Source organism: Cryptomeria japonica, chromosome 1, assembly GCF_030272615.1.
Source record: "Cryptomeria japonica chromosome 1, Sugi_1.0, whole genome shotgun sequence".
Classification (NCBI taxonomy): Eukaryota; Viridiplantae; Streptophyta; class Pinopsida; order Cupressales; family Cupressaceae; genus Cryptomeria; species Cryptomeria japonica.
The window spans coordinates 484817862-484962040 of NC_081405.1; the positions used below are offsets into that span (position 1 = coordinate 484817862).

The 144179-nt window shown below is 36.9% G+C and overlaps 1 protein-coding gene across 2 annotated transcripts; it reads right to left on the reverse strand.

The window, feature by feature from the left end:
• Positions 1-39028: 39028 nt before the first annotated feature.
• LOC131031850 (F-box/FBD/LRR-repeat protein At1g13570) lies at positions 39029-98774 on the reverse strand. 2 transcript variants are annotated; one of them, XM_057962811.2, is made up of 5 exons: positions 97504-98771; positions 97088-97344; positions 96851-96981; positions 39914-39996; positions 39031-39599 (listed from the first exon to the last, which is right to left on the reverse strand). In XM_057962811.2, the coding sequence occupies exons 1-3, from the start codon at positions 98533-98535 to the stop codon at positions 96939-96941; spliced, it is 1332 nt and encodes a 443-aa protein (XP_057818794.2). In that variant the 5' UTR covers positions 98536-98771; the 3' UTR covers positions 39031-39599; positions 39914-39996; positions 96851-96938. The 2 variants fall into 2 exon arrangements, with proteins under 2 accessions (XP_057818831.2, XP_057818794.2); XM_057962848.2 differs by lacking the exon at positions 96851-96981 and having other exon boundaries at positions 39029-39599; positions 97504-98774.
• Positions 98775-144179: the final 45405 nt, after the last annotated feature.

Sequence of the window (144179 nt, forward strand, 5' to 3'; positions counted from 1 at the left end):
GGGAGGAATGTTGTTCAACATTCATGGAGCAGTTTCTTCATACATCATCAAGCTTCTATCATTGGTGCAGATTCCACATTGAGGGGGGGCTACTTAGCTTCTCTTCTTCTCTCATATGGGGGGGAATTTTTCCTCACATGGGGTTTTGTCCTTCACATACTTCTATGAGAGTTCTTTGTATCTACTTTTTATCTCTCTTTTGGGGGAGGTTTTTTTCCCATTGGTATTTTCTCTCTTTCCCCGCTTTATGATAGATTTCATTTCATTGGTTTACATGCATTTACATTTGTAAATGGGTACCCAACATGGCCTAGTAGCCTATACCCATCTTAAATTGCTTAGTTGCATTGTAGACTTAAGTGCATTCCCCTAAGTTGCACTTAAGCGGGGGTGTTGGTGTAAATAATTATTCATGTTGGATATTATTACACCTTACTTAAATTTACTTAGGAAATGCATTTCATATTAGTTTGGGTATGAGACACTTGGGTATTTGTGCCACATTGGGAAAGTGTGTGTAGGATAATTTCCACCTTTTGTGGACTTATTTTGTTGTTACATTCCACATTCAGTGGGTGATCCACCTCATGTGGAATATTATATTGTTTCTCCTACCTACCCACACCTATTTCCTACCTACCCTTGTTTCTTATTGAGTCACATGTCATGTTTGTGTGCTTACATATCCATATAGCCTTACCTATATAAGCAGACTCATATTCATTGTATGTAACACTTGATGATCCAATTGATCAGTATTTTCATCTTGATAGAATACATTTTATTCCTATCATCTATTTTGTTCTCTCTTATTTGTGTTTTCCATTGCCTCTAGATCTTGGCAAAATCTCACAAGGATTTACAAAATGCCTTGATGGAAAGAAAAATACCTTGTTAAGGGTAACCTCGGTAGAGGGTTTGAGAATCCAAGCTAATGGACCACCTTGTTAGAGGATTTAAGAAGTAACCAAGCTTTTTATAGCTTACCCGATTAGGGGATTTCAATTTTGTTGTGATTGTTAGAAAACAATAGGTTTTTCTTGATTTGTCTGAATAGCACTACATTTGCTTGATTAGATCCTTTCTAAGCTTCAATCTACCTTTACTCAAACTATAGATTTATTCTTCGATTAGGCAACCACACACTCAACTGATTTTTGCCAACTTTGCCAACACCAAAATAAAACAGCTTCATCGACATTAAATACAAATCAATTAGGTCAGTAACACAACAAAAATCTAATTCTCTCATCATTGAGATTACAAACAAGTTGGTACAAGCATGATCATTAGATTTCATAACAATCTCTTCACATTAATCAAGAAAACCTCAACCGCTCCTTGATCACCACTTCATCAAACTTGTAACACATCACATGATATGCATTAGATGTAATCCATTTTGCTCCTTCCCTAGACAATCAAACATGCCAAAATAGCTTGAACTTATCTTCATACATTTACCACGCGTGCCACCATCATATCTTAAACCAACAAATCTTGATCAGTTAGGGTTTAATAAAAACAATTGGTAGGGTTTATCGGTTTCATAACATAGAAAGGGTTTAACCTTATACACTGGTTTATCAGTTCAACTTACAAACTTACATATTGGTTTACAACATCTTCCACAAAGTTCATCCTACCGGTTACAAGACAATAGCAATAATAGCAACAATATCATAAATATAATTTACTAGTTCAATTGACATCAATGACAACATATCATTAATGCAATATTTTTTCAAAATGCCAACAATATCCCCTTTTGGCATTAATGGCAATACAAATATCAACGCTTCTAATTGCTACTATGATTAGTGAATATAAATCCTGGTTTACATACCAGGTATTCACCATACTCTCTCTGTCATCATCTTGTCGCTAGATTCTTCTCCTAATCACATAATTCTTTCCCCCCTTTGACAACAATGCCAAATTGAAAGTAAAACATGTAATTGTAAATTCTCACTGTGCATCAACATACTGCAACTTGATGCTCCCCCTGTGGAATACATCCACTTCAACATCAATCCATGTAAAATTCTACAAGTGATTCAAGGACTGATGCAATCAACATCATGCTCAACTGACCTCATGAAGGGGTACAACCCCTAGTTGTCTTCTAAGACACTCAAATGTAGTCTTAGGTAGAGGTTTGGTAAAAATTTCTGCAAGTTGCTCCTTGGTAGAAACATGCTCTAAGATAAAATCTTTTTTTGAAATTTTTCCCTTAAGAAATGATACTTCAATTCAATGTGTTAGGTTCTTGCATGCAAAACGGGATTCTTAGAAATATTTATGGCACTTGTATTATCACATTCAATATTTATAGGTTTTGAGATCTTCATCTTAGAACCTTCCAAAATGTGCCTCATCCAAATATCTTGTGTGCAATTCATGTATGTTGCAACATGCTCAGCTTCAGCAGTAGATTGTGAAGAACAACTCTGTTTCTTACTACTCCATGAAACAACCCTTCCTCTGAGAAAGAATGCTCCACCGGTAGTACTTTTCTGGTCATCAACATTTCCTTCCCAATCAGCATCTATGTACACCTTCAAATCAAAATTTCCTCCATATGGATACCATAACCCATAGTCAACTGTACCTTTCAGATATCTAAAAATTCTCTTGGTTGCTATCAGATGTGGTTCCTTTGGATTCTTCTAGAATCTAGCAACTATACCAGCTGCATGGGCAATATTTGGTCTGCTATGAACAACATAGTGGAATTTGTCAATCATTGAGCTATATTCTTTTTCATCAACAGACTTATATTCATCTTCCTTGGACAATTTACAACTTGTAACCATTGGTGTTCCAACTGGTTTACAGTCACTCATGCCAAAATTCTTCAAAATCTCTTTCACATACTTAGATTGAGTAATGAAAATACCATTCTTCATTTGTTGTATCTACAAGCCTATGAAAAAATTTATTTCCCCTACTAAAGACATTTCAAACTCATTATACATTTCATTTGCAAAATTGTGACTCATTACATAATTACCACCAAATATAATGTCATCAACAAATACTTCACTAACTAGTATTTCAACTCCTTCAGACTTGAGATAAATGTTGCTATCATCATTGGTTCTTACAAAGCCTATCTCCATCAAATTTCAATGAAGCTTTTCATACCATGTTCTGGATGCATGCTTTAATCCATATAAAGCTTTATGCAATCTGCATACCATGTCTTTCTCATCTATCAAAGCATAACCATCTAGTTGCTCTATGTATACTTCTTCTTCCAATATCCCATTCAAAAATGCAGACTTAACATCCATCTGGTATACCTTAAACTTCTCATGGGCTGCAAATGCAAGTAAAGTTCTGATACCATCCAGTCCTACTACTGGTGCAAAAGTTTTGCCATAATCTTCTCCTTCTTCTTGTGCATGACCCTTGCAAACTAATCTAGCCTTATTGCGAATTACAACACCATCCTCATTCAACTTGTTTCTGAAAACCCATTTAGTACCTATGGCATTCTTGTTTACTGGTTGGGGTACTAAGGTCCAAGTGTTATTCTTCTCAATTTGATCCAATTCCTCCACCATTGCTTTAAACCAATTATCATCACAAAAGGCCTCCTTAGCGCTTCTTGGCTCAATGGTGGATATCATGCAAGAGTTCTTTCTTCTTCTCCTTCTAGGTAGTACTCCAACATCCTTATCCCCAATAATCTATTCAAGATTTTGATTTAGTCTCACATATCTAGGAATAACATGATCATTCTCTTCAGGTTCAGCTTCTTCATCATCTTCTTTATCTAAATTTATCTGTTTCAGTTGAATAGGTGCATCAGAATTTTCTTTGCCAATTTCTAATTTAGCATTTTCAGGTTCCAAAAGAAAAATGCAAGGATCTTCATCCTTTTTCTTTGAATTGGTTCCTTTTGAAACTTTGGGACATTCATCTACTCGAACATCAACACTCTCAACAATTCTCTGTGTCCGGTTGTTGAAACATTTGTAGGCCTTACTCTTGGTAGAATAACCAAGAAATATGCCTTCATCACTCTTAGCTTCAAACTTGCTAATGTAATCATCTCTTTTAATAAAACATTTGCTACCAAAAATCTTGAAATAGCTAACATTGGGTGATCTTCCATACCAATATTCATAAGGAGTCTTATCCTTACCTCTCTTCACCAGAACCCGGTTCATTGTGTAGACAGTTGTACTGACAACTTCTCTCCAAAATGTTTTTGTTACACCTCCTTGTATCAAAATTGTCCTAGCAACGTCAACCACTAACTGGTTGTTCCTCTCTGCTATACCATTCTGCTATGGTGTCCTTGGTGCAGAAAGTTGTCACTTGATACCATTCTCATCATAGTACTTAGTGAACTCCTCAGAAGTAAATTCACTGCCTTGATATGTTCTTAGACATTTTATCTTTTGCCACTCTCTTTCTCAGCTAAGGCCCCGAATACTATGAATTTACCAAAAGCTTCATTCTTATTCTTCAAGAATGTGACCCACATCATCCTTGAACAATCATCAATGAAGATCATGAAATATCTATCACCTTCAATGCTTCTTGTTCTTATTGGTCCACATAGATCTATATGAACCAAATCTAACAAGTGCTCTGCTGAGAAGGACTTTCTCTTGAAAGTTGAAAAAGTCATCTTTCCTAATTGACATTCTTTGCAAAGAGCATTAACCGATTTGTATAGCTATGGCAGACCTCTTACTGTCTTGGACTTACTCTCTTTAACAATGTTGTCAAAGTTTATATGACAAAATCTTGTATACCAAAGCTAGCTATCATCTATCTTTGCAATCAAATAGTTGCTAACTTTAGGATTAAGATGAAATAGATTACCTCTAGTTTTTTTCTCGGTTGCAATCAATTCACCTTTGTTGTCAAAGATTATGCACATACCATTTCTAAACTCTAGTGGGTATCCTTTATCATTAAGTTGTGCCACACTCAGAAGATTGTGCCTTAGACCTTCAACCCAATAGACATCGTTAGCACTACTCTTCCCATTAAGAGAAATGACTCCCTTACCTTTAACCATACAGGGTGAGTCAATCCCAAATCTGATAACACCACCATCAAATTCCTTCAAGGAAAGAAATTTTCTCCGATCACTGGTCATGTGATGTGAACAACTATTATCAATGATCCAATCGTCAAATTTATCCATCCTAGACACTAATGCCTTCTCGTCTGATATTTTTTCCTTAATAGCCACAAACACAATGTCTTCACTAGCATCATCATCAGATTCTTCATCTGTGATACCACTGTCAACTACTATAAGACAATCTCTCTTGCCTTTACCCTTATACTTCTTGAATTTATCTCTCTTGTGTTCATTTTCACTATTAGGACAATTTTCTGCTATATGACCAATCTTGTTGCATGCAAAACACTTTAAAGGTAGCTTACCTCTGTATTTGCTAGTGCCTCTAGGCAATCATTTTACCAACAATGCTTCAAGCTCCACTAAACTATCTTCATCATCAACATCTCTATTGGATCTAGATTCATAGCTATGGTCGATATCTCTACTTCTTCTCACATATGGGTTAGAGATAGGAGCTTTGAATGCATATTCTAATTTATATACACTACCATCATAGCCATTTAATTCAAAAGCAGTAAGTTTTCCAATGATAGAGTCAAGAGTTACCTTTATTTTGTCAATGGATTTCAGCTCCTGAATAGCTGCAACTCGAATAGCATAGACTAGTAGCAGGGTTCTCAGTACTTTACTGATCATTGTGGCATCTTCCACTTTCCCTCCTACACTCTTTATTTCACCGACTATCTCTTTTATCCTTTGAACATACTGTTGGATATTCTCACCTTCAGACATTCTCATGTCATCAAACTTTCCTCTTAAACTCTCCTCTTTATCAATCTTAGCATGTTCATCACCGCTATAAATCTCTTCAAGTTTTTTCCAGACTTCATATACAGTTTCAAGACTATAAACATCTACATATTTAGCATCAGACAGGGAACTTATAATAGCCTCCAATACTTGATGACTTTCTTTTTGTTCTTTCTTCTGATCTTCAGTCAGAGTTCTAGTAGGTACAATATATTTAGTTTCTACATGATCCCAATACTGACTACCAAGACTCTTGATGTAAATCTTCATTCTACCGCTCCAAATTCTATAGTTCTCTCTGTTGAACTTAAAACCTTCCTTCTTCATCATGATCTATAGGATCTTTTCCTCAAGTTGTTAGGCTTTTAGATTTAAGAGGACCTAAGATGCTCTGATACCAATTGATGGTATGATGAAATAATAAGTATCCAATAGATTACTGAGAGGGGGGGTGAATCAATAAACTGAAAAACTGATACAAACTCCCAAACTCAAACTCAAAGTAAACTTATTAATAAAACAACTCTATCAAGATCAATACTCATAAGATTACTGGTTGTCTGTTATAGCAACTTAACAGTAAACAACTTCAATCTTGTAAATGTAAAAATACTTAATCATATGTCAACATATTCAACCTCTCAATGCTTCTAGTTATCATGCCTTATCATAATAGTCAAGTAGTTAATCAAATCAGCAAATAAGATCATAACCACAAAAGCAGTCACCATATGACACAAACATTTATACGTGGAAAACCCAAATAGGTAAAAACCACGATGAGATGAGACTCACAAGATAGCTATCTGAACTCTTCTTAAGTTCGCCCTATTAGGAGCCAGGCTTGTTAAAGCTTCTACAATAAATCTTGTTAAGAACTGATTCTATTAGGAATCACCCGGTTAAAGGATTTACAAAATGCCTTGATAAAAAGAAAAATACCCTGTTAAGAGTAACCTCGGTAGAGGGTTTGGGAATCCAAGCTAATGGACCACCTTGTTAGAGGATTTAAGAAGTAACCAAGCTTGTTAGATCTTACCCGGTCAGGGGATTTCAATTTTGCTGTGATTATTAGAAAATAACAGGTTTTTCTTGATCTGTCTAAATAGTACTACATTTGTTTGATTAGATCCCTTCTAAGCTTCAATCTACCTTTACTCAAACTACAGATTCATTCTCTGGTTAGGCAACCACACACTCAACTAATTTCTGCCAACTTTGCCAACACCAAAATAAAACATCTTCATCAACCTTAAATACAAATCAATTAGGTCAGTAACACAACAAAAACCTAATTCTCTCATCATCGAGATTACAAACAAGTCGATACAAGCATGACCATTACATTTCATAGCAATCTCTTCACATTAATCAAGAAAATCTCAACCACTCCTTGATCACCACTTCATTGGACTTGTAACTCATGAAACGCTATGCATTAGATGCAATCCACTTTGCTCCTTCCCTAGACAATCAAATGTGCCAAAATAAATTAAACTTGTCTTCATACATTGACCACATGTGTCACCATCATTACCGCTGAACATCAGATCTTAAACCAACAAATCTTGATCGATTAGGGTTTAATAAAAACAACTAGTAGGATTTACCAATTTCATAACATAGAAAGGGTTTAACCTTATACATCGGTTTACAGGTTCAACTTACAAACTTACATACCAGTTTACAACATCTTCCACAAAGTTCATCCTACTGGTTACAAGACAATAGCAATAATAACAACAATATCAGCAATATCATAAATATCATTTACTAGTTCAATTGACATCAATGACAACATATCATTAATGCAATCTTTTTGCACAATGCCACCAGAAACTCTCTCTAGTAAAACTTTATATTATTGAGTTATAAAACCTCTCTCAAATTTATAGCCAGATCCAACAGTTAAATCAAAGATTATGAGGATTTTTCCAAAAATGGGCAACCCTTGGCAGGGTTTTGACAATTTTTGTAAGAACAAACATATCTTGTCAAATACTCCACAAAAATTCATAAGAAAGGATTCATCTAAAATCTATTTCATTAATCTATCATTCAAAAATATCTACATATAAAAATTACACCAAATGTGATCCTCCATGGATCTATGATAGCCACATATTCCTTAAAACTGTTGGTATTTTGCTATGGTTTTGTCGTTGATGTTCACTGGCAAGCAAATGACTTATGCACAGTCACCGGTATCTAGTACACTGGCAAAATATAATGTTCACCGGCACTTGGAATGGCATGGAAAACACTTGGTTATGTCGAAGACATCTTTTGGACACTTTGTCTTGGATATTTGTTCATATACATATTCGTATTTGCATATTTGTTGTTATCGACAAATACGTCCAGATCATTCACCAGCAGGCTTATCTATTCCAGATCAGCATGGCACACCATTGAGAGGATTTATTAATGTTATAATTGCATTGAGCTGACATGTTGAATCGATTATTGCATCAAATATTGTTTTATTTGTAAATTTATTTTATTGTAATATCCTTTAGAGCCATCCTACTAAAATTGGTCTTAGGTTATGGTATAAATGTAAGATCTTATTTGTAAGGTCGAATGTGGAATGTGAAGGAAGAAATAATTCGATATATGCGAGAATAAGTAGAGCTTTACATGCAAACATCATTTGAAGGTTGAAGCAAGGTTTTTATAAAGGCAATCAGAACTACACTGGTACTGAATCCAGCTTAGTAAGATGCTATTTTGAGCATTACATCCTTATTGGATTTAAGCATCCAATTGCAGTCAATGTGACTCCTATTTGTGTTTGAGCAGTGAGCTCTAGGCGCTTGGCCTTTCTTCATGTGCAGACCCCATTTGTATACACATACTATCTATAGTAGTATCATCTGATTGTGGGTAAGGTTTCCCACCGTGGTTTTTCCCCTTACAAGGTTTCCACATACAAATATTGGTGTTATGTGTTGTGGATGTTATTGTGTTTCTATTTCATGCATTAATCTTTACCGATATTGTAATTAACTGATAAAACTATCTACCGGCATACAAGTTTGGTTTACCGGTATTAAGCATTTAAGTTGGTTAAGTTGTTTTGGTTTGAATTTATTTGACAATTGATTCACCCCCCCCCTCTCAGTTGTCCTCGGGACCTAACAATTGGTATCAGAGCCTAGTCCTCTTTTGCAAAAGTTTAACAACTTGAGGAGATCCAATGTCTACTAACTATTTCAGGAAGGATAGTCCTAAACTTGATGGAACCAACTATGGCATATGGAAGATCGGAATGGAGACACATTTAAATTGCATTGGAAAGGACATCTGGGAAGTTAAAAAGAATGGCTATACTGCTCCTACTCCCGATCAGCCTAATCCACCTACCTTAGGAAAAGATGAGGAAAATGATTGCAAAGCTAGAGAAGCACTTTTGAACGCATTATCAAATCAGCAAATCATGGGATTATTAGATAGATCAACTGCTAAAGCTATTTGGGATCACTTGGAAACATTGAATGAAGGAGATTCCACAGTCAAAATTGCAAAACTTGAAAGCTTCTAGGTCAGGTATGAAAATCTGAGAATGGAAGAAGATGAAAGGATTTTTGCTTTTATGGAAAGAGTAAATGAAATTGTTTTGGGTATTAAATGTTGTGGAGGAACCTTAAGTGAAGATGAAATTGTTTCAAAATTTTTAAGAGGATTGCCACCAGCATATAAAATGAAGGTTACCACTATAAATTAGTTAAGAAGAATGCCTAATACATCAGTAACTAGGGATACATTGATTGGAAAGTTTTCAGCTTTTGAAATTGAGGAATTTGGTCCTGTTGCTACTATAAAGACAAATTTAGCTTTTAAGGCATCAACATCATCTACACCATCATTTGACAAGTCTGATTGGAAAGCCTTTTATGCAAGAGAACTTTAGGAAAGCAAGAGAGAAAATGAAGAACTTGAAGAACTTAAAGCACTATTTGCAAGGAAAATGCCTAAAGGTCCAGTTGGAAGTAAGTATGAAAGTAAAGCACCCTTTAAATGCTTTAACTATAATAAGATTGGCATATGGCTTCTAGATGCCCTGATAGACATGCTATATTAAGAGAAGAAGCTAGGAGAACATACAAGCCTAACCCTGAATATTAGAGATACAGATTTAAGAAGAATAAAGATAAATCTTGTTATCTTGTCAATGAAGGAGTCACTGATGATTCTGATGAAGATCTGGTAGACAATGGATGGGTTTTTGTTGCTATAATAGAAGATCAACCGACACCTACTATTTAATCGGTAGAACAGGCCTTGACAGCTAAAATTGAAGTTAAGGTTGAATGGATCATTGATTCAGGATGGTCACATCATATGACTGGTGATAAAGGTAAATTCTTGAACTTATAATGGAGGTCTTGTAAGATTTGGAGATGACAAAGCTTGCTTGATCAAAGGTAAAGGTATAATATCTCTTGATGGTAAGCATAATACAGACAATTTTTACTATGTGGAAGGTTTAAAGCATAATCTTTTAAGTGTTGGTCAATTAGTTGAGAAAGGATTTCAGTTACAATTCAAGAATGCAAAATACAAAATTATGAACAGAACTAGTTTGGAAATAGCAACTGGTAATCAAACTAGAGGTAACATATTTCATTGGAATAAGATTGAAAAGACATGCATGATTGCACATATTGATGAAAGTTGGCTATGGCATAAGAGACTCTGTCATGTAAATGTTGATTGCATGGTAAAAATCAGTACTACTAAAGCAGCTAGAGATTTACCTAAGATTGTCAAACCTCACAATCCGGTATGTAAGGAATGTCAATTTAGAAAATAAGTTAGAGCAACTTTTAAAAGTATTCCAGAAAAATCCAATAATGCTCTTGACTTAATTCATACTGATTTATGTGGTCCAGCTAGAACTAAAAGTTTACAAGGTGATAGATATTTCATGCTAATCATTGATGACTATTCTAGAATGTGTTGGGTTGGTTTTCTCAAAGAAAAATCAGAAGCACGTGGGAAGTTCAAACTATTCAAAGCAATGGTAGAGAATGAAACCGGTAAGAAAATCAAATGTCTGAGATTAGATCAAGGAGGAGAATTTACATCTAAGAAATTTAATGCATTTTGTGAATGGAATCAGAAGACAGTTATTAGCACCCCGGACACCACAGCAGAATGGAGTTGTTGAAAGGAAAATAGAACTATCTTGGATGCAGCTAGAAGTATGTTATCTGAAGCAAATCTACCACATGTATATTGGAGAGAGGAAGTAAACATAGCGGTCTACACATTCAACAAAGTTCACATAAAAGGAGAAACTAGAGGACCCCTCATGAACTATGGTTTGGTATTACTCCTACTCTTAAATATTTCAGAATATTTGGAAGTAAAAGCTATATTAGAAGAGATGAGTATATTGGAAAATTTGATCCTAGAAGTGAAGAAGGAATATTTCTTGTTTATTCATCTAAGAGAAAGGCATATAGATGTTGCAACAAAAGATTACAGAAAATTGTTGAGAGTACAAATGTAAAGATTGATGAACAATTCAGAAGAACTTCAAGGTATATAGACTCTGAACTGGCAACACAGATTCTAACAAATGAACCTACATTGAACCCACCAATATAGAATGAAGATCCAGTTACATTGGTATCATCTAAAAATTCCACAGTAACTGAGGAACAACAACAAACGAAGACACCCCGGTATGTAAGAGTGAATCACTCTAAAGATCAGATAATTGGGAACAAGTATAAAGGAGTTATGACAAGAGGAAGACTACCAAATGAAGAGGTATGTCTTATTTCTCAAATTGAACCATCATCAATTAATGAGGCATGTGAAGATAAACACTAGATTAAAGCTATGGAAGAGGAACTAGAACAAATTGAGAAAAATAACACATGGACATTAGTTCCTTGGCCTAAAGACAAAAATGTGATTGGATCAAAATGGGTATTCAGAAACAAACTTAATGAAGATGGCAAGGTAATCAGAAATAAAGAAAGACTAGTGTGTAAGGGATATTCTCAAAAAGAAGGAATTGATTATAATGAAACCTTTGCACCGGTAGCTAGAATTGAGGCAGTCAGATTATTCTTGGCTTTTGCAGCACACAAGAACTGCAAAGTATATCAAATGGATATTAAATGTGCATTTGTGAATGGAGATCTTGAAGAAGAAGTTTACATTGAACAACCTGATGGATTTTCTTTGATAGATAACAAAGATATGGTTTGCAGGTTAAGGAAAGCTTTGTATGGGTTGAAACAAGCTCCAAGAGCTTGCTATGCAAGATTGGATAAGTATCTTTTGAAGATTGGTTTTTCTAAAGGTAATGTTGACAACAACTTATACTACAAAGTGACTAATGATGAAATCTTGGTTATAGAAGTTTTTGTTGATGATATAATCTTTGGAGGAGAAGATGGATTATGTAAAGACTTTTCTATTGAAATGCAACAAGAATTTGAAATGTCTATGATTTGAGAGAAAAAATTCTTTTTAGGTTTGTAGATTTCACGGACTGATAAAGGTATATTCTTGAGTCAATCCAAGTACCTAAAGGAGTTACTAAAGAAATTTGGGATGGGAAACTCTAAACTGGTAAGCACACCTATGACTACAAATGACAAATTATCACTAAAGGATGAATCTACACCTGCTAATCTGACTAGGTACAAATCTATGATAGGAGGCCTACTGTATTTAACACAAACAAGACCTGATATTATGAATGCAGTATGTATTGTTTCAAGATTTCAGAGATCCTAGAGAAAATCATGAATCAGTAGTAAAAAATATTTTCCGGTACTTACAAGGCACTACAAATCTTGGCTTATGGTATCTTAGAGATGAAAACTTTGAATTATGTGCATACACAGATGCAAATTGGGCAGGAGATGTGGATGATAGAAAAAGCACCACCAGAGGAGTATTTTTCCTTGGTAGCAGATTAATTTCTTGGTTGAGTAAGAAACAAAGTTGTACATCTTTATCAATAGCTGAATCAGAATATGTTGCAACAGCAACTAACTATACACAGGTATTATGGCTTAAGCAAATGTTGAAGGACATAAAGGTGAAATGCAAGGAACCCATAACTATCTATTGTGACAACACTGCAGCAATTGATATATCTAAGAATTCGGTATTACATTCTAAAACTAAACATGTTTCTATCAAACTGAATTTTCTGAAAGAGAATGTTGAAGCAAAAGAAGTAAAATAGATTTATGTGAATACTAAAGAGAAGATTGCAGATATTTTCACTAAACCTCTACCTAAGGAGACCTTTGAATATCTTAGAGATCAACTTGGGGTCATACCCCCACCAGTAGAGACTTAGACAGTTGATGTTTGTCATCAACCGCCAGAATTAATAAAGAAATCTTTTACTCCAGCTTTGATGAGGAAGCTACTTCTCAGCGGGAGTAGTTGGTATACTGAATTGGTTGGTATTTTGTATTTACATCTGGTTTTGTATTGACTTTGGCATTTGATGTCAAAGGGGGAGAGATATCTATGGAAAAACACTTTATCTTTTGGGGAGAGACTATTCACTTGGGGAGAGATTGTTATTTTGAGAGAAATTGATTACTCTTTGTATCTGTATTTTGATTTCTGGTTATGATCTCTTTTTGGGAGATTGTTGGTTTTTGGTATTTAGCATTTCTGTTTTGGCACTTTGATGGTTTTTCCATCTTGTGTTGCCATCAATGCCAAAGGGGGAGATTGTTGGTATTTTGGTATGGTTTTGTCATTGATGTCAACACCTACTATCACTTATCAACTCTGGCACTTTGAATAATTGGTAATGTTCACCGACAAGCAAATGACTTATGCACAGTCACTGGTATCTGGTACACCGGCAAAATATAATATTCACCGGCACTTGGAATAGCATGGAAAACACCTGGTTATGTCGAAGACATCATTTGGACACTTTGTCTTGGATACTTGTTCATTGGCATATTCATATTTGCATATTTGTTGTTACCGGCAAATAGGTCCAGATCATTCACTGACAAGCTTATCTATTCCAGATCAGCGCGGCACACTATGGAGAGGATTTATTAATGTTATAATTGCATTGAGCCGACATGTTGAATCGGTTATTGCATCAGATATTGTTTTATTTGTAAATTAATTTTATTGTAATATCCTTTAGAGCCGACCTACTAAAATTGGTCTTAGGTTATGGTATAAATGTAAGATCTTATTTGTAAGGTTGAATGTGGAATGTGAAGGAAGAAATAATTCAGTATATGCGAGAATAAGCAGAGCTTTACATGCAGACGTCATTTGAAGGTTGAAGCAAGGTTTTTGTAAAGGCAATCAGAACTACACCGGTACTGAATCCAACATAGTAAGATGCAATTTTGAGCAGTACATCCTTATTGGATTTAACCATTCAATTGTAGTCAGTGTGACTCCTATTTGTGTTTGAGCAGTGAGCTCTAGGAGCTTGGCCTTTTTGCATGTGCAGACCCCATTTGTATACCACATACTATCTGCAGTAGTATCATCTAATTGTGGGTAAGGTTTCCTACCGTGGTTTTTCCCCTTACAAGGTTTCCACATACAAATATTGGTGTTATGTGTTGTGGATGTTATTGTGTTTCTATTTCATGCATTAATCTTTACCGCTATTGTAATTAACTGATAAAACTGTCTACCGGCATGCAAGTTTGGTTTACCGATATTAAGCATTTAATTTGGTTAAGTTGTTTTGGTTTGAATTTATTTGATAACTGATTCACCCCCCCCCCCCTCCCCCCCTCTCAGTTGTCCCCGGGACCTAACAAAAACCTTATGACAGTTTGAGGGTTTGATGGATAATCTTTGTCAAATCCCCTCCAAACTCCTCTACCCCCATGATTTTGACCAAACATGGTTTTATAAACTATTTCCAACTCCTTCCTAACTACTCTAACCACCTCATGACCAATGGATTTCATTCTTACACTTTTGTTGCACTTTTTGGCAATGTTGCAACTTTGCAATTTTTACATTTTTTGACAAATTACCACTACACTTCACCCTAGCCTTCATGGACACCCCTAACATGCTATAATGGATTAAATTTTACCATTTACAACATTTAAAACTTTTTTTGATTTTCTTCACCCTTTGACCACAATTGACCCTATCAAGACCTATTATACTTTTGATACAAAATGGCTCATCAAGCCTTGCAACATGAATTGTTTTGATACAAATGGTCTTTTGTAACCTTACAATAATTAATGAAACATTAAAAACAAAGAAAATTGCGGTTTTTATTCATGATACATCTTCATGGCTAGGTGCCCCTGCACCATTCAACTGGCCTAGAACATTTTCCAAGTCCCTTGGAAACATAGATCAACAACTTGCAATAATTTTTTTTTTGCCTTGGAGTGATCCTCTCTCTGAAACTTTCCTTATCCTTGCCTTGGTTTCATTCTCTTCCTTGCAACTTTGCCTCTTACCATTCCTCTTTCTCTTGTCATCAGGTTCACATTCAAAAGTATATAGGAATGTCCTTACATCTACCTTCTCCAGTACTCCCATCAATGGAGTACTTTAATGGCTGCAAATTCAAGTGCTTTACTAGTTAGATGTTCATCTTTCTCACTGCTTCACCACACCAACTCTCCAAACCATCCATCTTACCCAACAGTAGATCTTAGAAGATGCCTCTCTCTCTCTCTTTGCGTTGCACCTTCTACCTAGCTTAATCTCTTTTGGAGGATGGTAATGATAGACCTCCTCTTGTCCACCCACACACACTTCTCGGAAACCTTCTTCCTACAGCTTAGATGGAACAAGCACCTGCAACCAAATCAACAACTAACAACACAAAATTTCAAATCTTCTTGGGCTAGGTCCTGGTGTGGATTGCCTCATTCGACACTCTACCCACACACTCAGGCTCTTCTATCTCTCATACCAATTTGATGCAGAGCATCTATCACAAACGATAAAACCTTCATTCAAGGGTATTACTGACCCAAAACTAATACAAGACCTTAAACTTGAATCAAGAGGCATATAAAAAGATCAAAGATCAACCACTCTTCTCAACTCCAAACCAATTTCAAATTTTATATTCCATCCCTACAGACCTTCATTAAAGATTTCAAATCATAACATTCACCATAACATGAAAGAACAAATTCTTTATTGCCATGGAATACCCTAGTTTAGGCTTTCATCGTTTAAAAACTGTTTTCACCAAAATAATCACAAATTATTCAATTCTTAACCAAATTAAGTCTAAAAAAAAAAGTATTGGAAAGAGGATATATAGACCTTTCCAACACATATATCCTTTCTTCATTATGATTCCTCATGTGACCATACCAAATGCTGCAATCGGACTATTGTTGCCTTCACCAATTTGCTTTTCACCATGAATTGTAACAAACAATCATCAATAAATTTTTAAATATTGATCATAAAGAAAATCCCTCCAGTCAGAATTTCTATTACTAAGTTACACAACTTCTCTCAAATTTATAGCTAGATAAAATTGTCAAATCAAAAGTTATGAGGATTTTTCCAAAAACGGGTAACCCTTGGCAGGGTTTTGACAAATTTTGTAAGAACAAACATATCTTGCCAAATACTCCACAAAAATGCATAAGAAAGGATTCATCTGAAATATATTTAATTAATCTATCATTAAAAAATATCTACATATAGAAATTATACCAAATTTGATCCTCCATGGATCTATGACAGCCACAGATTCCTTAAAACCTTATGACAATTTCAAGGTTTGATGGATAATCTTTGTCAAATCCCCTCTAAACTTCTCTACCCCCTTCATTTATACCAAACATGGTTTTATAAACCATTTCCAACTCCTTCCTAACTACTCTAACCACTTCATGACCAATAGATTTCATTCTTACACTTTTGTTGCACTTTTTGGCAATGTTGCAATTTTGCAATTTTTACAATTTTTTGACAAATTACCACTACACTTCACCCTAGCCTTCATGGACACCCCTAACATGTTATAATAGATTAAATTTTACAAATTATAAAATTTTAAACTTTTTTTGGATGTTCTTCACCCTTTGACCACAATTGACCCTATCAAGACCTATTAGGTATCTTGATACAGAATGTCTCATCAAGCCTTACAACATGAATTGTTTTGATACAAATGGTATTTTGTGACCTTACAATAATTAATGCAATATTAAAAAAAAATAAAAATTTGGTTTTTCTTCATGATACATCTCCATGGCTAGGTGCCCCTGCACCATACATTCGATGCAGAGCATCTATCACAAACCATAAAACCTTCATCCAAGGGTATTACTGACCCAAAACTAATACAAGACCTTAAACTTCAATCAAGAGGCATATAAAAAGATAAACCACTCTTATCAACTCCAAACCAATTTCAAAGGTTATATTCCATCCCTACATACCTTCATTCAATATTTCATATCATAAAATTCACCATAACATGCGAGAACAAATTCTTTATTGCCATGCAATACCCTAGTTCAGGGTTTCATCCTTTAAAAACTTTTTTCACCAACATAATCACAAATTATTCAATTCTTAACCATATTAAGTCAGACAAAAAGCACTGGAAAGAGGATTTAGAGATATTTCCAACACATATATCCTTTTTTCATTATGATTCCTCATGTGACCATACCAAATGTTTCAATTGGATTGTTGTTGCCTTCACTAGTCTGCTTTTCACCATGAACTGTAACAAACAGTCATCAATAACTTTTTAAATACTCATCATAAAGAAAATATCTCTATTCAAACTTTATATTTCTGATTTATAAAACCTCTCTCAAATTTATAGCCAGATCCAATGGTTAAATAAAAGGTTATGAGGATTTTTCCAAAAACGGGTAACCCTTGGTAGGTGACAATTTGGTAAGAAGAAACATATCTTGCCAAATACTCCACAAAAATGCATAAGAAAGGATTCATCTGAAATATATTTCATTAATATATCATTCAAAAACATCTACATATAAAAATTACACCAAATGTGATCCTCCATGGATCTATGACAGTCACAGATTCTTTAAAACCTTATGACAGTTTGAGGGTTTGATGGATAATCTTTGTCAAATCCCCTCCAAACTGTTCTACCCCTTTCATTTCTACCAAATGTGGTTTTATAAACCATTTCCAACTCCTTAATAACTACTTTAACCACCTCATGACCAATGGATTTCATTCTTACACTTTTTTTGCACTTTTTGGCAATGTTGCAACTTTGCAATTTTTATACTTTTTGACAAATTACCACTACACTTCACCCTAGCCTTCATGGACACCCCTAACATGTTATAATAGATTAAATTTGACCAAATACAACATTTTAAACTTTTTTGGATGTTCTTCACCCTTTGACCACAATTGACCCTATCGGGACCTATTAGGTCTCTTGATACAAAATGTCTCATCAAGCCTTACAACATGAATTGTTTTGATACAAATGGTGTTTTGTGACCTTGCAATAATTAATGCAACATTATAAATAAATAAAAATGTCATTTTTCTTCATGATACATCCCCATGGCTAGGTGCCCCTACACCATACATTTGATGCAGAGCATCTATCACACACCATAAAACCTTCATTCAAGGGTATTACTAACCCAAAACTAATACAAGACCTTAAACTTCAATCAAGAGGCATATAAAAAGATAAACCACTCTTATCAACTCCAAACCAATTTCAAAGGTTATATTCCATCTCTACAAACCTTCATTCAAGATTTCATATCATAACATTCACCATAACATGAGAGAACAAATTCTTTATTGCCATGGAATACCCTAGTTCAGGGTTTCATCCTTTGAAAACTATTTTCACCAAAATAATCACAAATTATTCAATTCTTAACCAAATTAAGTCAAAAAAAAGCACTGGAAAGAGGATTCAAAGGCCTTTTCAAAACATATATCCTTTCTTCATTATGATTCCTCATGTGACCATACCAAATGTTGTAACCAGACTGTTGTTGCCTTCACCAATCTACTTTTCACCATGAACTGTAACAAATAGTCATCAATAACTTTTAAAATATTGATCATAAAGAAAATATCTCCAATCAGACTTTATATTACTGAGTTGCAAACTTTCTCTCAAATTTATAGCCAGATCCAATGGTTAAATCGAAAAGTTATGATGATTTTTCCAAAAGAGGGTAACCCTTGGCATGGTTTTGACAATTTTTTTAAGAACAAACATATCTTGCCAAATACTCCACAAAAATGCATAAGAAAGGATTTATCTGAAAGATATTTCATTAATATATCATTCAAAAATATCTACATATAAAAATTACACTAAATGTGATCCTCAATGGATCTTTCACAACCACAGATTCCTTAAAACCTTATGATAGTTTCAAGGTTTGATGGAAAATCTTTGTCAAATCCCCTCCAAACTGCTCTACCCCCTTGATTTTGACCAAAAATGGTTTTATAAACAATTTCCAACTCCTTACTAACTACTCTAACCACCTCATGACCAATGGATTTCATTCTTACACTTTTGTTGAACTTTTTGGCAATGTTGTAACTTTGCAATTTTTACAATTTTTGACAAATTACCACTACACTTTACCCTAGCCTTCATGGACACCATGTTATAATGGATTAAATTTGACCAATTACAACATTTTAAACTTTTTTGGATGTTCTTCACCCTTTGACCACAATTGACCCTATCATGACCTATTAGGTCTCTTGATACAAAATGGCTCATCAAGCCTTACAACATGAATTATTTTGATACAAATGGTCTTTTGTGACCTTATAATAATTAATGCAACATTAAAAAAAAAGAAAAATGTGGTTTGTCTTCATGATACATCTCCATGGCTAGGTGCCCATGCACCAGTGGCATCTCTGAAACCCAGTCAGATGTGGAAATCAAGGAGGTTAGAAGAAGTGGAAGGAACAAAGCCCCAACAGTCGATGAGTTGGTCCATGGGATCAAATAATTTGGAGGTTTGTCTGGTGTTGGGAGAACATATTCTCTCAGTAATGAAGAAGACAAAAGGAAAATTGAAGAAGCTCGGATCTAGAACTTGCACAAGTTTTGTAGTACTCCTAGTGAATTATATGGCATAATCCCATCAGATTTGCAAGATCAAATTGAAGGGAGATGGAAAACATCTCTAGCTCCTGAAAAGGAACTCAAAATAAAAGCACTCATGGAAGTGCAACATGAATTAGACCTCGATCAAGCTTCACTAGTGGCTGAAGCATGCATTCAACATTTCAAAATAAGAAATAGAACTGGGAGAGTGGCAATAGGTGAAGTTGGACCAGTGCACACTAAAGGTGTTGCCTTGTGGAAGAAAATTATGGATCAGAAAAAGGAAGCTGAAGAAGAAATAGAAAAGGAAACAAAACAGGACCAAGTTGCAGCTGTCCTTGAAAAAGATAAAGGTAAAGAAAAAGACTCTTTTGAAGGTTTTGATGTCTTCACGGTTAATGAGATTATAGGAAATGTTGTGTCAGACATTCCCAATTTGACAAAGGATGTCAAACAACCGATGAAGGAAGTTGATCAAACTAAGCTTCCCAGTCAAGATGAAGTGGTAGTTGAAGACATTCCTTATGAGGATACACCTCACAGGACTTCATTGGCACAAAATCCTATTGTGTTTGATGAAGAAAAAGAGGAAGAGAATAAAATAGAGGAAGGAAAAGAGGAAGAGAAGAAAACAATGATGGATACTCCTCCGACAAAGAGGAAGTTAGATTTAAAAAATGAAAGTGAGAAGAAGGTAAGAATCATCATGGCAACTAGTTCATAAGTTGAGACTGTAGAAAAGGAAGATGAAACAAAAGAGGAACAAGAGGGAGAATCGGTCATTGATATAAAGAAAATGACTCCCAAGCAACTAATGAAGGTTTCAGAAAAACTGAAAAAATGCAAGCTGAAAAGGCTAAGTTAAGAGCAAGGAAAAAGAAGGCAGGAATTCTCAATTCTGCCAAAACAATTCTTTATGACCTAATTCCTGACATTGTTGTTGACAATATTGCCCCCATCATTGATCAGTTAAATACTCTTATTATAGAAATCGATTCAGAGGCAACCGATCTAGAGAAGGTTGTGGTAAGGCAATATGAATCAAAGAGAGGAGATAATTTAATGGAACAAATATCAGTTGGAAAGGTTGCCCTCTCTACCCTAATAGAAGAAGTCAAAAATATACTTCACGAAGTTGGTCAATTACTGGTCATATCTTCAAGTTTTACTGATTTTATTAGAGATCTAGAAGAAAAAAGAAATCAGACTCAAAAAGAAATTCAAGATCTGATAAGTTCTTTTCATCCTCTCACCGGTTCAGCATCAACTTTCACTGGCAAGGTCAAACAACTCAATCAGGAAATCAAAAGGTTGAAAGAAGAAGAGGACAAACGAGGTCTTAGTTTGTTAGAGCTACAGTGTTACCTAGCACCAATTATTGACTTCATGCAAATGAAAATTAAATAAGAAGACTGCCTCATAAGTGAACGTGACTGTAAAACAATTGATGATATGGAGGTTTTATTGCAATTATGCATGGACATTTCACCATCATGAAACAGGCATTTTCCTTGCAAACAATGCCTCAAGTTCTTCAAGTTCTTCATTTTCTTCCCTACTTTCTTCAAGTTCTCTTGCATAAAAGGCTTTCCAATCAGATTTGTCAAATGATGGAGTAGATGATGTTGATGCTTTAAAGGCTAAATCTGTCTTAATAGTAGCAACAGGACCAAATTCCTCAATTTCAAAAGTTGAAAGTTTTCCAATCAATGTATCCCTAGTTACTGATAGATTAGGCATTGTTCTCAACTCATTTATAGCAGTAACCTTCATTTTGTATGTCGGTGGCAATCCTCTTAAAACTTTTGAAACAATTTCATCCTCACTTAAGGTTCCTCCACAACATTTAATACCCAAAACAATTTCATTTACTCTTTCCATAAAAGCATAAATCCTTTCATCTTCTTCCATTTTCAGATGTTCATACCTGACCCAGAAGCTTTCAAGTTTTGCAATTTTGACTATGGAATCTCCTTTATTCAGTGTTTCCAAATGATCCCAAATAGCTTTAGCAGTAGACCTATCTGATAGTCCCATGATTTGTTGATCTGATAATGCGCTCAAAAGTGCTTCTCTTGCTTTGCAATTATTTTCTTCATCTTTAGTCAAGTTAGCTGGACTAGGCTGACCTAGTACAGCAGCAATATAACCATTCTTTATAACATCCTAGATGTCCTTTCCAATGAAATTCAGATGAGTCTCCATTCTGATCTTCCATATGCCATAGTTGGTTCCATCAAGTTTAGGACTGTCCTTCCTAAAATAGTTAGTAGACATTGGATCTCCTCAAGTTGTTAAACTTCTGCAAAAGAGGACTAAGCTCTAATACCAATTGTTAGGTTCTGGAGACAACTGAGAGGGTGGGGGGGGGGGGGGTGGGGTGAATCAGTTGTCAACTAAATTCAAACTAAAAACAACTTAACCAACTTAATGCTTAATACCGATAAACCAGTTAAGTATGTCTGTAGACAGTTTTAATAGTTAATTGCTATACCGGTAAAGATTAGTACATGAAACATAAACACAAAGTCATCCACAACACATAACACCAATATTTGTACGTGGAAACCCTATAAGGGGAAAAACCATGGTGGGAAACCTTACCCACAATCAGATGATACTACTGCAAATAGTAAGTGTACATAAATGGGGTTTGCACATGCAGAAAGGCCAAGCGCCTAGAACTCACTGCTCAATCACAAAATGGGAGTCACACTGACTACAGTTGGATGGTTAAATCCAATAAGAATGTACTACTCAAAATAGCATCTTCATATGTTGGATTCAGTATCGGTGTAATGTTGATATGCTTCCACAAAAACCTAGCTTCACCTTCAAATGATGTCTGCGTGTATTGCTCTGCTTAATCTCACATATACCTTCACACAATTCTTTTTCGCATTCCACACTTGATCTTACAAATAAGATCTTACATTTATACCATAACCTAAGACCAATTTTAGTAGGTCGGCTCTACAAGATATTACAATAAAAATATTTTACAAACAATATAATATCCGATGCAATAACCAATTGAACATGTCGGCTTAATGCATTTACAACAATAATTAATCATCTCTATAGTGTGCCATGCTGATCTGAAAAAGATAAACATGTCAGTGTAACCCTAGATAACCCTGGACCTATTTGTTGGTAACAGCAAATATGCAACTATGAATATACCAATGATTAATTCATTAATATAGGATGTCCACACGATGTATTCGATATTACCAAGTGTCTTCCATATCATTCCAAGTGTTGGTGATCATTATATCCTATCGGTGAACCATATACCAGTAACTGTGCAATAGTTACTTGCTTGTCGGTGAATGTTGTTGGATCTCCAAAGTGCTAGTGTTTTAGTAGGTGTTGACATCAATGACAAAACCATACCAAAATACCAACAATCTCCCCCTTTAGAATTGATGGCAACACAAGATGGAAAAACCATCAAAGTGCCAAAACAGAAATGCCAAATACCAAAAACCAACAATCTCCAAAAAGATCATAACCAGAAATCAAAATACATACAGAGAGTAATAGTCTCTCCAAACAACAATTTCTCCCCCTCGGAGCAACATGTGTTATCCAAAGTTTTTCAATACAAATCTCTCCTCAAAAGATAATGTGTTTTTCCATAGATATCTCTCCCCCTTTGACATCAAATGCCAAAGTTATAATAAAACCAAGTTCATATACAAAATACCAATCAATTCAATATACCAACTACCCCCCCTGAGAAGTAGCTTACTCATCAAAGACTGGAGTAAAAGATTTCTATGTTAATTCTGTCAATTGATGACAATCATCAACTGTCTAAGTCTTTACCGATGGTGGTATGACTCCAAGCTGATCTCTGAGATATTCAAAAGTCTCCTTAGGCAAAGGTTAAGTGAAAATATCTGCAAGTTGTTCTTTAGTATTCACATAAACTAGTTTTATCTCCTTTTCTTCAACTTTTTCGCTTACAAAATTCAGTTTGATAGAAACATGTTTTGTTTTAGAATGTAGTACTAGATTCTTAGATATATCAATTGTTGCAGTGTTATCACAATATATAGTAATAGGTTCCTTGCATTTTACCTTTATGTCTTTCAATATTTGCTTAAGCCCTAGTGCCTATGTATAGTTAGTTGTTGCTGCAACATATTCTGATTCTGTTGTTGATAAAGATGTACAACTTGTTACTACTTATTAGATTGCCATTAGTTTTATGTCGAAGTTATACTATATACTCTAGTCGGTTATCTATTACCGAAATATTCAGTTGGTATGTACAGTCTAGTCGGTTACAGAAGAAAGCCATCACAGAACGCAGTATACACCGAGTTGTCTACCGAGTATCATTTCATGTCTACTGAGCAGCAAAGATGACACACCGACTTGATTTACACCGAGTGAAACATGTTACCAGATTCATTGAACCTGGACATGCATATGAAAACATGTTACAAGATCGAGGCACATCTAATCGTTATCACATTGGAAATTGCACTTAAAGATTGTGTATGATTTTGAGGTTATCTAACCAATGAAATATTTTACATGATTAGTCATTCAATAAATCATGTTTGTGAGATCGAAGCAATGAATTGGATCACCGTCATAAAAGATCTATTTATATAGCATGAGTTAAGAGTTAAAGGTGTGTGCATGAGTGTAAGAAGATTGTTACAGAGACACAGAGGTCATCGAAAAGGTTTTTAGAGAACAATTAAAAAATAGAGTAAACAGAAGGGTTTACCAAGTTACTATATGGGTTACCGAGGTATGCTATAAGCAAGGTAATCTATTCTGAGCACATAGAATCTGCTATAACACTTCAGATGTAAAGTTGCAGGTATTTGTAATGATTTTATTGTAATATTGTGAAATTGAAAGAGAAACCTTTAACAGGGTAAAAGACTCTAATCAAGTCTCTAAATTGTAAAGCCTCTAACCAGGTGCAGCATTTAGATGAAGTGTTGTAAAATCCTTTAGCAAGGAAGATCTAATAGATCTTGTTACTCCTAATAGGGTAAGCTATCAGAAATAGCTAAACATGTAGCTCTAATCGAGCACCCTTTATTATTGCAGTAGTGAAGTTGTGGGTGCCATCCCCACCACAGTTTTTCTCTCTAACCAAGAGTTTCTGCATAACCAAAATATATGTGTTATGGAGTGAATCATGTATGATTGTTATCTATTTGTTTTAATTTTATATTATGTTACTGCAGTATTTGGTTTATGTATAACAGTAAAGATATTGTTGAAGAAATGTTTTGAAGTACTGATTCACCCCTCCCCTCTCAGTACATTAGCTTTCCATATTGGACCTAACAAATGGTATCAGAGCTCATATCTTGGAAAAGGGTTTAACTGCGTAAAGAGAAAGATCTTATCAATGGAAGGCTATAAACAATCTCAGAGGATTGTGTATCTGCAAGAAGAGTTGGATCATGCTAATCAAGTGATTGCAGACATGTAAAAGCAAATGCAAAAATCTCTGAAAGTGGGAAGAAGATTATTTGATGATTTGCAAGACTCTCAAGAGTTAGTGGAAAAAATTGAGACATCATCTGAAAATAGTATATTTAAAGAAACTGAAGAAATGATTGGAGTATTGAAAGAAAAGAAAAAAGCACTGGTTGATCAACTAAAAGCAATGAAAAGAGAACATGAACATTTTAGCACACAGATGACTGAAAATCTAGATGCATTGAGAACAGTTGAGGATAAAGTAAGAGATCTAGAAAGAGAGAAACAACAACTTGAAGTCTTAGTATCTGATAAGAATGATGAAATCACAAGGTTGACTGGAATTCAACAAAACCTATCATATCAACTAGGTTATGCACATCATGAAGCAATTCTGAAGAATGATGACAATCAAGCATTGAAACTTGAAGTATCAAAGTTAACCAATGAACTTGAAACAGAGAAGAAATCCAAAGAAACACTGAAGAAGAGTTATGAAGCACCAAAGATGTTGGATGAGCAACTGAACACAAGATGACCCAACAAAGATGCAGGACTCGGTTACAAAGGAAAAGACTCTACCGAGAAGGGAATTCATACTACCGAGATAGGAGAATCATCAAAGCAAGCTGGAAACAGGATTAACATCAAAAGAAAGAAGCCTATTTGCAACTACTGTGGAAATCAAGGTCACACTGCCAACATATGTCAAATCAAAAAAGGTAAGCAACCGAATGTCACTAGTTCCAATGGTTATTGTTACAATTGCAATAAATATGGTCACACATCTAATCAATGTAGGTCAAAGTCTGTTAACAATTATCAGAAGGCAAAATTCAAAGGGTTTTGTAAAAACTGCAATAGATATGGACATAGTACCGAGGAGTGTTGTTTTAAGCAAAAGAACTTTATGTGGTATGCACACCGAGCAAATGCTAGAGGTTACCAAACTCACACAGATCCTTACCGACAGTATTCTGTAGTACCATGGGATTACAATACAAGGATATGGTGTGAATATTGTGAAAGATATGGACATATTAGTGCTAACTGCTTTATAAGGTTTGGAATGAACAACCGAAGATCATGGAGAAATCCTGGTATGGCATGTTTTCATTGTCACAAAGTGGGACACTTAGCTGGAGATTGCAGAGATCAACCTAAAAAGGACACTGAGGAAATAAAAGAAAAATTAAAGATGATTTGGAAAAAGAAGGAAATTGTGTCAAATGAAGAAAGCACCTTACCTACCGAGTTAGGTGCTCCTATTCCAAATTAATCGCTAAAGGTATGAAGGGACTGCATTCTCTAAAGGTTAAAATCTTAACAGTTCCTATTCTATTATGTACTAAATTCAAAATCTGCATAGTTAAGATGTAATAGTAAGTTTGAAATTTTATCAAGGTCTTTGAAGCACTTTATAGGAAACCTGTCAAGTCGGTGAATACAGGAAGTCTGTCAAGTCAGTAAATGAAGGAAGTTTGGTTACTCAGTTAAAATGGAAAAAGGAGAGTAAATTGGTTAAAGGTGAACCGAGTGCATTTAATTTTTTTGACCTAACCTGCATGGAGCCCGATAAGGTATTTTGTGTACTTAAAAGCATTTTCGTGGTCATTTACACTTACCAAGTTTTCAAGAAAGTAGAGCAAGCGATTCAAAGGCGATCAAGCCTCCTACAAAGCAAATTCAAGGTATTTACATCAAATCTCAACACATTGTTAAGCTGATTTACTGAGCGAATCTAGTTGCCATTATCTGCAAAGTATAAAGCATCTATCGTTTGAAATCCTGAAACCCTAAGGACTCTTTGTTAGTTTTTTTAATCTGAAATCTTCAAATGGCGCCCAAGATCCAAGATCCCATAGTTGTCAAGAATGTAGAGAAGCCCTCACTGAAATACTCTTTGACTCCCAAAGTTGCTTCTAAACCGGATGACAAAATCGCCTTTTCACTCATCCTGGACAAAGTGTTGTTAGTCGAAGATGTGAGATTCTTCACCAAATGTCGTGTTGAAGAACTTAGTCAAGTTGAAATCAGAGACACCTATGAGGAGCTATGTACTTATGGTATATTGAACAGCAAGTATGAGCACATCAAAGTCAAGGGATTAATTGAAGCCCTAACCTATCCTCGTGTGTTCAAGCCCCAGTGGGTCAAGTTTGTTCTAAGCAGAGTTCACGATGATTTCATGTGGATAGAAGAGCAACCATTCAAGATTACCAAGGAAATCATTTATCTGATTACCGGTTACCCTATCTATGATCATGCACGAGCCCAAAAGATGATATCACAGAAGGAATTGATCAATTTAACCGGAGTGGAATCTGATTGCAAAGGATTGAAACTGAATAATATCATTGATGAAGAATTAAAATTTGCCATTAGAGTAATGGGCTACTGTTTCTTCCAATCGGTAAGGGAAAACAGTGTTCCCTATGCAACAGTAGACTTGGCATACAAAATTGTGAAAAAGGGAATGAAAATTGACCTATGCGAGGTATTGCTGAAGAACCTATCAGAAAGCCGAAGAAGAATAACTCGGCTAATACTCTAAAGTTTGGATCACTACTGGTATGCATGTTTTTCTACTTTGAAAAATTCTTTCCATCAGTCAGTAAAGTTGTTTGGGAGCTACACCGACCAATCACCCATCAGATTAATGACTTCATTAAGCAGTTAGGAGTTAATTTCAATGATATCATGGATGATTACTTCAGTAAATTTCAAGAGAAAATGCATAACAGATATAGGATACCACCCCAGCTAGTAGAGAAATACAAAAATGATATATGTTTTGAAGTTGACACCGATTACTGTTATGTGAATGTTGTGGAACCGAGGACTCAATCTTTGTCACCAATGGGTTACGAGATTGATTATGACATCACAAAATAGCAAATTGATGCATTTCTTACATTGCCCAGACATGCTACCGAGCTAAGGTATGGTACCTATGAGGAAGTAAAGGAAAAGGTAAAGATGAATATTGTAGTACCCAAAGCTACAAGAAAGGCAACAAAGATGATTAAGGCATTGTCTGAGAAATTTGGAGAAGATTCTTCCTCTACACCTGTCAAAGGCACCATTGACATTACCGAAGAGGAATCTAAAGCCCAAGAGGCAGCTATAACACTGAGCACTGAATTTCCTAAGGGTAAAGTGTTAAAGAGAAAGAAACAGGACACATCAAAAGTCTCACCGACTCCACCTCCAGTAAAGCGACCTAACACTAGAGCATCTGCAGCCTCACCGAGTAAGAAGACAAAGAGTGTTACTGTTCCCAAGGTAACAAAGACATACAAGAAATCTACTCAGAGACTCATTTTGGCAAAAGAGTCTAGTGATACTAAATCAGAGGATGCAAGTAAATTCCAGATTGTCAAGAGCAAGAAGGTAAATGTACATAGTGTTGAAAACTTCTCTGCTAATCTGAAAGAATATGGTCGATTTGGAGGATTTAGATATGTTAAGTATGAAACCAGGAACAATGATGAAAAGAGACAAATTGAAGAAGATATCATATGCACACTTCTAAAGTTTCGATTAGCTCCATTGGAACTAGCTAAGTCACTTCCAAATGAACTATATCTGCATATTGATAATAGGTGGAAGTATGCAATGGACTCAAAGAAATAAATCAGAGAAAGAAGTCTAGTCCATCTCTTTCCTGATATGTTAGTAGCTGAAATAAAGGAACATCTGACAACCTACAATTCAAAGTTTCTTATCAAACCGAGAGCCTTAAAACTGATGAATGGGCTATATATTGACGTAGAAAATGAGACAAAAGCAAAGTGGCAAGAAATCTTCAAAATCAAGGATGTCGATGAGCAAGCTACAGTTGAAATTGTTGATGTCACCGAGCACGATCCTGATGTCACCGAGCAAAGTCCTGATGCTACCGAACAAGACCTTGCTGACACTATTCAAATAGATGAAGATGTCATGGATACAGAGGCCCCGGAATAGGAAATGATAGAAGGCACTACATATGCAAAACTTGTATCTAGTGAATCCATCTTGGAACAAGTTCAGCCTTATCCACTGGTCAAGCAACCTGTCTCAACCGAAACTCCTCAGGATACAGATCAAGGCACTGAAGGTCACAAATCTGCAACAGGAGAAGGTACTACTCAAGAGCAGACATCTCAAGCACCTTCTGGCACTAAGAATGTTGCAACTGAGACACCAAGTACCGAGACACGGAAGGATTATACAAAGACTAAAAGAACCGATCAAAGTGTTGCCTCTACCGAGCAACCTACCGAGGGTAATCAAGCCTCACAAGTAATTGTCTTTATTCCATCAATGAAAGGTAAAGAAAAGAAAGTGAAGAAGCATAGTTTTAAACTTGATTATTCAAAACCAATTGTGTTGCCCAATGTTGATATATCAAAATTGAAAGGGCAAGCACTCATTGATTTTGGTGAACTGTGCAAAGCAAAGGCCGAACAAGAGAAGCAAATGGTCATTCAAAAGAAAAATAAAGTACTTTAGAAGGTAAAAGCACTCCTAATAGATATGCTACCTGAAGCTACAGTATCAACAGATGCAGCCATCCACATTCAACTGGATGAACTCCTAACAAAGATAGAAACATCTGGAGTAGATGCATCAGAGTATTTGAGCAAGCTAAAAGACAAAGAGCTCACTGCCAAAATGGTAGAAGAGGTACAAAAAGCTATCGCTATTGGCAAAGTTAAACTTGTCAAATTTATTGCTGAGTTGACTCCTCAACTCAAGCACATTCATTATTTATTTCAGAAACTCTGCACATTTTCTTTATTCATTAAAGACATTAAGAATAAAATAGAGGCAATTGAGAAAGAGATCACCAATCAAGCAAGTTGACCACAGAGCCAAATTCAATTCAGAATTTTTATACAAAGCTTCAACAGCTCATGGCTCAACAATTGGACTTAAGAAATGAAGAACATAAGATCGGGATGGACATAATGACACTTCAGACATTATTCCTTCCACATATTTCATCAGTCCAAGAATAGATCAACTGAGCCACATACCTATCTACTACTCAAGAGGGAAGCACTCTAGATGGCTTAATATCGCTATTGGCTGATATTCAAGCATGGAATTCTTTAATGGACAGTGTAAAGGATGCACTCTCTGTCGCTCTCACCAATGCCCGGACCAAGTACAAATCTATTTTTGACCAATTACCGCCCCTGGATGGAAATTAAGTTTTGATGTTTGTCAAAAAGGGGGAGTAATATGATAGTCTTGGGGGAGCAATACAATATATTTGGGGAGTGATACAGTTTTGATACAGTATTGAGAGAATGATATAGTATTCAAGTATAGTATACAGGGGGAGTATACTGAGCAGAGTAAGTAGAGTATCCAAAGAGCAGTATACAGAACAGTAAGCAAAGCACAAGAACTGATCACCAAGCATGCAAAATCAGAGTTATGTATAGTATATCGACAAGGGGAATATATCTGATATATTATTTTATTGACTATTGTATATACTGTCAGTACAGTCGTTTTGCAAAGTATATAGATTTTTGAGTTATAACTTTGAAAGTAGTTTTTGTCAAACATCTCAACTAATGTCAAAAGGGGAGATTGTTACTACTTATTAGATTGCCATTAGTTTTATGTCAAAGTTATACTATATACTCTAGTCGGTAATCTATTACCGAAATATTCAGTCGGTATGTACAGTCTAGTCGGTTACAGAAGAAAGCAGTCACAGAATGCAATATACATCGAGCTGTCTATCGAGTATCATTTCATGTCTACCAAGCAGCAAAGATGACACACCGACTTGATTTACACCGAGTGAAATGTGTTACCAGATTCATTGAACCTGGACATGCATATGAAAACATGTTACAAGATCGAGACACATCTAACCATTATCACATTGGAAATTGCACTTAAAGATTGTGTATGATTTTGAGGTTATCTAACCAATGAAATATTTTACATGATTATTCATTCAATAAATCGTGTTTGTGAGATCGAAGCAATGAATTGGATCACCGTCATAAGAGATCTATTTATACAGCATGAGTTAAGAGTTAAAGGTGTGTGCACAAGTGTAAGAAGACTATTACAGAGACATAGAGGTCACCGAGAAGGTTTTTAGAGAACAGTCGAAGAACAAGGTAAACAGAAGGGTTTACCAAGTTACTATATGGGTTACTGAGGTATGCGATAAGCAAGGTAATCTATTCTGAGCACATAGAATCTGCTATAACATTTCAGATGTAAATTTGCAGATATTTGTAATGATTTTATTGTAATATTATGAAATTGAAAGAGAAACCTTTAACAGGGTAAAAGACTCTAATCAAGTCTATAAATTGTAAAGCCTCTAACCAGGTGCAACATTTAGATGAAGTGTTGTAAAATCCTTTAGCGAGGTAGATCTAATAGATCTTGTTACTCCTAACAAGGTAAGCTATCAGAAATAGCTAAACATGTAGCTCTAATCGAGCACCCTTTATTATTGCAATAGTGAAGTTGTGGGTGCCATCCCCACCGCAGTTTTTCTCTCTAACCAAGAGTTTCTGCGTAACCAAAATATATGTGTTATGTAGTGAATCATGTATGATTGTTATCTATTTGTTTTAGTTTTATATTATGTTACTACACTATTCGGTTTATGCATAACAGTAAAGATATTGTTGAAGAAATGTTTTGAAGTACTGATTCACCCCTCCCCTCTCAGTACATTAGCTTTCCATATTGGACCTAACACAACTTTGTTTCTTACTCAACCAAGAAACTAATTTGTTTCCAAGAAAGAATGCTCCGTCGGTGGTGCTTTTTCTATCATCCACATCTCCTGCCCAATTTACATCTGTGTATGCACATAATTCAAAGTTTTCATCTCTAGGATACCATAATCCAAGATTTATAGTGCCTTGTAAGTACCAGAAAATCCTTTTCACTGCTGATTCATGATTTTCTCTAGGATTATTTTGAAATCTTGAAACAATACATACTGCATTCATAATATCAGGTCTGGTTTGTGTCAAGTACAATAAACCTCCTATCATAGATTTGTATCTAGTTGGATTAACAGGTGTAGATTCATCTGTTTGAGATAATTTGTCATTTGTAGTCATAGGTGTGCTTACCGGTTTAGAGTTCTCCATCCCAAATTTCTTTAGTAACTCTTTTAAGTATTTGGATTGACTCAAGAATATACCTTTATTAGTCTATGAAATCTGCAATCCTAAAAAGAATTTTATTTCTCCAATCGTAGATATTTCAAATTCTTGCTGCATTTTAATAGAAAATTCTTTACATAATCCATCTTCTCCTCTAAAGATTATATCATCAACGAATACTTCTATAATCAAGATGTCATCATTAGTTATTTTGTAATATAAATTGATGTCTGCATTTCCTTTAGTAAAACCAATCTTTAAAAGATACTTATCCAATCTTGCATACTAAGCTCTTGGAGCCTGTTTTAATCCATACAGAGCTTTTCTTAACTTGCAAACCATATCATTGTCATCTGTCAAAGAAAATCCATCAGGTTGTTCAATATAGACTTCCTCTTCAAGATCTCCATTCAAAAATGCACATTTAATATCCATTTGATAAACTTTGTAGTTCTTGTGTGCTGCAAAAGCCAAGAACAATCTGACTGCCTCAACTCTAGCTACCGGTGCAAAGGTTTCATTATAATCAACTCCTTCTTTTTGAGAATAACCCTTACACACTAGTCTTGCTTTATTTCTGACAACCTTACCATCTTCATTAAGTTTGTTTCTGAATACCCATTTAGTTCCAAATATATTTTTATCTTTAGGCCGGGGAACTAATGTCCAAGTGTTTTTTTTCTCAATTTGTTCTAATTCTTCTTCCATAGCTTTAATCCAAAATTTATCTTCACATGCCTCATTAACATATGATGGTTCAATTTGAGAAATAAGACATACCTCTTCATTTGCCAATCTTCCTCTTGTCATAACTCCTTTAAATTTGTTTCCAATTATCTGATCTTCAGAATGATTCAATCTTACATATCGGGGTGTCTTAGTTTGTTGTTGTTCTTCAATTACTGTGGAATCCTCAGATGGTATCGAGGTAGTTGGATCTTCATTCTGTACTGGTGGATTTAGTGTAGGTTCATTTGTCAAAATTTCTGTTGCCGGTTCAGAGTCTATATACCTTGAAGTTCCTCTGAATTGTTCATCAATCTTTACATTTGTACTCTCAACAATTTTCTGCAATCTTTTGTTAAAACATCTATATGCTTTGATCTTAGATGAATAACCAAGAAATATTCCTTCATCACTTCTAGGATCAAATTTTCCAATATACTCATCTCTTCTGATATAACATTTACTTCCAAAAATTTTGAAATACTTAAGAGTAGGAGTATTACCAAACCATAGTTCATGAGGGGTCTTATTGGTTTCACCTTTGATGTGAACTTTCTTAAATGTATAGACCGATGTGCTGACTGCTTCTCTCCAATATACATGTGGTAGGTTTGCTTCTGATAACATACTTCTTGTTGCATCCAAGATAGTTTTTTTTTCCTTTCAACAACTCCATTCTGTTGTGGTGTCTAAGGTGTTGATAGTTGTCTTCTGATTCCATTCACTTCACAGAATGTATTAAAATCCTTAGATGTGAATTCTCCTCATTGATCTGATCTTAAACATTTGATTTTCTTACCGGTTTCTTTTTGAACCATTGCTTTGAACAGTTTGAACTTTCCAAGTGCTTTTGATTTTTCTCTAAGAAAAGTAACCCAACACATTCTAGAATAGTCATCAATAATTATCATGAAATATCTATCACCTTGTAAGCTTTTAGTTCTAGCTGGACCACATAAATCAGTGTGAATCAAATCAAGAGCATTATTGGATTTTTCTGGAATACTTTTGAAACTAGCTCTAACTTGTTTTCCAAATTGACATTCCTTACATATTGTATTCTGAGGTTTAACAATTTTAGGTAAATCTCTAACTGCCTTAGTAGACTGATCTTTACCATGCAATCAAAGTTTACATGACAGAGTCTCATATGCCATAACCAACTTTCATCTATATGTGCAATTAAGCATGTCTTTTCACTGTTGTTCAAATGAAAGATATTACCTCTAGTCTAATTACCGGTTGCAATTTCTAAACCAGTTCTATTCATGTTTTTGCATTTTCCATTTTTAAATTGTAACTGAAATCCTTTCTCAACTAATTGACCAACACTCAAAATATTATGCTTTAATCCTTCAACATAGTAGACATTGTCAGTGTTATGCTTACCGTCAAGAGATATTGTACCCTCACCTTTGATTGAACAAGCTTTGTCATCTCCAAATCTTACTAAACCGCCATTGTATTCTTGAAAGTTCAAGAATTTACCTTTGTCTCCTGTCATATGATGTGAGCATCCTGAGTCAATGATCCGTTCATCCTTTACTTCAACTTTAGCTGCTAGGGCTTGTTCTATCGATTGAGCAGTAGGTGTCGGTTGATCTTCTGTTATAGCAACAAAAACCCATCCATTGTCTATTGGATCCTCATCAGAATCGTCAGTCACACCTTCATCGGCAATGTAACAAGATTTGTCTTTGTTCTTCTTAAATCTGTATCTCTGATATTCAGGTTTAGGCTTGTATGTTCTTCTAGCTTCTTCTCTTAGTCTAGCATGTCTATCAAGGCATCTCAAAGCCATATGACCAATCTTATTGTAGTTAAAACATTTAAAGGGTGCTTTACCTTCATACTTACTTCCAACTGGACCTTTAGGCATTTTCCTTGCAAACAGTGCTTCAAGTTCTTCAAGTTCTTAATTTTCTTTCCTACTTTCTTCAAGTTCTCTTGCATAAAAGGCTTTCCAATCAGATTTGTCAAATGATGGAGCAGATGATGTTGATGCTTTAAAGGCTAAATCTATCTTAATAGTAGCAACAGGACCAAATTCCTCAATTTCAAAAGTTGAAAGTTTTCCAATCAATGTGTCCCTAGTTACTGATGTATTAAGCATTGTTCTCAACTCATTTATAGCAGTAACCTTCATTTTGTATGTCGGTGGCAATCCTCTTAAAACTTTTGAAACAATTTCATCCTCACTTAAGGTTCTTCCACAACATTTAATACCCAAAACAATTTCATTTACTCTTTCCATAAAAGCAGAAATCCTTTCATCTTCTTCCATTTTCAGATGTTCATACCTGACCCGGAAGCTTTCAAGTTTTGCAATTTTGAGTGTGGAATCTCCTTCATTCAGTGTTTCCAAATGATCCCAAATAGCTTTAGCAGTAGACTTATTTGATAGTCCCATGATTTGTTGATATGATAATGCGCTCAAAAGTGTTTCTCTTGATTTGCAATCATTTTCTTCATCTTTAGTCAAGTTAGCTGGACTAGGCTGACCTGGTACAGCAGCAGTATAACCATTCTTTGTAACATCCCAGATGTCCTTTCCAATGCAATTCAAATGTGTCTCCATTCTGATCTTCCATATGCCATAGTTGGTTCCATCAAGTTTAGGACTGTCCTTCTTGAAATAGTTAGTAGACATTGGATCTCCTCAATCTGTTAAACTTCTGCAAAACAGGACTAAGCTCTAATACCAATTGTTAGGTTCCGGAGACAACTGAGAGGGGGGGGGGGGGGTGGGGGGTGTATCAGTTGTCAACTAAATTCAAACCAAAAACAACTTAACCAACTTAATGCTTAATACTGATAAACCAGTTAAGTATGTCGGTAGATAGTTTTAATAGTTAATTGCTATACCGGTAAAGATTAGTACATGAAACATAAACACAAAGTCATCCACAACACATAACACCAATATTTGTACGTGGAAACCCTATAAGGGGAAAAACCATGGTGGGAAACCTTACCCACAATCAGATGATACTACTGCAAATAGTAAGTGTACATAAATGGGGTCTGCACATGCAGAAAGGCCAAGCGCCTAGAGCTCACTGCTCAATCACAAAATGGGAGTCACACTGACTACAGTTGGATGGTTAAATCCAATAAGAATGTACTGCTCAAAATGGCATCTTCATATGCTGGATTCAGTACAGGTGTAATGTTGATATGCTTCCACAAAAACCTAGCTTCACCTTCAAATGATGTCTGTGTGTATTGCTCTGCTTAATCTCGCATATACCTTCACACAATTCTTTTTCGCATTCCACACTTGATCTTACAAATAAGATTTTACATTTATACCATAACCTAAGACCAATTTTAGTAGGTCGGCTCTACAAGATATTACAATAAAAACATTTTACAAGCAATATAATATCCGATGCAATAACCGATTGAACATGTTGGCTTAATGCATTTACAACCATAATTAATCATCTCCATAGCATGCCATGCTGATCTAGAAAAGATAAACCTGTCGACGTAACCCTAGATAACCCTGGACCTATTTGCCAGTAATAGCAAATATGCAACTGTGAATATACCAATGATTAATTCATTAATACAATATGTCCACACGATGTCTTCGATATTACCAAGTGTCGGTGATCATTATATCCTGCGGGTGAACCATATACCAATAATTGTGCAATAGTTACTTGCTTACCAGTGAATGTTGTTGGATCTCCAAAGTGCTAGTGTTTTAGTAGGTGTTGACATCAATGACAAAACCATACCAAAATACCAACATGTAGATCATTTGGTTATGTCGAAGACATGGATTGGATGTTTGGATTTGGTGTTTTGCTTATTGGTCTAATCAGGTTGACATATTTTCTTTTACCGATAGATAGGTCTAGGTTATAGATCGGTACAAGATATCATGCTCCAGATCAACATGACACATTTTGGAAATGGTTTATTGATTGGATATTGCGTAAATGTATTGAGGCCGACATATTGTATCGCATCAAGACTTGTTTTGTAATTGATTTAAATGTAATATCTTTAGTGAAATGACCTTAATATTTGGTCTTAGGTTTTGTATAAATGTAAGATCTCATTCGAGAGATGTAATCATATATATGTAACACGGTAATGGTATGAGTGTATATGCGAAAATTGAAGATCATATGAGCAGATCATAGTGTGAATCACGCAGACATTGTCTAGAGGTTGAAGGAAGGTTATAAAGGTGTTTGTCAGAGCTTAAACCAAAACTGAATCCAGCATTGCAGATGCTACTTTGAAGCAGTACATTGTTATAGGATTTAAACATCCTATTGTAGTCAGTGTGACTCCTATTTTGTGTTTGAGCAGTGAACTCTAAGCGGTTGGCCTTTCTGCATGTGAAGACCCCATTTGTATACACTTACTATCTGCAATAGTATCATCTGATTGTGGGTAAGGTTTCCCACCATGGTTTTTCCCCTTATAGGGTTTCCACATCAAAATCTTTGTGTCATGTGTTGTGGATGTTGTTTTCCTTTTTGTTTCATGCATTAAGTTACACCGGTACTGCTAATCTGTTTCACTGACATTAAGTTTGGTTTATCGACACTAAGTTTGAGTTGGAATAATTTATTTTTGGGTAATAATTTATTGACAACCGATTCACCACCCCCCCCCCCTCTCAATTGTCCTTTCGGTTCCTAACAATACATGCATGATTGCTATATTTTTGTTTTTTGTTTTTTGTTTTGGACTTACTACATATGTTAAAGAGAAGATGATATTTGCTTTGACACATTGGCATAGTCCAAAATTTTTATGCATATCTCCCTACAAGGTTGAGCATTACATCATTTTGAAGGGGAATGCTAAGTTGTAGGTTTACTATGAGTTTGACATTGATTGACTTTGAATTAAATTAAGCACTATATAAATGCAATTTATTGTTATTTATGGTTTATTGTTTGTTAATTACTTAGACGGTGAAACAATGCATTCATATGTGTTAACTAGGAACACTTAACTCTCATTATTTCACAAATAATATTAATAAGATGATCGTTGTGTTTGATGCCTAGGCTTAGAAGGCAACCTTAGATCATTATCAATGTCTATTTATGTTTAATAGATTTCATGTTGTCCAAAGGTACGAAAGTTACAAAGGTTTTATATGAATTGAATAAGTATGCACTCACAAGTGCATTTGGTTGAATGATATGTTGGAATGTTGTTACTTGACATTATTATATTTTAAAAATATATTAATGAATGTTTTTGGTAGAAAAAAATTTATTGTTTGTGATGTTTTATGTTTTTTTGGTTTTTCAGATAACTTTGTTTAAAATAAATTAGTTAATATAAACAATGTTTTCCATTATTGAAAATATATACTATATGCTATTTAACTACAGATAAATAAATAACAAAACAAATTTATTTTAGTTTATTAATAATAAATTGTATTTTTTTTTTAAAAGCAACTAAATACAATTAATACTAACCTTAAATAAACACTTTAATTTTCTCTTTTAGAAAATGTTTGAAATTAAATATACTAAACTTGCATAGATTTTAATTTGTAATAGATAATTGAACCATGTGTCTTAGAAATATATTTTATTTTTTTTTTTTAAATGGAATGCGGTATAAAAAAATTCTAAAATTAAATTTAATCAATGTCAAACTTCTAAAATCGGTTTTAATAATCATTTCATTCTGTCTCTATAAATAAGGGGTGTAACCACCCAACAACTTTAAAATGAATATACATCACAGTCGACATGGAATTATTAAAAAAAAATCGCAATTTGTTAGGACAGATTTATTAGCGATGGAATTGTCTTTGCGAGTTGTGAAACAGAAATTGATTGTTCTTGCAGCTACGTGGAGTTTGTTATACTAAACAAATTGACAACAGAGATATAAATTTTTGTGACAGCAACTGGCAGCTAAGCTCTCCATAATCCTTGGTGGATTTATATAAAAAATATCATTAAATGCTGAATGACTGGCTTATTGTACTATCATCATCATTTAGCTGCATAAATTTTGGTATACGAGACAAAATGATGAGCTTCTATAATATTTAACAGATTGATCTTCCAAATTTGGTTAACTACTATACTGCCATGCTGATTCACAAACAAATATATACTGTTATAGAGATAAAACATCAATGCCAAGTTCAGGCTATGTTACACTTGATTAATGGAAGGATGGCCTCAAAAGTATGGCTGAATTGAAAGACCATGCATTCAGACTAAAACTTCAAAGGGCATTAATTCAATTTATTTCATTTCTTCCCCTTGTGCTCTCTTTCTGCTGAACAATAATCTACTTCTGGTTGGACACACATGGCTACAATTTCTGCAACCTGCATTAATGTGAAATAAAGTGATATCATTCGGAAAAAGGAATAAATTAAAAAAGAAAAAATCTTCCTCGCATATAAAACTAGTTAATTACATGTACTAGTTCCTTGGTAGAAACTGTCCTTGAAATCAATTAAAAAGGAGTCAGAATATATCACTTTCCTAGGAAAAAAATCCAATAGAACTTAATTCAAACAACCCAAAGGATGTCATAGACATAGCATGCTCTGCATCTCCGAAGCCAAAAGCCTGATATTGAGACAACACAGAGATCTGAAGCAACAAATATACCCAGAATTCAATTGCAAAACTTTACCTCTAAATTTGCCTTTGCTGATGCACTTCAGATGTGAATGAACAGCCATACATGGGGAATGTCAATAGCGCTGATTCCCTCTTCTACAGATCAAAACTTAATTAGGTGAATGAGGCAGCATTTTAGGAAAAAATCAAAATCCATCGAATCCTATATGTAAACTTGCCTATTCTTGAAAGGATATGTTTATCAAATGCAATTCATTCTAATTTTTGTGTCTATCAAAAATACATTCCTAAACACAGATTGCAGGGATAATTATTCTTATCTGATGTTCATGTTTTTCTTTCACTGATGTTTTATGCGAGCTGCCATTGTAATATTACTGTATAATAAGTGAGAGAAAAAAAACTGGTTCATAAAAATTTGCAACAAAAATATAGTATATGTGAACAACATTCTAATAAATCCACCCTTATAACTTCAACTTTTAGGCCAATGATATCGCTGATAAATAATTTTGAACGTTGTTTTAGTTAAAAATCATTTAATTTATTTTATAAAAAGATAAATATGAAAAGAAAATGATTTGTAAAATATATTTATAATTTTATTTATAGATTTGATTGCTACAAAACAGATCTAATAATCACTATTTAAGTACATTGCCTCCTCTATAGTTCCATGCTGTGACAGGAACTAAAATAAGAAGGATATTCATTATGTTTTCTGTTTGGTGTTAAAAGATAAGTATTTACTGCATGATTTGTTGTGTGTTGCTATTCGTTTCTCGTCTTATTAGATGGATTCTTATCAAGAGTGAGTTAATGACTTGCAAATTTGAAAATAGAGATTAATCTGCATTAGGAGTGCTGCTCTTTTAAGCTGATCTTTGTTTGGTAATGCATATCTCAACCATATTTCCCTATTATTCTGCTGTGTTCGTTGCTGTACCTACAACAGGATTATTTAACTGGCAGCAGCAGAGGTTGTCTGCATCACTATACCTTCCAAACACAAAGTGGGAGAAGGAAGGAATTGCATGTGATATACTTGGAAAAGAAGCTTTATGAGCTTCTTGTTCTTAACTACAATTTTGCATATTTCATGCAACAGGAAATTCTCAAAGGAGAGGAAAGATAAAGGAAAACATAAGGGAAATCTCAGGTCATCAACATGAAAATAAGAAGAAAAGAGTAAGAAAATGGCATGTGCAAGGAACCAAAATGTAGACTTGTGTGGAGCTGCTTTCAAGGATATAAAAGGGGCTCTTTATGAAACATTTTTTTTAAAGAATGTCTTAGGTGCTTAAATTTATTGACTCACATTTTATAAAGAATAAAAAACCAGCTCTACCATCCAATTGGGTGAACAAAACTAGGTGAAGACTAATTTCAAAACTGACCAAATAATTGCTGCTGCTACCACAGCCCCAAAACTTCTCCCTGTTGATGTGTTTTTTATGCACATGCAAACATAGAATAAAATACCCAAAAGTATCTTATCCTCTCTTGAACAAAGTTACTCAAATGCTGAAGATTGGTTTAAGGATCACTTGAGATAACTCCAAGGTTCTGGTATGTCGGGTCATGACATGTGGATAAGTTCAATGGTTTGATGTGATTATGCTGGAATCATGAGGGGACTTACGTTAAATTGTTGAATGCTTGAATCGTTGGAACTTGATCATCTGATGTTGCAATCTTGTGATGCTTTTTTATCCTAAACTAGCTTGAATTGAAAAAAGGGCAAAAGGAAAGGGTTAAGGAAGCCTATTCTAATCCTAACAACGCAAGAAAATGGGTGAATGATTCAATGGAATCTTACTGAGCGGGGTCTCATCATCAAACTAAACAATTTGACACAAGCTCAGTGCAATCTTCTAAGGACATTTCAAAGATGTTCAAATCATTACCATCAAACATTGATCACCATTCAAGTTAATGCATAAACAATGGATGCATAACAATTTGAAGTTAAGCTTGTATCATTCCAGTTGATCATGCAAGGCACACTTACAATCAACAAGAGGCTAGTGGTATGGACTAAACGGATTCCACATAAATGCATTCAACAATTTCATCCATCCAATCTAATCAACATGAAAATAAATTGAGAAGTAAAGACCATGCAAGTTGTTGAAGCAACAAATCAAATTCACCAAAACTTCAATGAAATCAATTGTTCTTTACAACAAAGTTTGGCAACAGTCTTTGCCTTCTCCTAATCTAACTTCTACTCTAATTGCTATTCACTATTCTATTCTTCTAAAACTATCTATTAACCTTTACAAATGAAGAGCTTGAGCCTTTTATAATGCTCTCAATACAATTTAATGGCTTAGATCAATTTGAGATCAATGGCCGAGATTTTACAATGAAAACCCTAATTAGGGTTTGTTACAACAAACTCAATTTTGGCCAATGAAATAATTACAACACTTTGGCATGATCAATAGATAATAAGGGTAGGTGCCTCAAAGTTTGTGCCTTCATATATGAGTCAAGTTCATTGCATCTAGACGTGCTGATGTGGAACTTCTCTGATTGGTGGAGTAGTGACTGGGATGACACCTCGACTTTGCACATGTACTTGGTAGATTTGATACTCAACATTATAAGCTTTCTCGATGTTTGGTGTGATGATGGGAAGCATCATTCATCGATCCTTGCTTGCTTATCCTACCTTAAAATAGTTGTGTGATATCTCTTTATACTTCAAGGTCTTGACCTTTTCATGTCATCTTGATACCCTTCCTTCCTTCCTTCCTTCCTTCCTTGATACCCTTGTGCTTGGTGTAGATCTTGCAATCTCCTTTCTCCTATTCCTTCAAGGTGCTGCTTCGCAATTTGCATCATCCTCCTTTCATATCTGCAAAACAAAACAAGTATGGTATCAAATAATCATGACATATAGCTTTTACACACCTTAATGTAATTTCTGATTTTTCTTGTGTTGCACGTCTGATAAGAGGATTTAGAGAAACTCCGCTCTCGTGAAGTTACCCTTAAACTTGTCTTCGAACTCGCTTTCATTCATTTACCTTCATTCTATGGGTTCTAACATTGAGTCTTTCCACCATTTATTGATGCAAACATGATAAACTGTCCTTAGGAAAGGGCTCTCGAGGAAATTCACTCTAAATGGTGTGCACATGAAGTTCGCCCCACAAGGTGAGCACATGAAGTTCGCCCCACAAGGTGAGCACATGAAGTAACCCTCTAACTTACCCTTCATCATCTCAAATTCAAAATTGTTCTCTCCTACGCATGTTAAGACATCAAATTCGCTCAAGGAAATGATCTATTAGTAGTTTTGCATCTTATTTTGGGCAAATGAGACAAATTCGCTCCAAGGCTTATGCACATGAAGTTCGCTCCAATCACCTTGCTCATGAAGTTCGCTCCAAGATGGGAGCACATGAAGTAACCTTCTATCTTGCCTATTCATCTTCTTAACTCAAAATCACTCCTTCCAAGCATTAAATCAGTTCAAAGCAATGTTCTCATAAACAATCTTGCAAATTCGCTCTTGATCACATGCACATGAAGTTCACTCTACTTAGCTTCCACATGAAGTTTGCTCCCCTTGGCTAGCACATGAAGTTTGCTCCCCTTGCCTAGCATACGAAGTTCGCTCTCAAACTCATTTTCATGAAGGTTTTCATGAAGTTCGCTCTCCTAAAGGTTTTCATGAAGTTCGCTCCCCTTGGCTTGCACATGAAGTTCGCTCCCCTTGGCTTGTATATAAAGTTCGCTCTCAACTCAAAATCACTCTTTCTAAAGATAAAATCGGCTCAATGTAAATACTCTCACATCATCTCTCGGGCAAATGAAGGAAATTTGCTCTCATTTAGGAGTACATGAAGTAAAATTTGCTCCATTACCTTTGCATATGAAGTTCGCTCTCCTTCCTCGGCACATGAAGTTCGCTCTCCTTGATTTGGACATGAAATTCGCTCTCCATCAAGGCACATGAAGTTCTCTCTTCTTCCTCAACACATGAAGTTCGCTCTTCAAGGCAAGCACACGAAGTAAATTTTCAAACTAAAACAAACTTTTCTTCAATCACTTCATTGTTTCATCAACTCAATCCTTAGGTTTTTTAAACCTCCGTTCACAAAAACATGTCACACTTTCCTCATGAAAGCCTAAAATGAAAATTCGCTCCTATTAAAGAGCACATGAAGCAAAATTTGCTCCAAAGGAGAAGCACTTGAGGTAATCTCAAATCAAAATCATGCTCACTATCTTCACTCAAATGCTCTGACTCGCACTCAAATGAGGCTTCTAAGACAAATTCGCTCCATGATGCTCCTGAAGTTCGCTCCTAAGGCTAACACATGAAGTGAATTTCAAATCAAGACTCTAACTCTCCTTTGGTCACTTTCACTCACTCTCTCAACTTTTAATACGTCATTCCATGCTCAACATGAGGTCTTAGGAAGGATTTCTCTTTGAGGGAGAGGCACATGAAGTTCACTCCACAAGGGGTGCACATGAAGTGAAGTCCACTCCAAGGTGGATACACATGAAGTGAAGTCCAAATCAATGTGGATGCACATGAAGTTCTCTCGAAAACTCATGCACCCGAAGTGGATTGAAACTTGACACTTAGTGTTTTATTTCTCATTCTCCTTCATTCCATTCATTCAAGCTTGTCGAAACTAGGATCATGGTGCGTTTTACGAACAATTTTTCTCTCAACTAAGGGCATTAGACATGAATTTCGCTCCTCAATAGGGGCAATTGAAGTTTTTCAAATCAAAACTCTCATTCATTCTTCGGTTGAACTCATGATAGGCTTTACTTCTCATGTGATCTAGATGTTACTAAAGGCTAACAAACTCACTCATTTCACACCTCACACAAGGCTATACACCTCACACAAGGCTATCCACCTGACTCTTGGCCTCTTAACCAACTATACCCCTCTAATGTAAAGGTTAATAGCTAAGGACTACAACACTATCCTAGAAAGCAAAAAAAAGTCGGGTTCCCCATTTGCGATGGGGTGATGTGTGAATACCTCACAACACTTCCCTTGTCCCAATTATGCTTCACATTGCTGCTCTCAGACTAAGTTAGGCTATCACCTTTGACCAAACTCTCAATAAAATTCTTGGAGTATTGTTGTGATCTTTCTTATTCTCCCATAATTCTACCATCCTCCTCCATCCAACGAAAACTACTTGTAGGATCTTGCAATGTTTCCTTCAAAAGAAGATCACCTATCTCATAGAATGTGCCTATAACTTTCTAGTTAAGTCTTTTGAAACACCACTTCATTTTCATCGATTCTCTATTGTACTAAATGTTATGTTGCAAACAGGCACGCCCCATTACAAATGGGGATGCCCACTTTTTGTTTTCTAGCTTAGGTGTTTTTGATTGGTCATCTTAGCTTGGTGATGGTCGTAGTCTTTGGCCTTTTCTCGTGAGAAGGGGGTATGTTTTATCAATCTAGGAATGGGAGTGAAAGTGATGTTTCTAAATCTTGTCAAAAGTGTGATTGAAGGTTGTCAATATGGTGGGAGATTGTCAAATGTTGTAAAACTTGTTGATATCGTCAAAATTTCAAAGTTGCAAAAAAATGTCATCGAGGCAAAATTGTCAGCAGTGTGAAAAGTGCATAGGATAAGGTAAAGTTCAAATTTGGAGTGGAAAATCTACTTGCGATTAGGTTTTGCATAAAAGTCTTGCTCTGTAATGTTGAAAAACGAACAGTGCAAAGTGAGAAAGTGTAAAAAATTGTCAAGTACAACAATGAAATTGTCGAAATGCAAAATGTTGTCAAAGTAACACAAAATTGAGAAAAGTGTCAAGATCAACAAAATGTTGAACAAGGTTGAATCTCCACTCAAAAATAATGTTCACAACCTCAAACCCGCCAATGGTGCAACACACTGAAATTTGTGAATAAAAGGGATGTTTGATGGAAATGTTTTAAAATTTGTTGCAAAGAGTTGCAAAATTGCAAATTGGTGAAAACATTGTTGACCCCTCCATTTCTGCCAACATTTGATGGATTTCAAAATCAAAAGTGAAAATGCAACAAACCCTCCTAATTCCGCCAAAAAACTTTGCTTCAAAAATTGGTTTCAAATGTTGCAATTTCGCACTCAGCAATGAAAATTGTAAGACAATCCCTCAAACCTGCCAAACATTTCCCTTTAAATTTTGCACGAAGTCAAAAAAATTGTAGGACTTGCTTCCAAGTCCGCCATTCAGGTTTGAAAAATGCCAGACATGCCTCTAACTCTGCCAATCATTGAAGCTTTCGAGAGCAAAAATTGCAAAAATGACATCAAAATCTGCCATCGAGGAGGAAAAATTGTTGCTGAAGAGACTAAGTCTGCCATGGCTGGTAGTGAAAAATTGTTGTTCACCCTTCAAAGTCCGCCAATATTCTTGGTGAGATTTCACATGTGCATTAAAATTGTAGTTTACCCTATCAAACTTGTCAATAATTGCAAAATGTTTGAAGTTTGTGAAAAAATTGCAAATGTTAAGGGAAAAGTGAAAAATTGCAAAATATTGAAAATTACAAAGTGCGAGTAAAATTGTCGAACATGCCCCTAAGTCCGCCATTCAGGTTTCGAAAATGCAGGACTTCAAAGTCCGCCATTGATAATTGTTGTTAAAAAATTTGCATTGTCAGACTACCCCTAAAGTCTTCCATTCATTGACAAAAAGGATTTCAAATTGCAAGAAATTGTTGTTGGGGGTCTGATCTCCACCAATGAGATCAACAATATTATTGATGAGACATCTAAGTCCGCCAAACAAATTGTAGCACAAGCCTTGAGGTCCACCATTTCAACTTTTAAAATTGTCAATTAGGCCTCAAAGTCCCCCTTTAAAGTTGTCAAAAATGCACGACTTGTCTCAAACTCTGCCATTCAGATCTACAAAATGTTGAACCATGTCTCAAGTCCGCCAATGTTGAGTGCAGAGCAGATTAATGTTTGAATTGGAGTTGCCTTAAAGTCCGCCAATGTTTGCTCTTTTATATCAAAACCCTGCTCAACAAGCAATAAGGCCAACCTAAATTGGGGAAACAAGAAATGAAACGTGTGGGGAGCAAGGGTAAATATAGAGGAGGTCGACTTAGATCTGTTTAAGGTGCAATTTAGAAACAATTAAATCGAGTTAACCTGGCCAACCACTTGTCAAGTGTGAGGTGTTTCATGAGAGATGTATAGAAGGAAATCATACAACTCATTTCACATTGAAATTCACACACATTCAAAGTAAATTTTAAGAGCAGATCAAGTGCAAGTTTTCCTACAGGCCTAAGGTACGAGAGGCAGATCTACATCAGATTTGAGGAGAGTTTCATCAAACTAACTCAAATTGCAAGGCGAATCAAACTAGAGTGGTGAATTTGTGAAGAAGAAAGGTGTGGACCACAGCAGATTGGAAAGTAAAATTTTTATCAGGTTCCAAATGGACAGTCCAGCAGACCTGATGTGATCAGTATCAAAATAACTCGTGTTTTAAGGTGAACCGGACATAAAGAAGACAAATTTCTAAATTCACACTCTGATCTGGGCGAATTTCACCAGCAGATTGATCAATTTTCAGATTTGCATCATAATTTGCAAGTGCAATTTCCAGAATTCTCAAGCCATTTCCAGATCATCGGGAATGAAAATCAGACTGTGTTAAGGTTTGGTTTATTGGAAAGGTGAATGAAAGTGGTTTGAAGGGTTTTGTGAAGATAAATTTGTGAATTATTAATGTTATTTTAGGCTATAATTCATTTCAAAGTATTGTCTTTCACATCTCTTAGGTTCTTCAATATAAGTTAATGACGCAAGGTCTTGCACTCGCATTCTAGCATGGATTTTAGGGTTTCATTTATAATCTTAATTCAAATGTTTTTATTGTCTTTTCAGGATTGCTGCAAGGAATGATTGCACAGCATGATGAGGAGAAGGCTTTCACAACTTCAGCGTTGCAACTACAACATGAAGGACTCAACAACACATGAGGCAAGAGATAGGCAAGTGGAAAAGAAAGTCATCTAAACAATGCAAGAGGTGGAGATGATAGCGCAAAAGAACATGAGAGAGGACAAAGTCAAGACACTGCAGAGGAAGAGATTTTACAACAATCTTGAATTTCCTCCGGAAATCCAAGAATAAGGGTTGGTAGAAGGAGGTAATCCCAGCTGAGAAATGTTGCAATGTAGAGATACCCCTATATCAAGGACATTATGAGCAAGGGAAGTAATTTCAAGATCAAAGAGCTTCAAGGAAGGAAGTAATGAAGGATTCCAAGGTTGAGAGTGGAAATGCATCACAAGAAGGAGAATTTTCAAACATGAAGATGAAGTGCAAAGAAGAACGAAAATTCCCAAATATGAAAGTAAAATTGTGCAAGTGTGATCAAGGAAGATAGTTTCAGAAGAGTTAATCAAAGTTAGAAACTTGATCATTAAGATGATACAATTTGGGAATACGATTATCATCACATCAGTCAGGCAGTTAAAAAAGTTGAGTATCAAGAGATATTGCCCAAGGCACAAACCCTTCATTGTGATGATCTACAAGGAGTAGGCTGAGTTGGTGTCTAGTCATCATCAAACCAATTAGGAGATGCCACATTAGCTTGTTCAAGTACATCAATTACTATTCAACATACCTAACCTATTTTCTGATTGGTTCAAATTCAAAGAAAGAAGTGTCCATCAAAATGTAATATTCTCATTGGTCAAAGGGAAGTTAGTTGTAACTAACCCTAATTAAAGTTTTATCTGGTAATCTCAGCCATTGATCTTGAATTGATTTAAGCCATTAAATTGTATTGCGACCTCTATATAAGGCTCAAACCTCTCATTTGTAAAGGTTAATAGTTGGTGAATAGTTGGTAGTTGATCAACGGAGAATAGAAAATTAGAGTTAGAAGTAGAGCAGGAGGAGGCTAGATATTGTTGCCAAGACTTGTTGAAGTTAATACATGATTTTAATTGAAGTATGGTGGATCTCTTTGTGTTGTTTCTACATTTTGCATGGTTTCTTGTTCTCAAAATTTAGATAAAGTTCATTGATTATAATGGAGAAATGTGATGATACTTAATGGAATTCCCGTTCATACCATTTGTATTTGCTGATTGTAAGTTGCAGTGCGTGATTAGTTTGAACCTCATTAAGCACAAGTTCGATTATGGATATTCACTTGAAGTGTGTCAATCTTGGGTATTTGAATAAATATTTGCAATATGAAAATCCTTTGTTATCCTTTGGAGATTGCATCAGTTTTGTGTAGTTGTTTCCTCATGGCAAAACAAAGCTTGATTATGGAGTCCATCTATCAAAGCATCATCCTTTATCAACATTGTTCTTAGGATTAGATTAGGCTTTCTAAATCCTTTTCCTTTTGTCTTTTATTTTTCCAAGTCAGTATAGATTCCACATTCCAACTATGTTCATAAACATGAGTCCCCTTGTGATTACTAGCAAAATCACATCAAACACATTGAGTTATCCAACACTTAAAGTCAATTGTTCACATTGTAAACCTTAGAGTTGTCTCATTTGATCATATGGTTTAGCCTATGAGATTTCTTTGTTCAAGAGAGGATAGAATACTTGGTATTTTATTTTGTGTTCGAGGTGGCCTAAAAAAACACATCAACTCTACACTCTTCAATTCATTTGTATTTTTGGTGCCCAAACATACTTCTAGCTTGCTTATTGGCTTATCTAGAACTTTGTGTCTCTTTAGGCTCAAGTTTAGCTTTTGCTAGAAGAGACAAAGCTAACATTTCATATTCTCCTTCCTCTTTCCACAGTTTCAGATGTCTCCTTCCTTCATGTTGTATCTCACGAGTATAATTTCAACCATGATGGATTACTTCTCGTTTATGTTGTCAAGGCCTTCCTGCTAACAAATGACAAGCACCCATCAACACAACATCATATAGCATTTCATCCACTCAAGGACCTATGTTGAAAGCAACGGGACAAGATTGATCCACAAGTACATTGCAATTTTTCTTCAACCAAGAAATATTTTAAGGGTTAAATTTAGGAATGCAAGCAAGATGTAATTACTTATGTTAGCTAGATTATAAATAGATCCACTAGCTTGCACAGTTTGTCTTTATGCTTGCATTTTGTTCAAAAGATGCTCTTCTTCAAATCAGCTTCTAGGGGTTCTTCATTCCCAAATATCAAGGTTCTTGTAATAACCCTATCGCTCAACAAAGAAGCTTAAAAGCCCAAGGCCACTAATCGCTACAAAGTGTTGGCATTATGGATGAATTGATTATGTGTTGCATTAATGTTTTGTCATTAATGTCAACACTAGCGGTTATGGTTGGTTACCGAAACTAGCTGTTATGGATGGTTACCGGCAGACAAGTTTCTGGTTACCGGTAGAAGATCTAGCGTTACCGACATAAGAGATTATCTGTTGACACTTCCGGCATGTTTGGATCAATGAATTATATTTGATTTCATGTGTTATATGCTCCATGAGCATGTTTTGGTCAGTTGGTATTGGCTTGGTAATCGGATACTATCATACACTCTGGTAAACCCTTACCGGCACTGGTTTAAGGCTTTACCGGCAGAGCTTTCATTGAGGAATCGTGACAGGATGCATAATTGGTGTTGGTGCAGCTTCTTCATAGATTTCAGGATGCTGAAAATGTTCTTTGATCGTACTTCAACTTCTTGAAGACGTTACTTTGGCGTGGTGGACCCAGAATAGGTCCGGTACCTATCTAGGTTATGGACCGGTATCATGCTAACGTGTACTCTACACGTTACCTGGATATTTCAAGATGTTTTATGGATTTGTTATTTTGGTCTTAAGCCGACATGGCATATCATTGTAATTATGTAATAATCTTATTGCAATAACTTTAGGTGGCCGACCTAATTGGTTTAGGCCTTAGGGTTTGTATAAATAAGAGGTAGAAACTCTTTGTTATGTATCATGGTTATTGGGAAGGTCATGGTCAAGGAGAGTAATATTGTAATATCATTCAGGCAGAGGAGTTAGTCGATCATTGGTGATCAAATCGAATTCAGAAGAGGATTTAGTCCTTTGGCATTGAGCTTAACTGGGACTGTAATCAGGCATGGTAGATGCTATTTCTGGCAGTTCATTGTATTGGATTGTTGTCCATTTATCTTGAGAGGGTTGTAGCCTCTCTGTAGTCAGCGAGACTCTTTTGTAATGAGCAGTACGCTTTAGGCAATGTGCCTTCCTGCAAGTGCAGGCCCCTCATTGTAACACATACTTTCTGCAGAAGTATCATCTAATTGTGGGTAGGCTTCCCACCGTGGTTTTTCCCTTTCCGGGTTTTCCACATACGAATCATGGTGTTATGTGGTAGGGTTGCTTTACATTGATTATCTGGTTAATTGTTAAGTTGTATTGTTTACCGGTATCTATATATGCTTTACCGGTACTTGATTTGTTTAAGGTTATATTGTGGATTAAAGTTATAATTTGTTAACAACTGATTAACCCCCCCCTCTCAGTTGTTCACCGGTTATCCCAACAATTGGTATCAAAGCTTTGGTCCTCTTTTGCAGAAGCTTAACAGCTTGAGGTAGATCCTATGGGAACTAACACTACTAATCTACTAGCAGCCATTTTCAGAAAAGAAATCCCGAAGCTTGATGGAACAAACTATGGGATATGGAAAATTCGAATGGAGACTCATCTTAGATGTTTTGGCAAGGACATTTGGGAGATCATTGAGAAAGGATACACACATTATGATCCGGCATCTGGCAATCCTACTCCTACAGACTTGGATAAGAATATTGAAAATGATTGCAGAGCTAGAGAAGCCCTCTTGTGTGCACTTACTGATCAACAGATCATGGGAATGACTGACAAATCATCGGCTAAGGTTATGTGGGACAAATTGCAAACTCTAAATGAAAGTGACCCTAATGTCAAAATTGCTAAACTTGATGGTGTAATGTCCCCTTTTCTAGGTGACATGAGATGAGCAGGGGTTGACCTACCATTCGAGTTTCCGTAGGTCAAGGACATGGTTAGGGGACTCAATCTGAGGGTCATGGAGCTTTGCAGGGGCTTTGTGAGCCGTTTTGGACTTTCAAACGACAGTTCCTACATTTTAGGGAGGTCTCCTATTTTTAGGGAGAACTGGTAGTTGACTGAATGACCACCTGGGGGACCAAGGAGTAGAGCAGGATCCTTTTGAGCAGTTACAAGTGTTTGGAGAGAGGTTCCTACTTTTTAAGGCGATTCCCTACTTTTTAGGAGGTTGTTGCAGTTTCCATATTTGAGGTTCCACGAAACCATACCATGGTTTCAGTTTTAGGAAGATTGGGTGTGTTTCCTAGTTTCTAGGAGCATCCCTAGATTTTAGGGATGGGACTGCCAGTTGGCCCATCTTGTCCGGCATCAGTCACAGACAGGTGACAAAGTCAGATTCATGTTTGGTTGGTTATTTTGGGCTATTATTGGATCTATGGAAATATTTTAATATATTTAAATATTTCCTAAGTTAGCGATTAAATAAATTAAAATAAGGCTATGTATATAGCCATTTCGGAGTAATAAAGGGTTTTTGGCTTCATCTGGTTTGATATGCCTATGTGTTATAGCTCGTTGGAAAGGTCTTGAACTTTGCTACATGATTCTCACCTCCCGGAGTCTTTTTGGATGCTTGAAGCTATTTATTCGCCATAAAGTGATATTTTTCTATAGTTTGACGCCATAATTGGGAAAGTGCCACTTTAATTATAAAGCGCAAGCTTTATTATTCTTTAGGGTTCGACTTGCAAAGGGAAAGGAGTTATAAGGAGATGAAAACCTAATTGATAGTATCTTTGATCATTTGAAACTTGCGAATTTGGGAATTGCTCTGGAAGAGTGATTTTGGTCTGGGACGCAAACCCCAGGTCTAAGCTTGCTGGGACGTAGCCCTCAGCAGGAGTTGACAGTGGATTTATCCAGGATTGCACAGAGATTGTCAGAGGTAGAAGACACATCTTCTTGTCCTGAAGATTCAGCGTGCATATTGGGGGTTTCAACAGGGCGGATGGTCTATTTCAGCTGGCACGTGATTTGCAGCAGCTTCCACGCCTCCTTTGCAACCACGCCTTGTTTGTATGTTGGCTTGAAGGGTTGTATTCAGCGTATTTGGTCTTCCTTGTTCGTTGCCAGTAATATTCCTCCATCTAGCTTCAATCCAGATTGAGAACAGCTCCAAATAAATGTATGGATTCTTGCTGAATACAAAACTAGGTTATTTGTCTGGTATGATTTGCAGTATTTTCAGATTGATTAAGTGTTCTTACATATGAACATTGTTTACTGTTTTATTTCACAGTTGTTGCTATTTATCAATTACTTTACTTATAACATCAAAACCCAGAAAGAAACAATCCCTTTCTGCAACTTCTGTCTATTCTATAAGATCACCGGAAAATTACAAAAATTTAGTATGTTTAATTAAGAATTTACAGCAGCAATAGCAAAAGGATCCATTTGGGATCTTTCAGATGGTTTCTGGGTAAGATATGAAAACTTAAAAATGGAAGATAATGAGAGAATTGTTGTGTTTATGGAAAGAGTAAATGAGATTGTTATGGGAATTCAATTTTGTGGAGGATTTCTAAGTGAAGATGAAATAGTTTCCAAAGTCTTGAGAGCCCTTCCACCGGCTTACAAGATGAAGGCAACTGCAATTAATGAGTTAAGAACAATGGCAAACATTTCAGTTAACAGAGACATTCTGATTGGAAAATTATCTGCTTTTGAGCTTGAAGAATTTGGATCTTCTAGAGTTGTAAAGTCTCAACCTGCTTTTCATGCATCATCATCAACATCTACTGGCAAGAGTGATTGGAGAGACCTATATGCAAAAGAATTGGAAGACATGAGGAAAGAAGATGAAGAGCTTGAGCAAATTAAAGCCTTATTTGCTAGAAGAGTACCTAAAGGACCAACTAGAAGTAAGTATGAAGGAAAAACACCTTTTAAATGTTTTGCATGTAGTAAGATTGGTCATTTTCCATCTAGATGTTCTGAAAGGAATGCAAGGTTTGAGGAAAGAGTTAAGAAAACTTTTAAGCCTAACCAGAACAGATATAGATTCAAGAAAAGCAAACATTGCTACATAGCAGATGAGGAAGGAGTAACTGATGACTCTGGAGATGAACCGGCAGAAGACTCTGCTAATGGATCTGGCAATGGAAAGGAATGGGTGTTCTATGCTTCAAAGGAAGATGAACCCGAACCGGCTATCAAGAATGAAGAGAAGGCCCTAGCAGCAAAAGTTGAAGATAAAGATGAATGGGTAATTGATAGTGGATGCTCACACCATATGACTGGAGATAAAGAGAAATTTCTGTCACTGCAAGAATACAATGGCGGTCAAGTCAGATTTGGAGATGACAAAGCATGTATGATCAAAGGTAGAGGTATTATTTCTTTGGATGGCAAGCATAATACTGATAATGTCTATCATGTAGAAGGTTTGATGCACAATCTTTTGAGTGTTGGCCAACTGGTTGATAAGGGTTTTCAACTTCAGTTTAAGGATAGAAAATGCAAAATCATTAACAGGACTGGTTTGGAGATTGCAACCGGTATTCAGACAGGAAATAATATCTTTCACTTGAACACTGGTAATAAGACATGTTTGATTGCTCATATTGATGAGAGTTGGCTATGGCATAAGAGGTTGTGTCATGTTAATTTTGATTGCATTGTTAAGATCGGTTCAACTAAGGCGGTTAGAGACATACCTAAGATTATGAAGCCTCATAATCCGGTATGTAAGGAATGTCAATTGGGTAAGTGTTGTGACCTTTTCACACATCGCTTTTAAATGATGATTAACGATTATTTAAAATTTTAAAAGCAAAATTAAATAACTAGCAATAAACATTTAATATTTTGAACCTTCTAGAAGCAAGTTAGTTTTGCCAAGAAAGTATATAAGCAAGTGTTTTATCCCACATTGCTTGTGTGGTGAAAGTAAAAGGCAAAAGCAAGTATAAGAGAGGAGTCAATAGCATTATTTTATTATTAAATCTGCCAGGTGTCTCCATGAAAGGCGATTTTTCTCCCTTATTGGCGAATTTTGGCAAAGTGCTAAAGTGAAGTGTTGGGTTGAGGATTCTTTCCTCCATTTTTTCTAGCTTGGCTATCCATTCCCTTGCTGCCATTGAAAACCATTTTCAGATTTAGCGATTTTTTCAAGTTTGACATTTTTTCAAATTTGGCAATTTTTGGTGAAAGGTGGCAATTTTTGGTGTTGGAAAGTTTGGCGATATTTTTCCTCCATTGTTGCTTGTTGTTCCAACCTCCATTGTTGCAGATCCGAGCTGCATTGATGACATTTTCAGAATTTTGGAAATAGCGCCATAGCTGGGAAATTTCGATTTGCATTTGGAGGTGTTTTGAGCCATTGTTTGGGGTGATTTCCATGCATACTTTGGTGGCTGCCTTCATTCCCAACTTCCTGATTTGCTTCAGATCTGAGGTTTGCTTCAGATTTAGACCTCCATTGTTGGCTGCACGCTTAATTTTCAAACTTTAATTTTCATTGCCCAGCCAATTCCAACTTAGGCGATTTGCATTTGGAGGTGTTTTGTGGAGTTTTAGTGCATTTTTCAGACCATTTCATCATTGTTGCAGGTGTGAAAACTCCATTGTAGGTAGTTGTTTTCAGAAATTTTCATTTAGAACCACCTAACCACTTTTGCGATTTTGTTTGGAGCTGGTTCCTTAGTTATTTTCTATCATTTACAGGGATTTTTTACTACTTTGCAAAGTGATGGTAAGTCTGAAGTAATTAATTTTCAGACTTGTCCTCAAAAAAAAAAATTTTACCAGCCACACTTACATTCCTGGATATGACTGTTTTTATCATTAAAATTGATTTTTATCAAGTTTGTGCATATTTTGAAGGATTGCAGCATGTTTTTTGAAGTTAATTTATTATATGCAGGTTGTCTTCAGATTTGTGACCTCCATTTTTTACTGCGGAAGGTGTCCTCAGACATACCTTTGTGTGAAAACACAACCTTTCACACCTTTCTTTAGTCATTGTTAATCCGGTATACTCCTTTGCACTTTAGTTTGCATAATTTCCAAGTATAAGGAGGTATTAATGAATTTCATAGAAGGTTTCCATGCCTTAACGTTGTCACATTTTGAACCTAATTGTTAAAATTTACAGAGTGTGGATTATTCTCCTGACTTTATGCTCTAAATTAGCTAAAATCTCTAGAAAGTCAGGAATTTTATCAAAAATATTATTTATTTTCCTAAGTCTAACTTCAAGCTTCGTATAGGTGCGATGTCAAAGTCCAGATTTAAGGAAAGGAAAGAACTACAGAAGATGTTGGAGACTAGATTTTATCTAGAGCCCAAGATTTCTTCTAGATGGAAGGAGATCACAGATAGAAACATGCATTTCCTAGACTTCGACCAGATGCATCAGCAGATGTTCGGAGTTGGAAATCAAGTTCCTTCCCCATCCTATGCGAACATTGTGAAGAGTGGTATTTTCCATGCCGTTGGATTTCCACAGCCCATACGGTGCAGTGAGTTTATCCTAGAGTGTGCACGATGTTATGATCCTCTCACGCGAATGATCAAAACTCCTAAGGGCGTTGTTATTGCCTACCTTGTTGAGGATGCTATTGCTGAGGTGTTCGAAATTCCATGCGGAGCAAACATGGAGGACGTGACCAAGGATGGATATACAGATAGATTCACAAAGAAGATGGGTGCATGCAAGAATATGATAAACAAAGATTGGATGATTGAGCCTAGGTCTCATCATTCCAAGGCTCCCAAGACACTCATGTGCGTGGACTTCAAAGAGGAGTATAGTGATTTGATATTCCTACTCAACAGAGTGATGGGAATGCCGCAGGGAGCAATATTTGATGGATGGATGTTCTATTTCATCCAGGATTGTCTTAGAGGGACATTGGTAAATTGGTCCAAGATTATAAGTGACAATCTGGATTTTCAGTTGAGGAATGTAGACTGGTCCAAGTCATTCGCCATGACTTCCTACCTGGTATACCTGCTTGCAAGGTTCGTTTCATACAGAGGATTGATATGCAAAGGTGAGGTCGGGAATGGGCAAGGACAATTCCAGAGTCATGAGTGCTACCCCCAACTGAGTATGTATAGAATTGAAGACTATAAGAGAGTGAATGATGCATTCACTATGTACATCACGCGGATGCTACAAGGCGGAATCCACAAAAGATTGTCCAAGGAGACAATAGAGTTAATAGAGAAATATGGATCATGCTATATTCAGTTTCCCACTTTCACATACCTTAGGATTCACGGGTTTCAATCCGAACCCTACAGACTTCCTAGGTATCCGACCGACAGAATGATATTGTTGGAAGTGGTGAGGCAACTTCTAGAGTTCAATGTCATTCAGAGAGAGAAGCACAAGACAGGCATGACATTCCTCATTTCAGTTGGGAAAGCGTCAGAGGTTTGTCAATTTGCCTTAGCCCCCAACACTGCGAGTGAAGAGCTTGCATTCTATCGATTTGCAACATACAAGAAAAGAGAAAGATTTGATCCAGACAAGAAAGTAGGAAGGATCAGGGGAGAGAACTTCATTCACAAAGTTGACATAGAAGATTATTGGGCCAACCTGATGGACGAGCAAGCAATGAATAGAAGAATGTAGTCCAGAATGTCAGTGGATTTCATGAGGAAGTGTGGACTTTTCCTCATTCCTAATCAAGTGTTACATGATAGAGATCATACGCATCCACAGCATGAGAGTGAAATGAAGAAGGCAATCCTATTGCCTAATTCGTCAGAGTCAAAAGAGATTGACCTGAATGTATTGATGAGAGAGGTCTTGGGTTTCTCCCATGCATGGGTAGATGTACAGATGAATAAGTTAGTTGATATGGGTGTTCCCTTCACTTATGAAAGGACGAAGCCGGAAGAGTCTACTTCCAAGGATGATCAGAGGACTATCAGTGATGTCAAGATTCAGGTAGATGAAGAAAGTCAAGCTCACAAGAGAAGGAAGAACGTGCCAGGAGAAGTCAAAGCCAGAGGGAAGAAGATTGAGGAGGTGAAGAAGAAACAAAAGACTATCATTCCTCCACCTATCACTCCTTCACCACCTCTTAGTGTCTCATCAATTAAAGTGATTGAAGTAACAGAGAAGAACAAGGAAACCCAACAGTGTTCCAACACAGTGATACTACCAGGGAATACTTAGGAGTTAGATGCCACAGTGACATCTGCACCTCCAAATGAGAATGATGATCAGTCGGGATCCCCTACTGTCCTTTTGGAAGTTAGTTTGGGAAATGAGATATACGATTTGACCAGGAATAATCCTAACGATGATGATGATGTTATCTCGGCATTGAGAGGACTTGATCGAGAAATGTGTCTTGATGATGGTATGTGTTGATGTGTCTTTTGTACACGACCAAACACAGAATAAAATACCTAAAAGTACATTATCCTCTCTTGAACAAAGTTTCCCGACTGCTGAAGATCTCACCAAAGGATCAGTCGGAGTAACTCCAAGGTTCTGATATGTAGGTTCTCTACATGTGGATAAGCTCTTTGCGGTACGATGTGATTTTGCTGGAATCACAAGGGGACTTACATTCGATGACCTGAGCATCTGATTTGCTTTGGATATCACTGGAACATGGGTCTTTACTGATCCTTGATTTTTTTTATAGGGAAAAGGATAAAGGTTGGAGAAGGATCTTATTCTAACACTAAGAATGTAGGAGCAATGGATGACCTTTGATGAAACTTTAACTAAGTCTTGCTTTGACATCCTAGGATCATCTTCACAAGATTAGTGCAATCTTCTGAGGAAAGCTTTATGATGTTTAGATCACCGCTACAAGCATGGACACCGTCAAGTTGATGCATATCAATGAAGAAGCGATAATTGAAGTTAAGCTTAAGCTGAATGATTCCAATTGACTACGCAAGGCAAGTCTGCAATCAACAAACCGCTAGTAGTATGGATATACGAATTTCACCGTTGGTCATACAAATTTCTTCCATTCACCTAATAACATGAAATCAAATTTGAGAAGTATAGAGACCATGCAAATTGTTGAATCGACCCATAGAATTCACCATTTCTTCAATGAAGTTTACAAGTCTTTTGCAACAATATCTTGGCAACAATCTGTGCCTTCTCTTTCTACTTTACTCTAACTATTTCCTACTCTCTGACTATTCACTATTAACCCTTACAAATGAGGAGCCAAGTCTTTATATAGGGAGCCCTTTACAAAGAGATGGCTCTGATTGACTTAGAACCAATGACCAGGATTACAAGATAGAAACCCTAATTAGGGTTTGCTACAACAAACTTCCTCTAACCAATGAGAAAATTACATTCCAAGAGTGAGGACCAATAGGAAGCAGGGGTAGGTGCCTCGAAGTTTGTGTTGTCCCTGATGAGTCAGGTACATTGAATCTAGACACACTGAGGTGGACCAATCCGACCGGAGGAATGATGACTAGGATGCCACCTTGCCTAATGCTTGTGACTTGGTTGATCCTCCTCTGTCTTTGATATGATGAATGATGTACTTCCTTTGCTTGACCAGGCTTCCTTATTGTCAAGTCTTCCTTCTCCAGTAGCATATCTCGCCCTGAAGTGTTGGCAAAGCCTTTCTTTGTCATCTTGTGGTAGAATGAGGTCTTGAGGGTAACTTGAACTCCTTGAACACCCCTAGTCTTCCAATGCTTCAAAGCACCTTGAGTCCTCCCTTTGTGCATGTGGAATGTCCTTGATGATGATGGATTGGAAGAGGTCATCCTTGCCCTGGCCTGATTTTCTTCCACCTGCAAAACAAACCAAAAGATGATTAAGTACACATGATATATTCATCTCACATAGCATTTTCTTCCTTAAATCATCAACTAAAAGGCATTAGAATGAAATTCGCTCAAGATCCTTCCCAGGGATAGGCCTTATAAAAATTTCGCTCTGGACCCTTAGGAAGGGTCGGGAGCGAATTTTGACAAAGTTGCTCAATCAGACCTCATTCTCATCATTACTTCACCAAGATCATGTCATTCACCTCCAAAATTGCCAAGGAAGAGGTTTTGCTCAGGGACCTAGGCAAAATATTAGACCACTTCGAAATTTCGCTCTGGACCCTCTAGAAGGGTCAAGAGCAAAATTTTTGTTCTATGCTCAAGTTCTATCACTTCTCCACTCCAAAATGTCTTCCAAGGCAAGCATACACTAGTCTTCTCTCCACCAAGGCCTGGGAATCCATCTCTTGACCTTCATCATGAGCAAATTAGGAGAAATTGAGAATTTCGCTCTGGACCCTTTGGAAGGGTCAGGAGCGAAATTCTTGATTTTGACTTGATCCCTCATTTCCTTCATTCCAATTCACCTTACAAGGCAAGAATACCTCGCTCCACCTTCAATCATGCCATAGGAATCAATGTTTTGGCTTCACACAAGGAGAAAATAGGTGTTTTGAGGAATTTCGCTCTGGACCCTTTGGAAGGGTCAGGAGCGAAATTCTCCTTCTAGGTTGATTTCTCTTACTTAGCTCCATTCTTCTCACTTTGTCCTACCTTGACTCTCTATTTGGACCCTTCTCTCAACATGAAAAAACTTGCTTGACCCTCAAAATGGCTAGAAAGGAGAATTTTGCTAAAAATCATGGCCAGGGATAGGACCTATTTAGGATTTTGCTCTGGACCCTTTGGAAGGGTCAGGAGCGAAATTCTAGTTTTTGCTCAATTCCTTCAGATTTGTTGATTACTAGCAACTCAAAGTCCTGCTTAAGGACATCTCCAATCCTAGTTCACCCTGACCCACACTTGTCTTAGCATAAATTTGAGAGAAAAGAGAGGTTTTGGGGAATTTCGCTCTGGACCCTTTGGAAGGGTCAGGAGCGAAATTCCTACTCTAGGCTTGATTCTTCATCTCTTCAACTCCAATCTTCCTTGCAAGGCAAAAATACACCACTCTACTTGCACCTACGCCATAGGAACCACTGTCTTGACCTCATCCAAGAAGAAAATAGGAGTTTCCAAGAATTTCGCTTTGCACCCTTTGGAAGGGTCAGGAGCGAAATTTCTATTTTAGGCTAAAATCCTTCACATTTTCACTTTGAGCCACTCCCTAAGGCAAAAACATGTCAATCCACCTTCCAACATGCCTTAGAAACTAATAACTTGGCCAAAACAAGGAAGAAAATGAGGTCTATGGGGATTTTCGCTCTGGACCCTTTGGAAGGGTCAGGAGTGAAATTCTTACTTGGGCTCATTTCTCACCTTTTTCCTCCCTTTCTTGGCCTGAATATAACTTCTTAGGCCTTCTCCTCTCATCATCAAGTCAAATTGCTCTCAAAGTGGCATTTATTTCAAGGTCTTAGTGAGAAAATAAGGTCATTCAAGAATTTCGCTTTGGACCCTTTGGAAGGGTCGGGAGCGAAATTCATATATATGTGTAGCGTCGTAAATTGTACGCACTTGCTAGGGTGGTACAATTTCACACCTAGTTTAGCACCCGCCTTGGTGCACTTTGCATTTTGCATTGCATTTCCCCTTTAGCACTTAATTAATTAAATTAATTAGGTCTAAGGTCCTATTTTATCATCTCCCATATCATAAAGTTGGGCCCTTTCATTAAAGTGTGCCCCTTTCATTTTATTCTTCCAATACATCATTTAATCAAAAACCCTGATTAGGTCCTATTTCGAACTTGGGGGCTTGATTTCGGGGGTCAAAACATCTCGAAATCACCTGTAACTTCGGGATTCTCTCTAAAATCATCATATCCGACGGCCCTGAAAATTTGGTGAAAAGTTGTCGGGACCATGGCGCCCGTGCAACATGGTCCCGGACATTTTTCCCGAAATTTTGGGAGCACGATCCAATCATAAAATAAAGCTTAACCCTAAGAAATTGGCGGGACATTCAATCTCTAGGTCGGCCAAAATACGAATTTACAACCTAGGGTGTCATACATAAAAGCTCTCTTTCCTCATTGGAAAGGATCCGATTTTTGGCTTTCAAGGACCTTTTAGGCAGCGAAAGAGCAGATCTTTGAAGACTTCAACAACATTCAACATTCCTCTATCAAGCACTTATCAAATTCATTCATCCACTTAGGGCTTGGAAGACATTGAAGAACAATAGGAAATTACCGACTGAAGATTGGCTTGTACTCCTCCCTTGAGGGTTGGGTATGATTTCATGTTGTTTTCATGTCTTTGCATAAGCTTCAATATATCCTTTATTCATGCTTTAGATCACTTTGCATCTTGATTTAGAGCATTTACATTATCATTTACAAGCAATTAGGGTTTACTTTCTAGGTTGCTCTAGTTTGCTTTCTTGCATTTAAGGACCTTGCACACACACTAGGTCTGCACACACAATACATTTTACAATACAACTTGGCTATTCGTGGAGGTGGAAATCACCGAAGCGGGGGTTTGACTAAGGCAAAACCCTATATAGCCGCCCAAACACCTTTTCAGATATAAGTGCAGGTTTCGGGACTCGGACGACGCCGCAGGTTGCAGATCCGGGAGAAGCAGGTTGAGACCGACCTTCCCACCAAATTTCAGAGAAAAAGACCAGGACAGGGGCGTGGGGCGCCCTGGTCCTGCCAGGACAGGGGCGCTGGGCGCCCTGGTCCCTTCTGGGCGCCCTGGTCCCTACTGGGCGCCCTGGTCCCTGGGACAGGGGCGCTGGGCGCCCTGGTCCGACAGCATTTTCAGCATTTTTGACAGCTTTTTCCAAAGTGCAAAAACAGCAGTTTCCAGAGCAGTTTTAGGGGCAGAATCAGGACAGTGGCGCCCGCGCCCCCGTCCCGAACATTTTCAGTCAGATTTTAACTCCGGGTACGCACCTGCATTCTTATTTCATCCTTGTATTTACAGCTTTCCATTGTTTAAGTTCAATTCTGCAATCTTGTTATTAGTTCATACTTGCACTTTGGGGTTAGGGATTGAACTTGCATCAGTTGATCTTCCAATTTCAACAAAGGAATAGAAATCCTAATAGATATCCCGTGGCTCTCTCTTTCACAAAAAGAAGTAGCCAATTGTGCGATATCTCTAGGCTCTTTCGTATTCCGTAATGTGTGTCAAAAGGTAGGATTAGGGCATGTTAACCTAGTCTCGCTTTTCCCCCTACACAATATGCTCAAATCCTGACTTCATTTTCATATTTCTTCACTCCAAATAAGTGTTTTGCCCTCAATAATGCCTAGGAATGAGTTAGTTCTAAGTTTGGATCAAAGTAGAATGTCCTATAGAGGAATTCGCTCTGGACCCTTTGGAAGGGTCAGGACCGAAATTGGAATTCGCTTTGGACCCTTTGGAGGGGTCAGGAGCGAAATTTGACATTTTGGTCTCTCCGCCAAGCTTCATATATGGAATATAACATTTAAGTATAAGGAAATGTCACTTATACTTTAGGTTATATTCCATATATACTGTCAGGATGTTTGAGAGTGGTTTCAGACCTCCAAGAGTTATAATGCAAAATCTAGTTTTTGGAGGATTCTTCAATTTTCCAGACTTAGTCAAATTTTAGGATCAGGATGACATTCCAGACAGCCAAATTTCAGGACATTTGAAGATCAGGACGACATTCCAGACTTCATCACTCACCAATTTGACTTAACTCAGACCTCCAAAGATGATACTCACTCACCAAGCTTCATTGACCTCCTCAAACTCAAACAAGACACAAATAGCAACAAGAACAAAACCTTGTCCTAAGGAAGACTTTCAAAGATGACCCTAACCCGAAGCATCCACTAACTCACCTTTAGCTAAAACAGGGCCTGCTCTCTTAGTGATCCCTCTGGCAACACTCAGTATGCAAAGGCTAATAGACAAAACCCTAAAAGACCTAGAAACAAACCCAGAAAGCAAAAAAGTAGGGGTCCCCATTTGCAACGGGGCGATGTGTGAATACGTCACAACAGTATGGAGATGGCCGCTATTTTTGATTGGCTGATGAGAAGTATGGAGAAAAGTAAGAAGATGATAGAGGTACAGCCTATTAACGACATTGATGACTACCTAGCTAGAAGTGCTAAGCAGAAGGAACCCAAGAGAGCGGAGATTTTGTCGCACATAGCTAGAGATGAGACAAGAATGCAGATTGCACAGATTGCTATTCCTATTGCAGGCGTGACAGCAGACATTGCTACTCCTATAGATTTCCAGATCACTTCAGTTGCCCTTCGTCGTACATCCAAAGAACAGTTTAGGGAGGTTGATGATAACCTCAAGGCGATCAACGCAAGGTTAGATAGAGAGATTGTGGAGAAAGAAAGATAGAGAGAAGAGAATATCAGACTTAGAGAGTATATTGCAGGGATAAGGCGTGAAAACCCCACCCTTATTTCCCCTATTGCAGTTGATCGTGGAATGAATTCATACCAAAGATGACATACTCGCCGAAAACTCAGCGAGTGACAAAAACTCACCGAGTTTTTGGGCCTGGCGAGTAGTAATGACTTCTACTTGCCAGGAAAACTCGCCGAATTTTTGGCAAAAACTCGCCAAAAACTCGGCGAGTTTTTGAAAAAAACTCGCCTGTGTTTCCTTTACAGCCGAAAACGGCTTAAAAATTCATTTAGTTTTTGTTTTCCAATTATGTTTTGGGCTGAGAAGGGGGAAACTCATTTGGAAGGCTTGGAAGGTGATTTGGGGTGGTTATTGAGTGATTCCAAGTGGATTTGAAGGGGATTTGAAGGGGATTTGAAGGGAAAATCAGATTCCAGGTAAGTTTTTTAATTTTTTTTTCTATGCTTTTTTAAAACAATTTGTTTATTTTTTGCTGCATTTAGATTGATTACAAATGATTCCTAGGTAGTCTAAATCATTTCTAAGTTATTTACACAAGATTTAACACAAGTCTTGTTGAATTTTCACAATTTTTTTGAAGAATCTAGTTTTCAAAAAAAAATTCAAACCCTACTTTTTTTTTAAAAAAACTTCGAATGATGTCTAAATTTATTTAAACTAATGTAGATAGTTTGCTTAGTGCTAAATTGTTTAACTAAAATGTTAATTTTTTTTTGCACTTTGTATGTGTAGGTTAAGTAAGCATTAATCATGGCAAGGGAGCAATGGCCACTAGATCCATGCCCATCTGGATTTATAGGCACCCGTCCTAGAGGTGCTAGAGATGGGGCATGGAGGTATGCCTATGAGGGACCCGATCCTGGGTCAATTATATGCATAAAGTGTGAGAGAATACTTCATGGAGGCATCAACCGCCTCAAATACCACCTTGCAGGAATAGATAGGCATGATGCTAGAGCATGCCCCGGGACCAATGAAGAAATAAAAAGACAAATGAATGCCCTACTTGCAGCTGGGGAAGAGAAGAAATTGCAAAGGGAGAGGGCAAAACTAGCCATGAGATCAGCCATAGCTGAATCTCAAGGTGTTTCTATTGACCTTGAAGAGGAAGAAGAAGCACTTGAGGGCATAGTGGGCTCTCGGCGTGGCCCATGTATCCACAAACCGACCATCAGCTCGCCCATTGCTTCTGCTTCCTCTAGTAGAGTACCTGGCCGGGGCCCTGTTCCACTTCCATCACAACGATCAGGGTCGATAGGTGATTATTTTGTGCCCAGAAACACACCTGGAGGACAACCATCATTAGAGGCTAGTGGATGGAATAAGGAGGTACATGAGAAAACTGACATTGCAGTTGCTGATTTTTGGTACTTCAACAACATTGCATTCAATGTGGCGGAGAATGCTTATTGGCTGAATTTGGTGACTACTATGACAGTTTCAGGAAAGGGGTACAAGGCCCCTTCTAGCAGGGATTTGAGTGGGAGGTTAGTAAATTACTACATAGTCCACTTGATTTCATTTTTAATTATTTTTTAGATTTCTTGTTTATTAAATCAAAATTGTGTACTAATACCTAATTTCACTTTGCACTTACAAGTTGCTCACAAATGCAGTTGCTAGGGCAAGAGAAGTGATGGAGGATCAAAAAATTGATTGGGCAAATTATGGCTGCACCATTCTTTCTGATGGGTGGACAAATGGCAAGAACCGCACCATCATCAATTTTTTGGTCGCTTGCAAGGACAATGTAGTGTTCTTGAAATCTGTTGATGCCTCCAACAAGGTGAAAAATGCAGAAACATTGGCTAGAATGTTGGAGTGTGTCATCATGGAGGTGGGGGTAGAGAATGTGGTGCAAATCATCACAGATAATGCAGCAGCATATGTGTCAGGAGGTAGAATCCTTTTGAATTATCACCTTTAGGCATTAGCAATATTCTCATTTGTTGTGGGCTTTGTTTTACTTGGTTGCATATTTCTTAAGAATAAATTCTTCTTTTGCAGGAAGAATCCTCCAAGAGAGGCACCCCACTCTTTTTTGGACACCTTGTGCAGCACATGTCCTTGACCTTCTTTTGGAGGACATAGGAAAACTTGAGTGGGTGACTCCAGTTGTGGAAGATGCAAGGAGGATCACCAAATATATCTACAATCACCCTTGGGTCCTAAATTTGATGAGACAACACACGCAAGGGAAAGATTTGGTGAGAGCTGGTGTCACAAGGTTTGCAACGATTTTCTTGACGTTGCAAAGCATTCTTGCTGCATTGACTTCTTTGAAACAAATGTTTGTGAGTGGAGAATGGCTTAACTCACCTTATTCAAAGAAGCCTGAAGGAGAGGCTGTCGCATGCATAGTCTTCGACAACCAATTTGTACAAAGGGCTGCAGAGATTGTGAAGGTTGTTACTTCAAAACTTTAATTTTTAAATTTTAGTTATTCTTGATTCAAGTCTCTCATTACTAATTTGTAACTTCATTATTTAAATTTTGATCTTTTTGTAATTTGTATTTTTCAATTGTAGGTGTCAGAGCCCTTGGTTCGAGTTCTTCGCTTGGTGGATGGGGATAAAACCCCAATGGGATATGTTTATGAGGCGATGGATAGGGCCAAAGAGTCTATCAAAAATTACTACAAGGGGGATAGGCTCAAATTTGATCCCATTTGGGAAATTGTTGATAGGAGGTGGAACAATCAGCTCCACCAACCCATTCATGCAATAGGGTACTTCCTCAACCCTCGTTTTAGGTTCGGGGGTTCTTACTCAGATTCGAATGGAGAAGTCATGGAGGGCCTCAGTACATGCATTGAGAGGATGGTACCTAATGTTGAGGAGAGAGACCTCATTGTGAGTGAGCTCCAAAATTATGAGGGAGGAAGGGGTAAGCTATTCTCTTCAGAGCTGGCTAGGAGAGGAAGAACCACTCAAACCCCAGGTATAACATTTGCCATTTGGATTTTGGGATCTAAAGACTAAAATGATTGATAAATTATGTTTTCTCTTTTCTCTTTGCTTTCTAACTTTTCCATTTTATTTATTTTGCAGATGCTTGGTGGCAAAATTGGGGTGGAAACACCCCACATCTCAAAAAATTTGCCCTCAAAGTCTTATGTCAGCCTTGCAGTTCATCCAATTGTGAGCGCAATTGGAGCTTGTTTGAAGCAATCCACACGAAGAAGAGGAGCAAGTTAGCGCAGAAACGGCTCAATGACCTTGTCTACGTGCAATATAATCTTCGATTGCACGTAAAGAAGGTGGAGGAACTAGAAGGTGGTCTAATTGACTTGGATGATATAGATCCTTACAGTGATTGGACATCACAAGAGCAGCCTCCATTGTTTTCCGACACTGACATCACTGATTTGGAGAGGCAGGCTATGGAGGAGGGGGGTGGATTTGGTTTCAGGCTGGATGACATTGAGGAGGATGAGGATGAGGATGAGGATGAGGATTCATTGCCAGTGCCAGAGGCAGATGGAGACATAGCTTCATCCAGGATGGAGGATGAGTCTCAATCAACCATACCAAGCAAGGAGGCACAGTCACGCCCAGTCCCACAGCAGACTTATACGACTAGACAGTCTAGACCCTCTAGTTCTACCTCTCCCCATGTTTTTGCTAGAGCTGGGAAGAGGAAGTTGTAATTGTAATTTGTGATGATGTATTTACTTTTGGTTTTACAAAAACTATTTAGTAATTTACTATTTTGCTTCAGGCTTCCAGCCATCAACATTCCTCATGAGGATGCGATTTTGTAGACACTTTGCATTTAAATATATCTAGAATCAGCTTGTTTCTTTTGTGTTATCATTTATTGACTCATTGGATTCATCTTCTCATTAAAAATTGCAAAAAAAATGCGTTTTTTACTAAGTTTAAGCGTGTTTTTAAGTTGCCGAGTTTTTCGCCGAGTTTTTCCGAGTTTTTCCCGAGTTTTCGCCGAGTTTTTTTCCCAGGGACTTGGCGAGTCGAGCTAAGTCGCGAGTAGTTCAACTATGATTCATACTATGAGGCAACGAGATATACACTCTCGGAGGTGGAAAAGTGGATTGACAGTACAAGAAAGCAGGCAAATGATTTCCTTACTCAATTTGTCCATGCATATGATAGGACAACCGGGCTCGTGTTTAGAATCCAGTATTTGGAGGGAGTTTGGGAAGAATTCCAGCCTATTCAGGAGAAGACTATTCCACGCCTCTAGGCTTTGAAGAAGATTCCTCATTCCACCCTGGTCAGCGAGAACATTGTGCATAGTGGAGACAGATATGATTTCCATGGCTGGTATTGTTCATTAGTCGTGAAGAAATCAACTTATGAGAACACCCAGTCGAGTTGTATGCAGATGGAGGGATTGATTCAGGACATTCAGATGAAGATCCTTGCCTCGATTGAGGAATTATTGGGTGTTGATGTTAGTGATGCTAGTGGTTTACACTTAGCCGAATTAAGACACAAAATGAAGTTTATGTATTTTTCTCAGTTGGACTCTTTGAAGAAGAGTCGGATGGATGACTTGGTCTCTTTGTTGATTCATGTTCATAGTTTGCAAAAGCTTATGCCAGATTGGGAGAACACTTTGGATGCTTGCTCAGATTCACTAGACGTGATTGATTTACAGTAGGATACCTTGACTAGCATTTCCATGGAGTTAGATTCAGTATTGGCTAGATTCTTGGAGTATGCTAGGAGAAAGAGAGATGCAAGGAGGAATCTTCTAGAAGATTCCCTATTTGATGACTAGGTATCTTTTCATTGGGCCGTATGTTGGTGGCTCCATTTTTTATGTAAACCCTAATTAGGGCAATTCTAGGGTTTTGTTGGCATGATCTTGGCCTTGGATCAATCTTGGCCATCCATTTTGTACGAGACTATATATACCTCCTTGTCTCTCATTTGTAAGGGAGATTTTTTGTAGAACTGTTGGTATATGCTGCATCTATTTGAATCATAATCATTGTTCAATTGTTGGTGATTTTGCTCTTCAAGTGTTGTATTTGCATTCATGGTTTTCAATTCCTCCAAATTAGATTAGAATTTATTTTTCATGTATGTTAGATTGAGTGAAAGATTTGTTGAACATATTTTGTGTGGAATCCTTAGTCCATACCACTAGCCTCTTGCCGCTGGTAAGTGTGCCTTGCGTGGTCAACTGGAAATTTATGTAAGCTTAACTTCAACTATTTACTCGTCCCTTGACAAGCATCAACTTGGATGGTGTCAACATTTGATGGTGATGGTCTGAAAATCCTTAAGTATACCTTAGACGATTGCATTAAGCTTGTGTCAATACCTGTTTGTGAGACCTTGCCTGGTTTGATTCCACTAGATTTGTTCATCATTTCGTACATTCCTAGGCTTAGAATAGATTTCCTAAACCCTACTCCTTTTGCCCATTTTTTAGTAAGAAGTAAATCCAAAGCCATATTGATAAATATTAAGTTGTCAGTACACCTATTCTGCATCTTCATAATTGAAGAAGATAATCCAAGCATTTGCGTAAGTCCCCAAGTGAACATGGCAATTCACATCGACCATTGAGTTACCCACTCGTCAAGACCTGACATGCAAAAACCTTGGAATCATTTTAGTTGATCTCATTCTTAGCATCTGAGGTGATTTTGTTCAAGAGAGGGTAGATTACTTTTGGTATTTTATTTTGAGATGTTATGTGCGTAAAAAACACATCAACAGTAAGCAAGTTAGAAGTTCTTTTAAGAGCATACATGATAAATCTAACGATGTACTTGATTTGATTCATACTAACTTATGTGGTCCAGCAAGGACTAAAAGTTTTCAAGGTGATAGGTATTTCATGCTAATTATTGATGACTATTCTAGAATGATGTGGATGACTTTTCTAAGGGAGAAGTCTGAAGCTTTTGAGAAATTCAAGATCTTTAAAGCAAAGGTTGAAACTGAAACTGGATTGAAAATTAAATGTCTACGATCAAATCATGGCGGTGAGTTCACTTCTCATGAATGTAACAGTTATTGTGAGACAAATGGGATCAGGAGACAGCTATCTACACCTAGGACTCCTCAACAAAATGGAGTAGTTGAAAGGAAGAACAAAACCATTTTGGATGCAACTAGATCTATGATGATGGAAGCCAAATTGCCTCATATCTACTGGAGAGAAGCAGTGAGTACATCAGTCTACACATTCAACAGATTTCACATAAAAGGTGAAACTGGTAAGACCCCTTATGAACTATGGTTTGGATATACACCTACTGTTAAGTATTTCAAAATTTTTGGAAGTAAATGCTATATCAAAAGAGATGATTCAATTGGAAAGTTTGATCTTAGATGTGATGAAGGAATATTTCTTGGTTATTCAATTCAAAGCAAAGCATATAGATGTTATAACAAAAGATTGCAGAAAATTGTGGAGAGTGCTAATGTGAAAGTAGATGAACAGTACAGAAATCATTCTATATGATATGGCAGGTTACCAGCAGTAGAAATGATCATAACAGAACCGACAATGCCTCAACCGGCACAGGAAGCTGAAACAGTTACACCGGCACAATCAAAACATTCAACTGTGACTGATGATCAAAGGGGTGAACCTGAAGTTCAAAAGACACCAAGGTATGTAAGATTAAATCATTTTGAAGATCAAATATTGGAGATAGAAACAAGAGAGTTATGACAAGAAGAAAACTGGCAAATGAAGAGGTATGTTTTATTTCTCAAGTTGAACCGGCAACGGTTATTGAAGCTTGTAAGGATAAACATTGGTTAAAAGCTATGGAAGATGAATTAGATCAAATAGAGAAGAATGAAAGTTGGTCTTTAGTTCCCCAGCCTAAAAATAAGAATGTTATTGGAACTAAATGGGTTTTTAGGAATAAACTGAACGAGGATGGTCAAGTTGTAAGAAATAAGACTAGATTGGTTTGTAAAGGATATTCTCAAATGGAAGGAATTTATGGTGAGACATTTGCACCTGTAGCCAGAATTGAAGCTGTTAGACTATTTCTTGCCTATGCAGATTATAAGAACTATAAGGTTTATCAAATGGATGTCAAATGTGCATTTTTGAATGGTGAGCTTGAGTAAGAAGTTTATATTGAGCAACCTGATGGATTTTCATTGACAGATGATAAAGATATGGTTTGCAGGTTGAAGAAAGCTTTATATGGTTTGAAACAAGCTCCTAGAGCTTGGTATACAAGGTTGGATAAATATCTTTTGAAACTTGGTTTTACTAAAGGCAGTGTTGATAGTAATCTATATTATAAAATCATTGATAATGATATTCTGATTATTGAAGTTTTTGTTGATGATATCATTTTTGGAGGAGAAGATAAACTGTGCATGGAATTTGTTAGGATTCCCAAAGATACTGAGAGGGGGGGTGAATCAGTATCTGACCGGTTAATGAATTTTCTGAACTTATTATATGAAAAGCATTCCAAAACTGTGTACCGGTAAACAAAAATTAATGCGGTAAATAAGAACAATAAGCACAACATGAAAGACACACCATAACACAATATTTTAACGAGGAAACCTGGTGTGGGAAAAACCTCGATGGGATTTGTGACCCACAATATTCGCTTACTGGCCAATAAGAGAATATTGTTGTTACAATAGGGGTCTGCACATGCAGGAAGGCCAAGTGCCTAGAGCTCACTGCTCAATTACAAAAGAAGTCTCACTGACTTACAAAAGTGGATTATACAAATCCAATGTCATGTACTGCTTCAGATCAGCATCTGCTATGCCAGGTTCAGTACCGGTTTAAGCTCTATAATAATCATAAACCCTTATCCAAAATCTGCCTTACAATTCGCATATTAGGTCTGCAATAATCTAACCATATCCTCTTTTCTTAAATGATCTACAAGATCTCATACTTATATGAGTCTTATTACAATCCGCCATGTCAGCTTACAAAACGATTTTACAATTAAATACAAAATACAATTAAACAAAATTCCTGTCGGCCATGGTGCCGGTAATCAATCTTTTCGGTGCTGGTGAACTGTATGCCGATGTAGAGTCTGCCAGTGCCGGTGCCTGCCAGTAACATATGATTGTAAAGTTGCCATCAATGACAATACCTTCAATCACCTAATATTTCTCATTGGAGTGTGCATTTGCCAACAATCTCCCCCTTTGGCATTGATGGCAACACTCATGAGAAAAATCCAAAAAATGTCCAAAAAAAGAATCTGCCAAAACTTGTCAAAACTGTGTTACCAAAAAGTGTGCTCCCCCTGAGCTGATGTCTTCCTTCTGATCATTTTTCTCATCACCACTACTCCCCCTTTGACATCAATAACAAAGGTTGTCATTCACTGTCAATGGAGTGTGGTTCCTGCCTAAATCCTTCTAACCGGTGGGTTACAATCTGATAGATGTCCGCCAATGCAAAATTTTGACTGTCGCTAAACCTTTCGTTGTTCTTTAATGTCGCTTCAGTTCTCTGAATTGTACCGGTGAGTATGTGCATTTGCTCTTTCGGTGTCTTAAGTCTTGGAACCAAAGCCTCGGAAATTTCTTTTCTCAAAGAAATGAGGTAATCTAGTTTGGGACCTGTTGTGACGTTTTCACACATCGCCCCATTGCAAATGGGGACCCATGTTTTTTGCTCGTTTTGCTCGTTTTCGCTTTGCTTTTTCTAGGGTTTTGTTAGTTTGTTAGTTGACTGGATTTAGGGTCAAGCCTTAGGGTTTTAATTATCGTCTTTTCGGACCAAAATCCAGTCAGTTTTGGGAGCTTTTTGAATTTCCTTTTCTAGAATGCAAATTTTGAATGAAATGAATTCGCCAGAATGGTCTAATTTTCAATTGGAATGTTGATGCAGAGCTTAAATTTGTCTAAGTGTTGAAGATGAAATGTGAATTTTTGTCCAATTGAATATTTTTGACCAAATTTTGACATTTTTTATTTTTGATCCTAGGCATCTCAAATGATTTGTTTTCGCCTTGTGAAGTGTTAAAATGTGTAAAATCATGTTATTTTGGCCTGTAGGAGCAAAATCGCTCCTGTCCCTTAGTGAAGGACGGGAGCTCGTTTTTAAATATTTTACTATTCCTGCAGGGTCAAGATGAATTACGAATTGGAAGTGATGGAGAAAGGCGAGATCTTTCCATTGAATATAAATTGAAGATTTTCATGAGCACAGAAATGCCTCCAGGAGAAAAATCGCTCCTGTCCCTCAGTGAAGGACCGGAGCTACAAATCCAATTTTGCTTTGTCCTTGCAAGATTTTAACGTCTTGACGATGTGAAAAGGTCCAAAGAGGTGCATTTTATCAAATGAATATAACTTGAAGCACTGTCGGGGAGATCAACAGGATACCAAGTCCGGCTTGAGTGAGGTCCTGATCCTGAAATTTGGCTAAGTCTGGAATGTCCTGACCCTGAAATTTGACTAAGTCTGGAAACTGAAAAAACCTCCAAAAACTAGATTTTGCAATATAGCTCCTGGAGGTCTGAAACCACTCTCAAACATCCTGAAAGTATATATGGAATATAACTTAAAGTATAAGAAAGAAGAAACATAGAAGGAAATTGTCCTGATCGAGAGTGCGAAAAGTCAAATTTCGCTCGTGTCCTTCTCCAAGGGTCCAGAGCGAAATGCGCTCCTGTCCCTCTCCAAGGGACCAAGGCGAATCGCTCGTGTCCCTCACCAAGGGTCCAGAGCGAAAATGATTAGTTGAGCCATTCCTGACCTTGTTCGGACGAATCGAGACATCAAAGGCATGGTGAAGGACGAAATGAGCATGATAGAGCATCCAGACTTGATCAAAAACAATAAAATGCTTAAGTTCGCTCCTGTCCCTCAGGAAGGGACCAGAGCGATTTTTGTTATAGATGATTTTCTCGCCAAGTTACGACCGATTTCAAGGCATGGATGAATGGAAGGACGCATTATGAACCCGTTGAATATAAATTTGGAAGCTAGCAAAGTGAAATGAAGACCACAAGAACAAGTTCGCTCCTGTCCCTCTCCAAGGGACCAGGGCGATACAGTGAATATATTGCTTCTCACTCAAGTTCAAAACCGATCCAAGTCAGGACAAGGAGGCAAAGGACGTCTCAAGGCATTTTCAATCGAGCACAAGTTACCAAGGTTGTCACAATGAAAGGATTTGCACTCTAAGACCCAGTTCGCTCCTGTCCCTCTCCAAGGGACCAGAGCGATATTGGATATATTGGCCAATTCATGCGAGATTTACGTAAGGTCAAGGTTTCGCAACGTCTTGGAGGATCCATGGTATGATAGGAAGGTGATACACGAAGATTTCAAACGTAAAATAATCACCAAAATGAACATAGAGCTCATATCGCTCCTGTCCTTTGGACAAGGACCAAAGCGATCCCATCAAAAACACTCATACTCCTTCAAAGTCGAGGCAAGGCGAGGATGGACATGGTAAAGGACGACGTTTGGAAGACATCACAACGAAGATTGAAGTTCAAAGTTGTTAAGATTATGAAGAAAGACATGGATCGCTCCTGTCCCTCTTCAAGGGACCAGGGCGATATCACTACAAAAGGACATTCAATCGCAAGGATAAGTCAATCAAGTTCGAAGATCCCAAGGAAAATGGCAAATTCAACGTAGAAATGAAGACCTTGGACGTAAAAAATGCAAGAATTATGATCAAATTGATGGATCGCTCCTGTCCCCCAGTCAGGGACCAGGGCGATGAGGTACGTATCTTCTCACTTTTTCATTTTGGCGCTTAAAACACATTTTTTTAAATTTATTTAAATGCTAGAAAAAAATCGATATTTAATTAAAAGCATTTAAATAGCGCATGGTATGTATTTATTAATTATTTTTTGCCTTTGTAAAAAATCGAAATTTATTAATTAAAAATAAAGGCATTTAATAATTAATTATTAATTTAATAAAAATCAAAAGGGAGCGCTTGGGTTTATTTTGTCAAGGTCGGCCTTTATTATTTAATTAAAAATCGTTTAAAATTGCTTTATTTCACAAAAGTCGGCCTTAGGGTGAATGATGAGAGGCGCTTATATAAGGGAGGTGAAAGATTTTTATTTTCACATTATCATTTTTATCATCTCAAGTGCGATTTAAGGAAGACAAAGGGAGAAGTGCGAAGTTGTGTTCAAGGAGGTGCGAATTTATATCCAAAGGAAGGCGTTAGTACTATCCAAGGAAGTGCGAACTTGTCCAAGGCATTAGAGATCACGTCAAGAACATATCAAAGATGGCGAAATTGCTAACTTGAAGAGGAGATCACGTCCAAGACTTGAAGGGTGGCAAAGTTGATAAGAGGAACGTTCTTTTGAAGATCACATCAAGACTATCGAATTTCAATTTTGCCTAGGCGATTTTATTCATTTTGCATTTTAGAGTTAAGCTCTCAAGTAAGGTATGGCAAGATCTCTTGTTTTAATTTCGAATTTTGATTGTCATTGCCTTGATTTTGAAATTTTGTTTTTCCTTAGCTCAGTCTTTTTTAGGAAATGATTAATAAAGGACTTATCATTAAGTTTCCTAAAAATTTGCTCTCTAATTTATGTTATGTATTGCAAAATCATGTTACTAATTTTGAAATGTTGTGTAGGCATCAAATGGAGGTCTCATCAAGGAAAATCAAGCCGGATCCAGGACGGTCTTCGCCAGGACGATCAAGCCAGGACATGGACGACCTTCTTTGGACTAACATCATCAAGGGCAATCCAGCGTTCCAAGGCGAGGTACATCATCTTCCTGCACATCAAGGACGCAAGGAGTTAGAACAAGGGCTCGTTGAAGAAGCAAAATAGATCCAGAGGAATTAATTAAAGCAAGTTTCTCAACAATATCAAGATGAATATCCACCAAGTTCCAAGTGTCAAATGAGGTGGCGTCCTAGTCATCACTTCTCCAATCAGTGAAGTCCATCTCAGCATGTCCAGATTCAATGTACTTAACTCATGGAAGGTGGCACAAACTCCGATGTACCTACCCTGGCTATCCATTGGTCAATTTTTCTAAAAGGGACATGTGTCCAAGCAATACAATTTTATCATTGGTCAAACATTAAATGTTATGTAATGGTTGTAACAAACCCTAATTAGGGTTTTCATTGTAAAATCTTGGCCATTGATCTTGAATTGATCTAAGCCATCAAATTGTATTGTGGGCACTATATAAGCCCAGGCATTTCATTTTGTAAGGGTAAAAAATTTTAGATGATTAGAGAGAGTTGTAAATAGTTGAAAGTAGTTAGAGAGTAGAATAGGAGGACAAGGCAAGAAATTGTTGCCATTGATTGTAAACAAACTCCATTTTCATTGAAGTAATGGTGAAATATGTCGTTTTTCTTGCAATTTGCATGGTTTCTTGTTGAGTCTTCAATCTTAGATGGTAGATGATTAAATGAATGGAGGAAATGTGATTGATTGATGGTGGAATTCGTACATCCATACTACTAGCAGTTTGTTGATTGCAGACTTGCCTTGCGTAGTCAACTGGAATCATTCAGCTTAAGCTCAATTTCAATTTGTCGCCTCTTCATTGATATGCATCAACTTGGATGGTATCTATGCCTGCGGTGATGATTTGAACATCATAAAGCTCCCTTAGAAGATCGCACTAGTCTTGTGTAGATGTTCCATTGATGTCAAAACAAGACCTAGTTAGAGTTTCATCAAAAATCCAATCATTGCTCCTACATTCTTAGTATTAGGATTAGATCCTCTCTTCGCCCTTATCCTTTTTCTATTTTTCAAATCCAAGTTAGTAAGAGCCTGTGTCCAGCAAAGCAGATCGGAAGTTCAATGTAAGTCCCCTTGTGATTCCAGCAAATCACATCATACCACTGGAGCTTGTCCACACGTAGAGACCCTACATCAAAGAACCTTGGAGTCTACCTAACTGATCCTTTACGCGAATCTTCAGCAGTTAGAGACTATTTTCTCAAGAGAGGATAAGATGCCTTTAGGTATTTTATTCTGTGTATGATGGTGTACAAAATACACGTCAACAGGACCTAGTTTGCATTTTAAATTCTTTGCCTTAAACTTTATCTTTTCTTTATCTTTTTCTAACTTTTCAATTTTCTCCTCAAGAACTACAATATTCTTTTCAACTTCAAAAAATGAATCTGATGTTCCTATTAAGTTGTCAGCAATGTTGTTGATTTCTTTTTGTGCTTTGTTGATCTCTTAATCTATGTCCTCTGTCAAAATATCAGTTTTGCAGGTATCTGTGTACAATTTCTTGAAATCCAAAATTGTTTCTCCTAATGCCGGTAATAAGGTTTCCATTTGTTCCTTATTCTTCTTCACTGTTTCCTCAAAGGATTTTTCTCTCTCCTTATTCATTTTCTCTTTGAATGTACCTTCATTTATCTAGTCGAGTGTTATTAGGTTGATGGTTATATACTTAGACAATGTGTCTAATTGGCTCAAAGAATCTTTATTATCTATGATACACTTTGGAGCTATCATCTTCAAAATTGGTAAAGTGTCATCTATAGCTTTATAAGCTTGTGCATTACACTCTGTTATTTTCTTTATTGAATCCAAGAGTACCTCTGTTACATTTGTTGGCCTAAATTCAGTCATTGATGTGCTGGATGACTGTCCCACTGTTTTCACAATTTTTAATCCGTCGGTGGTTGTGATAGCTTTGCTTTCCTCTTCCTCTAGAGGATCTGTTTGAGTTTGCATTTCCACTACCAAGGGCTTGGGCTTTTCAGATGAAGCCGGTGGTACAGTCTGAGTAGGTACCTGAGAAGGAGCCTATTGCTCTACCTGTTTCTCTGTTTTATCCTCAACAAGAGCCTATTGCTCTGATGGTTTCTCTGTTTGTGTTTTAGATGATTTCACTGTAGTGTCCACTGCCGGTTTTTCTGTGTTTACCTCTGTGCTATCTACTGCCGGTTTTTCTGTGTTTACCTCTGTGCTATCTACTGCCGGTGACTCAGTTGGTTTTTCAGTTTCAATAGTTGTTGGTGGCTCAGTAGATGCATTAGTATGCACATCTGTGGTCTCTGTCTTTCCAGTGTCCGGGGGATCATTTGATTCTTCAGTTTGTTGTAGTTCCCCAATTTAAATGTTTCCAACTTCAACATTTTCTGCCAGTGGCTCTGTTGGCACATCTGTCTTCTCAGTTGATTCCTTATCCACCACAATATTGACTTCCTGAGTGTCAATGTTCATTGTGTATAACACCTCAGAATCAAGATTTGTATCCTCATGTGGAGTCTCCACATTCTCAATAGCCGATGGACTATCAGTTAGTACCGGTGGAGTAACTGAAGGTGGTGGCAAATTGTCTGTCACTTTTATAGTTGGTGGTCCACCAACTTTGCCTTTTCCTTTGTCTTTATCCTTTTGGTATACCTTAAAGGGTTTTGGTCTTTTTAGTTCTTGTTTTTCTTTCTCTACAAAAAATATGTCCCACTGATCTGCAGTCTCTTCTGTTATTTCATTTACTCTACCTGCCATAAGTGCAACATGTCGGTGTCCAGTTGAGAATACTGTCCGGTTTGCTTCACTGATCAGCTCATCAATTTCTTGTGTGGAGTTCACTGGGTGAACTGCCAGTGAACTGCAAGTAGCTTTTCTATTTTGATTTTCTTATATAATTCAACAATAGCTACCCTCCTAGCTTCTAACCTTCTGTATAAATCATTGGGTATCTCATCCACAATTTCCATCAGAAATTTCTTGTAAATGTCTAAGTGTAAGATTACACTATTTTCTATGCTCTCCTTTTCATCATTTGATAGTGTGTTATATAACTTACTGATGTTTTTCAATTTCCCATCCTCAGTTATTTCATTCAGAAGTTTATCAAATGGTGGAATAACCTGTCTTTGCTTTCTCTTCTTTGGTGTCAATTTCTTAGCTGGAGGCCTAACTGCCTATTGTTTTTGTCTAGTCCTTCTGAGTGTAGGTGAGGGTGCCGGTGAGGGTTTTCTTTTTCTTTCTACCCTTTTGAATATATCCGGTATCTCACTGTCAGAAGAAGTTGCAACCGGTGAAAGATGTACTTCCGGTTGAAGTTCTTCCAGTTCACTTTCCTTAATACCAGTTTTATTCAAAACATCTTCCTTTATTGCTTTTGTCTGTCTTGAACCTCTCCTAACTATCTGCTCAGTTTTCTTAACTCTTTTCTGAGATTGAATGCCACTTTCAATTGTTTCAGCGTTGCCAAATACTTTTTCTGTCGGTTCCTTAGGGGCTTCTAAGAGGGCTTTTGCATAAGTTCCAACTATGTTGTCATCAGCCTCATATCCCATCTCGGTAACCCAAACAGTCCTAGGGACAACTGCCTCCATCCATATTTCATCTTTCTTGATCACAAAGCATATCTCTTTTTGATACTTATCAACAATTTCTTGAGATAGCCTTATTCTAGTCTTCATTCTTGCTTTCAAAGTTTGAATATATTCATTTATGTTTTTCTCTCTGTCATCTCCCATGTTGTTTAGTATGTCTAACAGTTGCTTTCCTACCGGTATATCAAAACCAAAGTCTTTCCTACCAATACCGGGTACTTCCTTTGTAATGTATAGCATTAAGCACACAAACAAGTTACCAAATCTGAAAGTTCCCTTCTTATCACCTTTGATTTTTTTCAAATTGTCTATCAGTTCATCTTTAAGCCATTCACATACATCAATTCTTGCATTATCATTTACCATGTCATATGCACTTTTAATACATAAGCTAGAGACAGAGTTTAGTCTGTTTGCATGTGTAGCTTTATAACCAAGAATCATACTGACAAATTTAACATTTATATCTTTCACATCGTTGACTCTTAGGGATATTTTGTCAAATGTTGCGCCGGTTAAGGTCATCACGGTGTCATTTGAAACTTTCTTAGTTCTGTCTGGCCTGCTACCGGTGGAAGGTAAGCCTGTTACTGCCCTAACTGCCTCTTTAGTGATCTTGTGGATGGAATCCAACCAAAAGAATTCGCTGTGAACTCTGCTCAGGACTATCCTTATCACATCTTTCGAAAAATCAGGGATACTAAGAATGTCCACAAAACCTAGGGTTTCCACTACCTTGTGTTCCGGTTTAACATTACCATTTTCATCACAAATTACAGTCCTATACATGTTCTTAATTTCATCATCTCCTAGTTCCTCAATATGACAATGTATATACATTCTAGGATCCTTTGCATAAACTACTCCCTTAGGTATTTTCGAAAATGCTCCTAGGGTATCATCTTTCTTCGCAATTTCGGGAATAAGTTTGAACACGGGTCTAGGGCGCTTGATAACTTCAATCACAGTAGGGTTTGCAATAAATTCAGGTGCAGATGAAGAAGCCATAGTTATAAATACCTTAATCTGCCTTTAAGATGAGTGCTTGAATGAACTGCTTCACTTTTCGCTAAGGATGCCTTCGCTCGGGATTTTCGCGCTCTCTGGAGATTTGAATGCTCGATGAATGAAAAAGAAGCCAAAACACTTGCTTTATAATGTTATTTCCTTCAGCTACCACATTTAATGTCTGCCGGTTAAGTCAAAACTTAACTCATCTATCCGTAAAGAAGTAATCCAACTTCTCACCATCAACCGAGGGTAAATTAGCATGTTTTCAATTTGTTGCCATACCCCCAGGGGATTATTTCTCAGTTAGATGAAGAATCTCCTGCCGGTGGAGTGATACTTTGTTCTGCCGATGGAGGAGTATTCCTATCAACATTCTGATCTGACTTTTTGATCCATTGCTTTGAGAATTCTTGCTTTACCTCTTCAACTTTTTCTTTACCTTTCAAGTTGGGTCCTTTGTTATTTGCTAGTGATGTCTTACTTCTACAAAATTTTGCAATATGTCCAATCTTGTTACAAGCATAACAAGTCACATTGTTTTTCTAAATAGCTTTCCCATATTCTATGCCGGTATGTGTTCTGCATTGATTAGATAGATGTCCAAATCTTCCACAAACATAACATCTTACATTCATTCTACAATTTTCTGAATTATGACCAACTTTGTTGCATTTAGAACATTGACCGGTGGGTGTATTAGTGTTCTGATAATTTCTAGATTTACATTGATTTGTTCTATGACCATACTTCTTATAGTTGAAGCATTTCCCATTAAATTTGTAAGCATTAGGTTGTCTTACCGGTTTGCTGTGATCATGATTGTTTGCAATACCGGAGCTTTCACCAACTTCAAAGCCAAGGCCATTAGTATCACCATTAGGTTTCTGATTCTTCAGCATGTCATCAAATTCTTCTGAACTTTTCTTGAATTTCTCCTTGTGTTGATTTGCAGTAGCCAATTTATTTTCCAAGAAATCTTTTTGTCTCATGAGTTCAGTTTTGTCATGTTCTAAGTGAATTAGATCTGTTTTTAGCATATCATTTTCATGACCGAGTCTTAGATTTTCATTTGCAGCATCATTGATTCTTCTAGTCAAGTCATCTTCATTCTTCCCAATTTTCAGTCTCTTTACAAAATCTCATAGTCATATCCTGCATCTCATTCTTCATTGTACTGTTTTCTTGTCTCAGTTTGTTCACCAGATCATTAAGACTTTCCTTTTCATCATCATCATTCTACATCTTTTCACAAAGTTCTCTTCTCTTGTTTCTTGCAATAGTGAGATTCTCTTGAAGTCCTTGAATGATATCCTGTGCAGCCTTCAGATCATCTTCAAGTTTGATATTCTTCACTTTTTCTGCATCATAGTCTGAAAGAGCTATTTCCAATTGCTTTCTCAAATTTTCCATCTCTACCGGTGACAGAATCTTCCTCAAGCTGTTAGGCTTTTGAAAATAGATGACCAGGCTCTGATACCAATTGTTAGGATTCCCAAAGATACTGAGAGGGGGGGGTGAATCAGTATCTGACCGGTTAATGAATTTTCTGAACTTATTATATGAAAAGCATTCCAAAACTGTGTACCGGTAAACAAAAATTAATGTGGTAACAATAAGCACAACATGAAAGACACACCATAACACAATATTTTAACGAGGAAACCCGGTGTGGGAAAAACCTCGGTGGGATTTGTGACCCACAATATTCGCTTACTAGCCAATAAGAGAATATTACTGTTACAATAGGGGCCTGTGTTGTTTGTAACTAGGGTTATGTATGGGTTCGGATTGCCTTAAGGCAACATCCGAACCCCCTTTAGGACCGGGCCCTATCCTAGGGTAACGTGATCCTATCATATGCACAACCCAATACCCACGCTATGCTAAATACACGCCATCTAATTTATTGGCGCCAAAAACCCAAGAAGGCCGACTTGCATTCAAGGAGTAAAGATGTGTATATGTGTATAAATAAGTGACACTTTGCAAGTCAATACACATTCATCCATTTTTCTACAAGCAAATGAGAAAACAGCTCTGCTAATAAGGTGTGAATTAATAAGGAAGAAGGCGAATTCATCCAGACTTGTGCGAATTTGCGCGAGATGACATAGGTGGTGTTGTACAACTTGAAGGACATAGAAAGAGCAGATCTACTACACAAACAGATCAGATCTGACAAAAAAGCTAAGTATTGTATTTGTGCATTTAAGAGGAGAATATATAATCTGACCTATGGGTCTTTCATGCTGGGTTTTTCCTCCTTGGAGGTTTTCCCAGGGTATGCTTGTTTGTCTACTGTTTTATTTCTGATTTATGTTGGCTTATTAAATACTGCAAATCTGATTACAACCTAGGGCATAATCAATTATATAAATCTGATTAACACACCTAGGGTTTAAAATTACATGGTATCAGAGCTAAGGTGTAATTAACTTCTGATTTTAGCAAATCAATTGTTGCATATAGCTGTTGTTTGTTTTCAGATTAAAAAAAAAAAATGTCAGGTTTGAAGGCTGAAGATAGACTTGAGGGAGCCATTGATTTTGCTGCTTGGAAAGTTCGTATTCTATTGATCCTTGAAGAGAATGACCTACTGAAATTTGTAGAAGAAGAAAGGCTGTCTCCTCCAGAAGATGCTGAAGAGCTAAAACTGTTCAAGAAAGATTCCCTCAAGGCTAGAAGGATCATAATTGAGTCCGTCAAGAATCATCTTGTCACTGTCATATCAAAGTTTGTATCTGCCAGAGAAATGATCAAACACTTGGAAGGGATGTATGAAGTCAACAATCTCAGCAGGGCCCTTGCCCTAAGACGGCAACTTCTACACATGAAAATGAAAGAAGAAGACTCAATCATAGCCTACTTCATGAAGATCAATGAACTAAAGGACAAGCTAAGTACTCTTGATTGCCAAATCTCAAATAAAGATCTTGTTATGATTGCATTAAATAGTCTACCTGATGAATGGGAACCATTCATTCGTAGCATTGGTGGAAGAGCCGATCGTCCCAACTTTGAGCGTCTTCAATCTGATTGCATCGAAGAGGAATCTCGAATTGAGGTAAGAGGAAAACTCAAGAACTCTCTCAAAGATAATCATGTTCTCTTAACTATATCTAGGAAAGGTGGTCATTGGAAGAAAGAGAAGAGAAGCAAAGATTTTAGATCCTCCTCCTATGATCCAAGGAAAAAGTCAAGAGATTCCTCTCACATTCGTTGCTTCAGATGTGACAAGTATGGTCACTATGCCAGAGATTGTCAGAATGACCGAAAGGAAAGGGAAGCCAACTTAAATGAAGTTGCCGAACAAAGTGAAGACTACCTTCTTATCTCTGCTCTATCCAGCAATGTTCCTACGGACAGCAATACGTGGATACTTGACAGTCGTGCCTCCAGACAAATCTCAGGGTTTCGTGAGCATCTCTCAGATCTGATTGAAAAAGACACCAATCTTCATGTAGTAATCGGTGATGATGCTCGATACTCGGTAAAAGGTTCTGGCACTACCTCTTTAAAACTAGATTTTGGTATTTCCTTACAACTCTGTGATATTCTCTTTGTACCTAGTATTAAAAGAAATCTTATTTCCATTTTGGCCTTAGAAGATAAAGGTTTGCAAATAGCATTTTCTGAAGGGAAAGTACTCACTTGGCCTAAGAAATCTAATTTCAAATCTACTCGTATTATTGGAAATAGATGTGATAGTTTATATAAGCTTGCAGCTAATCCAATTCAAGCTCTCATTCATGAGACCCCTGAATCATGCGAGCTATGGCATAGAAGATTGGGTCATCTTCACTTTCAAGCTCTTCCCACTCTCGGTAAAATGGTCAAAGGTATGCCTAAACTCAGTTTATCTCATGATGATGCTTGTAAAGGTTGTGCAATGGGTAAGAATGTAAAGAATCCCTTTCATAAAAGCGATAGTAGGGCTAAAGAAAGGTTAGAGCTTATTCATTCAGATCTATGTGGTCCTATGTCTGTAGCATCTCCTAGTGGTTTCCTATATTATGTTATCTTCATAGATGATTTCTCTAGGAAAACATGGATCTATTTTCTTAAAACTAAAGAGTCTGAAGAAGTCCTAAACAGATTTAAAGAATTCAAAGCCTTAGTTGAAAATACTACAGGAAATCAAATTAAATGTTTGAGGTCTGACAATGGAGGTGAAAACACCTCAGGTAGCTTCTATGACTTTTGTGTTAAAGCAAGAATTAAGAGGGAGTTCTGTGTTCCCTACAACCCTCAGCAAAATGGAGTTGCTGAAAGAAAGAACAGGACCATTGCTGAAGCTACAAGAGCCATGATACATGATCAAGACTTGCAACCTTTTCTATGGGCAGAAGCATCCAAAACCGCAATTTATATTCAGAATAGATGTCCTCATCACGTCCTAAAGGATGTGACACCTAAAGAAGCCTTTTCAGGAATCAAACCTGACATCAGTCACCTAAGGATATTTGGAAGCCCTGTGTATGTTCATGTGCCTAAAGAAAAACGAACCAAGCTGGATCCATCTGGAAAGAAAGGCATCCTAGTAGGATACAGTGAATCTTCCAAAGCCTTCAGGATCTACATTTCAGGTCAAAGGTATGTTGAGGTAAGTAGAGATGTAACTTTTGAAGAAGATATTGCTTTCAAAAGATCTAAAGGTTCATTAACCAACAATAATGATATGGTGATGGAAAAACAAGATTCAATAGTTGATGCTAACCCTGAGTTACAGGAGGAGTCTACTAACTTTCCAGATCAGGAAGTTCAGAATGACCCATCAGAACCCATGCAATCTACCAATATACCTTAGGATATTGTGGTCTGCAAGAAGAGACCACTTTGGGTTAGAAATACGATTCAAGATGCTAAAGGGTTTGCTACTCCCAGAGGAACCTTCAGAAATAGCAAGAGTTTCCAAAATCACGACAACTACATTTCTGTGATGTGCAATATAATTGAGTCTGAACCTCACAATATCGGAGAAGCTATGTCCCATCATGCTTGGAAATTAGCCATGGATGAAGAGTATGGGTCTATCATCAAGAATGATGTCTAGGACATTGTACCCAGACCCAAAGGTAAGTCTGTCGTTTCCTCTAAATGGTTGTTCAAAATTAAACATAATGCTAATGGTAGTATTGAAAAATATAAAGCTAGGTTTGTAGCATGTGGTTTTTCCCAAAAAGAAGGAATAGATTATGAAGAAACCTTTGCCCCTGTTTCTAGATATACTTCTATTAGGTCTATAATAGCTATTGCTGCAGCCAAAGGTTGGGAGTTGCATCAAATGGACGTTAAGACAGCCTTCCTTAATGGTGTCATTGAGGAGGATGTCTATATTGAGCAACCAGAAGGTTATGTAATCCATAAAAGAGATTCTCATGTTTGCAGGTTGAAGAAAGCCTTATATGGGCTCAAACAGGCTCCTTGTGCTTGGTATGAAAGAATTGACAAGTACTTACTAAGTTTAGGATTTTCCAAGAATGATGCTGATGCTAACATTTACTTGAAAGTTTATAATGATGAGATGCTTATTTTAGTTTTGTATGTGGATGATTTATTCCTCACTGGTGAAAATAAATTAATCATGAGATGTAAAAAGGAATTAGCCTCAAAATTTGAAATGAAGGATTTAGATCTAATGCATTACTTCCTAGGGTTAGAAGTATGGCAAAGAGCTAATGAAATCTTTCTAAGTCAGGGAAAATACACCATTGATATTTTGAAAAGATTTAGAATGATAGATTGTAAACCTATGCGTACTCCTATGGAATCTAACTTAAAGAAGTTAAGTGTTTCTGCAGCTAACTCTAATTTTGCAGATCCCTCTGAGTACAGGCAGTTGATTGGCTCCCTGATGTACCTAGTCAATACTAGGCCAGATATATGTTATGCTGTGAATGCTCTCAGTCAGTTCATGAGCTCACTTAAACATGTTCACTTGGTTGCTGCCAAGCACATTCTAAGATACCTACATGGCACGATTGGTTATGGGCTGAAGTATTCACTTAATACTCCAATTCTCTTGAAAGGCTACTCAGATTCAGATTGGGCAGGAAGTGTCAAGGACAGGAAAAGTACTTCAGGCATCTGCTTCAATTTGGGCTCCGCAGTGATCTCTTGGGCATGCAGAAAGCAATCTTCGGTAGCATTAAGCACTGCAGAAGCTGAGTACATTGCCGCATCTGTTGCATCCAGAGAAGCAATGTGGCTTCGTAAGCTCCTCATTGGATTATTTGGTCGAGCCAGTGATCCTACCACAATTCATTGTGATAATCAAAGCTGTATAAAGATGTCAGTAAATCCTGTATTTCATGATCGGTCCAAACATGTGGAAACACACTATCATTACATTCGAGATATGGTGCAGAGAGGCGCCATTCATCTAAAGTACATCAGCACAGATGAACAGATTGCTGACATCCTCACCAAACCTTTATCCAGAGTGAAGTTTGAGTACTTCAGAGATAGACTTGGTGTCATGGAAAACGAAACCCTGATTGAGAGGGAGCTTCAATCTCAGTGACTATTTGTAGCACTTTGAATCATTCCTTGCTTGTGTGCAAGAATGAATTACATCCAATCTATGCTTGTGTGCTAGATGGATAATTGTAATAATGTAAAGACCCACTGGTGTATTACACTTTCTATGCTTGTGTGCTAGAACCATCCTATGCTTGTGTGCTAGGTGGAAGATGTAATTCTATGCTTGTGTGCTAGGTGGAAGATGTAATTCTATGCTTGTGTGCTAGATCCATTCTATGCTTGTGTGCTAGATGGAACTTAAAGGTTCAGATTATGTATTCTCCTCCTCCCTAGTTAAGAGGGAGTGTTGTTTGTAACTAGGGTTATGTATGGGTTCGGATTGCCTTAAGGCAACATCTAAACCCCCTTTAGGACCGGGCCCTATCCTAGGGTAACGTGACCCTGTCATATGCACAACCCAATACCCACGCTATGCTAAATACACGCCATCTAATTTATTGGCGCCAAAAACCCAAGAAGGCCGACTTGCATTCAAGGAGTAAAGATGTGTTTAAATAAGTGACACTTTGCAAGTCAATACACATTCATCCATTTTTCTACAAGTAAATGAGAAAACAGCTCTGCTAATAAGGTGTGAATTAATAAGGAAGAAGGCAAATTCATCCAAACTTGTGCAAATTTGTGCAAGATGACATAGGTGGTGTTGTACAACTTGAAGGACATAGAAAGAGCAAATCTGCTACACAAACAGATCAGATCTGACAGAAAAGCTAAGTATTGTATTTGTGCATTAAGAGGAGAATATATAATCTGACCTGTGGGTCTTTCATGCTGGGTTTTTCCTCCTTGGAGGTTTTCCCAGGGTATGCTTGTTTGTCTACTGTTTTATTTCTGATTTATGTTGGCTTATTAAATACTACAAATCTGATTACAACCTAGGGCATAATCAATTATATAAATCTGATTAACATACCTAGGGTTTAAAATTATAGCCTGCACATGCAGGAAGGCCAAGTGCCTAGAGCTCATTGCTTAGTTACAAAAGAAGTCTCATTGACTTACAAAAGTGGATTATACAAATCCAATGTCATGTACTGCTTCAGATCAGCATCTGCTATGCCAGGTTCAGTACCGGTTTAAGCTCTGTAATAATCATAAACCCTTATCCAAAATCTGCCTTACAATTCACACATTAGGTCTGCAATAATCTAACCATATCCTCCTTTTTTAAATGATCTACAAGATCTCATACTTATATGAGTCTTATTACAATCCACCATGTCGGCTTACAAAAAGATTTTACAATTAAATACAAAATACAATTAAACAAAATTCCTGTCGGCCATGGTGCCGGTAATCAATCTTTTCAGTGTCGGTGAACTGTATGCTGGTGTAGAGTCTGCCAGTGTCGGTGCCTGTCGGTAACATATGATTGTAAGGTTGCTATCAATGACAATACCTTCAATCACCTACAATTTCTCATTGGAGTGTGCATTTGCCAACAGAATTTGCTAACGACATGAAAAATGAATTTGAAATGTCCATGATTGGTGAGATGAAATTTTTCTTAAGTTTGCAAATTACTCAAACTGACAAAGGGATTTTTATCTGTCAAACTAAGTATCTGAGGGAATTGTTGAAGAAGTTTGGTATGGAGGATTCCAAACCGGTAAGTACTCCTATGGCTACAAGTGAGAAATTATCTATCAAGGATACTTCTACACCAGTAAATCCGACAAGGTACAAGTCTATGATTGGTGGTTTGTTATACCTAACTCAAACTAGACCTGATATTATGAATGCAGTAAGTATGTTTCAAGATATCAAAGTAATCCTAAAGAAAATCATGAATGTGCAGTAAATATAATATTCCGGTATTTGCAAGGAACAACAGAATATGGTTTATGGTATTCCAGAGATGATGATTTCACTTTATGTGTATATACTGACTCAGATTGGGTAGGTGATACTGATGACAGGAAGAGCACTTCTGGTGGAGCTTTCTTTCTTGGAAAGAAACCGGTTTCATGGATCAGCAAAAAACAGTCATGCATTTCTTTATCTACTGCAAAAGCTGAGTATGTTGCAGCAACAACTAATTGCACTCAAGTCTTGTGGATGAAGCAAATGTTGAAGGATATCAGGGTAAATTGTAGTGAACCGGTAGTTATCTACTGTGATAACGTTGCAGCTATTGACATGTCTAAGAATCTGGTATTTCACTCTAAGCCTAAGCATATTTCAATAAAGTATAACTTTCTGAAGGACAAGGTAGAAGCAAAGGAAGTCAAATTGGTTTATGTGAACACTAAAGAACAGATTGCAAACATATTCACTAAACCGTTGTCTAAGGAATCATTTGAGTATTTGAGAGACAGGTTAGAGGTTTCTACCCCTCCGACAGAGACTTGATTGATGAAGTTTGTCATCAGTTCGGCATGCATTATCAGAGACATTATCCATTCTGGCACTGATGAGTGGTGCTACTACTCAGGGGGAGTAGTCAACTTTTCAGAGGTTTATATCATTGCTTTGATATTTTTGTCAGATTTTTGGCATTGATGTCAAAGGGGGAGAGATATTGATGTGAAAATAAAGAAATAGGAGTTGTATACATTAGGGGGAGAGATTTGTTCAGAGCCTTACAGGGATATCATTCACAGGGGAGAGCTATTGATTGTTGATTGTCTTCCACAGGGGGAGACTTGTTTTGGCACTTCTTGGTACTTATATGTTTTTCACATCTAGTGTTGCCATCAATGCCAATGGGGGAGATTGTTGGCATTATGGATGAATTGATTGTGTTGCATTGATGTTTTGTCATTAATGTCAACACTAGCTGTTATGGTTGGTTACCAACACTAGCTATTATGGATGGTTACCGGCAGACAGGTTTCTGGTTACCAGTAGAAGATCTAGTGTTATCGGCAGAAGAGATTATCTATTGACACTTCTGGCATGTTTGGATTAGTGAACTATATTTGATTTCATGTGTTATATGCTCAATGAGCATGTTTTGGTCAGTTGGTATTGGCTTGGTAATCAGATACTATCATACACTCTAGTAAACCCTTACCGACACTGATTTAAGGCTTTACCGGCAGAGCTTTCATTGAGGAATCGTGACAGGATGCATAATTGGTGTTGGTGCAGCTTCTTCAAAGATTTCAGGATGTTGAAGATGTTCTTTGATCATGCTTCAACTTCTTGAAGACGTTGCTTTGGTGTGGTGGACCTAGAATAGGTCCAGTACCTATCTAGGTTATGGACCGGTATCATGCTAACGTGTACTCTACAAGTTACCTGGATGTTTCGAGATGTTTTATGGATTTGTTATTTTGGTCTTAAGCCAACATGGCATATCATTGTAATTATGTAATAATCTTATTGTAATATCTTTAGGTGGCCGACCTAATTGGTTTAGGCCTTAGGGTTTGTATAAATAAGAGGTAGAAACTCTTTGTAATGTATCATGGTTATTGGGAAGTTCATGGTCAAGGAAAGTAATGTGCGAATATTGTAATATCATTCAGGCAGAGGAGTTAGTCAATCATTGGTGATCGAATCGAATTCAGAAAAGGATTTAGTCCTTCGGCATTGAGCTTAACCGGGACTGTAATCAGGCATGGTAGATGCTATTTCTAGCAGTTCACTCTATTGGATTGTTGTCCATTTATCTTGAGAAGGTTGTAGCCTCTCTGTAGTCAATGAGACTCTTTTATAATGAGCAGTACGCTCTAGGCAGTGTGCCTTCCTGCAAGTGCAGGCCCCTCATTGTAACACATACTTTCTGCAAAAGTATCATCTGACTGTGGGTAGGCTTCCCACCATGGTTTTTCCCTTTCCAAGTTTTCCACGTACAAATCATGGTGATATATGGTATGGTTGCTTTACATTGATTATCTGGTTAATTGTTAAGTTGTATTGTTTACCGGTATTTGTTCCTACTGGCATCTGTATATGCTTTACAGGTACTCGATTTGTTTAAGGTTATATTGTGAATTAAAAGTTATGTTAGCAACTAATTCACCCCCCCCCCCCCCTCTCAGTTGTTCACCGGTTATCCTAACACAAAGACACAAAGGTTGACTCCCATGAGAGCTACAAGCCTTCTTAACTGAAGAAAGCAGATTTAATGAAGATGCTAATGGTAGTATGTTGAAGGACTTTAAACAAAGATACGATAACATAAGACAAAGTTGTTTAAGCAGCGATCATAATGTATGCAAGAATAACAAAGCAGTGACTCTTTGGAAGTTTCATTAAATATTAGGGAACAGCGATAAACATGAAGACAACGATCATTATGTTATTACAGATGGCGAGTTTCTTTCATAATAAATGATGACTTCATTAAGGTAACAGCGATGAGAAGAATGTTATTCCAAAGAGCAGTTGCAGTTATGTTAAGATCCGCAGTGACTATGTTTACAATTGGCCAAGTTTGAGTTCCTCATGTATGCAGATCAAAAGATTGTTGATACTAATTAGAAATTGCATGCAATTACTATATTAATAAGTGGCAAGTGGCGATCATGATAAGATGTTAAGATGCAGCAATGACTATACATACATCAGCGATTATACTTAAGTTCAGAATCGGTTATTTAGGAGATAATAAACACAACACTGTTGACAAGAGGCTTGCCTGATAAAGGCAAGTGATTATATATATATATATATATATACATCAAGCATTGCCCAAATAAAGCAGCATTGAGGATGTGTTTGTCAGCAACCTACTTAAGAGATTTGTTTGATTGTTAATAAGATATCAGTTATATTAAGTGGAGAAGCAGCGATTAAGAAAGAATACGATCTTAATTAAACCTTGTTAATAATAAACAAAAGGTGGCTAAATTCTATGAAGGAGGAGATGTGACCATTCATAAAGGAGGACTATGTTCTAGGTTCAAAAAGACTAATCAAAAGAAACAGCGATTCAGAAAGTGAAAGGACATGGTCATTATGCTGATCAATTTGCATCTCTGAATGGTGCGATTCATAAAGAAAAAAAGACAATTGTGCTAAGGAAAGTTATTCCATAAGGTGAGGTTTAGAAGTTGATTATGATTACGAGACATGTTCTAAGGAATACATCCTTTCATAAAAGGACATAAGGCAAGGTATAAGAACAAGATCGTTTGAGGGATGGAAAGGAGCATAGAAATGGAAAAACATATTTGATTATTATTTTGCATTGAGGATCGTTCTAGTAGAGCAGAATTTTATAATGTGGAAGCATATGTTTCAAGACATAAATCAGAAAAGGCTTCATAACAGAACTGCATGATTATAAGGATATCAATCAGGAAAAGCATTCAAGTTTCAAGACCTATAAATCTATCTTGTATAGGCAGACTTATCACAATTCGCTGCATGGTTTTAGAGTCATAAATCAGGAACAGCTATATCTCATATAGGCAGATCTATATCCAAGTGTATGCATGGTTTTAAGGACATTATTCAGGAGCAGCAATCAGATTTGTATTCGGATCAAAATCATATTCATTATATAAACAAATAAGACTATATTCCAGAATTTCAGTTATAGAAAGTTATAGAAACCCTTATTTATTCACCTAAGATTGCCTACTTATAAACACGTTGCAAATTTTATTCAATTTTAGCATTTATATTTCAAGGGTTCCTACTACGGACAGTACAGTTCTTTGCAACATCATGTTCTCTCTTATCTCTACTTCAACTTCTTATGTCAAAGTTTCTCCTTCAAGAGCTACCATCACCGTTTTGGGTTTTTTACAACAATCTATGGCTTTAAGGGCTTCATTACAAAACAAAAATATCAAGAGCTTCTAATATCTAGAATATTGTAGTCTTCATCCCTACCTTTGAAGCCTCTCTTTCCTCTAAATCAACCTTCATGTTCTTTCCTTCTTGTTCTTTCCTTCTTTTGGCTCTTCACTCATGTCAATTTTTGAGAAAATTTATTTCTCTCTATTTTGTTGTTATCACCCCTTCTACTCACCATCTTGCTTTTCCGATTCAATGTCAACTCCACCTTTAAGGAATTATCATATACCTCCTCCAAAGTAGATGTCTTCACCACAAAAAGGTCATCATGAAGTTGAAACTTAAGGCCCTTGACATACCTAGCTACTGCTCGCCCTTCATTCTCTTGTATATCAATCCAAATTTGAAGCCTCATAAATTGCTCGGTATAAACTTCAATACCAATACACAAGCCTTCACATGGCTTCCTCAAACTGTTCCCAGAAAAGAAAAATTACCTAGCACACCACCCTAGGCTGTTCTAAGGCTTGTAGTGTTGGTAGCCATTTCTGTATCTATATTTTTATCCTAAATAAAAGAAACAGAGGTGTATTTTTTTATCCTTGAATAAAAGAAACATGTATTCTTCCACTTTTAAATTCTGCATCTCGATTTGTTACTATTAGTATCTTGAGTATGAATCTCAAGAATATAGTCCTCTACTAGAATTGATGTGTAGGTTGCAGTATATGTTTTATCAATATTAAGTTGTGGGAATGGAGAACTGACAAAAGAATGGGAGCCCTACCATAAACAAGGTAATTATGTCAAATTTGAGATTATAATTCCTATTTTGTAGCCAGGTTTTCTATATTGGAATTTGTGCTTCAATTATATATATTAATGCTTGCTTCACATTGAACTTTTTTTTTAAGGGGTGAATGATAATTTTTAATTTTTATGACACCAACTTTTATGTGAATGAGATGGTTCGTAGAATAAAGAACCCCTCTGATGCAGCACCTTAGTTCAACAAAATGTGATCAAATAAACCTTAACAACTGCAAGAACGTGAAGGGGAAAGAAACATTGTACATAGCACAATAAGAAATAAAATGTACAGCAACTTCTTATATATACAGAAAATATAGCAATAAGACAGCGAACACAAAAATTGCAGTCACGTTATATTTACAAAACTAGAAGACGGGTACATTAAGTTTCAACTCCAATCCCCTGAATCACCAGACTGACTCCCTAACTTGAGTGTTACCTATGTTATAGACCGATTTCTTTGGCATAAGAACTCCACTACCAGACTCCTAATCCCACACTAACTTTCCAAAATAGTTATAAATAGTAATAATTGTACCCCAAAAGTATGAACGGTTATAAAAAACCTGAACAAAATAGGAGAAACAATGAATTAGCCCTTAGTTCAAAGGAATTTGCTTTTCCTTGTGTCTCCTAACTCTAGGGAGTTGGTTTGCATCATTATCCCCTTCCTTTCAAAATTCTGAACCTTCTAGTTCAAAGCTAATTTATCTGAAAACAAAATTCAACAAATTTAAATACTAAAAAACTTAAGAACCTAACTATCACTTCTCTTTTTGGGATGCAAGATTATTTTTTATCATAGGATGCTACCACATTAAACATCCAAGAAAGTGTTTGGAATAGATTGTAGAACCATTCTTCTAACTTGAAGAATTAAGCCACAGTGTTCCCTTCCACCAAATTTAATATCTTTATAAATCATCACATTTTTGTTCTCTCTTCCAACCTCTTGTTGGAATAGAGATCCTTCTCTACCAATTGGTTCTCTCTTTTCCTAACTCCTTGAAGGCTTAGTAATTCTCCTCCACTAAAAATCGTCATTGCTCTTCGCATCACTCATACCCCCTTCTATTGCACCTGCACATAAATTATTAGAAACCAAATTTAAGAGAATAAAAGATTCCCATAGGTGCTTCCTCCTCCACAATATACCATTTAGGCATTCTTTCATGTTCTTCTTTCATGAGATCTTTGTTTCTTGACTCTACACAATGTTGTTCACAGTTCAACTCTTTTTTATCATTCTCCTTTGTTGTACAACAAATGTCTATGCTTCTATTTCCTCCCTCAATCACCCTCGTTCTTTCCTTAGGAACGTGATGATCTTCTACTCCTTTTTCATCAATAATGAGATTCTCTCGACATTCATCTAGTTGCTTTTGGCAAATTGTGTTCTCTAGAACCAGAAATCTTCATCACATATGAGGCTCCTAAGAATCTCCATATTTGTTGCAGCTTCTTGTCTAAGGTGAACTACTTCCACCACTACAACATCTCGGGCCTCCTCTCATGATAGGCTGTGTTCTCCTTCATTGCAAACTTCAAAATCGTTTCCTCTCACATTGTAATCTTCAATACCTTCCCCTTCTTCAGGGTGACACAACTCCATCCCATTCATCTATCTCTGCTCTTTGTAACTCTTGGAAGATCACATTTAAAGGTCTTTTATCTAGAGATCTTGGATTCACTGGGACTTGGCGAGACCCGAGCCAAGTGACCTTGGGCAAGTCCCAAGGACCCAAACTCAAACTCGTCCGAGTCCTAAGCGATTCCTAGCGAGTCCAGGGACTCGCAGACTCGGCTCAAACATAGTGAGTCCTTATGCCTAGATTCAGCTAGACAAAAAAAAAATTATCTCAAAAAATGACAAAAACGAACATTTTTTGATGTTTTTTCTCTAAAAACATAATTCGGGGGCTATAAACCCCCACTTCTGGCCCGCAAGGAAATGCAAGTGCATTTCCCCACACCCCTTCTATCATTGGGTTTTTCTCACATCTAAAACCTTGTGTGGATCATTGAGGCTATGGATCCTATCTTTAGTGACGACGACCTTGATTGGGTTGACCAAGAAAATGGAGAGGCTGAGATTGTAGCCATGGCAGAAGAGGTTAGAGCACGAGCAAACACAAGCACAAGTGATGTTTGGTGAGGTGGCATGGGGTGATAGACAGAGACTATGGCTACCAAATCATCCAAGACCTACCTTAGACACCTTCATAGGAGGGATGCAAGTTCCTTTGAGCCATAGACTTGTAGTTATTGTTTTGATATTTGTGTGGAACATTTGATGTCATGGATTTTATATTCCATGAGTTTTTATACATTTGACAATATTTATATATCTAAGTTTGCTATTTCCTTTAGCTACAATTTAAATTTATACTCATGTGATTGATGTATACTTGTGCGTGCGATCAAATTAGCTTCTATTTGATGATGTTATTGTGCCTTAAAGGTTTACTAAATAAAGGGTGCATGAAATAAGTTTTAAATCCTTAAAAATCTCTAAATTTCTAGGGTTTTTCACTTTACGAGTCGTGCTAAGCTTGTGCCAAGTTTTTTTTCTGAGTCCCAAGTCCCGAGTCAAATCACCCTTGCTGAGTCCGCACCGAGTCCAAGTCTCGTTTCTATGCTTTTATCCCTTAATAATTTTGCCTACTCTTCAAGAGACTTAATCTTTCATTGTTCTACCAATTCCATTCCTTTGACTAATCCTTAACTCAATAGCTTTCCTCTCTTAGAATGGCTCTCACTCACAGGTGAGGATTTATTTATCTTCACCATTCTTTTCACCTTCTCACAAATCTTCAGTGCCTTTGTTGTAGAATTTTTTCTCTATACCTTGTTTTTATTGCATGTTTCATATTCCTCCAACATCCACCATAACCCATCCAACTCATACTCTAAATTTCCGACAAATTTTTTTTGTTGGTCCTTTGTTAGCTTTTGCCTCTGCCATTGCCTTATATTTTCTTCCATTCTGGTTATTTTCTTTCTTACATTTTAATATAACTGCATATTTAGATCCACAACCATATCCCACGGTCCCAAAATAGAGCCGCAACTCTATTCTACTCTTCATTTTTGTATGGACAATTTATTGACCCTGTATCAACATTCAACTCATATCCTTCATCCCTTTGAAGAAATTATCACAGATTCGGAGACCACAACTACAAGTTAATACTCCATGGGCCAACAAAAAATAGCTCACAACAGACAAACACAGATTATTAAGAAAGTGGAAGAAATTAGAACATTGAAAGTGGAACTCGAAATACCTAATAAAAAACACAAAGAACAGATGCTAATACCTTTAGCAATAAAAAACTTCACTATTTAGCAGATCCAATAAAGTCGTGAGATATTAGCATCTTCATTCTTCTCTATTCCACGAAGGGCTCAGTCCTCCCAATGTGGAATATCCTCGTAATCATTCGGTGTGCTTTAAAAGAAATCACCAGACCATATTGTCAGTAAAAGCAAAAGAAAATTCAAAGAAGAAAAGCAGCTTTTGGAATAAAAGCAAAAAGAGGATGGAATCAAATTACCATTCTAGTACAATAATCCTTGCTAGTAAAGATGCTCTCCTCAAGTACAAAATATCTTTAAAGAAGTTCATACATCGACCTTCATCATCTTCGTCAGGTAGCCGAATTTCCATTGTTTCAAGAGAGGGCATACTCTGGAGCAAGCAACTGATTGCTGCAATCTCTTTGGAGTCAAACTCAAGTACTTCTACACGTATTTTCTTAAGGTTAACATGTGGAAAGGCGAGGCAATCAGGTATAGGATCTCTTGCACACTCCTGCTTTGCAGTGCCATGAATGAGTAACTTTGCCAAGGGATCCTTTCTAACATTGCTTAAGAAAGAAATCTTTCATCTTTTAATTATATACATTCAAAATGCATAAGCTTAAACTATTAAAAACTATTGACATAGAGGTTAAAAAGCTTGTATAAATACCAGTAAAAAGGAGCCCATTATATGCAGACGCTGAAGATTTGGAAGCATGTGAAACAGGTTTAGCAGAGGAGCATCCATCTTTATTTCCCTGATATCACCCAGGTATATAACCAGTTCCTTCAAGGTTTGGCAGTTGCCTACTATGTGAAGAAATCTACTTGTTGAAAATTTTGCCACGCTGAAGTCCATCGACAATTCCCTCAGAGTACTTCCATGGTCCATTTCAAGATGCCAGATGACAGAAGAAAACTCATAGAACCTTACACCATTTACAATCAAATCCCCACACATTAACCCCGACATAATTTTAAGTTTGGGGCAGTTAACAGAGAGAGATCTTGCGTGTTGCATATGCAAATGTTCAATGGTGGATGAAAAGATTACTACATTACCTAGCAAATCATCTGCTGTTATTTCCAGTTTTTGCAGAAGGGGGCAGAGCGAAATGAAGGAGACTAAAGACTCATCAGTCAATCGAACATTCTTGAGGCGACAAGTAATCAAACAGGGGAATCCGTCAAAATTATCTGGGATACTGGTGAGGGAGTAGTCGTACAGATACAGTGTTACGAGACGCGAACATGAAAAAAGAGCAGGGGGTGGCGTTTCTTTTAAAGCACGGCAGCACTCACAGAAAAGAGCCGGCACATGGTGGTCAGATAGAGTGAGGTGTTGAATATTACACCGAGATGCATGTCTTACCCATTTGCATACATTTTCACGAGAGAAGCGCCGTTGATTATGATCGAACCCGTTGTTGTGGAGATGAAAGGCCTCCAGATTGTGTGAATGCAGAAGCAAGATGTTGGAAATTATATTCTCAAGTCTTGACACGAGGAGAGAATTGAGAGAAGGGCTATCAGGCCCCAAAACAAGAGTCGGAGAGAAAGTGAGATCAGACATCTGAGTGTAGAGAAATCTCCATCTCTTGGAAAGAACGGAAGATTTGACGGCATCTTTTATTGGCATTTTTGTTAGTATGAAAGAAAGAAGAGAGTCGGGAAGTGGGTAAAATGCATCGTGGGCGGCCATGATTGTTTTTTTTGTTTTCCGGATAATATAGAAGAACAGAGCAGCTGTAAAGTTGAGGATTCTCAAACACAGACCATTGCGATTGATGGCATTATCTGATAGCGCGAATTTCCTTCGAAACGAAAGAACATTGGTTTGTGCCGAGAAATCTTTAAAAGACCATTAATTTGTTGCGAGGCAAGAAATATTTCTAGAAGGAATTACAAAGTTTGTATGGGAGTTCATATTGGGGGAAGTCCCTAGGATATTCACATTGGCCACTTACTAATTTAGTCACGAATTTGATGACTTTGTAATGTACAATTTTTTAAAAATATTTATTTTTTATTAATTTGAGAAAATTAAGGTATAAGTAACAATTATAATAGCAAACGTAGTTAATAGAAATTGTAAATAGATTGTAATACAGTCATTGTCCAATTAAAATTAGAGAACAAAAATGCACCTCACACTAAATCTTATAATTAAAAATTGCAAAGTTATTATGAGAACAATGGTTACACTAAAATGTAAATCATATCAATAGATCCTCAATAAGACAAGAGAGTGAAGCATTAAGATTGTGGGTCATTGAGGAGAGTTACAATCACACATTGTCTTCTTCAGCTCAACTAAAAACTTCAAAGATTACTGGCATTTTGAAAGTAATGTTCACCAAAATAGTTGCAGCTACAATAAAAATGAATCAAACACCAATTAATTGCACATAAAAACATGATACCAAAGAGTTAGAATCATTATAGGAGTCAAGGATAACAAAGGGTGGATTATGAGGGTATGGGCAAAAAGTCCTTATGGAGTTTTAGAACTCCTAGTAAGATCCTCGAAATTTTGAAGTTCAACGTGGATATTATGGAGAATAGCTAGCTAATAATGGGGGTGGTGGTGGGGGATACAATTGACCATATGGAATCTCAAGTTGGAATAGACGAGTTGAAACTTGATGGAGGTGGGATAGGAAGTGTTAGAAAACAAGGCCAAACATCTAAATGTCCAAATGTATTTAAGAATCACTTATCTGCAAGTCTGGTTAATAAAGTTATAAGCTCTAAAGGAACCCATATTAACACCTTATAAAATGATTTGATATGCAATGATATGTAGCCAAAATGATAAGTGAATAAGAATGATTATGGCATACATACTATGATAATGATGTGAAAAAGGTTATGAAGTATAATGATATGAACCTACACAAAATGCAAAAATGGATAAAAATGAATCTAAATGATATTCAAAAATGGATAAAAATGAATCTAAATGAAAAAGATGTTCTCTAAATAAATTCCAATGAATGCAAATGCAAAATGAATTGCAATGATATGTAAAAGTTTTTAAATGAACCTTAATAGATGAAAATGATATGTGAATGCAAATGTGTGATATGAAAATGATCCTAATATGCACAATGCAAATGGGCCCTATATACATGATATGCATCCTAAAGTAATAATGCAAAGGAACCTAATTACTTGAATGAGATCTATGATGGAGATGTAGACGAAATGAAACGAATGCATGATGGGGATGCGCAATTTTTTGTGATGTGCCAGTGATAATACAATGAGGGAGACCATATGGAAGAAGGAAAAAAAAGAAAATGAAGGGTGAATAAATTGGAGTCCCCAAGAAAAAAGGATAAAATGGAGTGAGTGGATAAATGGGGATTCTTGTTGTGTAGATGTGGAGAGCAAGTTGCCTAGTTTAGATATTGCCAAGGATTATCTACACTACTTATTATAGGAATCAGGATGTTGTGAATATCCAAGGCGTGGACTAGACTCTCAGAGAATAGGTATCTCAATGCACACAAGTTCACAAATAATGATGATAGTGTAAATGCGAGACTATGAGATTGTGCAAGAGAAACCTTCAAACATGTCATACCACAAAAGCATACCCTAGTGTACACCAATCCATGACATGCCAAGATATAGAATGAGATCAAGGTAGCCCTAAATAGGTATAGGCATAGGACACGAGATGAAAATCTCAATGAAATGACTTCCTATGCAAATGACATACACATGGCCAACTGACATCTCTTGCCAAGAGTAGGTGAGGATTTGGATAGACTACTGGGCATGGGAAGGATACATCTTGATGGGTAGAGGTGATTGATGTAACTCGAGATGGGGAAATAGATCATATGGTAGTGAAAGTGCATGTAGATAGGGACATTGTTGTTGATAAATGATTAGCATAGTATGGATGGGTGTTTGGATGACGCACAAGTCAAGAAGAAGCATAGATTATTGGGAAAAGCTCAAAGTTTGGAGGAAAGCTCAATGTGATGGGATAAAAGCTCAATGTACTGGGACTATCCTTATTCATGGTTCAGATTGTAGCTCATCATCTCATAGAAAATGGAGGGTGAATGTGAGGATATGAGGGGATGATCAAGGTGAATGGTGCCCACATGGATGGGAAAGGGATATGCTTAAGCAAAGCAGAGGATGAAAAAGAGATAAGGATGTGCAGTGAAAAGTGATGCAAGCGAATGTGATGAGTGTCCAAACAGATGGTGGATCAAACTTATTTACTATTCAACCCCTGTAATAGGCTTTCTCTAGGGTACTTGCCTCTAGCACCACAAATTAGTTTTCACTAATGGACGAAATGATTTTTCTTTACTTTTTTGCTTTTTTTTTGTATTTTCATGATTTTTTGCTTTTTTTTTATCTTGTTCTGATTTTTGAAAACTAGTATACTCTAAAGACTAGGCATAGAACTTCTTTAGATGCATGCTCATCCAAAGGATGTTCTTTAGGTGTAGCCAACTGACAGGTCACAAAACCATACTTTGCAGTGATGACATAAGATCCAAGCCAATTAGGCTCAATCTTGCCCTTATTTTCACGATCCTGAGGATTTCTCTGATTTTTCATAAGGGCAAGGTCACCAATGTCAAATTCTTGGGTCCTTAATTTCTTATTATAGCGAAGTCAAAGGAAATTTTGATAGACCCGAAGATGATTTAAGGCCTTGAGATGCTGGTCATCTTATAATTCTAGCTCTTTTAGCCTGGCCACTCTATACTCTTCATTGGGAAGGATATTCTACAGTGACACCCGGAGTGAAGGGATTTCGATCTCAAATGGCAAGATGGCTTCAGAATTGAAGACCAAGGAATATGGTGTGGCTCTTGTAGGGGTGTGAATGCTTGTACGATAGGCCCAAAGGGCAGGATGGATTTGCAAGTGCCAATCACAGCCAACTTCATTGACTATCTTCTTGAGGATTTTGATAAGAGTTTTGTTTGAAGCCTCAAAATGACCATTACCTTGTGAGTAATATGGAGTGGAGAAACAATGTTGGATGGCAAATTTCTGGCATATCTCTTTGATGTCCTAATTATTGAAAACTCTACCATTGTCTATAATGATAACCTTAGGAATTTTATAACGACAGATTAAGTAGTGTATGCTAGAAATGTGGTATCAACCTGCAATAGGAGGAAACAATTCAAACACACACATGAAACATTGCATTAGAGGTTAGAAATCAATCAAAACAAGTTAATAGATCTAAACTCTTAAAATCGTTCCATGTTCCTCTATCTCCAAGGATCTTCAAGATTCAAGGTGGCTCTCAGCTTGGAAGAGCACTTGATTCTTTAAGATGACAACCTAAAGAACGAGATTTATGATTCTAAGATCTAAATGAAATGCAACCAAGATCCTAATGATGTTTTAGATATGAAACTAGATGATGATAGGATGCAAGATATTGATATGAAGCTTAAACTAGTATGATACTAAGATGAAGCTAACATGATATATCTAAGATTATAATGCTATCAAAATGATCTAACATGCTATTTTATCAAAGAGAGACAATATGCTTAATGTTATGAGACTATAAGTTTGATGCATAAAGACTTGATTGATGAAAATGAGGAAATGAGGGCTCTATTTATAGAAGAAACAGGGTAATGGATGGCCAGGATTGGATAATCTTATCAAGGGCCAGGATTGAAAGTTAATCAATCCATGCACTCAATTCTCACCAATGAAATGGTGACAATTGTCAACAAGAGACTGCTTGAGAGGAGATGTAAGAAGCATTAAATGCTTGAGAAGACCTCAAGGTTACCTTAGGAGGTAAGGGTTAAGGTTAGGTTAAGGTTATCCATTGGATAAAGCTTTTACCCAAAGGGTAAACTCTTGTGAAAGGGTTAAAGAGATAACCATGGTCAAAGCAATGAATGCTTGATGAGACCCTTGGGTTAGATGAGGGTTGAGTTAGGCAAAAAGTCTCTAATCATGCAAGAGGGTTGAGTTAACCATTAATGGTTTGGAAGACTTTCAAGGTTAACTTGTTGAAGACATAAAGCCTTTAATGGTTTTCAAAGACTTTGAGGGTTTGAGAAGTGACTTCCCTTTGTTTAGGGATGTGACAATATTTAGTAAATAAGTTAGGCTAATTTAGAAGTGATTAGAAGAATCTAGAAGGGGTTTAGGAGACAAGTGGTAGATGTAGGATTTTGCAAGTGGGTGGGGAAAATAGAATTTAATTAAAATAAAATTAATTTATTTCAATTGTTGTTGCAACTTGCATTTGTAGGATTTTGCAAGTGGGGGGATTTTAATTAAATGTAAATTTAATTAAATGGCTTAGATAGAAGAAGGGTATATTAATTAAATCTTAATTTAATTAATAGGAAGAATTAAGAATAATTAAATGAATAAAATTCACTTAATTCATTGTGCAACTTTTATGTGTCTACAAGTAGTTTAGGATAAAGTTTGATATTGTTTTCTAGTGGTAAAGGTGAGCAGTATGGCTTCCACCCACTTGGTGAAGTATTCAATAGAGTGATTATGAACTTGTGGCTATTAGATGAGGTGGGATGGATTTTACCGATGAGATTGATCCCCCACTGTGAGAAGAGCTCGGGTGTAATGAATGGTTGCAGATCCTAAGAAGGTGCATGAATCTTGTCTCCATGTTTTTGACAAGGCACACATTTACTGACATAATGATATGCATCTTATTCCATTATGGGCCCATAATATCCAATGTGCAATAACTTCTTAGTCAGAGTGAGGTCATTGGAGTGTGCCCCAAAAATACCTTTGTGTACTTCGTGTAGTGCTTGTTAAGCCTCTTCTTTGTCTAAACACCTTACGAGGGTTCCATTGAAGTTCCTTCAGAATAGGGTATCTCCAAGGGTAGTGTAACAAGTTAACCGATAGATGAAGGTCTATTGTTGGGTTTTGGTGAAGTGAGGGGGAATAGTGTTATCTCAAAAGTACGCAAAGGTTTCTTGATACCAGGGTGAATTAGGACCAACAAGAATGCAAACCATGTCGAACTTGGGGACATCATATGCTAATACTAGGAGATAATCGACCAAGAATTCATACTTCTGATTGTTTGTGGGCATATGTAGGACAGAACCAAATGTAGCCATTGCATCGTTAACTCTATTGTTTGTGCAAGTGACTTGTTCAAACTGAATGAAAGTAAAGTGTTGTTTGAAGTCCTGAACCATGTGATGATAGGGAATTATCTTGTCATCCTTTGTTTGGTATTCATCATTAACTTGCTTGATGACTAGTTGGGAATCTCCATAGACTTGTAGGTTTGTAATCTTCTATTGGATAACCAGACGGAGTCCTATTATGAGAGCTTCATATTCTGTGGTGTTGTTTGTGCATGCAAAATCTATCTTGTATAGACTTAGGTATGCAGCTACCTTGAGGGGTAATTAGAGAATGGCTACCCTTGATCCATGTTATGTGTAGGAACCATCAAAGTAAAGTTACCATGTTGTGGACTGTGTGATAGCCATGATGGAGTCATCAGTAAATTCTACAATGAGAGGGTGGTCTCCTTTTAGGGGAACGTCAACTAGTTGATCAACAATGATGTCCTTTAATCATTTTCCGATCAACATACTCAATGTCAAACTTGCTCAGTAGCATAACCCATTTTACAGTGCATCTTGTGAGTGTATCTTTTAATAACATGTACTTGAGTGGATCAAGCTTTGTTATGAGCTTTATCTTATGATTAAGCATTTAGTGATAAATTTTATGAGTACTAAATACCATTGCAAGGTATGCTCATTCTATTGGGTGTAGTTTAGCTCATATCCAACAAGCATGTGGCCAATGTAGTAGATTGCACGCTCTTTACCCCGATCATCAATCTGTGTTAGTAATGCCCTTAGGGCCATTGAAGTAACCGATATGTATAAGGGCAGGGGTTGTCCTAGAATAGGAGGCATTAACATTGGAGGGGAGCCCAAGTATTCTTTTAGTTTATCAAAAGCTTTTTGACATAGGCAATTCCACTGAAACTTGGGGTCCTTGCATAAAAGTTGTGCAAAAGGATGGCACTTATTTGCAAGTTGTGCTATATGTAGACATAAAAAAATTCATTACGATTGTCCAAGTGATTGGCCTCAATTTTTCCTATTGTCAGTTGGATCCATATTATATTCTTATTATACATTATTCATTATTTCCTCCTTCATATTGTAGACACCTAAAACTTGCACAACTAATTAAATGAATTTTATCCATTTAGTCATCATTTATTTGCCTATTAATTAGACTAAGGTTTAGTTAATATCCCTATTCTTCCAATCAACTTATTAATCAAATTAAACACTTGATTAAAATCAATTTCTTCTAGCCTAACCTATTAATTAAACTAAGGTTTGATTAAATCCCCTCTAGCCATTTAATTGAATAAATCTTATTTATTTAATTAAAAAACCCCTTTTCCCTTTTAATTGAATTTACATTTGATTAAAATCCCTTTGTATTTAAATAAATCATTATTTATTTGGAATAGTCCCCCCCACTTGCAAAATCCTACAAATGCAAGTTGCATCCCTTTTGGCTAAAATAATTATTTTATTTTATCTAAAATACCTATTTTCTTTCACTTGCATTCTCCTACATTTTCCATTAGCATGTTAATATTCTTCTAGAACCCCTCTAACCCTTCATTAATTAGCCTAATTCCTCTAATCATGTCACATCCCTAAATTTTTGGGCGTCACTTCTCCAAATTTGGAAGAAAGTCTTCTAAATGTGTTGAAGACTCTACCTTCTTCAACATGTTAACTTGTTGAGTCTTCCAAACTTGTAAGGTTATCTAACTTTCAACAAGTTAACCTCCAAAGTCTTCAAAGAGAATTTAATGCCTCTTACAAGACATTATCCTAGCCCATGATGGTTATCCCTCTGGCCATCCCTCAACTTTGCACAAGAGTTTACCTCTTGGACAATAGCATGCTCCCTTGGATAATGACATTATCCAATGATGTCATCTCTTGAGGTTACTCCTAATGCTTGCTTAACATCCTCTCAAGCCATCTCAAGGTGACATTTGTTAACTTGGGATTGGATTGAATTCCCCTCATGGATTGATAACTTTCAATCCTAGCCCTTGTTAAGATTTCTCAATCTTGACAATTCATTTCTCTATTTTTCATATAAATGGATCCCATTTATTCAATCTAACGATCCATCTTCTTTTGCATCCATATTATAGTTATTTTGTTGTGTGGGTTATCAAGGAGCTCCAATTGTTCATCTTCAAGCATCTAGGCCATCTTAATTGCATCATAGCTTATATTATATCATGATTTAGACTATTATTTAGCTTAATTTCATATCAATTCCATAGCATTCTCATATCTCATCTTCATCTTAGCTTAATTAGATCACTTAATCTTTCAATTTGAAAATACACCTCCATTTTGCATATCATATCAATAGCTTTTCATCTCATCACTGGGATATTAGTTGTATCCATTTTGATCCTAGATCATATCCTTTAATCTCATTCTTTAGGTTGTCATCCTAAAGATCAAGTGCTCTTCCAAGTGAGGGCCACCTTGAATCTTAAAGATCCTTGGAGATAGAGGACCATGAGACAATTTTGAGTAATTTAACTTAGTGAACATGTTTTCTTCATTTAGATTTCTTGATGTAATGTTTCATGGGTGTATTTGATGTTTTCTTGTTGTCTTGCAGGCTCCGAACAAACCAGGTGCACATTTTTGGCACCCACCGTGGGGCTTGACCCCTGAATTGACCAAAATTTTAATGTTTTTGTGCAGGTCTGACCAAGAAAATTTTCAGTGTCTTTTAGCGCTTTTGCAGTACGATTCAACACATTCGATCTCTATTTATAGTGTGTTTGACCTCTGTTTTAGCACATACTATTGGCAATTGACACTCAATTTGTTGGTTTCACTATGTTGTCATTGATGGCAACATGGTATTTTGTTCTGGCTTCATTTTTGGTTCAGTTGTGTACCGGCAGGCACTACACCAACGCCAGTGGGACAAAAGGATTTCTTTGGTTATCGACAATGCAGGCTGACATGGTTTAGGATATGGATATCAGTATTGGAGGCCGACATCTCTTGGATCTGACATCGACAATTATTTTTTATATTTATGCATTTATGTTATCTAGCAAACATGTAATTTGATATTGTAATTATCTTTGTAAGCCGACATAAGGCATGATAAGTTGTATAGGATATATAGGTCAGTTGGATTAGATCATTTTGATATAGAGATGGTGATGGATATGTGAATGTGATATAATGCGAAATATATCAAAGAGATTATATATGTGAGGATATTTATGTAAGGGTTATTCCAGTAAAGGGTTTAGGGTTTCAGACCGGAACATACAGAGCTTAAACTAGAACTATATTCTGGCATAGAAGATGATATCTTAGCAGTTCAACACTTCTCCGGATTGTACTCTGAATTTATATGTAGTCAGTGAGGCTCCATTTTTTATTGAGCAGTGTGCTCTAGGATGTAAGCCTTCCTGCAAGTGCAGGCCCCTTATATTTTGTAATATCTCTTCATATGGCCAGTGGATTGATATTGTGGGTCACAAATCCCACCATGGTTTTTCCTCTTTGAAGTTTTCCACGTATAATTTTTTGTGTTATGATTCTCATTTACGTGATTGGCTTATTGGTTGATTTACTTCTTTAAATTATGTATGTACCAGTATACCGGTTGTTGTATGCATGTTTTAATAAGGCTAAAATTGGACTTCCCAGTATAACATTGATTCCCCCCCCCCTCTCAGTGTTATTAGATTCCAACAATTGGTATCAGAGCCTCGTGCATCGGAGGAAGTTTAACAACTTGAGGAAGATCCTAAGTCTAGAATCCATGGACATGGGTTTGGAGAAACAATTTGAGATGACACTTGAAGATCGTGATGCTGAAAGGTTGAAGAACTTAAAGCTACAAGATGAATCAAATTCTGCTAAGAAATTCATTCTTGTCCTACAAGAGAGGCTATCATCTATTCAAGTTAGGAGGAAGGAACTTTTGCAAAGTTAGGATGATGAAGAGAAAGATGCACTTAAGGAACAATATCAGAAATTGAGTCAGGAGAACATGGTTATGAGGAATAAAATGCAAGCTATAACTATGAGAATGTCTAAAGAGATTGAGAATTGAAAGAAAAAGGAAGAAAATCTTGTTGTATCCCTGAAGAACAAATTTGAAGAATGTGGTAGGTTGGTTCATGAGAATGATATGTTGAGAATTGATTTAGTACAATCCCATAATAATGAACAAGATCTTGAGAGACAAATAATAATTTGAAGAGAAGATCTAACTACTGCAAGTGAGTATAAAGAAAAATTCAAGATTAGCTCAACATAGCTAGATGAGTTGTTGAAGAGACAAAGGAAGATTGGAGATTCCAGTGGACTTGGATTTGAGCAAGGATAGAGTTTTGGTACTGCTAATGAAGATCAAAACCATAAGGCACCTGTAAGGAAATTTAATGCTTATAAATTTAATAGTAGATGTTTTGTTTGCAATAGATCTGGTCACATGGCTAGACAATGTAGAAACAAAGCAAATCAGAACCCCAATTCTGCTCTCGGTAAATGTTCTAAATGCAATATGTATGGTCATAAAACAAAAGATTGCAGAATGAATGTTAGATGTTATTGTTGGCATTTTTGATGATGTTGTGATTGTCATTGATGGACACACACTTGTTTTATGATCACTTCCCTATGTATGAGTTATGCTCAACGGGTAATTGTTCCAACCGATATTATGAATTATAGTCTTTAGACTATTGGTGTTTTGCAGAAGATGTTTACCGGTCACAAAGCGGTATGAAGACCTCAAGTGGATCGAGGATCCCAAAGCTGTACGAAGGAACAAAGCAGTTGTTAACGTTTTCCCAATCTTCATTTTGACAAACCAATAATTGGTAAAATGTATGAACCAGTAATCGATAATGAACCAGTATTACTCTGTGATGAGTTACCAATAGGTATTTTTGTGATGAGTTATCATCCATTGACACTTTGGCGGTGATTTTGTGTCATGTTACCAAATGTGTCTAGATGCACTGAACCTAGGAACTTGCAATGTAATCCTATTGGACTGACATGAAATCATATTACTTTATAAGGACATCATGTCTAGGGTTTTAGAGAGTTGATAGGGTTTTAGCAGTGCATGAGGTTTTTGTATGTGCGATCACAGAAGAGAAGATCAGGTCTGTGTGAAGAAACAGAGTGTGGAGATACTGAAGACTGAAGTAATGCTAAATGTGCATTAACAATGAGCTATCAAGGATCTAACCAAGCATACTGTGCTAGTATATAGATCACTCACTTGTTGATTACTCACATTTTCGACAAGTCTGAAACCCTTAATTGGGTAGGCCTGGCAAATCCTTTATAAATCCTCTAACAAGGTGGTTCACAACTGTGAATCTGAAATCCTCTCACAAGGTAGTCTTTAATAGGACTTATCTCCTAACAAAGATCTAGATTCCTAACAGGATCTATTCTGGTGAAGAACATTGTATGACCTTAACTAGTCTAACCTTAACCGGTCTGGTTACTATTCTGCAGATAGTTACTTGTGAGTTTCAGCTCACCATGGTTTTTCCCATTTGGGTTTCCACATCAAAACCTCTTGTGTTATGGTGATTGTGCTCTTGTGGGTGAATGCTTTATTTATTGTTTGGTTTGCATTTATCTTAACCGGTTTGTTAGTAAATCTGTTGTACCGGTTAACTGCTAAACTATTTAAGGGTTTGAGTTCAGTATTTTTTGGTATACTAATTCACCACCCCTCTTAGTATTCATCAATTGGTATCAGAGAAAACCTTTCTATAAGTTTAACCACTTGGAAGGAGATATGGGGGAATACACTGTGAGGGAGCTTACTCATCATCTCATTTAGATTGAGAAAGCCTTTGATGAACTAAAAGTCAAATATAAAGCCTCTCTAGCGAAGAGAAGAGAGCATGCTGAGAAACTGATGGAGCTTACTGAAAATAGTTCTTCTGATGAAGCAGACATGGAAGCCCTAGTTGAAGAAGTTGAAAAACTGAATGAATCTAATGCTAACCTAAGAAGGGAACTGGAACGACTGACTATCAGAATGTGTCAAGAGCTTGAGAATTGGAGGAAAGCTGAAGACTTGGTAAAAGACAAAGATCATGAGATCTCCAAGCTGAAGCAAGAAATCAATGCCCTTACTGCTCATCTCCAAGTGAGTAAAGTGGAAAAAGAAGAAATGCAAGGTGAACTAAACATGGCTATTTCTGAGAATGCAACCTTGAAGGAATCCAATGCTGCTATTTCCAAGGAACTCACTGAGTCAAAGGAAATACTTGCCAAATTAAATATGAGCACTGTTAAGCTAGAACAAAAGCTTGAATCAACAAAACCGGTAAAGAATGCCACTGGACTTGGTTTTTCTGGTTATGAGGAAGGTGAGACCTCTGGAACAAAAAATGGAGGATCAAAGAAGCAACCAACACCAAAGGATAAAGGTAAGCAAAAGTTTAAACCTGTTTGCTTTAATTGTCTCAAGGAAGGACATACTGCTAATGTGTGTAGAAATAAGGCCTACAATAATTCTCCTTATTTTCTAAACAATAAGTATGGATCCATAGATTCAATGGTAACTGTTATGCATGCAATAAGTTTGGGCATAGAGCATTTGAATGCAGGTCTATTATACACAACACCGGGAGATATCCTCAAAGGACTCAAAGAGTTTTTCCTGAATCCTCTGTGAACCGGAATCTAAACCGGTATAATGCCTATGACCATTAGTCAGGTGGTGGTGGCTATCAAGCGGCAACCAGTTGGAGAGAAACTTGTTTGATTTACCATGGTAGCAGTCACACTCCTGCAACATGTAGAAGGAAAAATGGTAGAATAAACAATGGACCATGGAGAACACCTGGAATGGTATGATATCATTGCAACAAATCAGGACACCTTGCAAAAACCTGCAGAATGAGAAAGAACCTATCAAATGACATACCGGTCACTCCAGAAGGGAAGATTGATGTTGAAACCATTCAAGTAGGAATGAATAAAACATGGAAAAAGAAACTTGAAGAAGTGTCACAAGATGAACCGATTTTTGCACCTAGTGTGGAAGTCTCTAAACCGACAAACTAAGCTTCAGAAAAGCTTAGGGGGAACAAATCGGTGAAATGTTTCGAACCCCCGGTCTACACTGGTAAAAGACCTTAACAAGTATACGTTACCTATCAATCAACAGAAGATTGTGAAGCGGTAAAAGGCAAATTAGGGTTTATGCCCTAGCGATGGAGCATTTATTATGGTAGGTGCAGAATTCGTTTAAAAGGGATTTTCAAGTCATTTTCACTTATCAGTTTTCGAGTGAAGAAATTTTTTTTCAAGAGAAGAGAGATGAAAGGTGATTTGACTTGCGATTTGGAGAGATTTTAAATCTTGCAGAAGAATCCAGAGATATTTACAATCAATCAAGTGAAGAACACCAAGTGGTAGTCAAGCAACCGAAGTGGTGTGGTGGGAGCTGCATTTGTCAAACCCTAAATTTTGAAATTGTGAAGGTATTTCTCAAAATTCTTGTTTATCAGTTAATCATGGCTTCTACATCGCACTCCAATTCTAGTGCACCTATGGATTTTGCTAAATTTATCCAAAGGAAAATGAAATATAATGCCCTGTCTCAAATACTCGTCGGAGTCATTATTGAAGGGGATATTTCAAGGTACATTGACTGCAAACTAGAAGACCTAGGATCTCTAGTGATTCACTCTTAGCTAGGTCTATTCTGTGGGGATGACAAGAAGATCAAATCGAAATACAACATCTTGGAGAGGAAGAAACTTCACAATGCGGTTTATTTCCTTGAAGAATTCACTGAAGAGCACATCCGCATCATTCTGAGCAGAGTGCATGGCAACAAGATGTATCTCAAAAGGATGCATGTTATTACTCCTAAAGTAGTTCATGCTATCACCAGTTTCTGCAATAGAGGTGAGGTACTAGCCCTAAGGAAGATCATCAAGAATGAAATGACTAAGCTCACTGGTTCTCTAAGTGACCAACGGGGAATGACTATCAACACCATCAAAGATGACTTGGTCAAGTATGCTTACATGGTGATTGGGTACCGGACATTTTATGCTAGCAGGATAAAATTTGTCTTTGCTACTATAGTTAATGTCACCTATAGGATGATCAAGGAAGATGTGTCATTTGATCTATGCCCCTGTATGCAAAAGCAACTTCTACAAAACTTGAAGTCCATCAAACAAGACAGTTCCCTAAGGTTCAAATTTGGACAACTTTTGGTCGGCCTATTTTTCTACTTCCAAGGCTATTTCCTGGGAGTTGATGATATTCAATGGTCTGCTGATCAACCGGTCACCAAACAAATTAGGGAAAGTCTCCAAGTGGTGGGAACCGGATATCCTGAGGTCTTGATTAAATATTTTGATGAATTCAGGTGGAAGATGAGCCAAAGGATGAGGATATCTAGAGACATTGTTAAGAAATATGAAGAGGACATCTGCTTTACCATTAAAGCAGATGAGTGCATAATGGAGGCAGAAGAGATGAGACATGAAGAAGTAGAACCTATGGGATATGAGGTCATGTATGACATGTTAGACGGGTATGCCTCTACCCTGCTTGCCTTGCTGCTTGATGCTAAGGCAAAGCACACCGGTACCTACTTAGAGAGGATAACACCTTTGGTTGAGAACCCTAAAGAGAAAAAGGGCAAGGAAGCACTGACAGTATCGACATCAGTTACCTCAGCTAGCCCTAAAGTGACAAAGCAGTCACTAGCCAAAAAGAAACCAGAAGTTGCTCCCGCTAATTTTTTTGAAAGGAAGCGGAAGACCAAGAGCAACTCACCAGGATTTGAGGATGCAGAACCATAAGTATAGCCTAAAAAGACTAGGGAGACAAGCAAGAAAGCAAAAACTACTGGTAATATACCTACCTCATCAGCATCGGTAAATATTGATATGTCTTCTTATAAGCCGATGACATATTGTCAGCGGACTATTAAGAACATTAAAAGAAAATTGCTTAGTGATTTGAAAGAATATTTTGATGATTTTAGCGATAGTGAGAGAGAAGAAGTAGAGCGGGAAATCATCAATTATTTATGTGTTTATGACCGGTCGCCATAAGACATTAGATCTGAGACACCTGATTCTTTATACAATTCTTTAGATAATAAATGATGCATTGCCATCAAGAAAGAACAGGAGATCAGAGAGAAGATTTTTGTAGAATACTTCCCTGATGCTTCTAACTCTAAATTGTTTGAAATCGTGAACCGGTACAAAGGCCTCTTCTTCATGAGAAGAAGAAGACTCTTGTTATTGGAAGGCAAAGTCTTTGAAGTGGTGAAAGATACACACTCCCATGCCAAAGCTGCTCTGAAAATGCACCAAGTAGCTGAAGTCAATAGAAAGGTTGAACAGGAACCAAAAACCGGAAACCTGGTTGAGGCATTTGATGATGAGGAAGAACAAGCTATATAACAAGTGGACACTATTGATGCGGATGCACTGGATGGTGATGATATCAATCCGGACACAGACAAGGAGAAATGGGAGAAGGAAAAAGCTGACAAAGGGAAAGAAGAAGAGAAGAGGAAACAAGAGGAAGAGAAGAGGAAACAAGCAGAAGAGAAGAGAAAAGAAGAGGAAAAGAGGAAGGAAGAAGAAAAGAAGAAAGAGGAGGAGAAGAAGAAAGAGGAAGAGAAAAGGAAAGAAGAAGAGAAAAGGAAGGAAGAGGAAAAGAAGAAAGAGGAAGAGAAATAGAAAGAGGAAGAGAAAAAGAAAGAACAGGAGAAGCGGAAAGAAGAGAAGAAGAGGAAACAAAACAAGGAGAAGCAAAAGGAAGAAGAAAGGAAGAAGGAAGAAGAGAAGAAAAAGAAAGAAGAAGAGGAGAAAAAGAAGGCAGAAGAGGAAAAGAAAAGAGCCGAAGAGAAGAAGGAAGCAGTAAAGAGCACACAAGTGGAGACCCCAAAGGCAACCGGTGGTCAAGCCAAACCGACTGACATCACCAGTCTTATTGACCTCCAATCTACCGATGAATTAGAGTTGCTGCAAAGCATAAAGCTAGCTTAGGAGAGACTGGAAACATTAAGGAGGAAAAAGGAACAAGATGCCATTCAAACTGCAATTGACACTCTTACTAGTTTAATTCCTAATACCAATCTCCCCAATACCAATTCCTTTCTGGGAAAAGTGAAACTTCTATGTACAGTTGTGGAGGACCAGGTACAATGTCTAGAAGAGGTTGTTGAAGCTAATGCACTGAAGAAGCATCAAAAGGCACTAAACACTACCTTAGTGAAGAAACTGAACGAGCTCCAGTCTGAACTTCTGAAACATCAAAAGAACATAATAGATGCTATGGATGAGGGCAAGCTACTGTTAAGCAAAATCAGCCAACCCCATCTATTTTGTGATGATGTGCTTGCACAAAAGGATAAACTACAATATGATTTGCAAGCATACATAAGCACCTTTAAGACGCCCTATGATTATTTTACCACACATGGGAAAAATGTGCACCGGTATCAGCTTCAATATGCCAGAATAGAAGTGGAGATTAGCAACCGGGCAAGATATTTGTATGAGCTTCAACTAGTTTTATTACCTAGACTACAAATTCTTCAGAAGTGCTTTCTTAATCTGGAAGCATTAGCAACCACTCAAGAGATGAGCACAATTGATGCCATGGAAGAACAGGTATCACAGATGCAGATGGAAAGTGAGGTGGCTACCTCATTACTTGAGTCATGGTCATTATCCATGAAGACTTTTATGCAGGATTTTCAATCAGTTTTTGATAAGTTTCACTCATTATTGTCATAAACACTTATTTATTTTAATGATAATGAGAAATAGGGGTTATTCTGCAGTACTTTGTCATTGTTGGCAAAGGGGGAGTAGTATCTAAAATTTTGGTGAATGTTATGTATACTTTCATGTTATTTCTTTAAGGAAGTAGTATACATTGTATGTTCTGCAAAAAGGGATAGTGTATATGCTTAGGGGGAGTAATTTTGATTATGGCAATTTTTGTTGTAAAACACTTAGATGTCAAAATTTTCCTAAGTGTTGCCATCAATGCTAAAGGAGGAGATTGTTGGCATTTTTATGATGTTCTGATTGTCATTGACGGACACACACTTGTTTTATGATCACTTCCCTATGTATGAGTTATGCTCAACCGGTAATTGTTCCAACCGGTATTATGAATTATAGTCTTTAGACTATTAATGTTTTGCGGAAGATGTTTACCGGTCACAAAGCAGTATGAAGACCCAAAGCGGTATGAAGACCTCAAGCGGTTTGAGGATCCCAAAGTGGTACGAAGGAACAAAGCGGTTGTTAACATTTTCCCAGTCTTCATTTTGACAAACCGGTAATTGGTAAAATGTATGAACCGGTAATCGGTAATGAACCGGTATTACTCTGTGATGAGTTACCAACCGATATTTCTGTGATGAGTTATCATCCACCGACACTTTGGCGGTGATTTTGTGTCATGTTACCAAATGTGTCTAGATGCACTGAACCTAGGAACTTGCAATGTAATCCTATTGGACCGACATGAAATTAGGTTCCTTTATAAGGACATCATGTCTAGGTTTTTAGAGAGTTGATAGGGTTTTAGCAGTGCATGAGGTTTTTGTATGTGCAATCACAGAAGAGAAGATTAGGTCTGTGTGAAGAAACATAGTGTGGAGATACTGAAGATTGAAGTAATGCTAAATGTGCATTAACAATGAGCTATCAAGGATCTAACCAAGCATATTGTGCTATTATATAGATCATTCACTTGTTGATTACTCACATCTTTGACAAGTTTGAAACCCTTAACCGGGTAGGCCTAGAAAAGCCTTTATAAATCCTCTAACAAGGTGGTTCACAACTATGAATCTAAAATCCTCTCAAAAGGTAGTCTTTAACAAGACTTATCTCCTAATAGAGATCTAGATTCCTAACAGGATCTATTCTGGTGAAGAACATTGTATGACCTTAACCGGTTTGGTTACTATTCTACAGATAGTTACTTGTGAGTTTCAGCTCACCGTGGTTTTTCCCATTTGGGTTTCCACATCAAAACCTCTTGTGCTATGGTGATTGTGCTCTTGTGGGTGAATGCTTTATTTGTTGTTTGGTTTGCATTTATCTTAACTGGGTTGTTAGTAAATCTGTTGTACCGATTAACTGCTAAACTGTTTAAGGGTTTGAGTTCAGTAGTTTTTGGTATACTAATTCACCCCCCCCTCTTAGTATTCATCAGTTATGCATGTGGAAAGTTTAGACATATGGCTAATCAGTGCAGGTCAAGCAATTTCACCGGTTTTAGCAAAGCAATTCAAAGGAAAAATGTTACATATTATGCATGTAATGAGGTTGGACATATTTCTAAATTTTGTAGAACTGGTTGGTAATGGAGGATCAAATGAGAAAGGGAAAGAGAATGTTAGTGAAATCCAACAAGATCATACTTAGAGATGGGTTAGGAATACTAAAGAACAATCATAAGATGGAAATGCACCGGTTACTTATCCAACAAAGGAGGTTGCTCCTGCACCGATAGGTATCTCATCCAGTAACTGAGGCAGATGCCTTAGGAGTAGGCAAAATTCATGAAAATGTTGCATATGCCTCGGGAAGAGGTTCCAGACATTAGAGATGATTATCCATCATGGATATGTTATGTTCGAGATCCGGTATCTTTCACCAGCAATCATTAATGTCAATAGAAGATTAGGGTTTTGCTCAAAGGTTAAAAGGTCGAATTCACTTCATTATTGATTAGCTTGCATTTAGAGCGATTTCAAAGTGATTAAGAGTAACTAAGAGTGATCAAAGGCATTCTAGAGAAATCATATTTATTCTTGAGCGATTTCACCGACGACTGGAAAAATTCGTTAAGGGTTTTCACCAAAAGTGATCAATAGGTATTTATCTTTAAATATGGAAGCAACATCATCATCTATTCCTATCTTTATTGCAAATCCGACTGTAGTAGAGGTCAAGGACTTCCCTGGGGCAATTTTCAAGTGATATCCACATGTGGCTACCCTAGAAGATTCAGTTGGAGCATTTTCTCATGTTCCAAAGGGAGTTGTCTATGTTGAAGATGTTAGGGCATACATACATTGTCACATTGAGGACTTGGGAATATCTGAAATAAAGGGCATGTACATGAGTGAGCTGATGGGAGAATCTGGAAAGATCAAATCGACATACAAGAACATTAAAGACTTAGGGTTTGCTGACATTCTAGACATCTTAGAATTTGAAGATGAGATAATTAGGTGTGTTTTGAGCAAAGTACATGGGGAGTTTATCTGGTTGGACAGACCTTACAAGATCACCAAGGAAGCCATCAGGGCAATCATTGATTTGTCATAGGTTGGGCAACATCCAGACAAGAAGGTTTCAAATATTATGTGAATAAAATCACCAAAACGACATCTAACAGAAGATCTATGAGAATAAGCACTATTACCGACACAAACATCAAATTCGGTAGCATGATCATTGAATATAAGGTAACTTAGTCAAATCAACTGAACTTTGTTTCCAATTCCTGCATAATTACAACCATACAAAATAATGAGAGAAAATGAGAAATTGGATCTATGTGATTGGATGTTAGATGAATTGTTAATAAACCTAGGAAAGATTAAGGGAGAAAAGAAAGGAACCTTCCGGTATGGAAATTTAATTGTCTTCTTAATGTTATTTTTCATGAATGATACTTCTAGTTTTAGGAAGAGGCAATGGGCATTTGATATCCTGGTAGGGAGACAATTGAAACAGTTAATTGCTACTTTAGGTAGTCAGCAAGATGATAAAGTATGGGGATATTTCAAGGGGTTCCAGAAATCTATGAAGTCTAGGGAAAGGGTTCCTAAGCATATTGCAGAATAATATTCAATTGACATATGCTTCATGGTGAAGAAGGATGAAACACTTATGGAAGCGGTTAAGCTTCGGAAGATTTGGATTGAGGAAATGGGCTATGAAGTGGATGCACAAATCCTTGAGGCTTATGGAAAAATGTTGATCGATGCACATCAAAGCACATCGAAGCATTAATTGATGTTGTCCCAGAGAAAGGAAGGAAGAGGAAGAATCCAAAAGTACACATAGAGCCTTTTACAATAGTCTGAATCTGAGGATGACACACCCTTGGCATTCAAGAGAGTTTTAAGGAAGAAAATAGAGGGAACAAAGGTAGAGGCTAAAAATCAATAGGTTAGGAAGGTTACATTCAAAATACCGGCACATAAGAAAGCACCAAAAGTAACCACTTCAGCTCCATCTGGTCTGCAAGAAGGAAGAAGAAGAGTGACATCGATCTGGCAATTTAATCTGGTAATGTGACTATCATTCCACCTAAAACTTGTGCAGAGTTAGTAGATGAAATCACTAAGGATGGCATGTTAAAGAATGTGAAGTTTTATTATGAACACTAAGAGGATGATGAACAAAGAGAGGTACAAGAAGCAAAATTATTATATTTGGATATTTATAAGAAATCCTTAATAGAAATTGAAAACCAAATATTAGCATAATTATATAATATGTTAGATGCTAGAAGACTGTCAACAATGCAAGAAGATAAGCATATTAAAATTCAAGAGTTGTTATCTGTTTGTGTTACTATTGCTCTAGAGGAAATGGAAAGGACATTTGAGGTGGCAAATAGAAACATCTTTAATAGCAAACATAGAATAACTAGTTTGATGCTAGGAAGGGTAAATTAGACAATAAAGGAGACTAAAAAGGCATGGGTTAAGTTCTTTGGAGAGAACATAGGTTTCTTTACTTCACCAAAATCAAAGATAGACACTGTAGACACCCCGATTGAAGGAAGAGGAAAGGAGATTATGGGTATTTCACCCTCAGTTTTGAAAAATATTAAGATAGTGTAAATCAAGCCACTGCTAGATATAAATGTACAGACAAATGTTGAGATACCAGCTAACAAAGAGAGTGAAAAGGTTGATGATGTACATGATACTAATATTGAGGATAATAGTCCATAGGATACAAATGTACAAGTTGAGGTTGCAGTTCCTATAGTGGAACCAACAATTATAGAGATTGCACCAAGTGGTGAAGCCACAGGTGCAAGTGAGAAAGCTATAAAGGACAAATCGTGAGAGGAGAAGAAAGGGGAAATCAACAGAGATCCGATAGTTGGTCCATCATTGTTGTCAATTGACACCTCGCAGGTTGAAAAAAAAAACATAACTGAGGTGAGTCCTACTAAACTCATGATGATGGCAACACAAAAATTATTGAAGGAGGGATCTACATATAAAAGGATTATTGATCAATCAATCATTGTTTTACATAGACTTGTCCCAGAGTGCAAGATTGACAATGAAGCAAGCCCATTTAGAAATCTTAAGATAATTATTGAGCATATTTCAAAGGATTTTCAGTCCTTACAACAAATTTCAAATCAACAAGCACTGGAAAGGTTCACTCAGGCTAAACGAGCTGCGTTTGATCAGGTAATTGAATCTAAGAAGAAGATTGATGAAAAGATGAAACTGATAGATAATTATTTAAAGTAGTGCACATATATTTAGAGGGTATGTTGTAACACAAATATGCTTACAATTAATATGGATAAGAAGATAAAAGCATTTCAGGAGAAAATTGTAAATATAGCTAATTCTTTTGATGTATTGACTTCATTGACTACATCCATTGATGGTCAAATTTTGATTTTGGAAGCCCAAATTTTTGTTCTTGAGAAGGAAAGAGACAAAATCATAAGAAGAGCCAAAAGTTTGAGAGGCTTGATGAGTCCCCAGTTGGATTCACTCAATGTACATAAGAAAGAATATATGGATATGGTTGGGGAGCCCACATCAGCAGAAGTAAGTGAGAAAGCGTCATTTGCACATATATTAAGTGAACTTGTATCTATTTCTGGCATTTTCAAAATTGATTGGGATACTTACCTTGAGCTATTGGAGAAGGCTTATTCAGAAATTTTGAAATTTGTTAAGCTCTGGTAAGATATTTTTGGGATATTCATTATATAGTTTTCTTTGGATCTTTGACATTCTTTTTAGAATTTTTGATTGCATTGATGTCAAAGGGGGAGTGATATAGATGTGAAAAAGAATAGAAGGAGTTGTATACATTAGGGGGAGATATGGAGATATGGGAGTATGTAGTATTTGTTATTAATGAATATTCAGCTCAAGGGAAGCAAGCAGGATGGAACTGACAGATGAAACCTTGACCATTTTTCACATGAGTGTTGACATCAATGCCAAAGGGGGAGATTGTTGGCAATTGACACTCAATTGGTTGGTTTCACTATGTTTTCATTGATGGCAACATGGTATTTTGTTTCAGCTTCATGTTTTGGTTCAGTTGTGTATCGACAGGCACTACACTGGCAGGACATAATGATTTCTTTGGTTACCGACAATGTAGGCCGACATGGTTTAGGATATGGTTATTGGTATTGGAGGCCGACATCTATTGGATCCGATATCAGCAATTGTTTTTTATATTCATGCATTTATGCTATCTAGTCGACATGTAATTTAATATTGTAATTATCTTTGTAAGCCGCCATAAGGCATGATAAGTTGTATAGGATATATAGGTCAGCTGGATTAGATCATTTTGATATAGAGATGGTGATGTATATGTGAATGTGATATAATGCAAAATATATCACGGAGATTATGTATGTGAGGATATTTATGTAAGGGTTATTCTGGTAAAGGGTTAAGGGTTTCAGACCAAAATAGACAGAGCTTAAACTGGAACTATATTTTGGCATAGAAGATGCTATCCTAGCAATTCAACACTTCTCTGAATTGTAGTATGGATTTATATGTAGTCAGTGAGGCTCCATTTGTGATTGAGTAGTGTGCTATAGGCTGTAAGCTTTCCTGCAAGTGCAGGACCCTTATATTTTGTAATATCTCTTCATATGGCCAGTGGATTGATATCGTCGGTCACAAATCCTACCGTGATTTTTCCTCTTTGAGGTTTTCCACGTATAATTTTGTGTTATGATTCTCATTTATGTGATTGGATTATTGGTTGCTTTACTTCTTTCAATTTTGTATGTACCAATATATCGGTTGGTGTATGCATGTTTTAATAAGGCTAAAATTGGACTTCCCGGTATAACACTGATTCACCCCCTCTCTTAGTGTTGTTGGATTCCAACACATACGACCTCTGTTCTAATGCATTTGTCGTACGGCATAACGCATTTACAATTGGACTTCCCAATATAACATTGATTCACCCCCCCTCTCAGCGTTGTTGGATTCCAACACATACGACCTCTGTTCTAATGCATTTGTCATACATCACAACACGTTTACACTCTATTTTAACACATTTGCTTCTTCTATCTTTTTTGGGCTTTTGACAGTTTAACACATTTGTAGTTTCTTTTAGCGCTTTTGCAGTATGATTTAGTGCATTCATTTTATGTTTTAGTGCATTTGCACTCTGTTTAGCACATTTGTCACAGAGGCAAAAACTTTGTAATCTGTTTGGCAAATTAGGCTTGTCTAGCCCATCAAGTGATTAATATTTTCACTAACTTACAAATTCTTGCGGGTTGGAGGAGTTAAAATTAGGATTTTGATTTTCTTTTTAGCTTTTTCAAGTTTGGTTAAAAAGAACTCATTTTCCTTTTGGTAAAAAGAACCACAAACTCAAATTTTTCATTCTTGCAAGTTAGGAGCAAAACACTTCAAATTTGGGCTTAAAAAGAACAAATCTTTTATTTCTTGCAAAGGTAAAATTAACAATCAACATCTTTATTTGCAAGTTTAAAAGAACAATCAACTTGTCCCTTTTTGCAATTTGATTTACTTTATAGCAACGTGCATTCATTTTGTTGACCAGGATTTCAATTTCCTAGTTAGAAAACAATTGCTATGTGGGACTAAAATAAACACCTTGTTTGATTGGAGCAAATCTCCAATTAGGACTTAGATAATCATTGCTTTGAAAGGTAAAAATAACTTTGTGTGCTTTGTCTTGAGTGGTAGATATATTTTCTCCCCTTAATTGGGTGACCAAAAATCCAAACCCACTCTTTTCATGCTTTATTTACTTTTAAGCATTTAGAACCTTTAGAGGGCCTACCTTCTTGAAGCCTTGAGGGAGCTAGTGAGAAGGGTACAACCCAAGTGGGCAATGACTAAAGCTAAGTTTACAAACCCACTATAATCAAATGTGGAGGCTGATGAAAATCCCCTCCAACGAAAGTGTGTATTTGATGTCCTTCCCATAGTATCCTTGTGATGTGAAAATCCTCTGTTCTAAAGGTTGGGAAGCCTCTTAATTAAGTTTATCATTTGTTGCACCGAACGAAACCTTTACTATGAATCATAGAAGTATAAACTTTGAGCTGAGTTAGTTGCCATACATTGGCAATATCATGTTGCAAGGTTGGGGAAGAATCTGCCCCAAGATCAATCACTATACATCTCCCAAGATAACTACTAAATTGAGGAGCAATCCTCTTTGGGTTAATTTCTAGAAAATGCAAAAAAACAAGCACCCTCTAGGGGTGACATGGTTGTTTGAGCTGAAGGAGTATCGAGTTGTGGGCTATGATATTGTCAATGACCCTTGAATAAAGAGTCTACTTGGTGTCTTATTTGCATCCAAACCCATGAAAACATTAGGGATTTGAACACATCATCAAAAGAACATACACTAAATGTTTAGCATTAGGATTCAACCATTGTGTTCATGTGTTTTATGTATTCTTGTCACAAATGTTAAAATGTCTTGCAAAAATATCAATCAATCAAATAAAAAATCAATTCAAACAAAGAGAAACCATAAGTGGAGGAGATTTTCAAATCCAACAAAGCACCTTTTGAGGTGGTTACCAACTTTTCAACTATCCACCTTTAGAGGTGGTTACCAACTTTTCAACTATCTTTAGGAAAGACTTTCATCCAACGAGATTAGAGGAGTATCAAACCAAGTGATCAAAGGTTATCATCCAACTATCTCAACAAAAATACCTAGCTAGGTATTCAAGTTTGTCAAATTTGGTTTCCATATCGGGAAACTTGATCCATATCATTTGATGTACTTTGTCGTAGAGGCCTATTGAACAAACCCTCTATTTGGACTAGTAAGCTTGAGTATGAAAATGAAGTATCCATATCAACCAACAATATCAACTGTTCATTTGTATGACCACTCCACATATTTTGAGAAGAAGAAGTCTTTGTCAAAAGACTAAGTTGAAGAAGAGACAACCTAGTTCTAGGGAGCTTATCAAGAGGAGAAAGTTTCTCTACATTAATTGTCAACTCTTTTTGTATCACATCATATTTTCTTACATCACATGTGATTATATCTTCAAGGAAAATCTAACAAATTTGACGAAGAGCCTTTGATAAGTAGGGCTTTTACTCAAAAGTCGGTATTCAACCAAAGTCTCAAAAAAGGGGGAAAATCAATCTCGCCTTCTTTCCAAAATTTTGCATCACTTACAACGAAGCTCGACCTGAACCACCAACTCTACCAAGAGAGGAATAAATATCAACCCCACTAGGAGAAGAACAATTCACTTATTTATAAGTATATTTGTTAGACTGTTCAAATAACCAAAGTACAACTGAGAGGGGGGTGAATCAATTGTCACTAGATTAGCAGAACATTAAGCATTTAAAACTTTATTACTAGAACACATAAGATCTAAATGCAAAAATACATAAACCAATTATCAAAATAGCAGATATATCAATTAAGCACAACCAATAATTAGAGAAATTTATCATCCACATGACACCAAGATTTGTACATGGACAACCTAGTAAAGGGAAAAACCATGGTGGGAAGCCTACCCACAGTCAAATAACACTTCTACAGTAAGTATGTGATTACAAATTGAGGGGCCTGCACTTGCAGGAAGGGAAACAACCTAGAGCACACTGCTCATTATAAAATGAGTCTCACTAACTACATAAGAAATTCAAACTACAATCCAGAAGGAAGAGTGAACTGCAATAATAGCATCTCTTATGCCTGAGTACAGTTCCGGTTAAGCTCAATACCAAAGGTCTAAAACCTCTTGCATAAACCCAACTTGATTACCTATGATCGACCAAATCCTCTGCATGAATGATTATTACATAATTCACTTGCATACCATGATCTACAATGAGATCATACACACATATATATACAAACCCTAGACCTTAAACAATTAGGTCGGCCACTCAGACCCTATTATATAATTATAAAACATGTCAACCTGAGACTAAAAGAATATCATCCAACCTATAAGGCATCCCAGAAACACATCGAGAAGTCCCAACAACACATTACATTAAGTCGATCTATAACCTCTATAGCACCAGACCCAATTTAGGTCCACACACGCTAAAACAATGATCCCAACTAGTCAAGGCTCGAACATGATCACCATCAGCATCCATAATCCCTACTAGAAGCCGTACCAACACCACTTATGCATAGTATCAAAATATCTTTGACAAAGCTCTGTCTCTAAAGCCCTCATTGGATCAATAAACTAGGCTTACCACCATATAAGATAGCATCCGATCACCAAATGAATACCAACTAACTGAACATATATCTAAGTAGCATGAATAGAATATCTAAGCCAATTCCATAATCTAAATAATATCGAAGTATATCAAATCAACATGATCTTACCAACCAAAACTCAAACATCCTACCGAGACCAACCGAATATCGGTAAACAACCAAAACAACTAGTGTTGACATCAGTGACAAAACATCAATGCAACACATAATCAATTCCTCCAAATTGCCAACAATATCCCCCTTTGGAATTGATGACAACACTAGATATGAAAAGTACCAAGAAATGCCAAACAAATCTCCCACACAAGAATATAGCAATGAAGTTTGATCCATACTCTCCCTGTAGATGATATCACAGTTAAGTTCTGCAAATTTCTCCCCCTGATGTATATAACTCCTTAAGTTTTTCACATGAATATCTCTCCCCCTTTGACATCAATGCCAAAGATCTGACATAAATATCAAAGCAAAATCATAAACTACTGAATCACAAGACTAACTACTCCCCCTGAGTAGTAGCATCACCACATCAATCCAAAATGAATAATAGCTCTGATAGTGCATACCAGACTAATGCCAAATAGCATCAATCAATTTCTACCAGAGGGGCAAAAACCCCTAATCGGTCTTTGAGGTACTCAAATGATACTTTAGGCAAAGGTTTAGTGAAGATGTCTGCAATCTGCTCTTTAGTATTCACATAAACCAATCTAACTTCATTTTCTTCCACCTTTTCCTTCAAGAAGTTATACTTGATGGATATGTGCTTTGTCTTAGAGTGTAATACTGGATTCTTTGATATGTCTATAGCAACAAAGTTATCACAGTAAATCACTACCGGTTCATTGCAATGCACTTTTATGTCCTTTAACATTTTCTTCCTGCATAGAACTTGTGTATAGTTAGTAGCAACAACAACATACTTAGCTTCAATGGTAGATAAGGAAGTACATGACTATTTCTTGTTGATCCATGAAATAAGTTTCTTTCCAAGAAATAAAGCTCCACCGGAAGTGCTCTTTCGGTCATCACATCACCTGCCCAATCTGCATCTGCATATGCACATAAAGTAAAGTCATCATCTTTAGGATACCACATACCATATTTAGATGTTCCTTGTAAGTATCTAAAAAATATTTTCACCGTTGGTTCTTGCTCATAAATTCTGATTTGACTTCTATTATGCTCATAAACCTTGACATTAGCGCTTTCCACAATTCTTTGTAATCTTTTGTTACAATCTATATGCTTTGCTTTCATTAGAATAACCAAGAAATATTCCTTCATCACATCTAGGATCAAACTTGCCAATGAAATCATCTCTCTTGATATAACATTTACTACCAAAGATTCTAAAGTACTTAATTGTAGGTGTGTTGCCAAACCATATCTCATAAAGTGTCTTATTGGTTTCTCCTTTCTCCTTTGATATGAACTCTGTTGAATGTATAAACTGTTGTGCTCACTACTTCTCTCTAGTAGAAATGAGATAGATTATCTTCCATCATCATGGTTCTAGCAGCATCCAAGATAGTTTTGTTCTTTCTTTCCACAACTCCATTCTGCTGAGGTGTCTGGGGAGTAGAAAATTGACTCCTTATGCCATGTTTTTCATAAAAGTTATTAAACTCATTGAATGTGAATTCTCCACCATGATCTGACCTTAAGCACTTAATCTTCAATCTTGTCTCAGTTTCAACCTTAGATTTAAAGATTTTAAACTTTTCAAAAGCCTCGGATTTCTCCCTTAGAAAAGTAACCCACATCATTCTAGAATAATCATCAATGATTAGCATAAAATATCTATCACCTTGAAAACTTTTGATTCTAGCAGGACCACACAAATGAGTATGAATAAGATTAAGAACATCATTAGATTTGTCTTGTATACTCTTAAAAGAGGTTCTGACCTATTTTCCCATTTGACATTCTTTACATATCAAATTATAGAGCTTCACAATCTTAGGTATATCTCTGACTGCCTTAGTTAAACTGATCTTTACCATGCAATCAAAATTCACATGACATAGCCTTCTATGCCAAAGACAACTCTCATCAATTTGTGCAATCAAACATGTCTTCTCACTGGAATTCAAATGAAATATATTACCTTTTCTCCGAGTACAGGTAGCAATCTCCAATCCAGATCTATTAATGATCTTGCATTTTCCATCCTTGAATTGTAATTGAAATTCCTTATCCACCAACTATCCTACACTCAAAAGATTTTGCCTTAAACCTTCAACATAATAAACATTATCAGTATTGTGCTTACCATCTAATGATAGTTCCTCTTCCTTTGATCATGCATGTTTTGTCATCTCCAAATCTAACTAGACCGCCATCAAATTCTTGCAAAGATAGAAACTTCCTTTTATCTCCAGTCATATGATGTGAACATCCACTCTCTATTACCCATTCATTCTTATCTCAGTTTTAGCAGTAAGGGCCTTTTCTTTAGGTACATTCTCTTCCAGTATTAGATCATCTTCCTTGATATCCAGGGATACCCATTCCTTTCTATTGCTGGAACCACTAGCAGAGTCTTGTGTCAGTTCATCATCAGAATCAGTCACACCTTCCTCATCAACAAAGTAACATGATTTGTCTCTATTTCTCCTATACTTATGCTTGTTCTGATATCCAGGGCCAGGTTTAAATTATCTTCTATCTCTTTCTTAAAATCTTGAATTCCTTTCAGGACATCTAGATGCAAAATGACCTATCTTATTATATGCAAAACATTTAAAGGGTGATTTTTCTTCATACTTACTTCCTATCGTTCCTTTAGGTACTCTTTTAGCAAATAGGGCTTCAAGTTGCTCAAATTATTCATCTTCCCTCTTCATATCTTCCAATTCCTTTTAATACAAAGCTTTCCAATCTTGCTTGTCGATTGATGATGTAAATGCATGAGAAGAAGGTTCAGACTTCACAACTCTAGAAGGTCCAAATTCTTTAAGCTCAAAAGCATATAATTTCCCAACCAAGGTATCCCTATTGACAAAAGTATTAGCCATTGTTCTCAATTCATTAATTGTAGTAGCCTTCATCTTATAAGTAGGTGGTAAAGCTCTCAGAACTTTAGAAACTATTTCATCTTCTCTCAAAGATCCACCACAACATTGAATTCCCATGACAATTTCATTTACCCTTCCATAAGTAATCCTTTCATCTTCTTCCATCTTCAAATTTCCATATCTCACCTGGTAACCATCAAGTTTAGCAATCTTAATAGTAGGGTCATCTTCATTTAGAGTCTCCAACTTGTCCCATATAGCTTTTGTTGTTGATTTGTCAGTCAATCCCATTATTTGCTTACCAAAAAGTATACACAAGAGGGCTTCTCTATCTCTACAATCATTCTCAAGATCCTTATCCAATTTTACCAGAGGAGGATTGCTAGATGCTGGATTAAAAGGAGTTACACCATTCTCAGTGATCTCCCAGATTTCCTTACCAAGACATCTCAAATGAGTCTCCATCTGAATCTTCCATACTCTATAATTTGTTCCATCAATCCTGGGAATTTCTCTCTGGAAGACAGCTATAGATGAGCTAGATGAACTTGAACTATTAGATGCCATAGGATCTTCCTCAAGAAGTTAAGCTTCTGCAGAGAGGACTAGAGCTCTGATACCAATTGTTAGGCAATTCAAATAACCAGAGGACAACTGAGAGGGGGGGGGGGGGGTGAATCAGTTGTCACCATATTACCGAAACACATAAGATCTAAATTCTAGAGTACATAAACCAATTATCGAAATAACAAATATACCAATTAAGCACAACCAATAATTAGAGAATAGTTACAATCCACATGACACCAAGATTTGTATGTCGAAAACCTGGTAAAGGGAAAAACCATGGTGGGAATTCCTATCCACAGTTAAATAATACTTCTACAATAAGTATATGATTACAAATTGAGGGGCCTGCACTTGCAGGAAGGCCAACATCCTAGAGAACATTGCTCATTACAAAAGGAGTCTCACTGACTACATAAGAAATTCAGACTACAATCTGAAAGGAAGAGTGAACTACAATAATAGCATCTCCTATGCCCGAGTATAGTTCTGGTTAAGCTCAATACCAAAGGTCTAAAACCTCTTTCATAAACCCAACTTGATCACCTATGATCGACCAAATCCTTTGCATGAATGATTATTACATAATTCGCTTGCATACCATGATCTACAATGAGATCATACACATATATATACAAACCCTAGACCTTAAATAATTAGGTCAACCACCCTGACAATAAACCTATTAGATAATTATAAAATATGTTGTCCTGAGACCAAACAAATATCATCCAACCCATAAGGCATCCTGAAAACACATCGAGAAGTCCCAACAACATGTTACATTAAGTCGGTCCATAACCTAGATAACACCTAACCCAATTTAGGTCAACACACGCTAAAGCAATGATCCCAATTAGTCAAGGCTCAAACATGATCACCATCAGCATCTGGAATCCCTACTAGAAGCCACACCAACACCACTTATGCATAGTATCAAAATATCTTCAACAAAGCTCTATCGGTGAAACCCTCACTAGATCAATAGACCACGCTTACCAGCATATAAGATAGCATCCAATCACTAAATCAATACCAAATGACTAAACATATATTTGAGTAGCATGAATAGTAGATCTAAGACAATTTCATAAGAAAAAGCATACCAGAGTATACCAGATCAACATGATCTTACCAACCAGAAACCAAACATCCTATCGAGACCAACCAAATACTGGTAAACAACCAAAACAGCTAGTGTTGACATCAATGACAAAACATCAATGCAACACATAATCAATTCCTCCAAATTTCCAACAATATTGATACTCGTTGTCACTCGATCTCAGAAAAACAAAGAGTGGGACACACAACCAAAATCAAGCATGAGTCGTAGGGAGTCCATTCCTTTTGATGAATATACACATATGGGGTAAGAGGAGATCACCAAGGAGCTCATCCAACAATGCCAACAAAGCACCACCTTCCAAAAACTCATGGAAAGACTTATGGAATTAGACAAACAAAAATACCTCCTCATGCTAAATAGTAAAGGAGTCAAGATTTCTAAGGATTTTGACATGGAGAACTCAAGGAATACCAATGAAAGGATCCAAAGAACAAGGGCAAGGACCTAAAAATTCAATACTCAGAATCAAGAGAACTTGGGAGGAGATGACACCCATGACCAAGACAACACCCGTGACCAAGACGATACTCGTAATTACGACAACTTTAGTGAACAAGGGGATGCCAATCATTGAAGGTTCAAAAAACAAAATGTTCCCTTAGCCAACATCATACAACAACTTCAAACACTCCAATGAAAGATGCAAGATATGCAACAAGGGTCCATGACAAGGTATTCTTTGGAGCACATTTGTCATTATCCTTTTGATAGAAGACTAAACATGGTGCCCTTTCCACCAAACTTAGATATACCAAAGTATGAAAAGTACAATGGTAAGAGTGATCCTCATGATTACGTTAGGGAATTTTACACTATGAACTTAGAGTTTGCTCATAATGACACTTACATGATGAGGCTATTCTCAAGAAGTTTGGGAGAACAAATAATGTAGTGGCTTTCAAAACTCACACCTCCTATCAGGTCATTTGATGAGTTAGTGAACAAATTCATTTCACAATACTCTTATATTATCCAACACGAGGTTACCATGCTTGTCATATATAATACAAAATAAAAGAACATTGAAACTTTCATGGTGTTATTACAAAGATGGAGGTGCATGGTCTCAAGGTACCCACGTGATGTGACTGAAAAGGAGAGAATGGAAATTTTTATAGACAATTTGAATGATGAAATGGGTTATCAACTCAAAATACAATGTCTACCTACTTTCCAAAATTTAATCAAGAATGGCATTCAAGTAGAAGATGCCTCAGTCAAGAAGGGAACTTTGAAATTCTCTAAGGAAGGTGCTAGTTCATCAAACAACAACACCTATAGCAATCAATACAACAACAATTCAGACAAGTCCAAGTTTTAGACTAGGAATAAGAATGTTGTTAATGATCATGTGGTTGATGCCAACAACATAAAATCTAAGCAACCGATGCTAAATTTATCATATGGGGCACCACCCAACAATAATCAAAGAAATACCAATCAAGGAACTAACAACTATCAGTGCACTACTTATCAAGGAAACAACAACACCTATCGAGGGAACAACAACAATCAAGGGATCAACAATCAAGGGAGTAACACCAACACTCCACCTCCCCAATATCGAAGAATGTTTACACAATTGGGAAAAACCCTAGAATCTGCATTTTGAGAACTCTTGGAAAACAAACTCATCACATTGCCAAACATAGGCAATTTTGAACCCCAAGTCAAACCACCATGGTCAAATGACTCACACTATTGTGATTATCATCGAAACAAAGGGCATCACATGAATGATTTCTTAAGGTTGAAAAACCTAGTTCAAGACATGATAGACAAGGGTGATATAACAGTTGACGGCCATAAGACCAATGGTGACTGCAAAGCATTCAAAAATCCTCTTCCTAATTATGACAAGGGAGGAGAAACAATGTCTAATAACAAAGGATCCTGCATAAAACACATCTATGGCAACATCATTAATCACATATTAGCATATGACAACCAAGTGAATTTCATAAAAACCAAGGATAAACAAGAACACGCACCGGGTGATTGTGACAACAAGGGCACAAAAATATGTCTTGAAAGGGAGCACATCTAAAACAACAACTCTTCCTAAGACTTGATGCATCTTGGTAGAGCAATTGAAAAAGATACCGACTCAAATATTGATATTAAAATTGCTCAAAATCTTACCAAAACATAAGGACATTTTGGAACAAGCTCTTACAGATACTACAATTCCAAACAACCTGGACTGATGAATACTAAGAGGGGGGGTGAATTAGTATGCCAAAAATTTCTGTACTTAGACACTTAAACAGTCTGAAGATAAACCGGTAAAACAGTTTAACAGATAGACCCGTTATCACACATGCAAACCAAAATGCAAATAAAGCAATCACCCACAAAAGCAATACAACCATAACACAAGATATTTTATGTGGAAACCCAAATGGGAAAAACCACGATGAGATGGAACTCACAAGTCACTATCTGTAGAATAGAAACCAGACCGGTTAAGGTCAGACCGGTTAAGGTCTTACAATGTTCTTCACCATAACAGATCCTATTAGGAATCTCAATCTTTGTTAGGAGATAAGTCCGATTAAAGACTGCCTTGTTAGAGGATTTTAGATTCACAGAAGTGAACCACCTTGTTAGAGGATTTTAGAATAGGCTTTTGGGCCTACCCGGTTAAGGGCTACAAACTTGTCAAAGATGTGAGTAATCAACAAGTGTTTGATCTATCTAATAGCATAAACTGCTTGGTTAGATCTAGTATAGCTCACTGCTAATGCATTTCAGCATTACTTCAGTCTTCTCTATCTCTCTCAGTTACAACTTGATCTTCTCAGATAAGATCACTCTTACAACAACTCAACAACCACCTTAAACCCTAGTCACAACATAAACCCTTTCAGCAACACCCTAAAACCCTAGACATGATGTCCTTTTAAAGGAATCTGATTTCATGTCGGTCCAATAGGATTAAATTACAATTTCCTAGGTTCAATGAATCTAGACATACTCAGTAACATGACACAAAAAGCACCGTCAGTCTGTCAGCACCGTCAATCAATCGGTGGATTGGTAACTCATCATAAAATGTGGGTTGGTAACTCATCACAGAGTATTACTGGTTCATACAAAATACCGGTTGCCGGTTTGACAAAAATGAAGACTGGTAAGAATGTGTTATGCCACTTTTCTCCCTCATACCACTTGAGATCTACGAGTTGCTTGGGGTCGACATGCCGCTCCAGACCGGGAAACACATTCTGCAAAATCACCAATAGTCTAAAGACTAGAATACAACATACTGGTTGGAACAAATACCAGTTGAGCTCTAGCTCATACATAAAAAGGGGATCTCAATACAAGTGTGTGTCCATCAATGACAATCACAACATAAACATAAAAAATGCCAACACTGGACATCAATCGATTCCAAGCTATGATGGCACATATGACGACGCCTCATAACCTATCTTTTTTAAAGCATGATGATGTCTCTTTGAGTCATCCACATAGCACCCCACTCCATATCTAAGTTCTTGTCTACAAACATTGGGTAAAACATGTGCTAATATATGGAGGAGATGGCCTAAATATATTTAGTTTAAAACTTATCCGTGCATTGGGATTCTTAGAGAAAGTTATTGATCCCAAAAAGAAAACTATCAAGGCATATGATGATGAAGAAAGGTCATCAGAAGGAATAGTGGTGCTACCCATTTAGGTAGGACCTATGTAGAAGGACACAATTTGCCAAGTCTTAGACATAGTGACATATAACATACTCTTGGGTCATCCTTGGATCCATGAAATGCAAGTGCTACCTTCCACATATCATCAATGTCTCAAGTTCCCTTACAATGGACAGGAGATCTCAATATCAGTGGACACCAACCCCTTTCGGTATTGCAACACTATGAGGGCAGCTCAAATTATTCTAGGACCACATAACAGGGAGGCCCAAGCTTCCTCATCATCCAATAGTTAGGAAAAACTCAAGTTTGTCCATAGATTTTGGAAAGAAGATGGAGACAAAAGACCAAGGCATGGGGGAGTACTCTTTTGAATCCCTATGTCTATCAAAGTTGCCAACTTTGCCAAAGTCCCATGGACAACCTTCAATATCAAGGCACAAAGAAACACAACCTCTCAAAAAATTTGATGGAAAATTCATCCAAGTAGGCACACTTGTAGAAGAATAAGAAGACAAGGATATCCTCAACTAGCTATACAAAGATGAAGAAGAGACAAGATCAACAACTCTAGAAGTTGTCATCCCAACACAACAATATGGTAATGGATTTAGAATCATGTAGAGAATAGGATAAAAAGGAAAGGGACCTATTTCTAAGCGTTAGGAAGGCATTACAAAACCGATTCAACCCCATTCACAACTTACCAAAGATAAATTTGGACTTGGGTATGACTAGCATATTCAGCCTGTTAAAAAATGAGATTATCAAAATCCCCGATGGAAAAGAAATGTAACATATAACAAGGAATCATGGCAAGAAGTGATAGACCAAGAAGCTAAGAAGACAAAAAAAGAACAAGAGGACGAAGAATATGAGAAACAACAAGAGGAACTCACTATTCAAAGAGAGGAGGATTCCTATAAATATATACATCACATGAAAGCAATAACGAGACCTGATCAAGCTATAAATGATCCACAAAAAGAAGAAATTTCCCTTCAAAGGGAAGAGACTATTTATGAACAAATCCAAAGAGTACAAACAAACGCATAACCTGAATCAACACAAGCAACAAAACTTGTGTCAATTATTAGTGAGCTCTTCTCGCCATACAATATTTCTATCAGATACAGTGATGCAACCTTAGACAGTGATTCTGAAACAGACAAAAATGAATATGAATGAGACACTTTCTCTAATGTCACTGAAGAAATTGAGGTGGATACAATCCATACATATACACCCATACCCTCTAAGGGACAAGGTTGGATATCTAGATCATTTGAATTTGGACCACTACATATCTATGAGGCTAGTGAGAATAAGCAACATCAATACGAAACAGGCAACATCAAAGAGAGTACCATCGAAGACCTTGATATCATCATAGACTTTGATACATCCAATATGAACTATGATAACATGTCTATTATGACTCTTATAGTGGTAGACCTTGAACCACCAAAAAATCCCCTGCCTCTCATATATCCTGAACTTATAGACTGGGAATAACCTGAACACATTGAGATACCAACATTTTAAAATGATGACTCCATTATCCAATACCTTTTTTCAATCAACCCAAAAATACGCTCCGTCAGTGAATCTCATAACAAAACTCTCAATTAGGGGAGTGTCAAGTCTCTTAGTCGCAAAATGAGCAAAAGTCAAAATTGATCTATGGTGAAAACCATTTAATGACAGTAATGGATCATAAAAAAGTAAAAACAAAGGACACATTTGATGGTAAAAACCTCTTTGAGGCACTTGAAGATGAGAGACTTGACACTCTTCCTAAAATTTATTAGGAGAGATCACCAATCTTGATTGAGCCAACTCAATCAATCATTATCAACACTGAAGTAACAACAAGAACCATACATCTGGAAGAATCACTAACAAAACATGAAAGACCTAACTTCATCAAATTCTTCAAGATAAAGTAAATAAAATTTTCTTGGTCTTATGCCAATATGCCAGGGGCAGATCCGAGATCTCATTATGCATCACTTTTCAATCGCTCCAGGAGTTAAGCCCGTTAAATAAAAACTCAGAAAGATGAATTCACATGTGGTACTTCTAGTCAAAGTTGAACTAAAGAAACCACTGTTGGCATTATGTGAACCAGTATGAGGACATAATGAATGTGAACCGGTATGAGGACATAATGACATTGTATGTTGTCATTGATGTCAATATGATGAAGAGGTGTGAACCAACATATGTGAGAACCGGTATAACACTGTGAACTAATATTTGTGCCAAAGTGAAGCGGTGTGCTTGTTCATGATGAACCAACATATAGTTATGGGAACCGACATATGGAAGTATTGTATGACTACCAGTTGGTAGTCTCAACTTTAGGGTTTCTGGTTGATGTGCTTCAAGCTTGTGTGGCTCAACCGATGATATTGTGTGATGAGTTAGCATTGTAAAGAAGAACATATCGTGTTGCCACGCAAGCCTGTGTGCATGAAGGTTCTTGCATGAGGAAGATTGTTCCTATCTACCTCAGGAATGTGCGAAGTCTATAAAATGGTGATAACATGTGATGGGTTATCAACTGCCATAAAATTGGTGGAAATGGACGATGGAGAATGTCTTGAGTCTAGATCAAGATCTAATGCATTTAATGCAGTGTGCTCAACGGTTAGGATCGAACCATTTGAATTCCTTAACCTAACAGGTTTAGGGTTTAGGGTTTATGCTACCGACCTATCTATTTTCCTATAAGGTCGATGTTGTGTCTCTTTCTGAGGTTGTTGGCAAAAGTTGTGTGTGTGTATCCCAAAGAAGGGATACGTGATTCTTTCCAGACCAAAAGGAGAGAAGTGATACCTGTAGAGTGTAAGTGCAGAAGGTGAAGAGGAGCTTAAGCAGATCTACATTGGCATTGAGTGTTGTTACCAAATCATTGTAATACCTGTTGATCTCTAACCACCTCAACAATTGGAAAATCCCTTAATAGGGTAGCCTTAACCGGCTTGCTGAAAATCCTTTAATAGGGTAACTCAAAGCTACTGAGTTCAGAATCCTTTAGCTATTGAGTTCTTGAAATCCTCTAACAAGGTAACCTTTAACAGGGTTTAACCCTTAACTAGGTATTGTAGCCATCCCTTAACCAGGTGATCTCTAACATGATCGGTTCCTAATAGAACCTTTTGTAATGTCTCTAACCAGACAAGGCTCCTAACAGAGTGGACTTCTAAAGAGTTCAAAAATAGCTTGTGGGTATTCATTCCCACCGTGGTTTTTCCCAGTTGGGTTTCCATGTGAAAAATATGTGTGTCATGTGTGATGCTTTTATCTTGTGATGCTTTGCTATTGCCTGTCAAGCATATGATGGTTCTGTGTTTTATGCTTGTCAATAAAACATGTTGAACTAGTTGTTATTATGATCTAATGATAGATTACCTATTTATGCATAAGGGTGAAATGGTAGTGTAGTCTCGAGTTGAGTGAAAAGATAAGTGAGTAACCAGTTAATGCTTGTCTCAGACATTCTTATCTTTACCAGTTGCACTTTGTTTCAAACCGGTGTCACTGTCTGCCAGTCGTTTGAAGTGTCTGCTGTCAAACTGGTTTTGGAATAAATTTTTGTCTATACTGATTCACCCCCCCCTCTTAGTATTGGTTTGGTACTATTCGCTCATCATTAAGTTATCGATTGGTATCAGAGCATTCTCCAGGTCCTCTGTACTATAAGCTTAACTGCTTGAGCTAAAGATCCCAGTCTAATGATGAAGAGGGAAGGTCCAAAGTTTAACAGAGAAAATTTCATTATATGGAAAGACAGAATGAATATATTCATCAAAAGCATGGGTGCTCAACACTGGAGCTATGTTGAGACTGTCTATGCTGCTCCTATCGGTACCCTTACTGATGACCAAAAGAGAGAGATATAGGAGAATGGGCAAGTCATGGAAGCCCTAATTAGTAGTTTATCTGACATTGAGTTTATTGATGTTCAGGATAAGGTAAATCCCAAAGAGGTATGGGATACTCTTGAAAATATCTATGGCGGTGATGAGTGTGTAAAATAGGCTAAGGAAGAAAGCCTTAGAAAGAAGTTTGAAGATATGCGGATGGTTGAAGGTGAGACCATTCAACAGTATGGAATAAGGATCAAAACTGTTGTTGGAGATATCAAGAGTGCAGGTGGTAAAATAGAAGATGCCACTATGGTAAGAAAACTCTTGAGATCCCTATTATCGGTTTATGCAATAAGGGTTGTTGCTATTTAGGAGCTGAGATCAATAGACAAGACTAAGGTATCCTTAGACTCCATCATAGCAAAGTTGACAGCCTATGAGCTAAATAGTTTTGATGGCAGTGTTCAAAAGACTGAATCAGCTTTTAAAGCTTCTGCTATACCATCCAGAAAAGGAAAAGAAGCTAGCACTAGTGGTGAACCAAGACATAGTAGAGAAATGGATGATGAGGAGATTTTGATGGCATTTGAAGCTCTCCTTCCAAGGAAACTTTCTAAAGGAACTAACAAATACAAAGGTAAGATACCTTTGAAATGCTTTTCTTGCAACTAGATAGGACATATTGCTGTAAACTATCCTAATGGTGACAACAAGGACAAACCGGAAAGGTTCAATAAATTCAAAGGAGGAAACTAGAGAAACTATTTTGTGGCAGTTGATGAAGGTGTCATAGATGAAGAATCAGAGGATGAAGAAAATGAAGATAATGTGTTTGTTGCTATCAAGGAAGATGTGTCAGACAAGAAGGCTCTTGTCTCCTAGTTTGATAATTCCAATGAGTGGATCATTGACAGTGGTTGTTCTCACCATATGAGTGGTGACCGGAGCAAGTTTCTATCCTTGGAGGAGTATGATGGTGGTGTGGTTCACTTTGGCAATGATGCACCATGCATGGTCAAAGGCAGAGGGTCCATCTCTCTAAATGGAAAGAGTAGTGCTGACAATGTGTATTGGGTTGATGGTCTCAAACACAACCTTCTGAGTGTTGCCCAGCTGAATGATAGTGGCCTCACTCTGAAATTCAAGAATAGAATTTGCAGAATCAAAGGAAAGAATGGTGAATTGGTGGCCACCAACATGCAAACCAAAGGTAACCTATTTCATCTGAATGCAAATATAAGTAATGTCTTATGGCAAAATTTGATGATAGCTAGATATGACATAGGAGACTATGCCATGTAAACTTTGATAACATTTTGAAAGCTAGTAAGATCAAGGTAGTTAGAGGGTTGTTAGTGCTAAGCAAACCAGATAATACCTTGTGTAGAGAGTGTCAATTGGGGAAAATGTCTTCCTCAACCTTTAAAGGTAAATTTTTCACTGCTGACAACTTGCTTGATCTTGTGCATACTAATTTGTGTGGTCCTATGAAAACTAGAAGTGTGCAGGGTGATAGGTACTTAATGATTCTCACTGATGACTGCTCAAGAATGATGTGGGTCACATTCTTGAAAGACAAGTCTAAAGCCTATGTAAAGTTCAAAGCTTTCAGAGCTTTAGTGGAGAAGGAAAGTGGTAAAAGGATCAAGTGCCTAAGAACTGATCAAGGAGGGGAATTCACTTCTGGTGAATTCAACAAGTACTGTGAAGAACATGGCATCAAGAGGCAATTGTTTGCCCCCAGACTCCACAGTAGAATGGCCTAGTAGAAAGGAATAACCAGACTATGGTTGAAGCAATTAGAACCATGTTGATTCAAGGAAAGGTAGCTCACACCTTTTGGAGAGAAGCGGTGAGCATTGCAGTCTACACAATGAACCAGGTACTCATCAAGAAAGGTAAGGATAAAACTCCTTATGAGTATTGGACCAGTAAGACACCTGTGGTTAGCTACTTTAGAGTGTTTGGTAGCAAATGTTACATCAAGAGGAGTGAACACTAGAGCAAATTTGTTGCGAAATGTGATGAGGGAATATTCCTTGGATATTCCACCAAGAGAAAAGCTCTCAAGTGTTTCAACAATAGGACTCAAAGAATTATGGAAAGCATCAATGTAAGAGTTGATGAAACCTTTGAGAAAACTGAGGAAACCGACAGTGAGCAAGCGATAAACAAACTGGTTGCAACCTTTTGGGAACCAATTGTCAGTCAACTAAGTACTAGTATCAGTGTTCCTACACTGACAAATGTAGATGCTGATACTGATGGAGATGAGGATGAAGAAGAAAAGCAAGAGGAATCCATCAAGACCATTCCTTGGTATGTCAAGCTGAATCATGATCCTAATCAGATCATAGGAGATAAGGATGCAAGAATCCTTACAAGAAGAAAGGTCAAAGAAAACTCATGTATGATCTTTGAATTTGAGCCTAAATCATTTAAAGAAGCACATAAAGATGAAGACTGGATCAAGGCAATGGAAGAGGAACTTGACCAGATAGAGAAAAATGGTACATGGTCTTTGGTACCCAGATCAGAGCATAAAAATGTCATTGGTACCAAATGGGTCTTCAAAAATAAGTTGAATGAGGATGGCACAGTGATTAGAAACAAAGTTAGATTGGTATGAAAAGGATATGCTCAAGAAGAAGGAGAAGACTATGGAGAAACCTTTGCTCCTATAGCCAGATTGGAAGGAGTTTGTATGCTTCTTGCATATGTAGCTTTTAAAGGCTTCAAAGTATATCAAATGGATGTAAAATCTGTATTCCTAAATGGTGTACTTGAAGAGGAGGTGTATATAGAGCAACCAGATGGGTTTGCCCTATCTGAAGATAGTGACATGGTATGTAGGCTACATAAAGCCTTATATGGGCTAAAGTAGGCACCTAGAGCATGGTATGAATGTCTGCATTCCCATCTTGTGAAGATTGGATTTGAGAGAACAAGTGAAGATAGCAATATCTACTTGAAGTGTAAAGGAGATCAGATCCTGATCTGTGAGGTATCTATTTGAGATGTCACTCATAGGCAAGATTAAGTTCTTCATTGGACTGCAGATCCAACAGATGAAGGATGGAATCTTTATCACTTAGTCCAAGTATGTCAAAGAGGTGTTGAAGGCCTTTGGCATGGAAGATAGCAAACCGGTTGTAAACTATCCAAAGAGGATGACTCTGCATTGGTTGATGAGAAGGAATACCGATCAATGATTGGTAAGTTGCATTATGTAGTGCATAGCAAACCGGATATTGCACATGCAGTTGGCATTACTGCAAGATTCTAGAAAAGTCCAAGAGAATCCCACTTGGTTGCAGTCAAGTAGATTCTTAGGTATCCGAAAGGAACTATTGACTATGGGTTATGGTATCCATACAATAATGATTTTAACCTGAAAGTGTTCATAGATGCTGATTGGGTTGGTAATGTAGATGACCGAAAGAGCACAACCAATGGTGCATTCTTCCTTTGTGGTAGACTGGTCTCATGGATGAGTAAAAAGCAGAGTTGTATCTCTCAGTCTACATCGGAAGCGGAGTATGTTGTAGCTTTCATGAACTGCACTCAGACAATTTGGATGAAGCATGTATTGAATGGCTTCAAAGTTCCTGTATTTGAACCGGTAAGTATATTTTGTGACAATACCAGTGCAATTAATATCTCCAAGAATCTGGTTTTACATTCTAGAACCAAGCACTTTGAGCTTAAGTACCATTTCTTGAGGGAAAAGGTTCAGAACAAAGAGATTGCACTGGAGCATGTTTCTAGTAAGGAGCAGTTAGCAGACATATTCACCAAGCCTCTCCCAAAGACTACATTTACATACTTAAGAGGTGAATTAGGGGTACTGCCCCTTCAGGAGGTGAACTAAAAGCATATGCTCCACATCAATCAAGTATTGCATAGTCAAATTTATTTTGGATTGATGTGTTGAAGGATGCTACTCCTCAGGGGGAGAAGCATAATGGAATAGGGTAGCTTGTGCCTCCACTTTGGAATTGTTGTCAAATGGGGAGAAGATGTGAAGTGGAGAAGATATCTACAGAAATTGGGGAGAAGAAATGAAGTGGAGAGATATCTTTGTATATTGCCATCAATGCCAAAGGGGGAGATTGTTGGCATTATGTGAACGGGTATGAGGACGTAATGAATGTGAACCGGTATGAGGACATAATGACATTGTATGTTGTCATTGATGTGAATATGAAGAAGAAGTGTGAACCAGCATAGATGAGAGCCAGTATAACACTGTGAATCGGTATTTGTGCCAAAGTGAAGCGGTGTGCTTGTTCATGATGAACCGACATATAGTTATGGGAACCAGCATATGGAAGTATTGTATGACTACCGGTTGTTAGTCTCAACTTTAGGGTTTTTGGTTGATGTGCTTCAAGCCTGTGTGGCTCAACTAATGATATTGTATGATGAATTAGCATTGTAAAGAAGAACAGATCGTGTTGCCATGCAAGCTTGTGTGCGTGAAGGATCTTGCATGAGGGAGATTGCTCCTATCTACCTCAAGAATGTGTGAAGTCTGTAAAATGGTGGTAACATGTGATGGGTTATCAACCACCATAAAATAGGTGGAAATGGATGATGGAGAATGTCTTGAGTCTGGATCAAGATCTGCTGCATTTAATGCAGTGTGCTCAACAGTCAGGATTGAACTGTTTGAATTCCTTAACCTAATAGGTTTAGAGTTTAGGGTTTATGCTACTGACCTATCTATTTTCCTATAAGGTTGATGTTGTGTCTCTTCCTGAGGTTGTTGGCAAAAGTTGTGTGTGTGTATCCAAGAGAAGGGATACGTGATTCTTGCCAAACCAAAAGGAGAGAAGTGATACCTGCAGAGTGTAAGTGCAGAAGGTGAAGAGGAGCTTAAACAAATCTACATTGGCATTGAGTGCTGTTACCAGATCATTGTAATACTTGTTGATCTCTAACCACCTCAATAGTTGGAAAATCCGTTAACAAGGTAGCCTTAACCGACTTGCTGAAAATCCTTTAAAATGGTAACTCAAAGCTATTGAGTTCGGAATCCTTTAGCTATTGAATTCTTGAAATCCTCTAACAAGGTAACCTTTGACAGGGTTTAACCCTTAACCAAGTATTGTAGCCATCCCTTAACCGGGTGATCTCTAACAGGAGCGGTTCCTAGTAGAACCTTTTGTAATGTCTCTAACCGAACAAGGCTCCTAATAGAGCGGATTTCTAAAGAGTTCAAAAATAGCTTGTGGGTATTCATTCCCATCGTGGTTTTTCCCAGTTGGGTTTCCACGTGAAAAATATGTGTGTCATGTGTGATGATTGTATCTTGTGATTCTTTGCTATTGTCTATCAAGCATATGATGGTTCTGTGTTTTATGTCTGTCAATAAAACATGTTGAACTAGTTGTTATTATGATCTGATGATAGATTACATGTTTATGCATAAGGGTGAAATGGTAGTGTAGTCTCGAGTTGAGTGAAAAGCTAAGTGAGTAACTGGTTAATGCTTGTCTCAGACATTCTTAGCTTTACCAATTGCACTCTGTTTCAAACCGGTGTCACTGTCTGCTAGTTGTTTGAAGTGTCTCCTGTCAAACTGGTTTTGGACTAAATTTTTGTCTGTACTGATTCACCCCCCCCTCTCAGTACTGGTTTGGTACTATTTGCTCATCATTAAGTTATCAACTACTAGATGTCAGTTTCATCCAACCTATAGACTATGCAAAATGGATTTCTAATATTGTATCAGTCTCTAATTCAGACAAAAGCATCTGAATCTACATTGAATTTAGGGACCTCAACAAGGCTTGTCCGAAAGATGATTTTCCTCTACCAAGCATTGATACAATTGTGGCTCTCATGATAGGGAACATGATGCTATCGCTCATGGATGGTTTCTCAAGATACAACCAAATAAAGATAGCTCTAGAGGATCAGGATAAAATGACCTTCACATGTCCATGGGGTACATACCCTTTTGGTTTGAAAAATGTTGGTGCAACCTATTAAAGAGAAATGACAACAATCTTCCATGACATGATGCATACTTTCATGGAGGATTATGTAGATGAGTTGATAGACAAATCATTCACAAGAGAGGGACACCTGGATATTCTTTCTATAATATTTAAGAGACTAGAACAATTCAATGTTAGGTTAAACCCTAAAAAGTGTTTTTCAGGGTCACATTTGATAAACTCTTGGGCTACATTGTATCAGAAAAAGGCATCAAGATGGACCCCACAAAGGTTCAAGCTATCATTGAAATTCCACCTCCAAGGAACATTAGCCAGTTACAATCTCTTCAAGGCATACTACAATCTATCAGAAGGTTCATTGCTCAACTAGCGGACAAATGTCTCCCATTCAACCATCTACATAAAAATGTACCTTTCATATGGGAAGACAAGTGTGCAGAATCATTCTATTAGCTGAAGCAATATCTCATGAATCCACCTATTTTGGTTCCACCAATAGTGAGCAAGCCACCCATTCTCTACATATCAGTAATGTAAGTGTCACTAGGGGCATTACTAGCATAGGAAGACTCAACATGAAAGGAAAGAGCTATTTATTATATTAGCAAGACACTAAATGGATAAAAGTCAATTATACCTTCATCAAAAAAGATTGTTTAGCCATGGTGCTCGCTTCCCAAAAGTTGTGACACTATACATTAGCTCATACTATCAATCTAGTAGCGAAGATCAACCCACTAAAATACTTACTCAACAAAGCCGCTCTCACAGGGAGGTTAGCAAAATGGGTCATGATCCTAAGTGAGTTTGACATTCAGTACACAAAATGAAGGGCTATCAAAGGACAAGCAATATCAGACCAACTGATAGAAGCACCTCTACCAGACAAACGCCCACTATGGGTGGAATTTCCAGATATAGACGTTCTCACTATTACACCAAAGTAATGGGTCTTATAATTTGATGGATCCTATACACAACATGGATCAGGTACCAAAATTTTGTTCATCACTCCAGAAGGACACACAATTATGAGATCCTATAGGTTGATGTTCCCATACACCAATAATATTGCTGAGTATGAAGTTCTAGTGATAGGTATCAAAGTAGCCATGGAATGAAAAATCACAGAATTAAAAGTCTATAGGGACTCTCAATTAGTTATCAATCAAATCAATGATGGCAATCAGATGAAGGACAATAAGTTGATTCCCTACAAGCATATGATGGATGATTTCAAGAAATACTTTGTACACTTCACATTTGAGCAGATCCCAAGGCTAGACAACAAAGCTACTGATGTAATGGCTACCATTGCCTCGCTCCTAGAAATTACAAATAGACAGAATAGTTATGAATTCCTGGTGGAGCAATTATTTTCACCTAGCTATGACAATTTGGAATCCCAAGTCATCTGTGCCCTAAGCGGTTTTGATTCCCCCCTCTACAGGAAGATCTACACCTACATACAAGACAATACCCTTCCACTAGACCTATCTCTTAACCAT

Coding starts and splice junctions, on each gene's coding strand:
- LOC131031850 (XM_057962811.2), bottom strand. CDS start 98,535: ATGGCCGCCCACGATGCATTTTACCCACTTCCCGACTCTCTTCTTTCT. Junction 97,345..97,503: donor TAATGGGCTCCTTTTTACTG/GTATTTATACAA, acceptor ACTGCAAAGCAG/GAGTGTGCAAGAGATCCTAT. Junction 96,982..97,087: donor AGGATTATTGTACTAGAATG/GTAATTTGATTC, acceptor TTTCTTTTAAAG/CACACCGAATGATTACGAGG.